Below are 132,830 nucleotides of genomic sequence, written 5' to 3'. Positions count from 1 at the left end.
ATTGTCAATGCTGAATGGGGAACAAGGACAGAAGAGTCCCTTTTTCTTAAGCAAACATTCAGGAGTAACTGTCTATTTTTGCACATTGCTTCTCGTGTTGACTGCTTCAGTTTGGTTTGTATTTTTTATACAGATTTTTCATGGAAAAGCTCAACTTTGTGTGTGTCCTACCATCCCTGTGAAGTGTAGTGTGCACTGAGGACCACGTGTGTACATGTATCAATGACAGTGTTAGCTCTGGAACAAAGTAATTGCATGCGCAAGGTGTGGTGCATATTGCTCAAGAGGAAGAGAATTACCATGCTATGTAACAGTGACTCCCCAGCATCGTGGTTTTTCTAAATAAACCTTCACAAATGATTTGGATTTTGCAATTTTTCATGGGTTTGTGACTTGAATCGAGCCCCCGTTGGTGCTCTGATATCAGATTAAACTGCCTTCTCCTCTGTGGCTCTTGCAGCTTTCCTGGATTTCCCCTTCTCTTCTCAGGTAGAGAGACTGCTGCTATTTCCTGCCCTCCGTTCTCCACAGAGTCTCAGCAATTTCCATGTGGCACCTCATTAGAATTTGACACCAAGACACACCAATTTCTTTCGCATTATGCCCAGTTCTAAGGTTCAAGGGGCTCAAGTGCATTGCAGGGTGCCTAAAGGCCTGAACTGAGTTAATGACACGGTTAACGTGGCCCTTAGAACCTGTGCTGCATGACAAAAGAGCTGCCAAATGCACAGAACTGCGCGGTGCATAAGGACAATTGAAAAGAAAATGTCATTTCCCCACAGACAATTTGCTCTCCACACTCCCAGAGAACTTCACAGTTAACCCATAGAGAAACAAAACCTATTTCAAGATCACCTTTACTTATGTCAGTAGAAATCTCACAGTATCTTTCTTCTTTTCATCTCAATGTAAATAAGTGGATGAGACTCTTCAAGAAAATGAGGAAATCTCATAGTGAAAGAAGAGGAGGTATCTGTGTCCCAGTGTGTGGGTTCTGCTGGGATTTGCAGAGCCTGAATCAGAAGAGAGCTCATGGGAACTGTGCAGCACAATTCCCAGATCCTCAGTCATAAGGGAATCAGAGAATACAGCTGCAGAGAAGCTCATGAGGTCATGCACTCCATTTCCCATCTCTCAGTTTTATTTCTACATAATTCATAGCTTTTACCAAAAGACCAGTTTTGGTCCTGCATCCCTTTCATTACAGGGGTTGTGTTCAATTCCCTTGGGATTTTCAATATAAACGTAGTATGTACCAAAGAACACAGATACCGTATCCCATCTTATCACTCTGCACCTTTATTTTAGGAATCAGCTTCTCCCCTTGCACTCACCTTTTTCAGAATGGAAGTTTCATATGCTGAAAAAGAATGACTTTACAAAGAGAGGATTGATACTATTCCTAATCTCTGAGCATGCATCTTTCTATCTTTCCTATTCCAAACAGTTCAATCCTCTCCCAAGCCTGAGCAACAACAGTGCAAACCCCAGTGCTTCATATTCTACCAGGAATGCCAGGTCATTTTCCCCATGAATATGATATGGAGTGACAGTTCAGCTGCCAGAACTGCAGGAAGCTGCATTTCCCACTGCCCACCCACCCCTGCTGCTGCCATGCAGAAGGTCCCTTGCTAGTGTTCTTTTAATGCATCTACCCAAAAGTAAAATCTCAATTTTGAATGAAACAGAGACTCTAGGGAGTTTTAATGCAATATCAAAGAATGGTGTGCAAGCTGACTAAATCTTGTGCCCTGCTCTGTGGGCTGATGTGTTTCTCTGAGCACAGCCAGGAGCTCTGTGCTCCCTGCCCAGCACAAGCTGCTGCCAAACCCACAGCAGGCTGGCACCCAAAGGCAGTGCAAGGAGAGCACCACAGGGCAAGTGCCCTGCTGGGATGGGGCTGTTGGACAGGAATCAAATAGTTCTCAAGTCAACATTTTGGATATTTACCTAGAGGACAGCATTTGCACATGAAACCCAACAATCTGAGTGGTCAATGGGCTTTGAGGCTTCCTTCTGGAGGGGGTGGGACAGGGCAAAACACCAGAGAAATTGTGTTCAGCTGGGTCCCAGCCACAGCAAAGTGCTTTAAATATTCATGGTTTTCCTGTCTATTCCCATAAAGCAGATGAGCACAAACAAAAGCAGCACAAGGGGCCTCCCTTAATGAGGGTCTGTTTGTTTCTTAGAGCAGCTGTCTGACTTTATTGAGTCTGACATTAGGTAGACTCATTCAGTGAGCAAGGGAGGAGAAAACAAGGCCATCAGATAAAGCAATTGCATTATTGTTTCACAGTCAATCTTTTCTGATAATGACTGTATTGATAATAAATTGAAGAGAGTCTGGAAGCAACATTTCCCAATTACAGAATTATTTCTCAGCTGTCACCACAGATGCAGGTCACCTGAAATCTGCTTAGATTTCAATCTGTTGGTGAACACTAAAGAATGCCCCAGGCCTGAGAATCTTGCATTAATTCTTCCACTTGTCCATGAAAATGCTGTATACTCATCATTCATTCAAATAGCTTTAAAAGCTTTCAGATGATGATGGTGGAGAAGGAGGTCAGTGTGCCCAGTGTCTGGTGAACCAGGGCATTGGCATTCAGGGTTAGTTTGTACTCAGCAATGCTGGCACCCTGCACACACTGCTGTTCATCACCCTCATGCAGCAGATTGCTCAGAGATCTAATGTGGTTCTGTGTTATAACAGTTCATGGGGTGCTGAATTCAAGGGCAGGAAAAACAGAGGCATTGGCAGGAGCTGCTGTGGAGGCTCCCCTACCCTCTGGCTGGTGGGCAATGCCAGGCAGTCACTCTACTGCATCCCTGTATTTTTCCTGCATGCTTTTAGGCTGCTTGGGGGGAAAAATATAAGAATAAGTCCTCAAAAGAGTCGCCTTAAAATTTTGCTCTGCAGAACCAATTGCTCTGTGGCTGCTGATGAAAGCTCCAGTTAAGCTCTCTCTACCTTCACCTTCCAAATATGCTGGTTAATCCAGGTGAACTACTGTGACATTAAATGCACCACAGGGAAGTTTTTGGCATCTCTTCTGAGCCTGGAATAAAGTCAAGAGCACTCTTACTGAACCTGGGCCTGGTTACCTCCTGTTTAGGTCGCCTCTTTTTTTGCAGAGTACTGATCTCACATGCATTTGTGGAAAAGTCTAGAGTGCCTGACAGAAGGGAAATGGGAGTTTGATTGTCATGAGCAGGCAGAAGTGCTCAGCAGCTGTGACAAAGCCAGCCAGCAGGAACAGGAGTGGTTATGCCACCTGCCAAGAGCTGGGGTCCCTTCCAGCACTGGAGATCCATGGGGCTTGAAAGATCATTTCCATGATGAGAAAGACTGAAAATTTAAACAAAGATATGTGATGACATTTACATAAAAATGCATTTGTTTTCATTTCATATACATTTTTCATTAAAATGAGACAGCTGTACTTATTATTTTCTAGATATTTCCTATTCTATTTCTGTACCAATAAGAAAATCCAATTAAAATATTATTTCCCTTCACTCTTCTGAAGCTTTCAAACAGACTCCATAATTAAATGAACAAGTCGCAATGAGTTACTTTTAATATTTGCACAATGGAAAGCACTGTTTCCAAGGAGAGGCAGCGTGATCCTGCATGCTGAGAAGTCAGCAGAGGCTCCAGCCTGCACACAGCCAGTGCTGCAAGGGCAGCAGTCCCCAGACACACTGGCTGAGGCACCTCAGGCTGCCCCTGTGAAGGACTCACTGGGCTGTCTGGACAGCTTGGAGTCGGAATGAATCACTGCAGGAACATCCAAGGAGGTCTGGCTGTTCAGGAGGAGACTTGCACAAGGTTTTGTGTTTAGTTTGTGCACAGTCATTGCAGCTGTGCCACTCACAGCCGTGTCAGAAGAGTCAAAGGCCAGGTGGGTACTTAAATCACCTCCTGGCACAGGTCACAGCTTTGCCTGTGAGTTGCTGTCAGTGCCCGCTGCTTTGAAATTTTGTAATGACTCCATTTGGTCTCATTTTTCCATAAGAGGGACAACTGGGGTCACCAAGTCTGGCCTCTGTACCTAATATCCCTAAATTGTGTGCCAGTACCCAGCCTACAATTTAATCAGGCCAAATACTTGCATCATACAGAATAAAAGAAAAATGTTGACACAAGAACTGTGCTCAGAGAGTAAGTGATGCAATGGCAGGAATGAATTAGGTGTGACAGATGAAGAGATTTTCATGTGCTGAAGGTAAAAGCCACCTGCTGCAGAGGAAGTGAAAAGCCTGATGTCTCCATCAGCTCAGAGTTGGTCATTGAGTTTACCACGAGCAGTTTGGCACACAGGACCTGCCAGAGATACTAAAAAAGCATTGGCACCAACATTCTGCATCCTTTTCCAGCTGCTCAGATTGAGCCCAAACATTTGCTCTGCTTGGAACCTGACAAAGAAATCTCAGCAGGCTAATTTACTTGAAAATGTTTAAACCCATGCCAAACTGATCAGCCCTCTGGATGACCCTTTGAATCTCCTTCCCCTGGATAAAGCTGCCCTGAATTAAAGAAAAATTTGCCCCCAGAAGGTTTCAGATACCACAAGGGTACCTAGAAGGGGTGGCTATCAATGGCAATTGCCCAGTAACTGGTAAAGGTGACATTTCAGTTTCTGGACCATCTTCAAATCATAGTTTGCTCCATTTTGCTAAGCACTTTTGGTGTAAACTTTTAAAAGTACTCAAAGACTACTGCACGTATCCTTCATACACTACAGAGAGGAAACTGAGGTACAGATACATTCAGTGCTTTTTTCCTCATTCACCCAACAAAATGTTAACGCTAGATGGGCCCTTGATATTGGTTGTAGGAGTTCCTACAGATGCACTGGTGTGTCATCAGAGATTTATCTGCTGGCCATGGACTTGTTTTCCAGTGGAGCTCATTGGGGCTGCAGTAATGCTTCTTGCCCTCTGATGTGTGAGTCACCAAAGCCTTGGGGTCACCTGCTCTGCACAGGGACAGCCAGGCACCCCAGCAGAGCAGAGGGGAGCGTGACTCAGGCTGGAGCATCCAGGGGCAGTGATGCCATGGCAACTGTGCTTGAAGCACCAGCCTGCCCAGACTAGGCAGCCTTTAATTAATGGCTTGAGTCTCACTCCCTCCTTTCTCCCACATGGAATATTTACTGCACTCCCAGGGCAAGCCACTGGAACACTCCAAACAGACAGCAAAGAGCAGAGACCACAGCTGGGCCAAACAGCACATGGGAGAAAGCCCTGATCTCCTTGGTGAATCAGGACTGGGCACAGCTCTGGCTGCCTCAAGGAAGGGCAGCAGCAAAGCAAGGGACACCAGCTGGATCTGCCTGGAACCTCTATGCTCAGCATCAGAAGAACTGGGATCCACTGCCAGCTTTAACACTGAGAAAGCCCCTTCAGCATCACAGCAAGGAAGCAAAGCATACACTTGGAATTGGAAGCTCCCAAGCATGCCCTCATGCTTGTCATGGCAGGAAGAGGCCAAGGTTTGTCCCCTCTCCTCACAAGGGGATGGCTGACACCTACAACAAATAGATTTATGTCTTCTGGTAGATGGACAGTAAGCCAGTGACCTTTAGGAATCCAAAGTCCATAGGCTAGAAATCAGTTCAAACCTGAAAACACAGTTGGGAATGTTGAGGGTTTTCTACTGTTTCAGTATTAGGTGAAAGTCTATAATAGCAATCATTCAGGAAAAAAGGTTCAAGGTAAAAGACAATAGGAAGGCTAACATGCATGCTGGTCAATTTTAGCATTGACACCTTTGAAATGCTTCCCCACCCCACGCCTCACATGCCATTAACTCTTTCTCAGAAGACACCCAAGGTTCAGAGTTCCTGATGATCTTGCCTTATAAGGGAAAAATTACTGCACAAACCAGAAGAAATTCCTGAGGATAAGATGTTTAAAGAGCTGAGGACTTATTTTGGCTCAGGGAGAAGCAGGACACTTTTTTCTCTAGAACATAATTTTCTCTCTAATAAGCTCTAGACAAAAAGCTGTTTAAGTACAGAGAAGCATGACTTACAAAATGCTCTCTCCAATTAGGAGACAATTTCTTGCCCTGCACTTCCTACCTGAGACACAGCAGGGTTTGATGCTAACAACCTACCTATTTACAGGGATTGCTCCCAGGAGGACACAGGGAGGAGCAAACCTGCATTTCAAAATGACCAGTCCAGCTGTAATAAAGAACATGGAGCTTTTGTTGTTTTGACCCAATCCCATTTACACATGCAATCTGGGAGGAGAATAATGGTTTTAATTTGAACACATTTCAGACTGACTTGAAAGATTGAAGTGTCACACCACAGACTAATCAGGGTTCATGCTCTTGTTAGGGGATGAAATAGTAAAATAGGCACAAACTGATACTGTTTGTGGCCACAGACTGGCCTGAGTCTCCTGAAACTCAGTGTGGAACAGAAATTGCCATTCAGGAGCATCTACACTGCTCTGTGTAATGGCACAGCTGAAATAACAGCAGCCTCATCCACAAACCAGATGTAATCCCCCAAAACAAACCCACATGCAGGGAAGATTGAAATCTCTGGATGAAAATGCTGCTACTCTGCCAAGATCTGGGTTTATGAGGACTAGAGAGCCTGAAAATACAGACAACAGAAAAGACCAGCATGGACATACTGATGTAATAGCTGAGACCCTAAACTGGAACTTTACAGACTCTCAGTGAAGCTAAGGTGGATTTTGTACACAGATAATATGCTGGCAATAGGGGTGATGAAGAGAAATCCTCACAAGCAAAAACATTTGCTAAGAGAATTCCCAATTAGTGATTGCAGCTAGGAAAGGGACTAAATTACCAGGATGATACTAAATTACCAGGATGTTGTCCACTGGAAATAAGTTTTGTGTAATCAGTTTTGGAAAAATAAATCCACTTCTGAGCTAATCCTCACAGGTTTCACCTTTGAAATGTCATCTCTGAGTACATATTCTACTTGAGTTACTTGTGTGATAGATTTAACATTCAACAACAGAGCCTGCCTGTTTACAGAACCAGGTCAGGAGCTGGTCACAGGACTACAGGATGTTACAAAAGGGACCTTGGGACATAATCCAAGTGAGGATGAGTAATGGTACCTGTCTCTTCAGATGTGCGTCAAGACCAAGCATCATTAAGAGGTTTGGGCTGTTCAGATCTTCAGTGTTGTTAGATTTTAAGTCATTCAAGGACAGAGAGAGTTATGATTCATAAAAAGGCTTTTAAGAAGATGAGTCTAAGCCCTGCACTGGAACAGCTGATGTGGTGCTCTCACTCTGTAGCTTAGATAATCACTTGGGTCAATTAAAAGCTACAAAACCAGCACTGGAGATCCATTGTAACAGCTATTTGTATTTTATAGAGTTGAGCAGCCTCAGCTGAGTGGGAGGCCCCAGTGTGCCATGCAGAGATCACATATCTGGCAAACGCATAGTTACTATTGGAAAAAGATTAGAAGCTACACCAGCACAACTATTATTTCTATTTTAGAGTTCAAAAATACAAACATACATCTGGTTCCACTGCACCTAGCAGCCCAGCTGCACTGAACTCCCTGTATTCTGCTCTCTCCAGCAACCTCAAGCCTCTGGAAGCCAGACTGGAGCAGCCCAGGCAGGACTGAGTGCCCAGAGACCCCACTCAGCCCCTGCAGCAGAGCAAGGACCCCTCACCCCCCGACCCTCTGCTCTCCACAGAAACTCCTCTGCGTTTGCATTTCCCTCACAGAAATTCCTTCTGGGTGACCAGCACCAGCACAGCCACTGAACTGCAACTCATCAGCAGCTGCAGTCCTACTGGGGAGAAAAATCTGCCCAAAAGAACTCGAGTTTCTTGCTTCCACTTTCAGGTTTAATGTAAGTACCAAAGAAAAGCACCAAATTCTTTTCATCAAGAAGAAAGAAAAGGAAGTTTATGAGGTTTTAAACAAAAGCTGAAAACTGCTGGTTTTTTCAGGACACCAAGGCTGGAGAACACCATATGTGTTCATGGTTTGGATTATACAAAGAATTAAAAAATCAGTAACTAGAAATTAGCTTTTTTTTTTGGGAAAAGCAGTTATTTTTTGGACAGAAACATTGCAACTATTCCCAAAAGGTCCACAACTAAAACTGCTGACTCCTACTTTGAAACAAGTCTAATAGCTGCAAACAACCATAGATTTAAAAGGTCACTGCATAATCCAATCTCAGTGATTAACATTTTCCTTTTTAGTTATGGCTACGCTAAAATAATGATCTCAATTCACAGGATGATTAAACACTTATTAATTTATTGCTGTAAAATAGGCTGAGGAATCTTTGTATATCCAAGCTAGCTGAAGTGTAGCTCACAAAACCTTATCATTCAGGTGCCAATTAAAACAAAAAAACACATAGTTTTTTTCAAACTCAAAACTGTGAAATAAGATTCCAATTTTAGTATCTACTTCAGAAGCAGCATCTCAAAGCTACTTGCTGAACATGATCCTGCTAATTTCAGGCATTCATTATTGCCCTAGGAGGCAGATAATTGTTTACTATGAGACTTCCCCTGCTACTCCAGCCATTTGTACAAATATTCACTGTGATGAGTGACTGCACTTGATATGTGAAAAGCCTGCAACTTCCCAGAAATTATGCCCTCAGAGCCACTTGATACCCACAGTTTTATCTTTCTGTAAAAAACACTGTTTTAGCAGACTTCCCCTGTTTTTTCTTAGCTTTCATTTATTTCTCAGCACTAACTTGGACATGAACAGACATCTCCATCAAGCAAGACAGCAACCAATCTGTAATATTCTACTCCAAAGGAGTTCTTTCTTTTCTTGCATTGTGTACTTTACTTTTCAAACTAAGGCATTGCCTGAGTGAGCAGAAATGTACTGATAGTATGAAATGCTACTTTTAATGAAGGAAAATTAACCTCTTATCCTGACAGACAATTAAACCAGTAAGCAATGAAAGCAGATGGCGACTATGTCACATTGCTTAAGAGAGTAATATATTCATTACTTCTTGTTCCTCAGTTCATGCATTAAATACTGCTGGTCAGCTTGCCAAGTTTAATCTGTACCACTAAACACATGGAAGTGGGGTGAGCAGGAAAGGAGTCCAGCCAGCTCTTTTTGCAGCTTCACATTACCTCACATTATGCTGAAGGGGACAGAGGCAACAAAAGGGTCTGAACACCCATCCCACAGTGTCATCCTCATTCCTGGGGATCCATGCACAATGAGGCCCACGTCTTGATAATAACAATTATTTTTTTCTTTACAAAGTCATTGGAAAGGCACAGACAGAGGTTTAGAGAGACCTTGGCTCCAGCGGGCTGCTCTGGCTCTACTCCTGACATGTGCTTGAAGTCCTTGAGTTTCTGAGCCCAGCTATGGAGCTGTGCAGGTGAGTGAGCTTCAGGTTTCGTACATACAAGGCCAAGACACAGCTTTTGATTTATTTCTCTTCTGATGGGATTCCTTTACCCCTTTTTTTGTCTCCTTCACCTTTCCCCCCTTTTTTAATGTGGCATGCTTCTCCAGCAGCAAGGCACTGAGCAATATGTAAATAAACAAAGGCATCACTTAGTGGTGCCATGTTAGTGATCACACTGCATTTTGTGATGGAAAAATGCACCTTGGCAGCCGTACCCAGTGTAACAAACAAATAGGCTGCAGGGTTTTATATGACTTCACAACAAAGTCAATCTTGAATCTAAATGCTAATTAATTCCCTGATTGCTTCCTAATGAAAAACCTCCTTGGGATTCTCACCAGGAAGCAGCAGAAGATTGATCCTGAGAAACTGAGGGTACCTTTTTGGGGTCTTCACATGCATGGAGTTAGGAAATGATTCAGAGCACCTTGAAAGAACTGCTTAACAGGAAAAAGATGTGAGGCAAGTTCCAGCAAATTTGTGTGACTAAGAACAGCACAGGTATTTGCATAAACTCTTTGGGCTCTTTCAGGTAATTGGCTCTCTTGCCACCTTGAAAATATTTGTTCAGCTGCTACCACTGACAGGGCTCTCACAGGACAAGGCAGGTCTCACACACAGCTCTGTTCAGGTGAATTAGCTGATGGCAGCAGCTTGTTCTGCAATTCTTCCACTCCATCAGGCTGATGGCCAGCAGGGGAGTTCATCTCAGGAAAGTGAAAATCCTGGTGCCAGAGAATAAAGCGACAGATTGGAATGGTCTATTTTAAAAAAGAGCTGCCGTGTCTAGTTAGTGTCATACAGAGATTCACTGCACACTAACAAATGGATGCTGGACTGAGCTTGGAAACTAAAGCCAAAAGTATATGGAGTATTTCAGCCAGAAAAAGGAAGAAAAAAATGTTTTTCTGCACTAAATTGCAGGGAGCAAACATTCCTATTTTACTTGTATTCTCCATTTTCCTCGCTTAAATTTATTTCATCATGTTTTTAAGGACACAAGACAAAACTTGAAATTCAAGGGAAGCCAAAAGGACTTGATGTAAGCAGCGAGCAAATCAACGGGTCCCTATTCAATACCGGTTTCACCTGAAGGGATTAAATGTATCAAAGTGTAATAATGTCTATTAGAAACAAATGTGAGCTATAATGTAACCAGTACAGCCTGGCTGAAAGAGAGTCTGCCTCCTCCTGTTGCAGCTCTGGCCAGTCAATACCGTCATTTACAAGTTTACATTTACTTTACTTTTCCTCTTGTAAAGTACCTTCCTACTTTACAAGAGGAAAGTAACTACCAGGAGCTACCATTGTCCAGACCTCTACACACATACAGCATAGGCACTGACATCAGCATCTCACCTACCCCTGATTTAATATCAGACACAACCACTGCTTCAGGCACTCCCAGTGACTGACCTCCACTCCAGAATAATCAGCTGCCTGTAACATTACCTTGCAAGTCTGGAACTCATCTTTGAAAATCCAGAGCATGAACTAATATGTATACCTGGTTTCTACTGGAATAGTCTGGGCATTTCCTTTCTGTACTCTTCCCTGTGGCAATAATGCCCCAGACAGTCTTCCCATACTTCACTGTGTTTTCATGGAATTTCAGAAGTGCTGGGTAAAAAAAGATGAGGTGATAACAAACCATTTGAAAAAAACACATTTTATGCCTAGCATCAGCATCTTAATTAAGGAGCTCTCAGCAACTGGAAACAGAGATGAAAATAACTTCTGAGAGAGCTTTTAAGTACAAGACGCATTTAGCTGAGCCAAATCATCAAGGAAATTATTTAACTGACAGTATTTGACAGAGATATTTCACACAGAGCCTCTCAGAAGCCTTCATATACTCATACAAGCCATATATTCATACACACATAGGTAGAACCATTGCCAAGAACCATCACCCAAAGGGTGGTGAGCAAAAATTAGCTGGTCATTGCAACAAGCACCTCAAGAACCAGTCCTGAAAGACTCCCTAGAAGGGACTCTGCATCTGAAATTATCTCACTGTCTTCACTTTATCTGAGTTCACAAGCCATAGTGATACTTGAACAAACAAGCCTATCCCTAATTAAGTGTGTTAATGCAGGAAGAAACGATGGTATTTGCATATCGTGCAGGATGACAGAAGTTTACAGTACCTAGGAAAAGCTATCTATCTTTTGTCTATCTTCTGTCCTTATGAAAAGATGAGAACATGAGAATATTCCCAATAGGACACACTTAGGTACCTGCCAGAAGAGTTAATTACATACAGGTAGGATTGTATATCCCTTTGGACAATTGGTCTTCAGTGAAGCACTGAAACATGGAGTGCTCTTCAAATACCCTGGGAATGCTAAGAACAAAGTCCTCCCAAAAGACATCTCTCCCTTCACATAAAAACCCTTCCCTGTTTTTGTTTTTTACCTTGCAGGTAAAACAAGTCACATGCTGACACAGTTTTCAGTGGCCCAGAAAAACAAATCTGAGTAAAACCAGCACACTGAGCCATGACTTACTGGCTGAGGAGCCAGAGTCCTTATGCTGCAAAGGCTGCAGCCTTTGGCACAGAGACACAGAATAAAGCTCAAAGTAGTAATGCCTCAAATTGCTTTACCACAAACCACTTTTGTCCTTTTATTAACTCCTGATGTTGTATTCCAACTTAATATACTGTTGGGGTGCTCTGGAGCTCACTCAGGACCTTCACACAGGCCCTTTGCTACATGACCCAGAGAGCAGAGTGGAGGTACTGCTCAGACAAGCTCAGAGCTCTTTACCCTGTCACAGAAAAACACTCTTCTACAAACAGTTTCCATGTTAAAACCTTGAACTCGTGTAAGGAAACAGTACAACAGGTTGCAAGAAATAATAATATAAACTAAATTTAGAGGGCTTGTGATCAGATAAACATATCTAAACATGACATTCCTTCAGAATTAGTTTTCCATCTGCTTGTAAAAGCTGAGGATGCTGTTGGTGTCAGGGAGTTCCAGCTGCTGTGCCATAGCATTGCTTGGAAACTTCCAACTGGTTCCTGCACAGAACAGACTGAGCAGCTGCTCCTGCTGGGTGCTGGCTCTGCAGCCCCTGGTGCTCGGGGCCACCAGGAACATTTATCCCCCTCAAAGGGGCACAGGGCACCGGGCAGGCAGGGGAACAGCTCGATCTCCCGTCGGGATCAATCAGCTCCTCGCCACTCGAGGGCAGCATTTCAGTAAAATAAAAAAGACACGGGAACAAAAAGGAAGGACACCAAACTGCCGGACTGTGTTAGCTCACCATGAGGATTTTGTTTGCAGGCTGATCTCGAAGCTTTCTGCAGCTATTTAAACAGGGAGGCAATACGAGCAGAGAACTGAAGTGCAAGCAGTGAAGGAATAGGAGGTCAATACCAGATAAATCTGAGCAGAGACTGTTCAGGCACATTAGTTTACAGAGGGCTTAGTCACCTAAAGGAACAGCAGAGGCACCCACACCCAAGTCTCCCACCCTCTTCCAACAGAAATATTTCATCCAAGAAAGGGAAAAAGGTTTCACTCAGAGCAGCCAGCTCTCTTTTGACCAGACCTGAGAAAGTTCTCGTACAATAGTGATTTAAAAGCTAAGAAGCAGCACCCAGCAACAGTCAGGGTACAAAACAATGACCCACTTGGACCATCATGACCTTTTCACTTCCAGTAATGCCATGGCACTTCTAGGGCCAGAAGCCTGTAAAAAACAGGCATGAATGCTGCTGGTTCAGTGCTCCACTTACACCAGCTAAAAATAGTCAGAGGCCAAAAATGTGCTCCAGCTTTGGACACTGAATGACAACATGGGCTACGAGGCCAATTAGGTCAAATTAAAATATACCAGCAGAAAGAAAATAAACACTGGTAAAGTTTGGCTGGAAGGCAAAGAGAGCTCTTAGAATAGAAGCTTGCTACACAGCTTCACATGCACTCCTGTAATTGTTTTGCCTTCTTATTCCAGAGCAGCTTTCCTTCACACAAGGACTCTGCTCTCAGAGGAGTGTCACAAGGGCCACCACCTTCAGGCCTGGGGTGCTGTAGTCTGAGGCATCCTCTGCACTCAGTAAATACAGGTGACTTCACAAGTGACTCACAGCACATCAATGAAGCTGCCACTAATATCCACGTTACATCCAGATTTAGTGTGTTTGTTGTTTTTTAATCAAAAGAGGCTAAAGTAGGGGTTAATTGCACTGAATCTGAATTCAGCAGGAAAAGGAAGATGCTGTGCACTGGGCACCAGCAGGCTCAGCAGTGATGGCAGAGTGGGATCAGCGTGAGGATCCTGTGTATCCAGCTGTATGTGTGTTGTAGGTGCACGTGAACAAAGGAGGATTATGGGAAGCAGCAGTTAGCATGGACAGCTCAGGCAATGTCAATATAAACACACAGAAGAGTTAAACTAAAAACATGTTGGAGCTCAGAAGTATTCTGCAATGGCTAATTGGCAATTTGACATTCATTTCACTCCAGAAACTGAAATCAAATATCCTATCATGAGGTCCAATGATAATGGAATGGCTCAGAAGGTTCACTGTTCTTCACACACACTTAACTCCATGTTTTCAGCACTATTTCTGCCCTCCTCCCCTTCCAAAATGAGCATGATGTGCTGCCATCAGCCTGCAGCAGGGTTTACATGGACAGCAACAGATTAGTAACATAAGGCAATTCCCCCAGCAAATCTCTGAGGCAGCTCAGGAGATAAAAGGTGCATTGCCAATGTCTCCTGTCACTAATGTGCTACCCAGTGCAAAAGGAAATGTGCCACTGAGGCATTGTGGAGTTAGTCAACATTGAGCCATCTGCTACACATAATCTCAGGCTGTACTTCATCAGTGAGGCATGAATGGAAAGAAGGCTCTAGCCTGATATTTTAGCTCTAAATTGAGTACATTTAATCCAGTAGTCATTGAAGGACAGCAGATACTGTCCCATGGCACCTTCCTAACAATTGTTTCTTAATGTAGAACAGCGATTTATGTAGTTTATGATATTTAAGGATATATATGATGATGATGCTGCTCCAAATGTTTCCCCCTTCTGTACTGTTGGCTTCACTGCCTGATAACTTATTAACCAGAAAAAGCTGTACACAATTTGATTTCAGGGATTTTATGACTTCAAGGAAAAAGCTAATAAACCATGAAAAGGGTATAAACAAAATATGAGCAAAAAGAAAGCCTGAAGGCCAGAGACTGCCCCTGAAGAGCCAGTGGAGAGCTCGTCCCACACTCCTCAAAGCACTGCCAGCAGAAGCTCCCTGCCTGCCAGGTCCCTCATGCTGTACTGAGTACTGCCTGCTGGCCCCATGTCCCAAGGACACAGATGGAGTCCTCTTAGACTGAGATGTGCAGAACATGGGAACTCCATCCTACATATTCAGCCCTATTTTCAGTGAAAACAACTACAAAATTTCCAAGAACCACCTGTCCTTTCAACATGCACAGGTAGAAGGCAAATATCAGTCAAAAGATGTAGTTAAGAAGGAGAGACTGAGTGGTACCATCGTTTTCCAGGAGGTCACACCAAAAACCACACGGTTGGAGTGTGGCAGCAGCTCTCTGGCCACAGAGAGAAAACTTTTCCAGGCATTGTCCTGGGGGAAATTCTGTGAGAAGACCAGAGAAAAGAACGAGAAACAATACTTATCTTCACTTGCTGCACCTGTTGTTGTGAAGAGGTGGAATGTGTTATGGAGATTTGTTTACCAAAAGGTGGTTTCTTAATTGGCCAGTGGTGATGGTGTTTAAATTGAAGGACTAATTTGGTCCAGGTGTATCACAACTGCCTATAAAAAGCAATGGGTTTCTTAATAATAGACTAAAGATTATTGATCAGCCTTCTGAGAATCATGGAGTCAATGCTAATATTACCAGTTTGGGGATGCCCTGCAGTGACACTGGAGGAACAGAACATACCTGTGATAGCAGAAGCCAGCCCTTGTCACAGGACCTAAACTGGTTTCATCCTTTCCTGTGCAGGATTGCTCCTCCCAGAACGGGACTTGCAATGCTCACGTTGCTAAGTGGCAGGTGATGGACTAGTAAAGCTGGAAGCAATGAAGAATGAATAATCCTGCACCACAGTCCAGCTTAGAAAAATATTCTGGCTCTGCAAATGGTAAGGAAGGGGAATTAATAAGATTTCACTAGAACTTGATACAAAACTAAAAAAGCTCAAAGAACCCAAACCCAGAGCATATTGCAACATTGTCTTGTAACCTTAATACAGAAACCCACAGTAACCCCTGCTAAGAGCATTAAATATTAATAATGGCTCCCAGCTGCTACTGCTACATAATGGGCTTATTTTGATGAGGAAGATGTGCACATCTTAAGTAATGTGCACCAGATCAGATGATCCTACTTTCCTTTTGAAATTCATGCAAGACCCTCTCTCCTTGCTGCAATTAATTGAAGAACCCAGGGCTATTATTCTTAAAAGGCAGGATTTGTCTCTGATCTCTGCCCTACATTACATAATTTTTTTTTTGTCAGAGGTTACAACATGAGCAGAGGTGGATGGTTTAGCTTGATACACAACTCATTACCAGAGGGCAGCCTTCTTTTCCTCTGTACTGTCCTAATTAGTGCATTTCTGCCCACACAGATAGCCCACAAGGATAGGGTTTTCCATTGTTCTCTGTCCTACATCAGCGCAACTATTATAAATGGTAATGTTCCTGGCTTGCATCACCATAAACATCAAAGCTAGGAAATGCTCAGTTTCCATTTATCCTTTACTAAGCAAGCTTGGACTTCTTTACTGGCAAAGGAGGTGATGAATAGCTGACCACTAACAGAGTGATTAATTAGCCAGAAGGCATTTTCCTCTCTTCTCTACTTACTTTGCCATTAAGTTATATGGCCACTGTTACTAGACTGAACTGATACTGATCTCTGTTTTAGAAGATGCTGACTGTAGTCTGCTGATTCATATATTTTTTTAAAAAATCATGATCACTGTGCACTTACTGAGCTAGATGTGAATGGTTCTCAATGATAAAATGGCATCTAGATACCCAATACTTGTCATCTTATCACAGGGGTTCCATACTGCTGTCTCCTTATCACAAAAGTTCCATACCTTCTTGGTGCTTCTTGTGGACAGCTCCTCAGAGCACTGCCTCTTTCTTCCTCACAAAACAGCCACTGACTCCAGTTCCCCTCTCACCCAGCCACCCCACTCTTTTATAGCATCTCCTTCTCATTGGGTACAGCTGTGGCCTGTTAAAGTCAGGCCTGCTCCCAATCTTTGATAATTGGCCCAGCTGCAACTCCTTAGGGGTAAGATTACTTTCTACACTATCTTTATTTTCTTATATTCTGTTCCCTTACAAATACTCACTGGAAGTAACACAGACTTAAATACAGTTGGTTATTTAGAAGATTCACCATGAAGCATTACTAAAAAGAAAACCCTCATCCTCAGAAATTCAGAATGACAGAAGAGGCAGTAAGTTCCCAGACTTAATGATTCACTAGAGCTACCATTAACTATTACTGCATAAGTAAATATTGAAAATTATCTTTTCTGGCTTTGACCAATTCCTGTCAAAAGTTTTTTTGTAAGATGCAAAACTAATATTATCTAGGTCTGAACATGTCCCCAGGGGGGAAGAAAATGCAGAAAGGGACTTAATCTTTTTCAGTCTCAGCTCTAATTAAGCCTTAGGTTGGAAGACAATCCACTCATCTTGGTTGAAGTTTATGAAATGAAACCTTTCACTCCTAAAAGTGTGTTTGTAGTGTTTGTAGCTGCTGTAGTTGCAGCAATAATCTCCCAAAGGTGAAATGAGTAGCAGATGTAGCAATGTCTGCAGCCACCCTAGGGACAATGAGGAGTGAGCTCCTCTGTCCCATGTTAGACTGATGAGTGTTGAGTCCAATCCTCAGATTTGTGACTTCAGTGAGCAGGAAATGGGTTTGGACAAGGAGAACTCCTTGAAATTGGGAGCTGTTGTGGGAAGAGATCACAGATGCAGTAACAAGGAAACAGCAAAGACAGAAGAGAACAAGGGGAAAGGAAGTGGAGTCTGTAGTGCCATGAGGCTCCCTGAACAGAGAAGGTCATGATCAGTAAATTCAAACTCAGGAGGGGGAACTGGGGAGCTGAGAATCCCAAGGCCACAGCAGGGACTCTTTCTAATGTGACAGGACACAATGATTTATCAGGATGCTTTATGTCCTGACACTGAATAGGCACACCTTGAGGGTCTGGTAACCCTTCCCTCTTTCTGCCTGCTAGAGGATCTCCACTCTTCTGGAGTCAGACACAATTTTTAAAATGAAGTGTCACTAGCAAGACACTTCTAGTTTCTTCTGTAACTTCGAATGCAAATTAGAAGATACAGGTAACAATGGGTTGCCTAAATGAAGATCTTGCTCAAATTTCTAACTCAGTCTTTGGTTTAGAGGGTATTCACTTCATGTAGAAAAAGAAGCAGCCAGCTAATCAGATCAAGTATCTTGGCAACACCCCAGATGCAAATGTTCCTCTGGCTATAATATGGATTTTCAGATAAGAAACAAAGATTGCTGACACAAAGAAAGGACAACCCAGCAAGTCCAGGAAAAAACCCCTCATCTACCCTTGAAAAGGTTTATTACTAAAATAAAGCTTTCAATATTATAATACCTGTGGTATCTTTATACCACTGCAGGGGATGCTTCTGCTGTTGTCAGAATTGTGACAGCTGATTTAAAGTGTATTGCACACACTTTCATACAAATAGAGTTTAAGATAACATTAGAGGGAATAATACTGTCTAATATTAGTGTACCTGTCAAGCACATTTCCAAACTAATTGGTATTGCATGTTCATCTGATTGTATCACTAATGTTAAACAACATTTCCATTTTCTCAAATTGCAGCTCCCCTTTACTAAAAGCAATTTTAGCTGAAGTAACTGGTCTGAGTAATTCCAGCTCTAGGCAGGCATCCAGATGTTTGTGACTTCCATTAATCAGCCTGAAGAGGCTGAAGTTGATCTATGGCTCCACACTGCACACACAGTGGACATTTTTAATAAATGCTGACCTGCAGTTCAGCTCTTTGCTAGGTGGGACTTGGCTGAAGTGCTGATGCAGTTCTGCAGATCAAGTTGTCTCACAAGGACTTGAAAGCACTGAGATGTCACAATCTGCTGCTCACTTTCTATAGCTGGTATAAACTCAATTGGGCATCCCTAGGGGACCCTCCAACTTCCCAAATATATTGTAGACTGCAGAAAAAATTAAACTGAGCCTTTTCTTGCCATCAATTTATAGTCTCTTGTACTGCTCTGGTCTGTCTGTGCATTGCCTACAGTCCCTGTGCTCAGGATTGTCACAGTGGCTTCTCATGTGGTGGTGAGGTGCTGATGTGTCATCCCTTATCAGCAACTTGTGTGTCTTGCAAGGCAACTTTTGTATTTTCCTAATTTACATCTGGAAACTCGTGGCCAAATTAACAATGTTTGTGAGATCTGTCATGATTTTTACACTGTATTCCTTAAAGAGACTCCATGACCACCACCACTGAACAAAATCTGAAAACTACAACTAGATATTATGTCAGTTGATGCTTTCTTTCTTTTGGGGTTTTTTTTGGTATTTTTTTTGGTGGGGTTCTCTTTTTTTTTTCTTTTTTTTTCTTTTTTGTTTTGTTTTTTGGTTTTTGGTTTTTGTGGGTTTTTTTTGCAAATATTATTATGAATACATACTGGACTGAGGAATGCTGAGGTTATGACATGCATGACTTTTTTGCTTAGGTTTAAGATAGAGATCTATCTTTCTACTTCACAGAAAAAAAAAAAAATTACACCATGCTGGTCTTACACACACACAGACAGTTGCCAGAATCCCAGCCTGTTGATGTTGGAAGTGACCTTTGAGGAGGATCTTTTCCAATAGCCCTGCTCCAGCACAGGCACCTAGGGCAGGCTGTTCTGGACACTTCTGGGTATTTTGGTACTTATTATGTCTGTACAGGATGCACACATGTTCACCATCTATTTGTGACATACAGATTTTATTAGAAAGCTCCAGTTCAGCAATAATGGATCAGCTTTCCCAGCACACTGCCAGGTTGCTTGGTGAGAAGTACTCACTTAAGAACACATCACAATTAATGTTGATGTAACATGGTACTCCAATACCTGAAGGGAACTTACAGAAGTTAAGATGGGGCAAGACTATCTGCCAAGAGTCTGTAGTGATAGGACAAAGGGGAATGGGTTCAAACTGTAAGAAGGTAGGTTTAGATTAGATATTAGCAAAACATTTTTTACTGTGATGCTAGTGAGGCACTGGAGCACATGCTCCATCCCTGGACGTATTCAAGGCCAGGTTGGATGGGGCTTTGATCAACGTGCCCTTATGGAAAGCGAGAGGTTGGAACTGGGTGATCTTTAAGGTCCCTTCCAACCCAAACCAAATTAGGGATTCTATGATTCTAAGTCACGAGTCATTTTCCTCGAATGAATTTTCCTACGTCTTACTGTTTCAGTAAATCTGGCATAGTTAAACTTTCATATTTGTGCACTAATGCCCGAAGTCGCTCCTTTTTACACTCTCTGACGGACCGCACTACACAGCCTCCCGCCGGCAGACGTGCTGGGGTTTGGCCGGCCAGGGGCCCTCAGTGCCGGCTCTCTGGCAGTGTTACAGGGCAGGTGTGCGGTCCGCGCCGAGCGCTCAGGGCTACCCTCGGCCCGGGCATCGCCCCGGCCCGGTTCTACATCTGCCCGGCCCTGCCTCGGCTGTGCCCAGACCCAGCGGAGCCGCTGCGGGCTCGACTCAGCCCCGGCCCAGCTCCGCTGCGTCCAGTCCCGGCTCACCCCCAGCCCGGCTCAGCCGCTGCAGCGCGGCCCAGCCCGGTCCGGGCGGCGCGGGGCGGGCGCTCCCCGCGCATGCGGCCTCTCCGCGCCGGGCGGGGCTGCCGCGCCGAGCCGGGGCTTCCGCCGGGGCCGGGCCCGTGTCCGGCGCGCCGGGGGCGGCGCGGGGCCGGTGCCGGGGCGATGCCCGGGGCGGCGGCGCGGGGCCGCGGGCGCTGAGCGGGCGGCAGCATGGCCGAGGCGCTGCGCCAGGAGCCGGCGGGCGGGCCCGAGTCGGAGGCCGAGCTGTCGCAGCGGCTCGCCCGCACCAAGGCCCGCTCGTACGGCAGCACGGCGAGCGTGGCCGCGCCGCTGGCCGAGCGCTACGTGGAGCACCGGCTGAGCGCCGGGGACACGCTGCAGGGCATCGCCCTCAAGTACGGCGTCACGGTAAGGGAGCACCGCCGGCGGGGCCGGGAGCGGCGCTTAGAGCCGGACTGTGGCCTGGATTGGAGAGACCTTAAAGATCATCCAGTTCCAAACCCCTGCCGCTGGCAGGGACACCTTCCCTGGAGCAGGCTGCTCAGAGCCCCATCCAGCCTGGCCTTGGACACCTCCAGGGATGGGGCAGGCACAGCTTCCATGGGCAGGCGTCTCCTCCGTAGCCTGGCGGCTGTAACCCTGACTGCGGGGACACTTGGGCCAGAGGCGACAGCAAAAAGGTGTCCCACAGGGCATTTCCCACACACAGTGGGCAGGAGACGGCGTGGGTGCGGTGTTAGTTTCGTTTCAGTATTTAAAATGCTGACATCAGAAGCGTGGCCTGCCCGGAGGGTCAGCACGCAGCGCTGGTGCCCGGGGCTGGCAGGGCCGGCACTGACAGCGCTGCGTTCTGCGGTGGGCAGGGGCCTGGGGGAGGATTCACACCTGCTGCCCCCCAATAAACCTGGAGCACACCGCTGTGCACCACTGCACTCACTGCACGCTAAAAAATATAATCAGTGTCATTACACTTACCCTCAAAAAAGCATCGTTTTGGGCTTGACGAACAAGCTGCGACAAGAGAAGGAATTTCTTCCAGTAGCTTCAGGGCTAAACATTCTTCCATTGTGATCTGCCTACCGGTCCAGAGGTGAGGCACAGATAGCACTGATTTGAAAGTGTTGCTGCTTTTCTGCTCACTTTCTAGGGAGGAGGTTCATTTCTGAGAAAAATGTTGAAAGGCTTATGCCAGCCTAGGATATGCAGAGTCCAATAAAGTCTACCAAACCCTTCTACTACCATTCCAGATGGAGCAGAAATCACCCACCCTGCCTCATTCCCACTCTTGTGGGGCCCTTATTCCTGTGTGTAGCTTCAGTAGTCCCAACACAGAAAATTGTTCAGGGCTGGGCATCTGAAGAGGTGGCACTGGTACAGTCTGTGCCACTTTGACATCAGCTGCCAACAGCACCTTCCAGTTGGGCTCTTTCTAGAAGAGCTACAGAGGTTCTGACTGGAGTGGCTTCTTTTCCTTCTCTTGGTCTGCAAGATCTACTAAAGCCTTCTATCACCTTCAACAATACAAACTGATCATTAAGTAGCAATTTTCTAGAAAAAAGGCATTTCTAAACTATTTACAACTCCCTTTCAGCTAAAGTGAAGTTCTGAATCAAACCTGTACAAACACCTCTAAGTTGTGAACCATACATTTTGTTTATGAGTTTGATAAGTTTTTGCTGTGCTAATGATTTAAAATACATATGTTGGGATTTTTCTCCAACATCTAATCGGGTATTTGATTTAATAAGTGTTCTGCTTAAGAAGCCAGAGCTGCATCGTTATAGACTGCAGTTGAAAGAGGTTGGACTGACATGGAATTCCCCTCAGAGCAACGACAAGTTCAGCAGAATCAGCCATTGTGTTTATGTTTTCATGGGTTTCAGCCCAGGGTAGGAAGGTATGCAAACACATTTGCTTTGAGTAAAATGCAGGCTGTTGTGTGTTCACACAATGACAAAGACAGATTTCCTCTAAAGAGTCCTTCTGTTTGCTTCCTGCATCGTGTGTTCTTGGCTGGAAGTGAGAGTTGTGATGGGAACATCAGAATTATCTTTGGCTGCCATTGCCTCCAGTATTGCTGGTTTCAGGAGTTTCCCCTGTGGTTTTCCTCACTGGGAGCTAGTTTGTAGCCAGAGACATCCCGTCCAGTGGCTGCCTTTGCATGACTTGGCATAGACAGGTCAAGATAGATAAAAATACCAGGCTGGGGGAGAGGGATCAGTGTGCTTTGTTTGGCCTCATCCTCTGCCCCTCACCCCCTCCCCTAGGTAGTGTCTATTAATCTTTAGGACTTCCATTTGTTGGATTTTCCTTTTGAGTAAATTAACACTTGAATTCATGTTTATGGTTCAGCCAATTTATGGCTCAGTGCAAGTGCTGTATCCCTTCTGAGGGGAGAAGGATGAGGACTATATTTCACTGTCAGTAGAAGTAGTTTTGATTAATTAGTTCAGCACCAGTTTACAGCTTCAGTTAAAATATTAAGCATGTGCTGAATTTTTTGCTCTTTCACTATGATAGATTTGTAGCTAATGGGCATTACCTCAGTTGTTCTAGCACTAAAAAAAGAAATCTCTTGTTAAATCCTGCTCTCCATACACCTCAGAATGTACAGAGTCACACTGAGTTGTGGGAGTTGTATTGCACATACAAAGTCACCTGCTCAGGGCTGAGGGATGTTCTTTTTAGAACCAAGTACTTTCCTTTTCATTATTGCTCAGTGCAAAGGTACAGACTTCCAAATGCTACCAGCTGGTATTTTAGGAAGAAATAACCAGAGGTAGAGTTACAGTGAAATAGGAGAGAGAATAGCAGTGCATTATTTATCAGCTATTGAAGCATCAGCTTCCAACTCCCCTGCAGCAGGCTCTCAGTTTTCTGCTTCTGTATTGTATTTTTCCAGAAAAGCTCCAGCTAGTATTTTAAACTTTTTTTATACCCATCAAGACAGACAACTTATAGAGATTTTAACAATTAACCTTTACATTAGAGCCATTAGAAGTCTCACTGAGGCCAAACTCCTACTGAGTCAGGTAAAGCTTCCTTTATACTCTTCAGATGGTGCTCACCTTGGGAGAGAACTTGCATCATTACACTCTTTGAGCCTTACTAAAAATGGTTTCCCAGCTTTAGGAGCTGCAAGAGTAGTGATCTTCTCTTCTTGTGACACTGGATATTAGCTATTCAGTTTTTAAATGGGATTATTAAATCTAAGCATTCCAGCATTTTAGTCATCTGCATCAACAGGTTGAACCCTCGTGGTAACTTTATCCCCCTTGTTTGGAGTCTGCATAACTTCTACCAGAGTTCACCTACAGGAGCTGCTAGCAGTTCTGAGCCTTATTCTAATGTAAATCCAAATCAAAAGTACATTTGTGACAGAATTTTTGTTCTTTGCCAGGCTGTTCCTGTGAGCCTGCATAGAGACTGCAAGACTGTTCAAGGACAGCACCTTTAGGTAGTGCAAGACTTTGAAAAAAGCAGTATTGTGGAGTAAAGTGCACATAAAGCTAGGGTGTTAGCAAGGCTGAAACAGAACATGCACTCTGAAATCACTTTGAATGCAAACAAATTCTCTCCTGAAATAATTGCTGCTGCAAAGAATTATTTTATCTAAGGGTTGTGTACTACTACAGAAAGTTAATGCTTTATACTTTGCCATAACCTAATAACTTATATTTTTTTCTTTTTCAGATGGAACAAATAAAGAGGGCAAATAAACTTTTCACTAATGACTGTATATTTCTGAGGAAAACCCTGAATATTCCGGTTATATCAGAGAAACCATTACTGTTCAATGGACTCAATTCACTGGAATCTCCTGAGAATGAAACTGTTGACAGCTCCCCTTCTTGTGATGAAGGACTTGTGGCAGTTCAGGAAGAAAGTAGCTCTTCTCCCAGTCCTCCAGAGCCTGACAATCAGCCCACTGCACCAGAAGAATTATCTGCCAAAGATTTCCTACAGAGATTGGACTTGCAGATTAAGTTATCCAAACAAGCAGCCAGAAAACTAAAAGATGACAATGTCAGGTAAATGCCACTTTTGGTGTTTAACATTGTAATCTCCCCCTGAAGGCATTGCAGTCTAAGCTGACCCCTCTTTGTGGGGTCTCAGCATCTGTGGCTTTTATTTGTCAGCAGGGAGTGCCTGCTGTTCTCATGCACCAGGTACATTCAGAGCATTAGCAGGTGCCTTGCCATGGCAGCTAGAAAGGCTGCCTCACAACAGGTTATTTGGAGAATACAAATACTATTTCATAAAAGCCAAAAGGCCAGGATTCTCCAAGATGTCTTGCTGTGTAAGTAGGCAACCATTGAAACAAAAACATAGTTTTGGTAGAGTGCTAAGCAAAGGCCTATGAGGAAGCTGATTGTGTACAGCAAGGCGTGATTCTATTTTTCTTTTGTCCCAAATTGCCTCATTGTGTAAACATTCTCCATGACAGTTTCAGTTAAGCTTTCCTATCTCCTTTCCCTATGCAGTTCACCCCACTTTGTGCATCCACCTATGCAGACTTCATCTTCAGTGTTTCCACAGCCAGGAGCTCCCACATATTTACTCATAGAAAGAGCAGTACTTTGTGACCTCTGTGCCACATTACTGGCACATATCCCCTTGCCTGTGTGGGTATGCTATGGAGAGCACAGAAAGACTCACAGCAAGAGTGGATTTCAGTAGTGTTTGTTTTCCATATCCTTGGGACAAGCCTCCTCAGCTTGTTCACAGTCTCTTGGGCTGGCTGGCTGTTATTCCCTGCAGAAATCCCCTCAGTGGGGGATGCTGAGGTGCTCCTCCTCACAATAAAAGGTGTGACTGCAGGGGACTGGCACTTCTCCTATCAGAGAGATAAAGAGAAGTTATGCCTGCAGATATATGCTTTGCTTTTACAAATTTGTTCAATGCAAAACTTCAGCATCTTGGTTCACTTCACATGCTCTGATTTGAGGGCAAGCAGAGGGTAACCTTTCAGGACCAAATTTATTGAGTATAGAATTGCATAATTTCTTTAAGAAATTATTTCAGCAATGTTAAAACTTTGTTCAGCAGACAGAAGTTTGAAGGAGAACAGTATATTGTATTTAGCTATTGAACAAGCCTCCTTTGGAGAAATATCCCCTCATACAACCCTCCATTGCCAGGACACTGGTTTAGAGTCTCAGGGAAGGCTGGAAGGCTTTCATATCTTATCACACTTGTCAGTTACTTTCTTTTGCATTGATTGCATGAAAGGGAAAATAGCTGTTGGAACTCAGAACCTTCTCTGTGCAAACTCATCCACTTCCATTGTTATATTTGAAACACCATAGAGCACCTACCAAAATATGCTGCTGCTGACTTTCAGATCATTAGATGTATGTACTTACCACAGCTCAGAGTAGGTGTTGGCCCAGCAGTTAAACTGCATAACAGGAAACCACAGTCCCTGCCAGAGGAAGGCAATTATTTTAGCATCCCTTCAAGAAAATAACATGCTAATTTGAAGAAGAAAATTCACTTAGACATTGCTGCACCACGAGCAGAGCCAATACAGTGGAAGTGACACTACACACACAGTACACTGCTGCCACTAATATCCATTTCCTATGCTACTTCAGTTACAAATTGGGAAATGTAGACCTGGTACCAAGTCACCTCCCAAGAAATAATGTATACAGGAGGATGAGTTATTTTCCCACCTCCTGTTCAGATTTAACAGATAATTCTGTTAAATGCATGTAGCAGATTTTTATTGGTCAGGATGTTACAGGAGGCATGAAGTACAGAGTTGCAGGCAGTCTGCTGAGCAGGATGTTGCCCAAAGCTTCTGAAGAGAAATAGCTTCCTGTGCATCTGATAGTCTTTATAATATTCCCTTCTACATCACTTCCCCTGGCTTTCATTTATGGCTCACAGAAGCCATCCTTGCTCTATCCTCTCCAACAGTTGGAAAGGACAGACCCCTTTATAGTCTGGCAGGAAGGGGCAAAGGACCAAGGTTGATGTTTACTCTGCAGAGAGCAGAACAGAGAGAGACCATTGCCAAAAATCTCAGAGATACTTCTCAGCTGTGTACCATCAATGGTAAATCTGGGTCCAGACTGGAAGGTGGTAACATTCCTTTCCATGCTCCAGCAGCTCCCTACAAGGCACCTGTTCTCCTTCCTGCCCAGCCCTTTCATGTCTCTTGCTTGGAGCAGGAAGCCTTTAGAAATTAGAAAGCCATGTTAATAAACCAGCCTCATGAATATGAAAGTTTTCAGTTCTTAGAGTGAAAACCATTTCTGAAATTAAGCAGTTTCCAACTGCTCTGGCCTGTATTCAGATTGCCTTGTCAAGGCCTGTTTAAACCTGATGTGCCAACACTGCCAAATACTTCCATGCCTGCTTGAGAGTAGCAAAGGAGCACCTGGAGTTCATCCACTGCCACCAAAAGGGACATTGGAGCTCACAAAACTGCAAGCAGATGCAGACTATCAGCTCATGAACTTAAGAGCCATAGCTTCTCACCGTAGCATGAGCCTGATTTGACAGATGGTGAAAACCACACCTACTGAACTGCTCTTTACTTTAGGCTCCTTTAAGTTGCCAAGAATGCATGTGCACACATACACTGATTTGGATTAAACCACACACAGAAGTTTCATAGTCAGAAACTGTGCTGTGCTACAAAGGCAGCTTAGAGTGAATTATATTGTTTAATTAGAACTCTTGGAATCACTCCCTTAAGTGCTCTTAAAGGAATAAAGCTTAGGTAAAAAAATTGGGGAGCACATAGTTGCAGATTTAGACTAGATATTAAACTGTAATAGCTGTGCAAGCAGATGAGCATAAAAGGTTATGGAATGTGATCCACTCAGTTTGTGCCAGCTGCCTTTCACTATTAGAGTTTATATGAGCACATGACTAAATCTACATGTCATAGTACCTTTACTAGAGTTTCATTGAGCAGAAATTGAGTTAATGAGTCATTTGTTAATCATGCATATTCACCCAAGATGCAGCTCAAGGCAATAAAGCCTTTTTGTTTTGAGCAATGTTTTTATAGTAGGCCAGAAGAAATGCAAAAGGATTAAAACAGTTCTCTGTAGCATATGTTATTAATTCATGTATTTGTACATTAGGGAAGAATACTCATTATAAAGCAATTGTGATAGTTTGAGAAAATACAGTGGTGCTTCACCTGTCTCAGAATGCTCTTACACTGAATCTGAAAATGACTTGAGTGATGCTTTTTGTATCAGATAGTTGAACATGAGAAAGGCAAACCCCAGGTATTTAATGCAAACTGTTTATAGAGTCTTTAAGATAGACTTAAACCATATACTGTGCTTCTGGAACAGGTCACATTTTCCTGCATTTGCCTTGGAGTGTCTAATTTTGAAAACCTTGTAACTGAGCAGAGCCTCTCTAATCAGTGATGGTGATTCAAGCCAGTATAACTGGTGTCAGCACAGGAACAGGACCTTATACTGTCATTGCTCACTTGCCTTGACCTGAACCTAGGAAAGACTTGGTCTTGAAGCCTTCAAAGCTCACAACTGAGATAATTTACCCAATAGTTTTTCACCCTCTTTAGCTATCAGCTGAGAAGAGATGCCTCAACAGAAGAGGCTGTCTGTGGAGAATCCTTTCACACATCCCAAAACTAACAACTCAGATTGCTGCCTTGTTTAATTGTGCATTCTAGAAGCATCCAGGCATTTGAGTGTACTCACAGTCAGGTGTCCTTGCTCTTGCAGAAGTGGTTATTTGTGGCCTGATGCACACCACAGCTTGCAGGAGACTTCTTTCAGTTCCTGTAACCGCCTGGGCAGAGCGGCGACAGCGAGCGGGAAGAGACAGCGCTACAGAGTGTTGTAATGCTGTGCTGCTCCTTTTCCATCCCCTGAAGGGAATGGTGCTGTGACTTAGCACTTGCTATTTTAAGCATCTTAAAAGTGAAGTGAATTGTTTGGTCATTAAAACACACACACACTGCCATGGTGGTGCTTGTGGGTCACAGACCAGAGCTTTGTTACTTTACTGTCATGCCGTGTATCATGGCATTGATACATTATTAAAATTATAGTATTCCATGGCAGTTTTGGATGCAGAACTGGATATAATGAAAGATACTATTTAAATGTATACAGCTATCTGCATCCTTGGTATTGGCTTGGTAGCATTAATAACGCAAATAGATGTAGATTTGTAAGGAAGGCTAAAAGTCTGTTCTCAGTACTACTGTAACCACATATCCCTGCAACAACAACCAGTTTCATCCCAAACTTGTTTTTTAGAGGTTTCTGTTTTTGGCAAGATTATTTCAAGGCAAAGGACATATGCCTTTGGCTTAAGATGATCATTTTGCTGGGAAGACAAGTTACTCTGCTGTTTGGTTAGTTTGTAGGGTTCTGTTTTGGGGGGTTATATGAAATTTAAATTGCAGCTAAATAATAATGTTTATTAGGGAAAAGTCTTCATGGTTTTGATATTGAAATATTTACTTTTTACCTTATACCATTATTAGACTCTCTTAATAACTGTACCTTTGTATGGAGGTACACACAGTATTACAAGCAATCCTTTCACAGTGTAGCAGCTGTAAAGTCCTTCTCTTCTTACCAAAACACTGAACTTGGCTGCAGCTTTAAGGTTGGACTCTCAGGAACAAAACTATGAAGCCTCAGTAGTACAAAGCAATGACCTTCGGGGAGCTTGGCATCCTTGATGCTGCACTGCAATAGGTTTACATAATCCCCTTTCTTTTAAAGGCAATACTGTCAGGTGAGCAGCAGGCAGACTGATTTGCTTGAGGATGTTTTAAAAGCAACATTACTTTGCTTTATCCAGTTATTGCACTAACAATAGCAATTGGGAGCAGTTGGTTTTTCCTAAGAAAATCCAAGTGATCAGTCTCAGTGGGGATTGATGCTAGGGAAGTATACATCAGGTGCAGCTTGCAGCATCAGGACACAGAGCCACCCACAGCTATGATTGACTGCTCCTGTTCTTGTTTCATTTGATCTCTCTGTCCCTCCTGCCATTCAAAATGTTGAAACAAACCTCTAACTAAGCTTTATTTTTTAAAAGAAATGAAAAGTGACACTGCAGGAACTCCAGCATGCCCTCCACCTTGTTATCCTTTAAGTTTTTCTTATTGATTTGATCAAGAATACTCTTTAAAATACATCCTGATGTTGTTGAACTTACACAGCTTTCAGCATTATGTTCTCGACATCTCAGGAACTTCAGAGATGTGTAAATTACAGTATTATACTGCAAATATTCCTGCTAGGCAAGGCTGGCATGGCCTATTTTGACCCACTAGGAAAACTGGTCACCTGCATTTTCATGGCAGCTTTACTGTTGAGAATGGTATGCTCCTGACCTGATGATCATTTTCTTTCTAGAGATGAGGAGGATGAGGAAGGTCCCTATGCAACTTCTTCGTATCACCGGTAGAAGACAGACGTGATGGCCTGAAAACTCTCCATGAAATCAGTTCTTACAGAACTAAGCAGTCAATAATTCCAAACCCAAGTCTTTTGGACTCATCCTCTTGATGTACTTAAAAGAAGTCATGAATGGGTAATTGCACTGAAATTATGACCTCTTCTGCCTTCCATAGGTTAATGTCCTTATGTTATATCAATAAAAGGTTTAAGCCTTCCAAAACTAGCAATGGCCTTTTTACCCCTTCTGTGCAAACTGTAGCATGGTAGCAACTATATATCCCTGAGGTCACCTTTATGCAGGATGTTGATCTTTAGTAAAGATTTTGTAAATACTTGTTAAAGTGAAATTTGTTTTAAGTATTTAAAAACAATTAAATAAGTCTGCTTGTAAATGACAAATGGTGGAAGTAATAGGAATTTACTTATTCTGCAAACATAGGCAAGTTTACTGTGAAAGTTTTGTCTACTTCAGGGCTGCAGAACTTGCCTGTAAACCTTGTATGTGTCTGTGTGTGGTTATGGTGTATTCCTAGAAAGGGGAATTCAGCTTGTGTTGATAAATTAAAGCCTTTTTGGTTAAAGAACTGTTTGCATATTGGATTTCTACTCATAAAAGGGATGAGTTACACAGGAGGTTTTTTTTGTGAGATATGACATTGGAATATCAGATGTGTGTTCTTGTGTGCAGTTAAATTTTGTGTGGTTTTAATTTAATAAAATACCAAAAAGACTGATGCGTGTGTTCATAATGAAGTCAGCTTGATTCTAGCCTGTTTTTAGGGAAGAATGGTTTGTCTAGTTCCATGAAGTATTAGACAGCAATTTCAGGGTAAATAATGTCTTTACCCTATCCATGTAATCCACCCTCCTAAGTGAGACCTGCAAGAGCTATCTGCCCTAGCTGTGCAGTTTGTTAAGATGAATAAGAGGCACCTTACCAAGCCTTCCCTGTTCTGAGAAGAGGTGCCAGTATTCAGGTGTGCAAATGGTGTCCATCTGCAGCTCAGGGACATAGAGTGCAACCTGCAATCACTCTTGCCCTGAAGTTAGGGTATTAGGAACTTGTTAAATATCCTAGATTTATTGCCCAAGGATTCCATAAACTTGACAAAAGTTTTGTCATTAAAGATCTGATGGATCCCAACTGAAACAGATGCAGTTTCCTATCACTTAGATCATCAGTATCACCCTAGAATAAAAAGTTCTCAGCAGTATGTTAACAGGGAAACAAAAGAGAAAGTTTCATTAACTTCCTAAAAGCAGAACTAAAAACTCAAAGCTCAGCAGGAACTGGCTGCTTTTACTGCTGTACCTAGGGTTAGGGTTACACCTAGGGTTAGTTAGAACCACAGAGCCCAGAGACTGCAGGCACAGGGCAGCTGCCAAAGGCATCCCAAGGGGAACACAAAACTGCCACAACATGGCTACCTCCACATGTTCTCCCTCAGAAACACCCTAGCCCAAGGCTGCTTTTCCTGTCCTTAGGAGCAGGTGTGCAGTGGCACACAATATAAGAACAGAAAAAGCTTAGAGTTGAGAAAATAAGTCCTGATTTTTCTTCAAGAGACTGGTGGATTACCTTTTGGTCTTGTATCTTTCTTAGATTGAGAGTGTATCTATTTCTTACACAATTGTAACTTCTCTTGTTGTCATTTAATTTCATTAGAACATTACAAAGCCAGAACCAGCTACTTTTCTAAAGGCCACCCTAGCTTCAAGCCCAGCTATATTTTATTATTCCACAGAAAAATGTAATCCTTTTCTACTGAAGACCTGTTGTAGGGATATCCCCAGTGCTCCAGCACAGCCAGGCTGGGGGTTCTTTGTCAAGCAGGTCAGAACAGCTCCCTGACACAGGAGCACTGCACCTCCTGCCTCCCAGACTGGGCTGCCCAGCCTCTGGGAAGCCACAATTCACTTGGGCCTTCCAAGAGCAGGGCTGTGCCTGTGGGCTGCAGGACCTGAAGGACACACAGCATTTGCACCTGTTTTCCCCAACAGAAAACTGCCACAGCCTCAAAAAGCTGGGCAGTGCATAGAAAAGATGCATTCTCTTTGATACACAACAGCAGCCTTGTCCTGCTTCTTGTGCTTTAACCGCAGCTGGCAGCTCAGCCCCTCGCTCCCCCCAGAAATGGATGAGGCAGAGCACCACAAGGGTGAAAGGCAGAAAACTCACAAGTTGAGATAAAGCCAGCTTAATACATAATGCAAAAGCTGGGCATGAAAGCAAAGGAAAGGAATTCATTCAGCACTTCCCATGGGCAGGCAGGTGTTCAGCCATCTTCAAGAAGGCAGGGCTCCACCCTAGATCAAGGTTATTTGGGAAAACAAACATTGCCACTCTGAACACCCCTTCCCCAGCATTACACACCAAGCATGGCACCACACAGTTTGGTGTTGTCATCTTATTGCAAAGCTCCCATACCTTGCTGATTTCTCATGGTCAACTCCTCACAGCACAGCCAACAAACTCCAGCTCTCTCCTCACCTACCTAACCCACTCTTTTATAGCACTCATCCTCATTGGACACAGCTGTGGCCTGTTAAGGGCAGGCCTGTTCCCAATCTCTGGTGATTGGTACAGCTGCAACTCCTCAGGGGTGAGATTACCTTCTGCACTATCTTTATTTTCTTACATTGTGTCCCCCCATAGTCTGGAACATCCCCTGGTTAGTGTTTAGGGTTAGGAGATGGGGATAGGGTTTGGCATGGGGTTTGTATTAAGGAATTTGGGATCAGCTGTCCTGCCTGGGTGCCCTCCCAGATTCTTGTGCACCCCCAGCCTCCTCAGGGGTGGGGTGAGGAGCACAAAAGGCCTTGGTTCTGTGCAAGCTCTGCTCAGCAGAAATGAAGACGTCTCTGTGTTATCAACACATTTGTGTTTCCAGCACAGATCCAAAATATAGCCCTAAATTGGCTACTGTGGAGAAATAAACTCTACCCCAGCCAAAAGCAGCACACTAATGTAGCTTGTAGTAAAGTGTTTAATAAAGTACAGTATCAGAAACAATAGTCTATTAGAAAAGCTCAAAAGGTGAATACCATATATCTTGCACTTATTACATTTTCAGTCATAATCTAGAAGTGAAGGATTTCTGAAGGATCCAGCAGAGATAGAAACAACACAGAAACCGATTTTTGTCAGTTTTGAAACAGAGATGTGCAGTTGTTGAAAATACCTTTCTTACCAGGAAGAAAGCAAGCACTATGATTTACTAATTATGGCTAAACACACAGCAGTGCATGTCAGGTCCTAATGTGCTCCAAGTGTTCCCTGCAAAATAAGTACTGATCTGTGATGCAAGCTGAAACTTGCATCATTGGTTTGATTTTATTTTGGGTAAGTCACAGCCCTTGAGGAATGCAGGGTGATTCATCAGGCTGGCTGTGTTTCACTGTCTGGTTCTGAAAGGTGTGATGTACAGATAGATGTTCATTCCATGTACCAGCAATGGAACCAGTATTTGAAGCATTCAAGGAACAAGTTTAGTGGCTTGGGCAGGATGGAAAGTGAATTTAGTTTGAGGAACCATAGCTGTGATTTCTGGTCTATCTGTCAGAGGCTTGCCCCATTCTCAGCTACTCATCAGGTGGCTCCAATGATCTCCATGTGTTCCCCCAGGGATGCACAGCAGCAGGGTAAGTACAGAACAACTCCAAGAACGTGCATACTCTGAAATGCAATCAGGGCATACCCATTGTTGGGTTTTTGTTTTACTAAGTTATGCCACTGATACATTGTTCAAGCTATAAAATTTGCAAAACTGAGAGGTTAACAAGTATCACCACACACTGTTCATAGTCACTGGTCGATGACATCTGCCCTTTAGTACCAGACTTGTGAGAGGACAAAGTAAGAAACTAACTTCCAATGAAAACTGAAATTATTCTTATACTACTCATCATGTTGACAGGAGAAGGAAATTTGGGGTATTTTTAAAAGTAGTCATTGGAGAAGGACAGTTTGTCCTTTTTTGTTTTTTCAAGTGCAGATCCTAGGTCCCTGTCACTTCCCTATCTGTAGAGGTTTATGGTTAGTTACCATCCTCCTGATTTCTGTCATAAATCCAAATTTGGGAAACAGTTTGCTTTTCCCACGTGATGGTCACATAAGAAAGGAAGTCAGAAGCTGTTGCAGAATGCAACTGAGATCTACAGAGACATTAAGAAATTCGGATCTTTGGGAACAACAGTAAATAATAATAAACAAACGAGGGTTTGGATGAGAACAAATGTATGGATTTAAAATAACATCAGTTCTTTTTTCCTATTTTTTTCTATAGAGTTTCTAAGGGACTATTTGTCAGAGGAAGCTTACATTGATTACATTTTTGAATATGGTTTTTACCATTAGTGACTGATACTGCAATTCAGTGATTCATGTCAGGATGTGTATGAGCAGGCAGTGATGATGTATTTTGTGAACACTAGAAAACATTCACTGGCTTGTGTTTCATCAGTTTTCAAGGAGTTGTGCTGTTACACCTCAGTGCTATCACATTCACTTAATGCTGATTATCAGTAATGCTCAGTTGACAATTTATGTTTTGTAGGGATTCCAGAGTTTACTTCAGTTGGCTGAGAAACATTGCTCAAATCTCCTCCTCTTTAATCTCCAGCTGTGAGGAAGGAAATGCCCCAAGGAGTGACTTAACACTTAGAGAACTTTGTAAGGCAGTGCTCTAAGTCAGTATCTCCATTCACTGGCAGGCAAATTTCAACCTCTGCATCAGATAACATTTTTTAACTGTATCAATCTTAGAGATATCTTAAGTTAAAAAAAAAAAAATCAGAGAAGGGATAACCTTGGTTATGAATGAAGAATCTGTAAGTAAAGAGTACAGGGCTTTCCTGGAGTTCCTCTACTCAGCTGAGTCTAAGGCCTTACATCTTTTGGGACTCTGTTTGAAATTTACCTTTCTAAATGCTTCTTTACCTTTGATCTTGCTTTGTCAGTTCTTCATACATAAAGTTATTCACTCACGTTAAGGTAAAAGACCTCATAAACCATTCTTCCAAAACTTTGTTAGTTGAGGAAGAAGAATGAGGATGACATTTTTGTTTTTCTTTTTGTTTCTTTGGGAAGTACCAAATTCTTGGCTAATGCTAGCATATATAGGCCAATAAAATAAAATAAGTTCTCCAAGACAATACTGCTCAGCACAGAACAGAGGTCAGTAATCAGACCACAGCCTTGATATTCAGAGATACCGAGATACAATAGATTCTTGAAGTCTTTCTGAAAAGCAGGGCTCCTGTTCCTAAAAAAACCATCTCTAGTTGCAAACTTCCCTTTCCGTACAAAATGACTTGAATTGCTTTCTTATTTTTTTTTCTTTAGAGAAAGCAATGGCTATTTACACTTGCTATCAGGATATTCACATCAGGAATTCAACTTATTATGCATGCACAATCATCAAATGGTGCAAAGAGAATGTTCACACATGCTGAAGAGGAGAATATTCTTCTAATATGGAAGGCAATTGTAATGTCTAAGATTTAGATTTATCAATTAGCTAAGGACACTACAGTCCACATTACAGAATACTACATAGAGAAATAAAAAAGGATTAAAAAAAAGTGTTAGTATTTAAAATCAAAATAAATGAATATAAAATAATATTAAGATTAATGAAAACCTTAATAGGGAAATTATTTTCAAATACTTTATTTAGAGAACTATGGACTATTTTCTAATAATGCCCCTTTACATAGTTACATCTATAGAAAGCTCGTTGAGTGAAAGCAAAAAAATGCAGCATTAAAAGAAATTTCCATCAGAAATGATTGGTTTAGCTACAAAAGTAAACCACAAACAATAAATCAAAGAGACCATTACAGAAATATTTACCTTATCAAATAGAAATTCAGTGTCAGAATTTGGTGTTTAGGGTTGATTTGTGAATGTAGGAAAATACAGTATGCAGAAAGTGAATGGAGCACTACAGCTCTTCATTTCTGTCTAGAGTTGTCAGTACAATGTAAACAGAGCATTTCTAATGATATCCTCAAATTAACAGATCATAAGTCATTGAGCCAGGAGTGGGGGAACTAGACTAGATTCCTACAGGTTTGGCAGTCACTGACGTTTACAGGCTGCCATAGATGCGTTTAATTACATCAGCCTCCTCCTTGTCCAGGATGCCCTTGTCCACATAAGCATCAGCTTGCTGATCAATGAAATCTCTCAGCTTTGAAAGATCATAGTCTGAAAAACAAGAATTCATTTGCACAATGAGTCATTGCCATTACACTGCTTCACCTAAGACACAATGTCATCGTACATTTTATCCAACCAACGCACTTTATCAAACATGAAGAGAATTCTCTCTAAGTACATCTTGTGAAAACATAAAAAACCTGAAAATAATCTGCACAAAGTATCTGCACAAAATATCTGCACAAAGTCTTTTTACACAGCATACTGCTTTTATTATCCAAGAGAAATAATCATCTCTTGCTTTTGATGGATTGCTATCAAATGCTACAGCAAGAATATTTTCCAGTCCAGGGATTTAATGTTCTAGTCTGCACAGCAAAAGCTATTGTGCCCTATTATTTTCACAACTGTCATGGAATCAAAAGAAAGTACCAAATAGACTATTTCCAGTTGAAATCCCAGTAAAATTCCCACTTACTACCATTGTAGTGGAAATGAAAGCAACTCCCTGAAAATAGATCAAAAGAATACAATTATTTACCTTGATACAGAACATAATATTCTGCTTTGAAAACTACTGCAGTGAGCAGCCTTTGTGACAGTGTTAGTGTCAGTTTTTGACAATCTTCCTCTGTCAATCTGCAACAGAGTGCTGAAAGATCCCTCCTCCTTTTCCAATAGATGAGGGCATCTATGCAGCCTGATTCACACCATATGCATTAAATAGACTTTTCCTTTGCTGGAGAACATCACTATTTTCCATGGAAAGAATTCTACTGCAGAGCAATTTTTCAAATAACATAGAAAGCAAACCTATTGTGACTCTGGCAACACATTCAGTATATTCACATATAAACACAATAAGGTTTCAGTTACATAATTAACTGGATAAATGTAAAGCCTAATTTGTTAGAATCAGAAGAACAGCAATGTTTTAAATGTTCATACTAAGTTAAATGAATTAGTATATTTCACAAGAATGAATACATTCTGAATTTTTCAGTATAAATTACTTATTCCACAGACAGAGCCTTCAGAATACATTAAAACTGATTTTGCAATGTCCAATGTATAACATCACACAGCAGTATGTGGAAGAACCTTTTTTCAAACTGTGCATTCTTGACAAAATAGAAAATAATGAATTTGTATTTTTTTAGGTTTCAAAAATTGACCAAAACAGAAATAGAAAGATATTAAGAAGCAAATTGATGCCTGTGATCATTTTTACAAAAGCATAAGGCAATTTCAAATTAGTAATACAGAAAATTTATATTCAACATTCCCCACTCCTGCAGAGGTATTCTCTCCATATCTGAGTTAGCAGGAATTTTGCCATTTGCTGTACTGAGGGGAGGATTTCCTCTGCTCTGTTACTGTCATTATTCACAAGAATGTAACCTGCTTGTGTCTCCATCCTGTATGAGTAACAGGGACAAATAGTACTGAGCTATTTTGTAACTGGGATGAGTGATTTTATTCATCTTGACAGAATGAGGGTCTCCATTGAAAGATACCAAGGAATGGAAATGAATGAAGAACAAATATTAAATTAATTTAATATCCACATTTTTCAAATTAAAGTATCTGTGCTTATTTGACTTCTAGAATACTTTTTCTGACTCTAAGATTATTATGTGGAGATGTGAAGGTTTAATTTCTAAACATCCTGTATGGGATTACAACCATTTTAACATTATCCAATTCAGGCTAATTTGTATATCTCACAGCAATTTAAATTGGGTTTTTTTCTAGAAATTGATAGCTGCCAATTTCTAATACTTATTTAGAATCTATTGTAATTAGAAAAATCAGCCTTGGATGCTGATTCACTGCAACAGCTGCAGCATTACATGGAGCTGTGGAACAACTCCAGTAAATGAAGAGAGCTCTTATTTGCATATTCAGATGAAGCCATTTGCCATTGAAATTAATGACAGGATTTACTTTCATTTTGAAATGGCTGCTGTTAGTGGTGTGAAGCTCTGAAGTATCAAATGTTTGTTGAACAGCCCCCTCATGCTCTTTGCCTGTACTGGTTAAATGCTCAGCTCTGCAATGGTTTCAAGCATCAGGCCAGGTCTGGGAGATGTGAAGGACAGGCCCATGGAGTCTGAACATTGTAAACAGGCAAAACCAAACTTTGGACACAAAAGGCAATGAGCCCAAAATCCAGGGTTTTGACATGTTTCTCTTAAAATCATCCCAGCCCCACAAGCTTACCAGCCTCCTTAATAGGCAATTGATAATTCCAAACTGCAGAAATGCAAATCAACATTTCCAGGGTTATTAGTATTGAATGAATAATATCTACTGAAATTCATAAAAAATGAAGGACCCCCAAACATTTGCTTGAAGAAAACCTAAACCTCTTCAAGGGTATTTGGTGAGTAACCCAATCCATGAGTAGGGCTGGGAAAGTCTGGCCATTTTAATACATGAATTACTTTGAGAATTGCTTTCCTGCCAGCCCCCAGGTGCCAGCTGGAAGTGGAGAAATGATTGATGAGCACAGCAACACCACCTAATCTTGCACTGAAAAACACTGCAATGCATTTATAGTTAGATAAGCTTACCCTGACTGTACTTTTAGCACCATCCATGGGGAACTGAATTAGCATTTTACAAAAATAAAGAGTATGAAAAGGCACAATAAAGATGATGTATCAGAAGAGTAAGAATACTATTCTAATTTTGTCATAACTTGCACTCACTTTAAGGCTTATTTCCATTGCCAGAGGACAATAAAGATATCTTAGTGCAAATGAAAATCCATCTACACAGATATATATATCTTCATGCATTCACAGGCAGATAAAATGCTATTGCTCTGCAGTCACAGCCATTTTCAGACTGCAGCAGTGCAGAAGAAAGATTACTACAAAGAGGAGCAAGGGGCTGCTCAGGCAGCACGTGGGATACAGAGATATAATCACACATGATGGAGATCTAATTACATCGATGAGTACATTGCTAAACAGAACCATTAATTAAACTTGGCAGGGAAACTCTCGAGCAAATATGCAGCCCTGCTGCTAACTGCTATCCCTGCCATTGTGTGGAAGTGATTTGAGAGAGGGGAGTGGTTTTTTTTTATAGTCTTTCCTCATACAGCTTCTGTACAGAAAAATGAATGTTTTGGGCTGCAGGCGTGCACTCATCTCTGAAATGGAATTCATACACACTTCAACACACAGAGAGGATGGATAGATGACCCAGGGCTAATCTCATCTCAGATCACCCTCTGCTTGGCTGGTGCAAGAAGGATCCTTCTCACCAGGCGCCACTCACAGCCCAGGGACAGATCCTCTGGCTAGGAACCTTCACTTCCAGAGCAGGCCATGGCAGAACACACAGCCAGGGCAGAGAACAGGGATGGGAGGCTGGTGTTATGTAAGAACTTGAGGGAAAAGATGGTATGGAGCAATAAAGATCTGTGAGAAATAAAGGAGGAATTCTGCTGCTGCTCTGTCCCTGCCGGCAGCTCTGACACAGCCCTGCCTCCGAGGAAGAGGCAAATGCTGGGACAGCTGGAGAGCAAACCCTGTGCAGCTGCTTCAGCCACTGCTCCCTTCTACACAGCTTTGCATGTCAGAGCTACAAGCCATTTGAGTTGATTTGGGCAGTAATCCAGTGCATTTCAGTGCTACTGACATAAGTTTGTATCTCAGCTGTTCCTGCTTGTGGAGCCAGACTTGTTGCTGTTGGTGCAGGGATGCCAGCCAGATGCACTGAGCTCCTCTAGACATACCCAGACATTTCAAACGCATCTATCTCACCAACAAAGTCATAATCAAACAACATGATGAGCTAAGAAATGCAGCACTAGCCCAAGCTGGCACAGCTACCTGGTGACAGGCAGCCCACCATGACTGTGGACAGCACAGGAGTGACTCCCTGCTGCTCTGTCTCTCTGGGTTTGTGGCCAGTGGCCATTCGACCCAGTTTACATTAATCTACCTTAGTTCACTATTTATGTTCATTGGCTTAACTTTTACATGACCTGTATTATTTAACTCTACCACCACTAATGATCACCATAATCTAGACAAGCACAGTTTCACATTACTATTATTTAAGGTATGGCACAAGTTATACAACACAATAGAAATTACTTGCTTTTTAATGCATATGGCGCCCACCCCAATGTCAAGACCTTTTACTTCATACCTTCTTTGTTACCTTGTTTATTGTGTTTTTTCAGCCATTCTATGTTCTTCCTGATTGCTTCCAAATATGCCTCAGATTTCCCTGGAGGAAAGGATGAGAGAGAAATCAAGCACTTACATCAATGATTGATGCAGCTTGCTTAACTGGGTGAAGTTGGTCACAGCAAAGGCAGATTAAAACTATTCTTAGTTTCTGTTTAAAACCTGAGTACTGTCAAACTCAGTCAGGCAAAATTCCCAGAGATGGTTAGCAGGTGTTGCCTGTGCAAGATTAGTCATACACAAACTTAGGATCGTTGTTTTTCTGATCTTTATGCATAACTTTTGGTGGCATCCACAGTGACTGCATATGTGGATTAAAAACAACCTGTAGCTTTTTGATCATCATAATTGTTCAGCAAAGAAAAAGCTGTTGAGATAGCAAGGAATGACTTAATTAGGGCTGAGAGCTTTCAGTATCAAAACTCCTCCATACAGTAGTACTAGCAGCATACAGCAAACCTAAAATTGTAATATTTTGGAAAGACAACTTGAAATGTATTTACAGAGAAAAAAATATATTGAAATTACCATGATAACTCTTTGTTACAGTTGAAATTTAAAGTGATGGCTATTTTTGGACCAGAAAGCACCCAGGACACAATTAGTACAAGGATTACCTAATAAGGCCCCCAAGAAAATATTCCAGCTAATGGATTTTGGATTCTTAGCTTGGCTGGAGCTTTATTGATGTAATGTTCTTACATTTGTCAGGAATAAAAAAAACCTGGTGTGATTAGTGTATAGAAGGTTACTATTGCCAACTATGCATGTCTGCTCCTGTTAGTAAATGGATACAGTATTAGATACACCTTTATTTTTGAGTTGGCAGTGCAGTAACTTCACAGTAAGTTAAGCAAGGGCATTGCATGATGAGATAAAGAACAAATACTGATCCAATTTGAATTTCTAAAAAGCTAATGGGCTGAAGATAAAGGAAAATAACCTGAACCAAACTGAAAAGACAAACCTTCAAGAGACAAGAAAAATGTGTTATTTATCACTTCCTACCAAAAAGTATTGAGATAACTTTTCTTTACTGTGAAATCAGACATCCACCTTGAGCTATTTTCCTTTTCCATGTTGAAATAAATAAGCTGCTGGAAAAAATGGCACCTTCCCCCTGTGAGTGCACTGCCCACAGAGCTGAACCAGGTGACTGATGGACTACAATCTACTGCAGTCCTGATTCCTGCCATTCATTACTGAGCAGCCTGAGTGAAAACACTGCATTCCAAAAAGTAAGAGCATCAGACAGCACAGGTGCAAAAGAAGCAATTTTGTTTAACCAACTGATTACAAAACATAGATACTTATGCTGTACCCTTTGCAATAAGAACTCACTGAAAGGTTTCTGCACCAACAAACATTCTCCTTCAAGAGTTCAGCACAATAAGGAGGCACAATGTCCCCTGCAGATTTGTTTTCAGATAGAGTAGCTGATTTGCACCTAGGAGACTTCAGCCAGTACAGAGTAATTCATGCTGAGGCATGATAAAAATAACTGTACTACTGTGCTACATTTGCTTAGGGAGACACTAACTTACTGCAATGTTTTCAATGTTACATAAAATGGGTTGATTACTGATAACCTTTAACCTCTGGCAGTGGGAAATGTAAATTGTATCACTGCAGAACTCTTCACTGCCTTTGAGTACCAGCTTGCTCTCTACAAACTGTAGAAATCAATGGACCCGCTCAAATATTGAATATTATGGCCATCCTGAAAAGCCACAGATGCAAAGAAGCAAAATTTATTTGCACAACTGGATCAAACTGCATTTCCTATTGTTCTAAAGGGGTCTCTGAATTCTGTGAATGTCTGCTCAGCAAGGGATGTAGTGTGATATGTTTAAAACTTGGCAGATAAATACACTTCTGAATCAAGCTCTTGTGTGCTGATTTCCAGTGACTATAGACTGAAGATATTTATGCTAACACCATGGAAAATCAATACCAAAGAAAGGAAAAGACTCCAATCCCTTGGAGGAAAAGCAATATTCTGTACCTCTGGATTCTTCACTGTTTCCCGCTGCATTTTGTCCTTCATTTTTTGTAGAATCCTTTGAAACTTCATATTCCTTTTCCATTTTAGCTGCTTCTTCCTTTGTACTGTCTGCTTCTTCACTGCTCTTGTCTAAAGAAATAACAAAAGCAAAGAATTTTGTATCAAATGTCCAGGAGCATTTCCCAATCACATCAATACAATCCTGGCAAGTAAAGCATTCTGAGTGCTGGTTGAGGCAGAGCCTCATTGGAGCCTGTCCCAAAAGGGTTCCTAAAGGTCATCTCTACTCCAGACCTCTGGAAAGAGGAATGCTTGTTTCTGCTCTCACAAACCATAGCTGAATACAGGTGACTGCAATGCAAAGGCACATTTCTTTGTGCAGAGAAAAATTCTATGAAATTTGCATTTGCAATATTCAAAGTCGACAAATAATTATTTTTCATTATTATTTTAGTATTAAAAAGCACTGATATAGCTTGCTTTTGTATATGTGTAACATTTGGACTCCAGTGAAGCAAAAGAGAGTGAATATACTTCTCAAAACTGGGCAATTAAGTGAAAATTTCTCTGTTGTTGTGTGCTTGGACAACCAAGCTGTGGCTTGGTGCAGGTCCTTGGGAGACTGTGGCTTTAACAAGCAGTCAGGCTGCCAATGCAATTAGCATACTTTTAACTGAATTGGTTAAAAAAAAGTGTTATTCCAGAAAAGAAAATTGTAGACTGAGTACCTGCTGTTAGTTTTGTCCTGGTTTTAGTGGAAGGGTTCTCAAGCTTCTTCTTTGTCTGCTCAGCTATCATTGTATCTAAGTTTTCTGGAAATCAAGGCAAAACAAAACCAAACCCCAGTTATTCTCCAGTGGATAAGATGCAGAATCCATACTACATTCTCTCCAATACCAGTGTGAATGGCAAGTAGAAATCTAGAAGAACTTCATTCTTGCCCCTGAACAACTAATGCAGAGCTAATGCTAAAAAAACAAACAAATATGAAATATCGATCAATCTTATTTAAAAAAATTAACAATTGAATTATGACAATGTGAGTACCAAATAGTGCCAACATGCATAAAATCAGTAAAAGTGTGCATCATATTCCTATTCCATATTTCAGTCATGTAAGTCACAAAATACTGATGACTATCTGTAGCAATTTATTCTGATGAAAGCAATGAAAGGCTTTAATTAACTTCACAAGAAAGACAAGACTCTGCAATATGTGCTTCATCCTGGTGGGAAAACACTATCTCAAACTGCCTGTGTGTCTCGATTTTATATGGTTTCATTAGAAAAAAAGTCTAGTAAAAGGTTTGAAATTATATTTAGATGAAATAAACATGTAAATTGAAGAGATGAAAACAAATACTTTCTAAAGTTGCTGAAGTCAGGCATTTACCTGAAAACCAACTACACAGCCATGGCCATGTATACAGCTCTAGAAGACTAGAAAATGTATTTCCATGCAAATTTCAGGGCTGAATTCATCTAATTTGAAAGTAAAAGCACCTCTTCATAAAGATGGATGTTTCAGATATAAACATTGTATAGTTATGTGGGAAAAAAGTCCTTTTGGTACCACACTTGGTAGATATTCAAAATACAGATCACCTACAACCTGCCATGTTTTCTCAGTCATATTATGGATACAGTGTAGAATTTTCCTTCCTTTTATTATCTTTTAAAGGTTCAGCTAAACATGGATTCAAAATTTCATACAAACTATCTTGTTGGTGGGTATTTTTGAGAGATTTAGTTTTGAAATTTATCAAAATTCCATTTATATAAACAGCTGAAATATTCAGTGTGTGATGTGGGAACTGTGGCAGAATAAATATAATAATGCTAATAATATTTTAAATCATATTTTCTGTATAAGGTCAATATTTTATCCATCAGCTGGGAGCATTTTTTCCATTAGAAAGATACTCAGCATGAAACCTAAGGAGTAGTTTTTAATAAGCATATTTCTCTTTGTGGCAGATCAGCATAAGCAATTGTGCCTCCCATCTGATGAGAAATCACATAATCCTGTCTGCCTGAATCCTCTATATTTTGTTATTTACATAAAATTAAAATGTAAGCAGTATTTGTTGGCATCCTGCCTGATTGCACCCTCTCAATTCTACATCACATCATTTTTTTTTGTGAATATTTTCATTTGGTACATATCCCTTTAATGTCATTTCTGACCTTGCCCCATATGCCCTAACCAAAACAGGTCTGGGCTGTGTTACAGGCTGGATCAGACATCCTGGTGAAATAAAATCAAGCTAGAATTACAGTGGTGGGACTGATACCCCACTAATCACTTGATCCAAAGCTTATTGAAAGGACTGTAAACAACCCTTTCAGTTCATTTTAAGATTCTATTTTTCATCCTGAATCAGTACCATACTAGTATTTCAACAGGAATATAAGGATTTCTCTGTTGCAAGAGGCACAGTTTTTTGGATAAGATTCCACAGTTAAGAGCTTGAAAACCCTTTGTAAACTCAAACAAATAGATTATTCTCCTTCACTAATTCATGCAAATGCAAACATGTCACTGATTTTGGAGCTTAATCCAGCATGATCTATTAAATTAGGCTTAATTCTAAAAAATAAAGTATTTAAAAATTTTAAATTTTACACATATATAAGTGCCTTTCATGTTCTTCCTTTAAAATGTCTGCATTTAGGCAGTAAGTTTCTATTAGCAGGAAATAAAAAGACTCCACCAAGAGATAGATTAATAACCTGTCAAGACATCTTTAGATTTAAATGTCTGATACTGTTATTTCTGAAAGTTTTTGTTCTGTTGATAGACTGTAGTGTTTAAAAGTTGTACATATATCCACATACAGCACGTGCTGCTGCAGGCAATGGGATTCATACTCCTCCATTATTTATTCACTTCTGTAAATAGCATCAGGAATTGTACAGTTCCTTTGATTTGGGTAACAATTTCATGTGAGTTCCCTATCACTCCTTGGTGAGTACAGAATTGCTTCCCAGCCCCATGAAGGGAAATGAGGCAATGCTAATGACCTGAGCTTTGCCTCTAAAGCCAGACTGAATGCCATGATCACTGTGTTCCATTTTCAAAGCTTTGTTTTGTTGGAAGGATGTAGACAAACTTACAAGACAGGCCTTTTAACAGGCACTACATTTAACAAGAGAAGTGGGGGAGTTACCCTGCCAGCTGGATGGCACATCAACATGGATCTGAACATTAATAATCAGCTGCATTTCCTGACTGATAGAGTCCATGTTTGAGGGCTTGTTTGATGTGTACCCTAGAGAGAATATTGCCAGATAATCCCAGCTCTTCCTGAACGGGATTTATTGCTCTTGCTCCTCATCAAAGGTAATGCTTTAACAGCTGGTATTGTTTCAAAACATGTTTGTACCTGCCATGTGTGGCTGGGCCGGGGCTGAGCAGTGTTTGCTCTGAGCTCCACTGATGGAGTGAATCATCCTGTGGAGTGAGCTGTGCCTGTGAGCAGCTCAGCAACGCTGTCCTGGCCAGGTCTAACAGGGATTGATTACTGTTCTGGTGTTGTCTCCTTGGCAACCTCATTTGCACAGAGGAAGAGCTTAGAAAGGTACTGACCTTTCTACACGGCTGGCCACTTATTTGAAATGGCACTAATTAAAACAACAGGACAATAACTACTGAGCTAATGGAAGCGACCCAGGCTGGTAAATAGGTCAGTGCTCTGGCACAGCTTTCTGCAGAGCAGGATAATCTCATCATCCACACAGATACCAGAGTCACAAGATCTGCTTTCTGCCTTGCCTCACTTTCTAACTGCTCTTTGATCTGGGGTGACTCACTTCATGCTGCAGGAGGGTTCTGTTCTGAGTAGGCTTTCTGAGACATCCTAGGCCCAGTTCCTGCACACTGATAGATGCTTTTAATTCCACCAGAAAATGCAAATTCCCAGCAGTTTTGAAACTCTGAAGTCCTTTAAGTTGGGCATCCAAAAATCTGAACTGCATAAACCCAGAATGTTTTATCTTTACTCTGTGAGAATGTACTGGGGTAACACCCTCCAAACCCATGGGAAAAGGTATTACATAGATAACTATTACAAATTAAATTACTTTGTTCTTATTAGAGAAGCAGAAACTAACATATCCATCTGAGTATTTAATGGAATTGGTAATGGAAGCCTGACATGGACCTTTCTCAATAGACAGATTCATGGTGTTTTCCAGACTCCTGCAAATTTTCCTGCAAAAGGTTTTCTTGTGCATAATTGTCCTGTACCTGGGAGGCAGTTTCACATTCTATCCTCACCAAATTGACTGAAGCTGAGATTCTGTGTCATTAAATTGCCACAGAAAGACCTGCTTTGCTGTTCTGTTGTCATACAGCACAAAAAGACTGTGTTTATTAAAGGAGAAAATGGATCATCAAGGTACTTAAGATCACTTTTAACACTAGCTAAAAATAAGTTTACTTAATGAGTTCATACACTCCAACTGCTTCAGCTGGAAAGTTTTGTGCTGATGACTGCTTTGTGACATGCACATATTTCAGGCATTAAGAAACCACAGTTCTCCTAGGGCTTTTCTGTCTCCGGCAGTAGATGATCCCTAAGAGTTTGCAAGACCATTTTCCATCTGTGAGAAATCTCAGCTTTTGCTTTTTTTTTGCTTGGGACTGTTCTAAGTGAAGAGTATATCTGATTAATTTTTTGGACAAGTGCATGTCCAAGAACTGTCAATATCCACTGGATTTTCCCCAGTGTAGCCAAAAGCAGAGTCTGACCTTGTATCAGCTATAGGTGTATCAAGCACATGTCACATAAACTACTAAAACTGGGATGAACAAGAGAAATTCCTCCATTGTGGAATTACAGATGGGTCTCAGCCTTGCAAATCTCCTGCTGCTCTCCAGCTGCCTGCCTTGCATGTCAAGATTTCTTTCTGAATCTCCCTGTTTGAGTGATTTGATGTGATAGAGTGTCTGAAGCCTAATGCTGCCATGCGGAGTGACACGTCAGGTGACAAGTCCCAGCTCATGGCATCACTTGTAAAGAGATTACAGGTGAGATGGTCAGAGTGATCTGAAATTAGGACAGCAGCAGTATCACTTGGCAATCAGGTTAAAAGCAACTCCAAAAGTAAAACACAATTAAATACAATGTGCTTTGAGGTAAACATAGCTCTGACCAAGTTTCCTTTATCATCCTTATTAAATTCCCTACCTCACAGGCCATTTCTCAGATTTATTCTTTTAATATTCTACAGGCATTTCTTTTGCATTACTGCTGTGTGGTGCAGTCCTTTGCTAATCCTTTCCCATGGCCTGTGCACACATTTTCTGTGTTTTCACAGCATGCCCTTCACAAGCATGATGGTTTGGGACTGAAGCAGCACAGGCTGCCTCTCCTGCAGGAGTGGGATGGAGTTTTAAATGTTCAGTGACACCTTCTTTACCCCACACCCACATAATCATCTCAAACTTACGGTCTCAGAGCTCAACTGTCAACAGAGTGGCTCTGAATTCAGAAAGTAGGGAGGGGTTTATGGAGATATTAAATACAGTGAGAAAAAATAAAAACTTTGCCCTCCTTTAGAAGCACCAACCACTTGGGAGGGTGCAAAACCTGGATTTTCAGGAACCAAGCAATATATTTGTCAAATAAGATACTATGAGAAGATGGAGATTTCCATCCAGTTGGGAAAGCACAGAAGAAGGGAAGGGAAGGAAAAGGAAGGGAAGGATGGGAAATGGAAGAAGAGGCAATATATTTGCAAGAAATAACTGCAAATTCAAATGGTAGAAAGTGACAAGCAAAGGAATGAACTGTAAAGTATTTATTTAGATTCTTGAATACATGATTTGATAGTCATGTAATGTGGTGGGAAAAGCAATTAGTGAGACTAAAACTCCTGGATCTCTCCCAAAACATAACTTAGAAGATTTAGAACCTGTGGATACAAAAATACTACACCCTCACACACAATGTCACGCTCAGGTGATGCTCAGTTTCCTGTATTGTGTAGTGGTCCTGGTCTTGAGAACTGTGAGGTCACAGACTTTCCACACCATAGCCACCCATTTGTTTTATTATGCAGTGAGTCTGAATGGGGGGAAATAGGAGGTAAGATCTAAGTAGTGGAGAAAAAACCACATTAATGTGTTTATTTAAATGCAGAAGTAGCAGGGGACAGACATGGAGGAGGTTACAGAAAGGACAGCTATAAAGGGGCAGTGAGATATGCAATCAATATACTTCCTAGATTCCAGTCTTGCCTGGGATCTTTGCACACTCTCTGTCCCCACATCATTTTATCTTATCTCCACGCACATTTATCTTAGGTTTAACTATTTGCATGTACTTTACAGAATCACTGCTGCTCCTCAGTATTCAGCTCACTTTTGCATCTGAGGTGTCTCTGATTTCTGCTTTTCAGATATAGTACAGTAGACTGGCATCTGTGTGACTTTAGTTCATCAGATAAAAAATAAACAGCAGAGAAAAGAGCTGCCTGAAATTAAATTACTCCCACTGGCAGCTGTATGCATCACTCACATGATAAATACTGGGTAAAGAAAATCACTAAAAGGCAAATTAAGGTAGGGAAAAATTTATTAAATAATTTAATGTTTATGAAGAAAATTTGCAGTAGCAACAAAGAGACCTTTGGGAAAAAGGATTTTTAAAAAGAAAAAGATGGTATTATGCATAAATGGTTCCCTACATGAAATACTGTCAGTGCCCTTCATGGCCCAGGTCAAAATAAACAAAAGGTCCACATGACACTGTCCATATCCCACTTGTAGCCTCTGGCTCTGCTTTAGCCAGACCTTCCCTCACCCTCTGAAATCACAGTCTGCATCAGGGAGCATCAGCTTATGGCCACAGCGAGGAGAGGAAAGATGATGCCAGAGTGGGCTGTGATCTGCACTTTGCCTCACACTCTTGGCTCTCTGCCTGCTCTTGGCTAGCTAAACAAATATCAGGATCAGATCTTTGGCCTGCAGCATCTGTGCTGATGAGAATGTCAGGCATTAGTCACATTATTCACACAAGTTCTCCTCTCCCAGGAAAAGGCCAGATTGTGGCTACTGTGCACTGGCACACAATGGGGAAATCACAGAGCTCTGCCTCCATCAGAAGTGGAGCTGTGGGAGGTACCAAGAATGAATGCGAAAGGCTCAACAGCTATTTCATATTCCTTAGTGTGGAGGGGCAGGGACACGTCAAAAAATCAACATGGGAGACTTTTTGCCTCTTCTCCTTCCCTTTCACACAGCCTCAGTCTGCCTAAAAGACAGTATTACAGTGAAACAGTGAAACAATATCCCAGCAGTTCTTTAGGAAAGGACCAGACTAACGAGTGCCCGTACTCCTCCCCATGAACAATCCATCTCCCAGGGCTCCTGTGTCCTGCAGCCTGGTCCTCTCCCTGCTGTCCATGAAGAACAAATGATGTGAGGGTGGAAAAGGTAAACAGAGACATCTGTTCATGCCCATTTCTAACACACACAGTCTCCTACTCAGTCACGGGGGACAGTGAGTCAGAGCCAAAGGGAGAGGTGTGAGGGGTGGCCTTGGTTTCGGCTAGGGAAGAAGGCAGCTGGGACTCAAACACTGGAATGATTTCTCTGTTTGCCTCCTAAATAAAAGGGGGGTTGCCCCTCAATCACTCTGCTGTGGGCTGTGTGTTCTACACTGTGGTTCCAGTAGTCTAAATACTTTACCACAAGGAGGTAAAAAGTGGGATGCCCTTCAAATAGAGCAAAGCTACAGAGTTCTTAATTTTCTTCCCAGTCCTTTGCCCCTTTCTTTTCTCCAGTTGTGGAAGACACAGTATTTCTCTATCTCACACATGTGTCTGTGACCTAGAGAAGTAGTGATGGCAAAAGTTTGTGCTTCATGTGCTATTCAATAAATGAGAACTCCATACAAGGCTACAATGTGCACATAACCAATCTGCATTTTTAGAGTAATAGCTTATTGAGTAACATATTTTTCACTTGGTTGAGGTGGCAATGAATACATTTGCTACAAATCTACTCTTGTAAGCAGCACGCAGCAGGAGAATATAATTAATCTACTGTGTAAAAAGGATTCATGTGTATACACTGTTGTCTCTTAAGAATTTGTCTATCATGTCTGAAAGCTGTATTTTTATGGCCCCAAGCCTCTAATTGCAAATATTTCCTAGAATGGTTCTAAAAATCACTCATTATTTTGGTCTTATTAGTGGGAGATGATTTACAACAGTATCTGAACAAACTGGCTGAAACCATTTGTTCCTTTTTCTAAGCTATATTATTAAAATAAATCTATTACAAAACTATAGTTTACATAATTACTATAAATAGAGTTTGTATCAGAAGAATTTGCTTTCTCTAACAGCATTCATAGCTAAGAAAATAAAGAGGGATAGAAAATGGTGGCATTTTGCCACAGCAGGATAATTATCAAATAAGGCGCACCTCAGCTGAATACACATTTTCTATCAGTTTGTTGCAGGCTCTCTTTAATGCTTCCAGAGCTGTACTTTCTGAACACATACTGTAAAAGGTAGGCATTACTTTTTCTCCTGATTCATACATATGAATATGCCAATCTGGGCTTTCTGTATTCTGTTACAGATTACATTTAGCATATGGAAACATTTAAATATGTATTACATAATAGTGAATATATGTCTTAAAAAAATAAACTTATTCCTTTTTTCCATGTAAGTGCATCTGTATTTTTCTTGCACCACACTGCAGCTAGATCCTTTGTAACTTAAAGCTAAACCAAATAACATCAGTCACTGCTGTAGCAAAATACTTTCCCCTAGAGTAATATACAATGATGATGACATAGTGCTGTGGTTTCCAAATCCCAAGCCAGCTGTTACTGGTATATGCATTCGAATTCACTGTCTCTGCACCCCTGTGACAGGCAAAAAAGCTGCACCTTGTGACTTGATTCAGTAAATGATTTATCATTTTGAATGTATAATTCAGAGGCTTAGCTTACGCATGGCTTCAGTCACAGAGTGGGGAAAATTAATTTAGGCAGTTTCCTACTGTAATAAAATGGAGAGAGGATGTAATCCATCTGCACAGACCCGGTAGGTATTTTCCACCAAGTAGCACAGAATCTGCTCACTGATTGTACACTGAGGAAACAACAAAAAGCTGCCAATTTTTTACACTGAGTCTTCTCTCTGACAGGTATTCATACTAATTCCTTTATCTGCTATAAATAACCACAGCTGTGTATCAATCTCCTAATCCAAACTGCACCAAGATACACAGAACCTATCCAGCTATTACAGACTATAGAATTTTAATTCAGTAAGAGTGGCAATAAAACTGCTTCCTGCTTAAGGACAGTGCAAGAAGCTAACATGCTCCTGTGGAAGCTCTTCCTCATTATTTGAGAGTATTAGCTCAATAAATGAAGGTCAGCTTTAAAGCAATTTCTCAACAGCTAGTCTAAAAAAAGAATACCACAGAAGCAACCTGAGAATCTATGAGAAAGCTTTTTCCACTACAGTAAGGTGCTTTGATGGAGCACAAAATCCATCTCTGCATAAATCACTCATTTTCAAGGCAGATTCTGGATACATCATTGATAGTCTTACTTTAAATCCAGACTAAATCAGACCTCTCAAACTCTTAACCCAATCCTTGCCTTCTGTACTATGTCATCAAGGCAATTTGTTTCCAGGGTTACAGTATCTATTTGCTCAAAGGAAAGTCAATGTGAGCAATTGCCCTGAATTTTAGTAGGAAAAATGCACTCCTAGTGTAATTCCATTATCTGCATGGTCTTGCATCAGGGATGAATTTAGCCTATTAAGTTTTGGCAATATCTGATCAAGCCATAGTATCTTCATTTCTAGAATGACACTGAAACCACCGTGCTTAAAATCAACCATTTCTTTATGTGCATCTTTCTTTAGATGTGCTGGCAGACAGAGAAATAGAGAGATGGACTGAGGCATAACTTGTCCAAATATTCCAAAATTCAAGGAGATTTCTGGGTCAGATATATCATGAATTCTTTAGAAAGGAAGTACAATCATGCACTGAATGTGAGTCATGATTCACTGGATCTTTTGTAGGCAAGTAATGGATAATCAATCCATACAGTTACAATTTCATCAATCACGTATCTGCAATGTAGAAAAACCATTGCCAGTCATCTCTCTGTGGCAGGCTGATTTATGAAGCTGAGAAATTTCCCTGATACAAACAAAAACTTTTTAGACTAATCCAGACCAGAAATAATTCAGAAAAATGAAAGAGTTTTGCAGAGTTTCTACAGATGAGCCCTTCTTCTGTAGGTCAGCTTGTTTAACTAGACAGGCTGCCTACTGTGAATAGAAGAGAGTTTGTCAAAGCCAGGAAATATGTGTGAGACACAAACCGGGCCATTTAAAATTCCCTCTTCAAGAAATGGTAACAATTTTACAAACCCTACACAGCCAAATCCACTCTAAAATGGATCCCGGAAAGAGTGCTTCAAAATCTGCTCCTGTGCCAACATGTAACACTCTTCATAGATGAAAGGAATTTTATTTGGTGGACAAACTTAGCATTAGGTCCCATCTAATCCAGCTACCTACAGTGAGAGATTAAAGGAGTTGAAGGAGTTGAAGTGCTGGATTATTTCTGGGAAATGCAGGTACCTAATCCACTTTAATAGACCAGAGAAGACCCAAATATTCCCCTGACATAAAGTCATTGAAATAAATTGTGCTTCACAGATACAAAAGTGTAATAATACTCTAAATGCATATCTGATATATTATATTACCTTTCCTTCATTAGACGGAAATATTAAAGCAGTATGGAATTGAACATTGCTGTAGGGAATGATCAATCATTTAAAAGCTTTAGCATTTTCAATGAACAAATCTGAAACAGGTTGCATAAGAGCAAGGAAGATGAGAAGGTAATTATCACTGCTGGTAGAGGAGGAACACACCATTAGTAACAGTAGTATAAAGTATGTACTCTCACCAAGATAGGAAACTCCTTCTTCTGGTGTGATTGTTCCATATTTTACCATCATCTTCACAAAATCAATCAGGGTTTTCATGATAGTTATCAAGGTCTCTTTCTCTTTTGTCTCTGACTCTGTGTGAGGAGATGAAGCAAAACTAGTCAACCTTCAGGTAACTCGGAAAAATTGTTGTGCAAACTGTGCAAAATTCATGCATCAAGAATGACCTACTCATTAAAAGAGAAAATGCTGTGCTGGATTAGAATGAGAACTTACATATATGTTTCTTTTTAAGCTGTCTCTGCAAAGCACATACTTTAAAACATCAGGGGTAGGTTCTTCTTCATAGCTTTTTGTCTTGGGGGGCTGTGTAATGATACCATTGTCTTGGAAGGCCAATGGTATTAATTCCATTTTACAGCTAAGCACACTAAGCACACAAAGATGGAGTGATCTGACAGCTCAGATTGATGGTCAGAGGGCAGATATAGGTAGAGTTTTCTACAGTATGTCATTTTTCTTTTATTTGTTTGTGAAGTATTTAGTAGATCAGTCTGGCTCTGTATGGAAGAGATCTTTTCTCCTACAAGATCTACGGGTTCAATGACAAAAATATAAAGTGTCTCAAATGAGATTGTTACCTGGACAAATTCATGACTTGCATACTGGGACAACAAAGCATTACCTGGCTGGGAGAATCATGACTTCAGGATAGGATACAAAAAAAATTTTTATACAAATAATCAGGTTTTGCCCACTTCTTCTTAGCTTTTCTTTTCCCACTGTGTTTACGTGCTGAGCAATATTACTGCTATTTCTGCATTAGCAGTGTGAAACTCCCCCATCCCAGTCACACAGGCTTTCCCCACTGCCCAGGCTGTCCCTGAGGGACCCAGCAGAGCCAGGGGCACTGTCAGTCAGGGACAGTCAGAAACACACTCCCAACCTTGGCAGAGGGCCAGCCACTCTGGAGAGCTGCTGAACAGGCTTTTTATTGCTGCCTGCAATTTAACACACAGCTGTAGGCTGCAACTGAATCCTCTCCTCCAGCTCGATACAACCTGACAGCTGAACACATAAAGCAGGACATGTGCAGCCAGTGGACCTGGCTCTGTTTGCTTCATAACCTGTTAAACCCAACATGCCTGCCTGCATTGTGAGCAGAAAAAGGAGAAGAACTAGCATACAGAATTGCCATGGGAAAATTAAAAAGAACAGGAAGAAGAATTTAAAGTTTGTCGATTGGACTTGAGCAAAATATACCCTCAGGTTTTTCATTTTAGCTCTCCACTCAGGTGCACATGGGGACAATTTGAAGCAATTATTAATGCTCCTGCAGGACAAAGGATCTAGAAAATACCACCCCCCAGTACTACAAAAGTAAGAGAGTGTGTGTGGCTGCAGAGAGTGGGTGTGTGTAGAGAGTGATGACACAGGGCAGTGGCAAGGAGCCACAGACTAGCCTGCAATAACTGGAAGCTGTGGTGTCCAGCACCGGAATAGGAAGAGACTGCAGGGCTTTCACTGCAATAAACAGCAAACCTGTGGTTTGTGGAAAGGCTGGGAGGCTCACACTCATTTACTGGTACCATCACTGTGAGGATCCTACTGTGGCTTACTCGGATCTCTTGGCTTAGAAGACATGGATGTTACTGGAAAGATCTCTGGGGAAAACTACTTGCCAGGTTTTCATCATATCCTTACAGGAATTAAAAGAATTCAGGGCTCCTGAATCACACAAGATGGAAAGGGCCGTCTAGGTCACACTCTTTGCAGTTCTGAGTGTTGTTCCTGCCAGTGTTTTGCCATCAAAATCACTAATCAAATTAGTTTCTGCTATGTATCTTACAGAACATTTTCAAAGCAACTAGGGAAGCTGTGGGGGAAGAGACAAGAGAAGGAGGAAACAAAGAATCTTAATTTTTAAAGTTTTTTCCTAATATTTCTGTAACCACACGAATAGCTTACCTGAGTTAAGACTTTTTAATAGTGCATAAAAATTTGGAAAATATTGGAGGTCTTCAAAATTATCTTCAGAAGGCAGCTCATTTCTTCTTTCCAACACATTAGATGATGACCACGTGTTATCCAGTGTATCATCAACATCTCCATTAATGAAACTATCCTGATCAGATTTGCTTGGTGTCTCCACATAAGACATAATTAAAAAAAATAAATCTTTAAGCACATTGCTTTTGATGATAGAGTTAAGAGAGCAAAAATTTCTATCACAACCTCATGCCAACATTGTTCTAATTGCAAAGTGAAGACTACAGTATTTTCTCAGTTATTTCAATTGACATCTCAAATTTTTAACCCATGATTCTTTTTTCTATCAGACAGAATTTCTTTAAGAACACCTCTTGTTTCCAGATTGAACTAACCATTCCCTAAAGAGCACAGTACTAGTACCATTTGGCAAGCAAGACAAAATTATTAGCTCAGAAATTACCATTCTTTCCTGTTGCTTTTCTTTTGTATCAATATCTGCTCTGCTAGCAGGGTAATCAAAATCTTCAGATTCCTTCTCACGATCCTTTGCTTCATTTGCAATCAGCTGTTGTAAAACCTCTGCCACTTCATCTTCCAGGGTATAGGCCTGACTCTCTGTGATCTGTTAAAATATTTGTGCAGAGTACTTTATAAGATACTGTGCTTTTTCTAGATCAAACATCAATATGAAACCTGATATCAATATGAAAATAGGTTGCTGTATGCTTACTTCAAAGCTGAGCACAGCCAAATTAGGTGCAATACCTGTGTGTACATACAGACATGTAAATGTGAACATTTATAACACTCCTATATATCTATATACATAGAAATACACATCTCATCTGTGTATACACATAAATCCCACCCATTCACACATACAGCCTTCAAACCAAACCTCTTTAGGACTTAACACAGCGGACTGCAGCTTGAAAGATGGAGCTGCAAGTGTGGCACATCCCTGTTTGTGCGTCCATGTGTGTGTATATAGAAATACATAAGCTCTGCAACACATCTTTGGGCAGTTGAATAATTACAACAGAATTCAGTAATACAGAATGGGGGAAAAGCAAACAGCTTTCTATGATATCATTAAAATGTTTTCTCTTTGCTTCATAACAGCTGTCACTTGAACAAGAAGTCTCCCATGCAGCTGTCCCATAGCCCCCTCTGTAATCAGGGGGGTGCAATACTCAGCTGCAAAATCTAGTGCTCAAAAGATAAGGTGAGTATTTTAAAATATAAAGATCCCAAATGGCAATGGCTAAAGCCATTGAGACATTCAGGGGTCAGAGACAAATCCACTCTTCCTAAAAATCAGTAATGTAAAATATCCTCAAGTAGCCAGCAACATTATGTTTGTGCTGATGATGCTAATCAGCATTAGGTGGATAGGAATGAGCTCAGACCTTTCCCCCTTAAGTACAGAAAATAAATTAATAATAGAAAAGCACTCAGTGAAAATCAGAAGACAAATTAAAGGAAAAATGAGGGCAGAGATGGGAGGAGTACAATCAGTGAATGTTTTTCAACATCAGAAACATTCTGCAGTTTGGCCTATTTTGTTGCAAAGACATCACAGGAACAACAATGTTACTGCAGAACTCAACCAGAAAGCCCAAATAGCTCTAGAAATTTGCTTAGACCCTGAGTCCCACTCGCTTCAGACAAAGTGTGCATCTGAATTGTTTTTAGAAAGAGCATTAATCCAATCCAAAGCACAGTTAAATGATGATTACCAAGATACTTACTAGCCCCAGATTTAGAAGCTTTGAAACAATCTTGTCAAACACTCCTCTGTCATTTTCCTCATAAATTCTTGCAGCAATTTTTTGAACAATGTCTTCAGCAGTTAAAGGAGTGCCATCTAATTGATGGAGGCCATCTGGGTCATCTGAAAGGATTACAGTTTTACTGTGTGCTGACCGTCCTTACTCGTTTGGATTAAACATCTCATAAAAAAATATCTGCCCACATCTCTTTCTCTTCAGAACAAAAATGCATTTTTGATACATTAGGAATATACTTTGATACACACTTTGTAAGCCATTAAATCAGTCACAGGGAAAAATTCTTTGTGTCAATTTTCCACATCTGAAAAATATCATTCTGAGTGGCTCTTCTGAAAGAGCAGAGATGAACTTTTGGAGCTTACTTTCCTGTTTAGAGAAAATATTGGTAGAATTTCCATATCCACTTATTTGTGTCTTCCTAGTATCTACTTTCATTGCATGGCCACTTAGATCAAAACAGTTCATGACAATGGCACATAATCTTGTTTGAATTTCAGCAAATTAACTTTTAATGATGTAATTTCTACCTATGGAAAATAATATCATCGTGGCAATGGGAGAGGGAATACAATGAGTGAGCTTTGGTCTGTGATCAGCATACTTTGATATAATTAAAAATATCCTGAGCTAAATGCTGCTTACAATTCTCAGAAGACTCACTTAAACTACAAGTCAATTAACTACTCCTGTAGCAAAGGCAAGTATTCTTTGGCCTTTGGTAATTTCTTCTAGGTTTGTGATTATGAGAATTATCTACAACTGCACATAATATTTGGAATAAATATACGCGATTTAGCTGCATATAGAAGTGCTTCTTCCTCACAAACCAGAATAAATGTATTTTCATCCAAAAATATGTCCCATTTTCCTTCCATCAAATTGAAATTGCTGAAAGACATTACAAATTACACAATTAGACTTTCCTCCACGGAAGTCTGTTAAAATCAAGAGCAATTCTTTTGTACTGTGTTTCAATAACCTAACTGTAATACAACAAGCAACTGGAAATAATTGAAACTGCACTCCAGCAACAAACAGAGCTCATGTTCAGTGGTGAATGCAACATTCATGAAAGCAATCAGTTTGCAAGAGAAATCTAACCTAGAAGTCACTGAAAGATTATGGAATACCTTGGAATTTATAATCCAGCCCGCTTTTAGTGGAGTCAAAGTCATCCACAAGCCTGCGGTTCTTGGTGGAGTCTGCATCATCAAGGGCCACTTGCTGTTCATACAAAGAGCTCCTAATTGACTCCCTCTCCTTCTCATTCCTTTCTCTTTCTGCTACTGATTTGAGCAGGTTCAGGTCATCAACAAAGGAATAATTCCTGAACTCTGGCTTGTTTTCTGGAAAATATATCAATATCAACATAACATAAAATCTTACACCTCTTGGAACACCGTTATGAATATTGTTATAAAACCAGGAAAGATATTTTACCTGTGGGAGCTATTTTCCTGTTCTTGTCTGCCTCAGCTTCAGCAATCTAATATACAAAAATAAAGCAAATAAAATAGCAAACAGGTAGAAGGAATAAAATGTGTGATCTCTTGATTTATCAGTATTAGCAGAGGGCTTAATGCCTGATTTTCACTCTTAGTAAGAAGTTTGCCCAAATAAGTAGAACAGGAATAAGCACAGGAGACTTTCATCAGTACCACCCATCCTCTGATCAGAACAAGACCTTATGAGAAGCTGCATTTTAAGATAAATGCAAGTTACATTTTCCTTCTTCATTCCAAGCTCATGCTATATTCCCATAGGATATCAATAGAAAGGCATGGCATATCTGTGAGCTGTTGGAGCTAACAACCTGCTTTCAGAATGCTGGACAGTGAAAGTCTATTTGCCAGTTCTTAAAAATTACTGAAACCCTATTTTGTATCTAACCCCATCAATAATCACTTTACTGACAAATCTCTTTTTTACCCATTCATTAGCCATTCGTGATATTCATGGATCCAGTACATGAAAGGCTAAAAATATTTATAAGAATTCCACAAAAAAACCCCATTGTAAATAATTATTATTTCACTTACCTGTTCTTCCAAAGGTCTTTCTACACTTAATTGTCTGTTGTGTATAGCTTTATCTAGAATAAACACACACACATACATATATATATACACCCTCAGTTATATGATACATGCAACTACAAAGAGACAGGACATTTTTCTTTAATTTATAGTTTTCTCCAGTACAACATGGTGTCTTAAATAGGATGCCAACTGTATCCTTTATTTTTTTTCCTTGCAAAAAACCAAAAAAATCCAGTGTTCTGAGAAAAATGGGAACACAATAAAAAAAGTCAAACCTTTAAACAAAGCATGACTGGGGCAGAGAGAGAGGTTCTGCAGAAGACAGAAATACAGATATAGACTCAGCAACCTCCTTCTGATCAGAAAACTCACAAATTGGGGAAAAAAGTGCTGGAGGAGATTGACTAAAATAGCAATAATCGGATTGGCACAAGCAAGAGATTAAAAATCTCCTCCATCCAGAATACGGCGGGAGACTGGGAGAAGCAAAGACTTGTGCCGACAGTGATGCAGAATGGATAAAAACATTGCTTGGAAAAGACGGAAAAAATTCGGAGCTTTTCCCTGTACCAAAACCTATCCCTTCACTTTAATATTAGATTGCAGCTTCAGTGATCGGTGTCTTGCACCGGGAATATTGCCGCCTTAGGATCTCACTGCTTTTAGCCAAGCGGCAGGAAAGTTTGACCATCCTGTATCTCCATCCCGCAGAAGTTTCCCCACCCGCGGCAGAGGGCGGAAGGCTCGGGGCGGGCGCTTACCTGTGCCCGCGGGTCTGGGGAAGCCGTGCCCGCGGCTCGCCAGCAGGGCCAGCACCTGCAGCGCGACCGCCAGCCCGGGGAACATGGTGCGGCCGGGGCCTGCCTCGCACCGGGAGCCGCCCGGCCCGCAGGGCGCTGTCCGGCCCGCGGTGCTGAAGCTCGGGGAAGCCGCTGCCCGGGGCTCGGCCCCTCGAACCCGCGCCCGCAGAAATGGTCGAGCCCGGCCCCGGCGGCGGCCCCGGGCGCGGGGAGGAGCGGGGGGTGGGCCGGGCCCGGAGCATGCGCGGGGCCGTCGCTCCGCGGCCCGGGCAGCGGCGGCGGCGGCTCCGGAACGGTCCTGGGGGCACCCACCGGTCCCTGACAGCACCCACCGGGCCGTGGCAACACGCACCGGGCACTGGCGGCACCCACCGGCTCTGGCGGCACCCACCCGGCCCGGGCGGCACCCACCGGTCCTTACGGCAGCCACCGGGCCGTGGCAACACGCGCCGGGCCCTGACGGCACTCACCGGGCCCTGGCGGCACCCACCGGGCCGTGGCGACACCCACCGGGCCCTGACAGCACCCACGGGGGCCGCGTTCACAGCCGGGCTGACAGCGAGTGTAAAGCCGGTCCTGCACAGGCGGCCTGTGAATCACTGCCTGTCATCTGCTCAGAGCCTCTCCACGGGCTGAATTACACTGCAGTGACTCTTACGACAAAGAGAGGACGTGGAGAGTTTAATTATATCACATCTTGCTCTTTAAAATTTAGGATGTAAAAAAGCACAAATGACAATAAGCATGTAAGCTATTTCTGAGCGTTATTGATATTAAAATTTAGCCCTTGTAGGCGTAGAACAGCAACAAATCCCCAGGGATCGGAGGAAGACATTTTCAGCAGTTCGCGGCAGAACAAAGGGTTGCAGCGCTAGCGCTTTTCAGAACTACAGAAGCTGCTTCCAAAATAAATCACAGTGTTCTTTCTTCAGAAAAGAGCTCATCATCCTGTAGTCACAAATACACACATTTAGGGAGCAGACAGAAATACTTAAACATTAGAATTGTCAGTTCTTGCTGACTGCTAAAAAAGGCTAAAAACTCTTATTTGAAGAGATGAAAAGGACCAGTGCTTTCACAAATGAAAAGCAGGAACGAAGCTGAACTGTTCATTCCTTTATCAATGGATATGTATACAGTACTATAGCATAAACTGTGAAGAACACACAAAAAAGAACGATAATTAATTTAACCACAAGGACTAAAAAGAATTGCAATTTTTTCCCCGTAGCAGCCACTTTATATTATAGTCAAGCCTTTGCATACAATTTAGGTAAAATGATGCTCTAGTTTACATCAGATTCACTTCTATAAATTAGTCTTCCATGTCCAGAGCAATGAAAATAAATTCCAGAAATGTACTGATAGCCCCAGAATCCTCACTTTTTACCAGGCTTGGTAATTCTTGGAGCTGGGCCATAGTCAGGAATTACAGGATATTTTGGATAAAAATCTTTTAAGCAGAGTCGCATGTAAGAAAAAAACAGCCTTATTTATACATTCCTTGGTGACCTACAAGGAAAACTATTATAATAAACAGATACTTCCCTCATTTTAGAAGCACAGAAGGTAAGCAGCTTCCACAAGGAAGCATAGAGTAACCTCCTCCCCTGCCATCTTCAGCAGATGGGTATGTACAGCAACAGAAACCTCAAAACTACAGAATAGTGCTGATAAAGAAAAATGAAAATATCAATTCTAACTTCAATGTGGTTTTATATTCCATCCCAGTCTGGAATTAATTCAAGTTCATTGCCTGTGTAATGTTCTCAAGGTGACAAAAACGTGGACTTTGTCTCCAGGTACCCTTCCCAGTGTTTACTTCCATTCCACTCAAACATTTCTCACAACGCATCCACGTTTTCTAAACGTGCATCCATTGCTAAGACTCTACACATTTCTCATTCAGTCAAAAGCACTGAACAATACAGAAGCAGTGAGTATTTTTAACTTGCTGAAAGGAAGGTGCCTGTCAAGCATTGAGACCAGAAAAGGAGCTCTAATTAGAGACAACAGCATGAAGAAGGTGCGGGTCAAAACCATGCCTGTTTATATGATATATCCCCATATGGCTTTTTGGGTATAATGATACATCTAATTGTGTTCAAATGTGTTTGTTTTGCAGGATATCCTTCTGTTTATGTGATAATTGTTTCTATTTCTGTGAAATCTTTTCTGTATTATTTCCCAGATCCATACGGTTTATTTCCTTGGTGCTAAAGTGTCTCCTGTTTTGGCAAGCCTCTCTAACAAGGAATGATGAGAAGGACAGAGCAGGGCTGGGACTGATGGTGGGGAGAGAAGAGAATTCAAAACCTGCCATCACTAAAGTTTCAGACACAAATCCTTTCCCTGTTCACGGGCACTGCCAGCCACATGCTGCAGCTGTGGGCACAGAGCTCACTGGCACTGCCCCCTCTGCTTTGGCACACTGGTGCCCCTGCTCCTTGGTGGTGCCCTGGTGAGCCTGTGTGACATGTGACAGATAATACACAGTCTCTGCTAATTATGACAAAGTAGGTTTAATCCCCACAGAAAAATGCCTGGGTAAGAGCGCTGTATTTGTTTCCCATTACGCCTGTTTCATTTGGCATCATTTGCATCATCTACTGCACATTCCTTGCCCAGTGCAGAGACAACATGGTGAAGAGCACAAGCTCTTCTATTTTGGGTTCTATTTTGGCTCATACACAATCAACTCATTTTCTATTCTGGAACTCTTTATTTCCAGCGATGTGAAATGAGCCAGAAAGAAAACCACTTGCCTATCAGATGCCAAGGAGAACTCAGAGGAATGGCAATTAGAGCATTTCTTGATATGGTGAGAGCAGTTGTTATGAAGCGAAGAGAAATAACTGAAATGCAGCCTTTCAGTGTTACATCTGCAGTTGTTTTGTAACCACACTTCAAAGTTTTTCCTCTAACTGATGGAAAAAGAAGGCAGATGAAAGCAGGAAAAAGGCACAACAAGCCACCTTGCCAAGTTTATGCCTAGATGGTAGACATTCCTTACTTCTGTGGATTTGCTTTCTCTACTTCATCTCATATAATGTAAATTATACACTAAATAACACAGTGCTTAAAAGGGAAAACAATGTTGGCAGAATTACTGGTGATCTTTATGCAAGGCATTAGGTGTATCTGTAATCATCTAACTGTAAGTCATGTATTTTGCACATATGTGTGCACTATGAATAGTCCTCTTGATTTCAATGCAATCATCAACAATTAACCCTGCACATGCCTGAGGGTTTGTGCTCTACGAATCATTTTACACACAGCATTTATACACCACCTAAGGCAAAGAGAAGGATTCAAGACTCTAGAACCATGAAAAATAATAATAATAAAAAAGTCAAAGCTAGTGCGTTTTGAGCATTTATTCAAGTTCCATCAACTTTACCAGCAGCGTTTCCTATGCTTATTAAATGTACATTTTTGGTCTGCAAAGCTTACAAGTTTTTCATGCTTCTGCAATGTAATGTGATGTTTTTACATGAGCAGTTCTTAACTGAAATATTCTTAACCAACTCATTTTGTAAAGTGAACTTAAAAAACTACCAGTCCGTATCTTTCATGTTAGCTTCAAGGAAATGCCCGCTTTTAATACCTTTAAAAATAGTGATCCCAGTTTGTTCCTGTTGGGCTTTTCTCTTTTTCCGATAATAAATCAATTTATAACTTTGAAATTCAGCATGATTTTCTGTCTAGATGTATGTAGGAGACAAAGGGATACCTTTTCATTGGAAAGACATAGCTTGGAAGGGATCGTGTTAGTTTCTTCCCCATCCTTTCTAGAAAAAGAACCCTCAAAACTACCTTTGGACTGAAATACAAGTTCCCTAGTGAAAACCTTCCCAAGAGGACAGAATGCTACCAGGGTTATGGGTATCACCTCAGATCAGCCCTCTGGAAGCCTCTCAGCCATTACAGACCTCCTGATGTTCTCACCCACTCTTTAAGAATAATATTTTTCATAATTGGGAGGTTTAGATTGGACATTTGGAAGAATTTCTTCACAAAAAAGGGTGATTAGATATTGGAATGCACTGTCCGGGGAGGTGGTGAAGTCACCATCTCTGGAAGGATTTAAGGAAAATTAGATGCAGCGCTCAGTGCCACGGTCTAGGTGACATGGTGGTGTTTGGTGGACTCAGTGGTCTCTGTCACCGAACCGATCCTGCGATAAGCTGGGGTCAGAACCGAACTGGTTCTGTTATAAACTGGGGTCAGAACAGAACCGATTCTGTGAGAAGCCGAGGTCAGAACCGAACCGATCCTGTGATAAGCTGCCACACGCCGCTCATTGGAACCGGCTGAAGTGTCTGTTCCGTGCTGCTGACACCGGGAGCCCGGCGGGCAGACCGGCGCTCGGGCTCCCTCCTCCCTCAGGGCAGCGCCGGGGGCGAAGGCTCCGTGCCCGCCGCAGCCGCCGGGGCTGCCCCGCTCCGATCGCGGGGCTCCAGCTCCACCTCCCGGCCCAGCCGGGCGGCGGGCGGGGCCCGGGGAGCGGCTCCTTCTCTCCTGGCCCCGCCGCCCCTCCTCTCCCGGCCGGCACCGCCTCCCGCCCCGCACCGCCCCGGAAGGGGCCGCCCGGGCCCGGCTCTTCCGGGGGCGGTGGGTCCGGCATGAGCGACGTGGTGGAGCGGACGCTGAGCGCCCTGCCCGGGCTGCTGGGGCAGCACGATCCGGGTGCCGGCCCGGGCGGTGCTGGCGGCCCCGGCAGGGTATCGGCCTCCTCCCGGCTCGGCAGCCTCATCCGGAGCATCACGGCGCTCACCTCCAAGCACGTACGGGCTGCGGGGCCGGGCTCCTCTCCCTTCCCGCCCCGGGGAGCCGCCGCGGGGCTGGGCTGGGGGCCCCGGGCGCGGCGTTTCCCCTCAGCCACGATAAAACCCCGATAAACTCCCCGTGTGTGTGGGTGGCCGCGTTCTGCTGCTCTGGGCCCGGCATGGGCGAGCACGGCCGCGGTGCTGGAGGCGAGCGGCCCCCTGAGTGTGGGGCAGCGCTGAGTGACCCTGTCTCCTCTGGTTCTTCTTTCATGTTTTGCCTGTGAAATCTATGCCAGGTTAAAATAAGTTTAATTTTTCTAGGAAGAAGAAAAATTAATCCAGCAGGAGCTAACCAGTTTGAAAGCAACAGTTTCAGCCCCCAGCACAACACTTGTAAGTTCTGTTAGTGGCTGCAGGCTGTGGAGAATGTGAAGGACTGAGTGTTCTCTTTATCATAGGAGGATGTGCAGGTTATCTGCATTATAGATATTTAATCAGCAGCATGAAAAAATACCAAAAAAATACCAATACATATGGTTTTGCAGCATGGTTAAAACAGTGAGAACACTGATTCTGATGGATGTGAATAAACTGTAACAATATGACCCTATTGTCATTCTGTAGTTTCTGAAGTAATGCAGACAGCAATTAGGTGATGAGCTGCTTCCATCAAATAATGCTCTTTGCTGGCTGACATTGTTCTTACAATTAGTTTGTGCTTTTTAAGAAGCTGTGCTTTGTTGTATGCACTGTTGTCATGTCTGAGTTTCAGGAGATGATGTATTCTGCTTTGAATTAGTTAATACATATGTCAGTCCTATGAGTGAGGATTTTTTAAGGGAAAAATGAAATTTTATCTCTTGTAGTAAGAAACCATCCCAAGTCAGGGTAGTAATTGGGGAGTAAAGTGTGATCATCATAATGCTTCACGTAATTAGTATTTTTTATGTCAGTGTAGTTAATCTGCTGTTGATTATATGCATACTAATCAAAATAAGAACTTTTTTAGGGGTAGAATAGGGGGAGTTCTGCCTTTTTTAGCAGAACTTTAACTCTGCTTTGCAGAAGAAGTTCATGGCAAAGAAAAAATTATGAACACTGAGATTTTAGAAGATGCGTGAATTCACTTGTTTCTATGAGATAAAGTTCTCTGTTTCAGTAGAGCAGTGAAGAAGAGCATAAAACAGGTTGGACTTAAAATTTTCAGTAAGTTGTTTCTGGTATTTCAGAGACTGATGAAAGAATGCATGGTGAGACTCATCTATTGTGAAATGCTGGGCTACGAGTCTTCCTTTGGATACATCCATGCAATCAAACTTGCCCAGCAAGGGAACCTTCTGGAGAAGAGAGTTGGTATGTGCATGGAGCTGTAGCCTTTATAATGTTCTCAAACCCCCACTTTTAAAGTTTTTCAGGATTTATAGTTCATGTCAAATACAACCTACTTAAAATGTTCCTCATTTTCTTGGCCTTGTTTCGTGGTCTGTTACTTTTTGGAATTATCGAAATCCTTGGCTTGTGAGGTGCTCTGTGTGTGCTTGCAGCACAGCAGGCAGGGAAATGAATTTATTTTGAATCATCAGTTCCTTCATAGTTTTGAATTGTGACACCAGTAAGCAAATAATTTAAGAGAATATTTGTTAAACACATCAAGCAGAAAATGAATTTCTGTCAGGATCTGGTATCTTTTCCAAGTAGTAGTGCAAGATTAGGTAAAGATGGTTCTGTCAGACAAATATTTAAAACAGGAGCAACTGTTATCTAGCAGGGATTTTTTGTTGGGTTTTTGTAACTGTTTGAGTTAACTCTTCTTGTGTTACAGTCTTAAAGTTTCTGTCATAAAGTTGCTTATTGCTTGAAAATAGTAATCAAGTTTCTTTTCTTTTAGGTTACTTGGCAGTTTCTCTATTTCTACATGAAAATCATGAACTGCTGCTTCTACTTGTGAACACAGTTGTGAAGGTATAGTGGGGTTTTGTAAAATAAAGAAAATGGAAAATCCTACAGGCACAGGAGAGGCCATGTGCCAGATGAGCCAGTGGGCAAGAACACTGGATTGAACAGAGAGCTTTGGCTGCAGCTTGGTGGGAGGGGCTGTGGGGTGAAAAACTTGGACCAATTCTTCCCATTTTATCACACATAAATTGATTAATTTGATTAATCAATTACTTTGTCACAAAGTAATTGATTAATCAAATTAATCTATTATTTTGATTAGCAAAGACAGGCTGAAATGGCTTTCCCTGCCTTTTTAATTTGATCTTGATGTTCTTGCTCTTGAAGCCATATTTTAAAAGTTCTTTGAGAGGAGATATGCCATAAACTTTACTTTATAAATGGCTGTGGGTGGCCTCTCTAGGGGGGTAGTTCCAGCCTTCTTGTGAAAGATTTGAGGCATGTCTGTGAAGAATTTAAGAGTCTAATGAAAAATTGACTGTGTTTTGTGTCATAGGACTTGCAGAGCACTAACCTGGTGGAGGTGTGCATGGCATTAACTGTTGTCAGCCAGATCTTTCCACGGGAGATGATTCCAGCTGTTCTGCCCCTAATAGAAGACAAGCTTCAGCATTCTAAGTAGGTATTCATTACAGAATTTCAAATAGCCTTATACAGCTGAATAACCTATTTTTGTAGGTAGTTTTAGTATAGTGTTTCTTCTCTCAGCTGGTCTTTTCGAGTCATCACCTTTAGAAATAAATCCTCACCTTGTGTTTTTTATTGGATTCTTGTCTCATTTATTTACAGCTTGACTGAGTATTGAATGGATAGCAAATTTTTTCATAGCCAGTGTGGATAGGTAAATGTAATTGAATTTGTTTGCTGGAGTCCTTTTAACCAATATGCATAGAGAAGTGTTTATTGAGTAGGAGGGGAAACAGATCCAGATCCTTGAACTTCACTGACACTTTTTTAATAAAGCTCTTTAGAGAAACTGATAAAAGTGTATCTGGATACCCTTGGTTTGTTTGAATTGTAGTTTACTATATCCCATAAAGAGAGGAAAATACTGTAATTATTGATTTGAAAGGGAATTGCAGAATGAATTAATTCAGTAACTTCTAGATGTGTATTTTTTGGAGCTGCATGTATGACCACAGCAGATGAGTCATGGCCTATTTCTTTGTTTATTTGGTGGGCATTGTTTTAAATCATTAATCTGACATCCATCCTTACTAGGCTTTAAAGCTGGCTTTGTCACTTCCTTGCTTAGGTGGTATTTGCAAAGTCATTTGTTGCCAACATGTAAAACAAGGGTTCTCATCTCTACAAATCATGATCTGGGGTCTGGCAAGTTTTTTTGTAAAGTCAGGTACTTAAAGTGCACTTGTTTTGTTAAGTGTAAATCTCATTTCAGGGAAATTATCCGAAGAAAAGCTGTTCAAGCTTTATACAAATTCTATCTCATTGCTCCTAATCAAGTTCAGCACATCCACGATAAGTTCAGGAAGGCTTTGTGTGACAGGGATGCTGGAGTCATGGCTGCTTCTTTGCATATTTATCTGCAAATGATTAAGGTAGGCAAAGAATTAGAAGCACAATTGAATTTGGGAGATATTTTTATGTTTTTTATTTTAATTACACAGTGTGTTCTACAAAGATTTTGCAGAAAAAACTCACTTGTAGTAGTTAGAAAAGTTAATTTATGTAGTCATGTGTTACATTTGTTTCTGCCAGGTCTCTGTTTAGCTGGGCAAATCCACTTCTTCAGGGTCTGAATGCTCAGCATTGCTGGGTCCTTAGCTAGTGGATCTGAGTCCTACAGTGGGTTAAAGGGAAATTTCCTTGTAAATGTATTACACCTGCTCCCTGTGCAAATGTGTGAGAAAAGAGCATAGGCTTAAAGGGAAGAGCATATGGGTGCTGAGGGTTGAGAGCAGAAGTCTGATTTCAAGAAATGATGCCATCAGTGCAGGTATTTTGATCTTACTCAAGTTGTGGATTATTTTTACTTTTGAGTTGTTGTATTGAAATATTTGAGTTGAATTTGATTTTCATTATGTAGGAAAACTCATCTGGATACAAGGACTTGACTGGGAGTTTTGTGACCATCCTGAAGCAGGTGGTGGGAGGAAAGCTCTCTGCTGACTTCAACTATCACAGTGTGCCAGCACCATGGTTACAAATTCAGCTTTTAAGAATTTTGGGGCTGTTGGGAAAAGATGATCCAAGGTAACCAGATTTTTCTCTGTAAGTAATAATTTGAGATAAAGTAATAGCCTGCACCTCATACACTGTAAGAGGCTTTCAGTGTCAAAATTCTTGCACGTTTGTTTTTAACCAATAATTAATTTCTGCAAAAGTAGTTTCTTAGCTTCTGGGTTGTCTAAACAATTGATTGCTGTGGAATATGATTAAAATGTAATTTTACTGGGACTTCTGTTACAATGTTACCAAATAACAGTGAAGAGCTGGAGTAAAGCTATTTTAAAAGAGTGCTGCCATTTTTGTGAGGACCTGGTTGTCTGTGATCCTTTCCCTATTGACCTGTTTATTTATGCAAGCAGCAAGGGAAGTGTTTTTAATCTTATAATATGGTAAATGTTTATTTTGAAAGCTTCAAGCATCCTGTTAAATGCCATTTAGGATCATGTTATAGAGCTCTTCTGTGTTACAGTAAATTTGTGGATATGAGTAATATGTTACGGGTTTCAGTAATAGCTCTGAACTGTTTGGCAAAATAAGGCTACCTGCTTATTAGTGGTGCAATTAATTGTAAATATTTTCTTAAATAGGACAAGTGAATTGATGTATGATGTTCTAGATGAATCTTTAAGAAGAGCAGAGATTAATCATAATATTACATATGGTGGGTAAGGTTATTTTATGTAATTATCAATATTTGAAAAGATAGGAAATGAGTAGTTGATTATGCTAAAATACTTACACAGTAGTTTTGAAAAATCTAATTATAGTCTTAACATTAATTGTATTCTCAAGAGTCCAACTAGTAAATAGTAGCACAAGTGATGCATTGCTGTACAACATTAATTTTTTATCATTAAAGTAAAACACATCTATATACAGGGAATTCTGTTTGGCTCAGAAGCCTTTATCCTGTGTTTGCATTGACCCTGCCCTTAATTACACAGAGTCAGCTGCTTCATGAAAGCTTTTAGTGGACATTGCTTAAGTTGAAATAAGCAATAAAAGAAAATCCTGCTGATACATCTCTGTGTGGTAGAAATGTTTTGATTTCTCTTTACTGCCCTGAGAAAGGCAATAGTGTGCAGGGACAGTGTCAGTTCTTTGCAGCTGTGTAGGGTTTCCCCTCTGGGCACAGTTAATAAACATTACACCCCCAGAGTTCAGTGACTGTGCTGCCTGTGGAAGGATGTCTTTGGCACATGTCTCAATTGAAAATTTCTAGAACGTAGCAGAAGGTCCATTGTGGTAGAAGTTCTTTGTTTGTCTTCTCAGTAGAGAAAGCTGGTTTTGTTGCTGCTACAAAGCAAAAGGAATAGTTGCACTGGTAACTTTTTTCATGCTAAAAAGTTGAGCAATTGGTCTTTTTTCTTTGTCTTCTCCTCCCCAGGTCAGAATACCTCCCCAAAATCCCTGTTCTGATGCTCTAGAACCCTACTTTAAAAGCTGTTTCACTACTAAAACAAACATACCACCCCAATTTTTTTGTTGTTAAATAAAGCCCTGCACATGTGCCCAAGTCCCTGTGCTGATGGAATGGAAAGAAAGTTGAGACTTGCTTAAAACAACAGTGAGGGGTGAAACAAAAAAGGAACATGGCTCAAACATGTAGATGTCTAACCTACATCATACATATGTTGTAAAGCATTGTGTAAGCCTCACTTGCATAAAAAGGGGAGCTTTGGGGAAGTATTCTCTTTTAGTAAATAATAAATGAGGAAGAATCTGTCACATGTTTAGAGTATTCAGCTGATTGCTTTTGTTCTTTTAGGCAAGAACATACAAGTTATTAGGAGTTGTGCTGACTTTCAATACAAGCTATTTGCACGTGCCAAGAGTTAAGCATTAAATTTGTTTAATGGGACAAAGTGGGCAGCTCATTATAATTTGTACAAGGACATAGAAGTAGTTTTTGTTCACCTATGGCAAGCATTTTATACAACTGTAGTTGATAATGCCAGACAAAAGAAAAATGTAATTCTGAGTGATTGCTCTTTCTTATGAGAAGTTATTGGTGATGGCAGGTTTCTTACAGGCAGTTTTGTTGTGTGCTAGTCTTTCTGAGATTTAGTCTGTAATGGCTAAGGAAGAGAGGGGGCTGTCTGTTGGACAGTTCAGTTAGTCACTGAATTACAAGAACATCATGATTTTAAGCCCTAATTAACTTGGGAGACTAACTTGGTCTGAATCTTTGCCCAAATTGTTGCCATGAAGGAATCATTACTTTTTGTATATTGTTCAGTTGATTTCTAGATTTTTCTCAAACAACTGTACAAAGCTGTTGGGTTTTTTTCTGGTTTTGTTTCTGTTTTGATTTTTCATTGGTTCTTTTTTTTTCAAGAATGTTCTTGGGATGATTTTAACTGTTGGTAGTAGCTAAGAAATGGTATGAGTTACCAAAAATAATTTGTCTCAAATCCTTTATAGTTGCTTGTTGGCTTTCTGAAGACTGTCCCAGTCCAGTGCCTTGAGCAGCTGTAGGAGACTTCAAGGTTGGAAGAACTTTAAGGACAGAAAGTTGTTTGCAGGGGCTAATTAAAACATGTATGTACTAAAGGAGATAGACTTTTACCCGCTTTTCCTTATGTCAGATGGTACTCTCTGGTTAGATTCAGTGGGAGTGGGATGGCACTGCCAGTCCTTGAGGAACACTGAGCTCATTTGATTGTTAAAAATTTTGGATTATAGAAGTATTCAATACACACTAATTATGTGTCTTCTCCTCCTGCAGCCATCTTGTTTGAATGTGTCCAAACAATTTACACCATTCATCCCAAATCGGAATTACTTGAAAAGGCTGCCAAGTGCATTGGAAAATTTGTTTTGTCACCCAAAATTAATTTGAAATACTTAGGTAAGGATGCCTGATTTCATTATGCAGTCTTTGATTTGGCCATAGTGGTAGCATTGCCTTATGTCACTTGCAATCACTTTCATTCCAGGGTTAAAGGCTCTGACCTATGTTATCCAGCAGGATCCAAACCTGGCGCTTCAGCACCAGATGACAATAATTGAATGTCTGGATCATCCAGATCCCATTATTAAAAGGGAGGTCAGTTGCATTTCTAAATATCAAAAATTTAGGTAATTGTTAAGGTGGGGGATAAATTTTGTAAAATGAGCAATGTAAAAATGTTATGTTTCCATAATTGTGAGAGAACAGTTAAAAACACAGTTAATGCGACAAGCTGTCTAGAGAAGCAGTGTATCTCATTTAAGAATAGTTGCTCAATTTGGTGTACTAAAGCTTCTTTTTTTGAGTCATCAGAACCAATTATTTCTTTGTGCTTTCTCTTTCAGACTTTAGAGCTTCTCTACAGGATTACAAATGGGCAGAATGTAATTGTCATAGTCCAGAAGATGCTTGATTACTTAAAAGAAAGCCAAGAAGAATATGCCATCATCAGCTTAGTTGGCAAAATAGCAGAACTAGCTGAGAAATATCCTTTTATTTTTCTGAACTAGCTGAGAAATATCCTTTTATTTTTCTGAAACTTTGAAGTCAGAGCTCAGGCACCTGTAGCACTGATACCTATCAAAGCATCTTTCCTGATCTTGTGAAGTAGGAAGTGTTAGAGCTGTGCTTCCCATCCTTTCAAATGCAAAAGAAAGCACATACAATAATGACTACAGTGTTTCTTGTGTTTCACTGAGAAAAGCTAATTGCACACAAATTTTGGCTTTGGAGTTTAGCATTAAAACCTTGTGTTTTAAATTCAAACTTTGAAGCCTTATACCACTGCACAGAGAGAGATGTCTCAGTGCTACTTGAAGTGCTGTTCTGTAATTGTGGGACTGATCTTCCCTGATAGAACTCTTCATTGGTGTAAGGATTTTAAGAACAGCACACTTTGATAGAAATGAAGAAAAGATTTTTTAAAAATGCCATAAAAGATGAAAGTAATGATTAGGGATTTGGTTTATTATGTGCATTACTGTTAGATCTGCCACTGCCTGATTTCTGTGTGTGATTTTGTCTGATATCTTGAGTTGTAGGCTTTTAATAACAGAGAGCTGCCTTATCATCCTGTTTGTGCAGTGCCTGGCATGGAGTACTGTACTAAAAAAAGCTCTGTTGTCCTGCAGTATGCAAAAACAAATGCAATAACTCTGAAATTTCTGTGCTGTTAAAAATTTCCGTTTATTAACTGTGTGTTTTCAGGACTTGCCTGACAGAAGGCAAAAGCCAGCTTTCAAAGTTAGCAAAGGCTGATCAAAAGTTAAATATATTAAAAAAAACCAGCAAGGATTTATGTGGAGTGCTTCAAAATGTTTTTGTAAAGTTGATAAATCAACAGCACTGCTGAAAAGGACTGTTTCTTATCATTGATCAAGTGATTCTGGGTAAACAAAAGATTATGTGGAAGCCTAGCACAGGACAAGTGTGAGATTAAAATAGAGTAGGACAAATGTGAGCATATTGTTCCTAATGTGTGTGAGGCCTGCATGAACTCAACTTTTTCAACAGAGTAACTACAGACTTTTCTAACTGGTCACCAGTTTTCATGACATTTACAGGAAACACTTCCTGAAAGATCCAGGAATATTTCCTCTTTAGTTAGATGGAGCTGGTATTTGCCCATCAGATCCCCAACTTACTGGGGAGATCACAATAGACATTCCTGTGGAAATACACTAAAAAAGAAAGAAAAAGTTATGCCTTAGCATTGCATTCCTTAACACCTGGACACATATGCCCCTAACAATGAGTGGTTCATCCAGACAATGAATGCTGTGTTCTCAGTTGGAGGTGATGTTGTGCATTCTGATATCCCAAACAACTTCCTGAGGCTGCTGGCTGAAGGTAACACCCTACATGCTCTAAAGAATTAGACATGTTCCTTAATAATCTGGGTTTGTTTTCTTTTCTTAAAATGTACTTTGAAATATTTGGTAGGATATGTTATTTGTGTTTCACAGAAACTGTGCTGTTTTCTAGGATTTGATGATGAAAAAGAAGATCATCAGCTCCGGGTGTATGCAGTACAGTCTTACTTGGCATTACTTGAGGAGGAAGATAAATTGTATCCACAGAAATTCCTACAAGTTATGAGCTGGGTAAGGTAGACACAGGTCAGAATTCCAAACACAGATTTGAGAAAACTGTCAAAGGTGATAATGTTTTTAATAAATATTTATTCAACTTTAATTTTCAGTCACTTTTACTTGAAGTCAAGCTAACATGCTGAAATCTATTTTAGTGACCTCTTTGGTGGATGAGGACTATTAATTTGTGGTTTGTGGAAAAGCTGATTTGCTCCCTTTTATGCAGAGATGGCTTAGCAGCCACCTGAATCTGACTGCACACCATGGAGCCTTTCTGTCTCCATCCAAATTAGCCAGATGTGGTTGTGAAATGCTCTTGTAGCCCTGCAGATGGCTGGCCAGGTGCTGTGCTGATTGACACTGGGGAAACTTCAGCTCCCACCCAAGGGAGAGGCTGCAGTTTTAGGAGGTGGTGATTTGTCAAGGCCTAGTTATGTTTAGCTTTCTTTTCAAGACAATTTCTTGATTTTTAAAAAGCCAGATGTTGGAGTCTGTTGAGGTGAACACAAAGGTCACTTCAACCCTTTGACATACAGAACACAACATGGTAAAGAAATAACTTGGAACATGTTTAAATAATAGTTTCTTGAATGTGAGGTGGATTTATTGTATTATTTTAATACCATATTCCAATCTCAAAACTGAGAACACTGCTCTAAATGCATATTTGTCTCTTCTTTGTGAATAGGTGTTGGGAGAATATTTCAGTCTTGTTACAGATGTTGATCCAGAAGTTATTTTGACAAAGCTGCACAGCCTGCTGAAGAAGACTTTTGTTACTTCTGAAACTAAAGCGTGGATAATGGCTGCAGTCACCAAGATAGCATCACACACTTCCTGCTCAAAAACAGTGGATGAAATAATCCAAGAGCTCAGCAGCTCTCTGGATACATGCCTGAGGCAATATGCCTTTGAACTGAAGCATCTGTGTGAAGACAAAGCACTGATGAAAAGCTTGCTTCCATTTGATGCTAGTTGCAGTGACCTGGTGGTAAGACACATTCCAGGTTCTTTTTCATGAACCATCCATGGGGAAAAGGTGTTTGGTGAAAAGGCGTTTCCAAAATGAATGGTATTTGCAGTTCTCATTGGATGCAGGTCTGCTTAAAGTGAGTTTTCAGAAACTTCTTCAGGCATATGGGATGAATCAAAGTGTTCTGTACTGAAAGATAAAGAACCATGGTGTTTTAGTTAAGTAAGCTGGAGTAACTTTTAGCAAAATTATCATTTCATACACTGGTTTATTTTTAGTTGTCTTTTGTTTTTTTCAAAGATGACGTAGGCCTGCTTTAGTGATTCAGTACTGCTTTTGAATTCAAAGGGTTTGCCTCCTATTTAAAATCCACTGATTTTGACCATAAAATTTCCACAGTAAATGATGGAAAAGATTCTGTCTATATAGCATCTTAACTGGTAGATATGGGACATGTGACATGAAGATCCTGATTTGCTGATAAGACACCATATTCTTCTGGTAACATCTGGCTCACATAGAGCAAATGCTTTCATTGCCTTTTCATTCCTTTAAATTCTGTGTAGGTAGATGCTTCCTTATCTTTTCTGGATGGGTTTGTGGCTGAGGGACTTGCTCATGGTGCAGCACCATATAAACCTCATCACCAGAGACAAGAGGAGAAACTTTCTCAGGAAAAAGGTGACAGTTCACTGCATTTATTTAATACTGGTAAATTACCTGAGAAGTATTAACAATTAAAGTGTACAGTTAATTTATCTTCTTAAAATAATGACATCTCAATGCATCTCTTGTCTGTAGACAAGAGCTAAGTTCAATTTAGATTTTAGTTCCACCTTTGTCTAGCTGATGTATATAGATTGTTGTTCTGTAGGTGAGAAAGTCTTACTGTAATCCTTGCTGATCTAGAGGATTTGAAATTTGTGGGGATTATTAAAGTGAAGGCCTGAGAAGTCCAGCAGTACAGGGATATGTATTTTCAGAAAATAGATTTAATTCTTACTTTTTTATGCCTCCTTGTAATTTTAAAATTGTCTGTCTTGCAGCTCTGAATTTTGAACCTTATGGATTGTCCTTTGCTTCAAGTGTGTCCTCATCTGGTGTCACTGGCAGACAGTCCCCCACTGGTTTATCTTTTGGCTCTGATATATCTGGGAATAGTGCTGAGACGGGGCACAAAGAGTGAGTTAATTTGTGTTTGAAGTGAAGTACATTTAGGCTTCTGTTCTTGTCATTATCGTGGGTCCTTGTTGCTTTTTTGCATGGAACTAGGAAGAGTGCAGTTGAACTTGGAAACCTTTATCACATAAGAAGAAAATCAAGTGGGGATGTCTGTGTAAGAAGTAGGAAAACAGCTGATGTTTCAGACTCTTCTGCCACTTTCTTCACAGACTGCAGTTGAGTGATAGTTAATGCAGTAAAATTGGGGCAGGATTGCCTGATGGTTACATTGTTTACTATTTTTTTTTCTGTCTTTTTCTAAAGATAGAAGTGAGGCTAAGGTTTGCAGTGTAAGATGCTCCTTTTATTAATGCACTACACATTAATTCCATATCCACAGTTTCATACAAATTAATAACTTCAGTTATATTCTGCTAAACTGGTATGCAGGAAACCTTTCCAGAGTCTTTATATTTTACTCCTCACTCTTGTCTATCAAAGCACCAAAGTAGTGAATGGTGTTTGAGTGTTGGCATGTTTTTATGAACATGTTCCTGTGGCTGATCCTGCTTTGTTTTGTTTGCCTTTTTAGGACAAATACTCTGAAACTTGAGGGAGTACGCAAGCTGTGGGGGAAAGAAGGTTACCTTCCAAAGAAAGAAAACAAAACAGGGAAAGAAAATGAGCCACAACCAGTGCCTTGTGGCAGCTTATTAGCAGGGCAGGTGGGGGAAGCTCCTGCACTGCAGCCTGAGCAAGGTGCCAGCCTGTCTGAGGAGGACAAAGAGAAGCAGCAGTTGGCATCAACTTTGTTCATTGGGCTGGGATCAAGTGCTGGTGTCAGCCTGGTGAGTGATTCTTTTGAGATTTAACACTTTAAAGTTTACATATGGTCTTATTGAAAATTATACATACTTGTATGCAAATGGAGATCAAATTAGTGATAAGACAACCCAAGTAATTGCAAAACTATTGAGAATGGCTTTTGCAGTGTAATATTTTATTGAAACCTGAAACAGCTTGATGAAGCAACCTCTGAGGCAGATCTGATTTTCTGATTTGGTAACTGGAACTTTCCTCTGTTTACATGTTGTGCTCCAAGCTGTAGTGTTAGATTTCCTGAACAACTGTTCCTTGACCCAGCCTTGTAGAGCTGTCACCATTCATTTGGATGTAAGGCTAGAATTTGACAGCTTATGTCAAGACCATTTTAAATTTATGTATGGTAGTATGTGGAACATAAAAGAATTCACTATTAGGTAATATTTTAAGGCTGACCATATTAGCCAGCTCAAATTTTGGCACTTAGCACTGGTTAACCAGATACTACCTTTATTAGTCTTTAATAAGAGCTTTTAGTTAGTTAAGAGAATCTTGAGCCATTCTTGCATTATAAGCTAATTTAGTCCTCTGTAAGAGATACAGCAAGCCCCTGGATCCATTAAAATGTTTGGAATCTCTTTGTATTTGTCATCTGTTTTGATTCCTTGGTCCTTCCTCACCTCCTCACTACATGGTATTGACAGTACCACTGCTGGTTGCTAGGAACTTTTCCACCCATTTTTTTTTTCTCTTTCCTTTTCAGATGGGCAAAGCAGACACAGCTACTCAGAAGTTCAAAAGGAAATCAAAGATAACTGAAACTCAGCAGTTGAGTGAGGAGGCATCAGACTTCCAAAACAGTGCTGCTTCTGATTTTGGTCCCTTGCTTGATGCAGTACCTATTAATGTGGAAGACTCTGAGGGAAGTCTGCACACAAGGTTAAGAAAAGCCTCCCCTTCTTCAGATACTGTAGAAGACAATTTAGCATTTGAAACACCTCAGTCCCTCAGAAAATCTGTGCTGGATGACAGAATTTCAGCTAACAGGCTGTCACAGTCATCTTTGTTTGCTGATAGCAATATTGAAATTTTTCAGCCTTCTTCAAGTGCTCAGTGTGAAAGTGCCAGTGAAACACCATTGGTCCCTTCCTTACCAGAAGAACTTGAAGAGCTTCCTCACTCTGAAGTGGTGGGACTTTGTCAGAGTGATGCCTTAGCTCTGCATTTATGTAAGGTGTGGACAGATGACTCTCTGTTGCTCATTGTTTTTGTTTCAAATAAAACCCCTTCTGCACTTCATGCTGTGAACTTAGTGTTTGAAGAAACAGAACACTTCCAGGTAAGAAACTTTGTTTCCATTGTATTTTCAATTCACTTAGAACTTCTTGCTTTTTCCTTGCATTTGCCAATGCAATATTTGGTTTAATGTGGTAGCCATGCCTTTTTCCAAAGTATTTCCTTTTAACCTGTGGTACACCTCTTAGACATAGCTTTAAAAGGAGATGAGAGAAGTGTCACTATAAACTTATTGTCACTGGCTATAAAAGTTAACCTCTCACTTTTTCAATTCACCTTGATTTTGTTTGCCTCTGTGTAATGAATATATGTGATTTTTCCATTCTGAATGCAAAGATTAAACCAAATGCAAACCTCACTGGTCCTGCTTGGAATGATATGACTTGAGTTCACCTCACTGTGTAGCTTTCTTTTGTCTGGGTGTGGCTATTGTGCATTCATTTGTATTTACCTGATAGGCAAACATGATGCTTTCCTGACACCAAATTTGTGTAAGCTTCTTTCAGTGCTTTTTCCAAAGACATCAGTCATGGTTCACTCGCATGCATTTAGTTGAGGGTGCAGAGGAGTTGATCAGTTTATTTTTTTACACTGGCTACATTAGGGATTTAAATATGATTGGTAAAGGCATGTTATAGTCATAAATAAAACTTCATTTAAATATTTGGAAGGATATTTAGGAATTGCCAATTGATTGATCTATCCACAGATTTTGCTTAAAAGAAGCACAGAATTATTAAACAACTCAGCAAGTGATAAATGGATAAAAATAATTAAGTGGATTGGTGCTTTTAGAATTTACTTAATCAAGGAACTGCTAATTGGTTATGGAGTCCCTTTCAATTTCTGACTTGAATCAAACTTGTCTTGGCATTGATAGAGAGTGAGCATCTCTTGTCTAGATTTTTCTAATAATTCACTTAAATTCCCACCCAGACCATCACCATGGATAGAATGTCTGTTACCAGTTTGTTTGCAGAGCCAGGGCCTGCTGAGTAATCTAGAAATCCTCCTTTTTATTAGGGATGTTTTCTCAACTTCTTGCTTTCAGTGTATAGCTTGATGTGATGCTGCTTGCTTGTATATTAGTTTATGTTGGGACTGAGCTGCAGAATTCAGGTTCCTGGTGCAGTGCTTTAGGGCTGGGACAAGCCAATTGTCAGAGATCAATTTCACTGCTGCTGTGTATCCCATGGAATGTTTGTGGGTGTTAGTGATTGATTTATCCTTCATGAGGGCTGAGATATGGTGGCTCTGTTCACTTGTCAAATACTCCAAGAAAAATCAGCAGAAATAAGAGGCACTTACACAGTTTTATAGCTGTATCTGAATCACTTGCACAACTTGACAGCAAGACTTACATTCTTTATTCCTTTTATGACATTATATAGATTTTGGAGAGTGCCACGTCCCAGTTTCCTGTAATTGAAGCTCAAAGTGTGGAACATTGCCAGAAATGTGTGAGGATGAACAAAGTCTGTACACAGGCAATTCTTCCTGCCTCTGTTAGCTACCAGTCAGAGATGGAAACTTGCCTTGAATTTTCAGTAACTTTATCATTGATGGACTTCATCAGGTAAATAAAATAAGCTGCAGTTTTTAAAAAACTTGTATACAGCTCAGTGTTAGACAAGGGCAGGATGATTTGGGTATTGACTATGAAAATACAAGGCTTCACCTTGAGCAGCTAATTCAAATCTGAGATGGCTGGTAAAGATAATAAAGGATTGTTTTACACTTGTATAAAGGGGCAAAGTGACAGCAAGAAGTACAAATGCAGGGAGAATATTGACTGCAACTGTTTTTGAGGAGGTTAGCAGAACAAAGAACAGAAGGACATGATGCTTTAAAATATGGCAGAATGTAAACATGTCATGAGGAAACAAGTGGTTTGAGTGCAGAAACCAGAACACTGTATGAAAAGGTTGACAACTTTTCAGAGGAAGAGGAAAGTTCATTCTTTTCATTTTTGAACACTGCATTTGTTTTAGGAGTAGGAGAAAACAAGTGTCCTTTGTCCAACAGACTTTTCTTTTTAAGTGAAATTTGAAAATTAATTTTTTTCAAATTTAGAAATCTAAAGCAAGGCATAGAAACATTTTTAAAATGTTAAATTGTAAAGAGAAGGGGTTTGATTAGATTAATACATATTTAATTGTTTTGTGCTCTATTGTCCAGCTGCTTCCATATACAGGGGTTTTTTGAAACCAAAGATATTCTGATTTATAAATATTGTTTGGCTAAGAAATTTGGTGAACTTCCTTTTAGGCCAATGGAAATGACTACAGAAGACTTTGGGAAGCTGTGGTTATCCCTTTCTAATGATGTGAAACAGAACATAAAAATGTCACCTTGCCAAGATTCCCTTTCAGCAGCCCTGGACACACTGCAACAGAAGGTGAAACTCCACAGAGTTGATGTTATAGGTGAGTGAAGGTACACTGTGGGGGTGCTCACAGGATAATTTGTCCCAGGAAAACAAGTGCATGGAAGAGAGAATCTTGCAGGTTAAGGGAGGGAATGTTTGGGAGCGTGGTGAACAAGGGGCTGGTGTCCCATGGACTCTGTTTGCCTCACTCAGGGGTCTGTGGGAGGGTGATATAAAGGTACAAGTGTTCAGCAAACAGTGGATTTTACAAAGGAGAAAACTTGCACTTTGAAGAGTTTTGGTAGGGCAAAGAGGGAATGAAGCTGTATGACAAATACAAAGGTGGGATTTTGGCATGATTTGTGGTGATGTGTTCCATGAGTTAGAGGTAAACAGCAGACATGGAGTGTGGCAAATGCATTTTCTGTGAAGTCTGCTACAGCAGTTGTTGCTTGCTAACTGTTACTGCCTTTTTCCCTGTGGCCTCTCAGGCAATGAGGGAATCCTGGCCTGCCAGCTCCTCCCATCTGTGCCCTGCCTGCTGCACTGCCGTACCCACTCAGGGATGCTTGCCCTGTGGTTCAGGTCCCCTTGTGCTGCTCTTCCTGATGGATTGCTCTATCAGTGTCAGAAGGTGATGGAGGAATCCTGAGAACAATAGTGCCTGCCTTAATCTATTTGGTGTGTGAAAGCAAGTCAAAGATTTATACAGTTGCACAGATAATTACCAAAGCTAAACTAAGATACTGCTTCTTCAAGTATTAAAAGTTTTCTTCCAGCTGGCAATGTCCAAGTGGACTTGTGGGGGAAAAATGGTGACCTAAATTACCCCTGCAAAATCATGCTCAGGACTGTACAGTACATTAAAGTATTGTTACCTGTGTAAGTGAAATGTATATTAATTTTGTTGTAAATGACTGAAAGTATTTATTTTTATTACACAGCTTTTATAGATGCCAACACTTATTCTTCATGGCAACTACTTAAATATGATTTTGAAGAAAACATATTTCCATTATGAGGTCAGACTTGATCAGTTATTTAATTTTATTTTGATAATTTTTCTAAAGCTATTTTTAAGCACTGCTGGCAACAAGACCCATATTGGTGGTTATATAAAATAACTTATGTAGCAGCAAATGCATGGTTTTAAAACAGTTAAAGGATTCTAGGGAGGAAAACACTTCCCATGATCTTTGATGTTTACCATGGAAGGGATAACATCTAAATAGGTTTTTGATAGGAGTCAGGCATGTGAAATTGTTTGGAAGCACCTCCTGGGGGATTAGCTAAAGCCCTTCAGGTTAGTTCCTGTCTGCAGTTCTTCCTGCCCCAGATTTCAGTCTCATTCCCTTTCCACAGGGCTTTGTGACAGCCACTGAGTGTCTGTGCATGTCTGAGCTGAAGTTCCACGTGGATCAGCTCTGAGATGACTGAGCTGGGGGCACTTGGCTGTGCACATGCTGACTCCTTGATTTTTGTTTAGTGAACATGTTCATTGCTTTCCAGTCCACTCTATAAATTTGATCTGGCCAAAATCCCTGTGCATGAAAATTCACAAGGGGAAAGCTTCCATTTATTTTTACTTGTAATTATTTATAGCCTGGGTATGACTCATCAAAGGTCTGAGTTGCAGGGATGTGGCTGTGTTGTGTGTGCATGCCTGGGAACTGCAGCAGGGCGTGGGGGATTAAATCACAGCAGCAAATGTGGAAAATGTGTCTGAGCAGATTGTCACCTCTTCCTGGAGTAACCTCACAATCTTGAAAATCCAGCAATCTGAATTTATTTAGATGCTAAATGAAACATAGTGCTGGTTAGTATTATTTATAGCTGGTCATGTTTTCTGTTTAAGCATCCAAGGTTGTACACACAGTTCAGACATGGTACAAAGGGATTCTGTGGTGGAGTTCTGTACTTTGTGTGTTTAATAGTAACAAGGAACCTCTCACATGTCAGCATTACTGATTCTCACCTGATAAGCACTGGTTGTAAAGGAAAACAAAGTATTCTTTTACTTTTGATGTTTTGGTAAACGTTCATGAAATTGTTGTAAGAATGTTAATGTGCTGATAGCAATTTTTTCTTTTAAGTCGAGCTACTTGTGTTATCACAAGTATAATCATCCAAGCAAATTCCTTTTTTATTGTTGTTTCAGTACCCTCTTACTGAGGAATTTAAAGTGCACTGAACCTGTAAATATATTTAATGTTCTGCATACTTAAATGTTTACTTGGCACTTCAAGGCAGTTTATATAAATGAAAACTGATTTATAGTGGAATAATTTCCAGCAGATGATTGCCCTGCTGGTAAATCAGACTTGTGTTATGCAATTGGACTTCTGTAATTATAGGAACTCTGATACAAATATCTGTTTGTGGCCTATGCATTTAAACAATTTCAGCAAGGAGATGTTCAATGTCCTGGTGTTTAAAGAACTGCAAAGACAACAATGCCTTCTGTTGTTAATTAATGCTCTCTGTAACCTTTCTCACTGTATGAATAGTGTATGTTGAGGTGTCAGTATTCTGATTCCAATTGCTTTATGGTATCATCACTTAAAGGAGTGTGCAGGGAATTGTACCTGTGTCAGTCATTATTTTTGGATTGCCCAACAAACACTGATCTGAATCTGTCATCATATATGCATTTCTTGCAGTTTAATAAAATTCAGTTTTATTTAAAAAAAAAGTTTGATACTTGTTAAATGTTCTTTTCCATCTCATGTAGCAGTGTTTCCATATATTAAGAACTAGTTTCTATTTTAATTGTTTCTCTTTGCATGTGAACAGTGAAACATCACAGATGAGCCTGTTTTCCAGGAAGGGAGAGAAGTTGCAGAGAAGCAGGTTAGGAGGAAGAGGGCACATAACCAGTTTGCATGAAGGAGTTGGCTCAAGAGGCACCCAGAGGACAGTCAGTCTGTACTGGCCATGCTGGACTGGCAGGGACTGGACCAAACCTCTAAGTACCAGGAGGCCTCACTGTTCCACTGCTGTGTGCCCTGTGAGTTCTGGACATGGGAGTGGGAGTCAGCAGCAAAGGGATTGTATTGGATCCTTATTTCAACTGTTTGTCAGCTTCTACCACCTTGCCCCAACTATTTTCAGGTATTTTTACTGAAAGAAACAGGTAGGAAACTGGAGGAAGTGCAACATGGCAGTTTGAGGCAGGATGTTTTCTTAGATACAGACTAAATCTGTTGGATTTTATTACTTTCTGCTACATATTCCCAATCCTCCTCATTCTGTAAGGACCCAAAAGAGTAAATTTGTGTAATGGATGGCAGGACCTTGAGGTTTTCCTGTACTTGCAAGTAGCTCATAAATGACATTGATGATTTCTAAATATTGGAAAAGTGTTTCTCTGCTATAGAGTCCCACCAGTAGTTTTTCAGCATAAAAAGCTGTATTATCTTTTTCTGTATGGGTAAGACTGTGTGTGGTCTTTTTCTGGCATTGATTTATGTAAAAACAAAAATAGACCTGCTTAAGTTATCCAGTTAAAAGTTGGTTTTTGCATTTCTGTTGCTGTGGTGAAACTTAATTTTGCTTGTCTGCTTGGTTCTCTTCAGGGCCTGTCTCTGAGAATATTTCCCTAGCACAAATCAGATCACATGTTCAGTCTGATGTGCAGCTCTGTGGCACAGGCACCATTTCATTAACATGTCAGAAGTGGTCACTCCCATGAGAGTTTGTTAAACATTAGCATTCTTGTCTTTATATAATAAAGTTGACAGTGATGAAGCAAAGGATATTGTGTCCTGCCATGATATGATTCATAAAATTACCCTGACAGAAGTGTTTTACCAGCAGGAAGGCTCAAAGCACCACTTAAGGAGATTGCTTTAAACTTTGATTTTAAGGTAGTTGTCAGTTTTCTCTTTGTGCCAGCATTTCACTGCTTTCAGTATAATTGCCATGTGAGCTGTTTGCAAATCCTGAGCTCTTTCAGCCAAAACAGTTTGCCTTTGCTGGGAATAAGGACAGGAGAATAAATGTTTCCTGTTGAAATGTTCTGGTAGGTTCCAGCACCTCCATGTTTAGGACAGGGCTGTGAAATCTGTCAGGAATATGATTTCTACCTGCCTTAAATCACATCAAGCTAAACAGAATATTTAATGGAAAACTTACAAGAAGGTCCTTGGAGGAGTGAGATTTTGGCTTGTGGCACCTGCTCTTTTGCTGCTCTTTGTGCTTGTGATACAATAGAGGTGGTAGGATAAATAAATCAAAAGGAAACAAAAAGGGCAGTAATCACACATTTTTAATCCACAAATGTGATAATACATAATATATTTAAGGTGACCTGAACATTGCCCATATTTTAGCAATGTTTTTACATACCAAGCTACAAGTACAAAAGTAAACAATGAATATACAGGATATGCAAGTATGAGAAATACTTGAAAACATATCTTTCCTTAAGGCTACTCAGATTATTTTTAAATAAAACAACAGATGTTCAGCTGGTGTGTTTAAAATACCAGAGTCTGAATATTGATACTTGAAACACACAAAAGGTCACAAATACAGGATATCCCTTTCCTTTAGACGTCTTGAATGTTGAATAATCTTTTTCTGGCCTTAAAAGAAGAACTTAAATTTGTTTGCCACAAATGAAACACACAAAATCTGACATGTGCACTGGGACAGGAGCATTGGATACAAGAAATACAGTTCAAAAGCATCAGTTGACAAGTACATGCCTGGAAGAAATGCAGGTAATGATGCATGTAAATATGGCTCTGCAATGGCTGAACTTGCAACCCCAAATGTTGCTGTTTCATTTCTGTGTTGCAAAGGAGTTGTCCATCTTCATTGCAACTAAATCTACTTTTAATGGGTAAAGGAAATATGGGGGGGAATTTACATCATTAAAAACTGTTCTGCCAATGTTTTTCATTTTTACTGTGCTTCAGATGAGTTCTCCTGGGAACAGATAAAAATCCATCTAGGACAACCCAAGTGAGTATATGACCTGGGTGTGTGTATTCTCAACTGTATAAAGGTATAACAGTAAAAACTTGTTGCAAGAGATAAAATATGGTTATTCTGGGGTGAGGAAAGACAGAAGGATAAGAATTTTGAACAGTTTTCTCTAATACCATAGTATGCAAGAGTTATTTTAATGAGAAACATGGTTTTTTTTCTCTTATCCTAAAGTAATGAGTGATCAACCTGTAAGTTTCCCTTAGAGAGGAATGGCTTTCAAATACATTTTCTTGTCTTTGTCAACTTTCAGATACATGCATCTCTCTATCATAGTATACACGATAGGGAAGGTATTACCCCCAGATGATGGCACTGTCTGCTCTCTGTGTCAGCTGAAAGGAGAGGGCTCCTGACTCTGCAGTGCCAGGAGACAGAGATGAGTCTGGAGGATAAGATGGAGAGGGGATATTTCTGAACATGTGTTTTTCACTCTGGATCAGTCTCCACCTACCCAGGTTCTGCAAGTGGCAGCCAGAGCATCCGCTCTGCTCCCACACTCCCTGTGTCCAACCATGCCTGCACAAAACCCACTCTTTCTTGGCAAAATGTTTTCAATTTGAAGACATCATTATATCTTGCTTCAAAAAAACCCTAGAAAATTCACTGAAACCATTCTGAACAAAAACTCACTCCAGGAACTCACCAGAGTCACTAAGGCTGTTCTGTTTTGACAACTGTGGATATGCTACACTTGGAGGCACTGCACAAATAGTGGATGGGGTTCCTTTGTATCCCACCTCTGGTTTACTGTAGGCACAAATGTCATGGGTACATTAAACCAACAGTATTATCTAGGCTGAATATTTTGAGGCTCAGGGATATAAATGTTGGTGTCTCAGGTGTGCTGCTCCTCATAAGGGCAATTTCAAAATCTTCACAAAGAGTATTTTGTTCTGCCAGGCAGAACAGTAAGAGCAGCACAACCTTTAGTCTGAGCTCACCTGCTGTTACCCAACAGACAAGCCCTGAGAGCAGGGGAATGCTATACTATTTTATCTGCCTTTGAGTTTGAACCACTGAGCTGCTTTTCAAATTAAAATGAAACCTCCTCTCTGTTGTTAGCAGGTGTAAAACTGAATTGATGAAACTGTTGCTTCACCGAGCAGTTCTTTAGATTTTCTCCTGCTTGTATGATTTGTTACTCTCTTATTAGATTTATAGACCATGTAAAATCAGAGATGTTTTCTCATATTGATTCCTGATCCTTTTGAAAGGAGTGAACTTAATCCATTACGGCCCTACTTTCTGTCAAAGCCTTTTCAGTTAGCATGGAAATAATAAAAATATATGCACCAAGGGCCTTGGGGGTAAATTCCATGTATTGCTCTTGCCTTCATCTGTCTATTTTTACATAGCCATGCATCTGAGTTTACTTTCTGTTCACACGTTCAGCCTTGAACACAAAGCTAGCAAGATCATGGTGAATAGCAATCTGTGTCTGAACAATATATACCAGCAGCCTTGTTCACTCTGCTCCTTGAAAGAGACTGAATTATCTGAACAAAGCATTAAAATCGACAGCTTTCTCATTTAAGTTTTCCACTTCACCATGAGCCTGGTGAGCACCTTCTGGGCCCTGCAGGGGATTGTAGTAAGACTGATGGGAAGGAAGCTTGCTTGCCTACCATGGCTTAGGAAGGGTGGCCAGTTCTAGAGAGAAGTTTTTGGTCGGTTTCTTGCCTTGGAGCGTGGTTTCAAAGAACCTTCTCGTCGAGCAGTTTGTTGATGCCGTTGCAGATCTTTTTGAGGTAGGGCCGGCAGTCCCCATCCAGGCTGTAGAGGGCAGACAGGAACTCCACGTCCGCAAAGTGGTTGAAGACGTGGTTGATGCGCCCGTGGGAGCGCGCCGTCAGGTGCCGCCCCACGAGTTCGTGCACGAGCTCCTTGCACTCGTGCAGCAGTTCTGCCAGCACGTTCCTGTCAAAGGTGTACTCCACCTCGTAGAAGCTGACGATGGTCATGGCAGTTTGGTTCAGCTTCTTCCTGAACTTGTCCACGATCTCCAGCTCTTCCTGGTTGAACTGGTTGTTGCGGTAGAGGATCCCGATTTTTATGGCCACTTTGATCAGGTCTTTCATGATTTTATGGGCTTCCTTTTTGTTCCTGGTGTGCTCCTTTGTGACTTTGTACAGCTCATCGAAGATTTCGCTGCTTGTGTCGTCGATTAGCATGTTAGCCATGGTTTTGGTTGCCATTTTACTCAGGATCTTTTTCTGGGCTTGCAGTGCAAGGTTCTTGGAGCTGAAATAATCGGGACCTGGTTGGGAAAGAAAAAAAGGGGAAATGTTAATTTTATTTGGTGAATTATTTTTGCAATCAGTTAAGAAAAGAAGTACCTGCATGCTGAAGTGAGACCTTGCACGTGTCACTGACCAGAACAGTCACAACTGCAGGAACGCTCCCAGCACGCTATTGCCAGGTATCCTTGGGGTTCCACCCATGAAACATGGGTGTAAATATCTTTACACCCATGTTTCAGGTCTTGCAGCCACTTTGTTTTGCTTGCAAATAAAGAACAGAATATTCTGGCAGGGGATATATATGCTGATTCTGTGATAGTAATTTAATTTTGTAGTTTAGTATGAAAGCTTTCTTGGCAGAGAAATCTGCTGAGATGTGGTGGTTGAAATAATACATGAAGTATCAGAGAGAAGCAAAAAGATATAGTGACAAGCAATATATGAACCTTCAGAGTTACACTCTGGTCATTGGGAGGCACTGTTGTTCCATGGTAAGGCTAAGCAGATTCACAAGAATGCATTTATTTTGCCTTAATTTGTAGTATCAATGCCTTGCCCTTTTGTTATCAATTTGCAAAATTATAGAATATGACTTTTATAAAATATTGGTGCCTCAGTGTATGCAGTTCCTGACAGACAAAAATATCTGAACTATTTACATTTATCAAACAAATATTGTGTTTTTTGTCTTTTACTCATATCTGTGCATTTCTCTCAGCAGAGCACCTGAACACATGGCTACTGCTAGGCTTTTTATCATGAACTGTAATTCTTGGTCGAGATTAATTTGACTTTCCTCTGTTCTTCACATCAATGTTGGTTTCTAACTGATCCTCTGTGGACAAAGCAAAGGAAATATGGCTATGAAATACTTGTCCAGGTTAATGCTGGGGCAGCAGAGCCTCTGCTGGATCAAAGGGCACTTTATCACTGCATGCAGGTGGTGAAGAGGGTGTGTGTCTGGGGAGGACAGCCAGTGAGCCCTGAGTGATGGCAGAGTGGCCTCTTTGCTCCCAGACACCTTCCCTGCCTTTCCCTCTCATCTGCCCTCAGTCTGTGCTCCTGCAGAGGAGGTGTCCCTGTGTCCCTGCCAGCTGGGACCTCGCTCTGCTCACCAGGACACCAGGCTGCTCCCAGGGCATGGAGGTAACCATGTCCTTCACCAGCTGCTGGTAAACCAAACCACTAAGAGATTAAAAAGGACAATAAAAATCAAATCTGCCAGTACTTATTCGATTTTGGGGCCTGAGTGAGTCTTTAAGATGGTGGGGTGAGCTCCAAGGCCCTTTCCAACCTTCAGCACAGGAGTGCTGTCACTTCCCCTCTGCTCCTCACACCCTCGTGCCAGGAAAAAGGGGTGCTGGCTGCCAGTGCTCACTTGGAATTTAAAGTCCTCTTTTTAATTCTGATTTTCAAGTTGGCTGGAATATTAAAGTTGTCATCTTTGTGTGCCACAGCTGTTAAAGAGTAACATTTAATTTCAACTGAACCACCACCTGGAAAAAATAATTCAATGTGCTTAAAAGAATTGCCTGTCATTTGGAGAGAAAATTGTGGGGCTGAGCTGCTGTCTGGAGGAAATAGGAAAAACTGTGATTTAATCTAGAAATGATAAAAGCAGGATGAAAGCATTCTTTCACTTAGCAGTACGTGGGCATATAAATAGTATCCGTGATGAGTAATTATGTGCATTTGACACACTGAAATGGGAGATTGTTAGTGTCTGTTTCTCTAGTGAGTGCTTGCTATTAATCAAGTGGATGTAGTTGATCAGCACCTGGTTTGATCAAAAACTGAAAAGAATTGCAGTAGATTTTTAGGATATTAATTTTACTGAAGTTCACGACACTTCAGCCTTGTGTCCCTTTGCCCAGGGGCGAGCCCAGCTGAATCCTCTGTGCCTGGCCCTGCTGCAATTCTGTGCTCCAAGCAAAGCCAGCAGTTGGGGTGAGTGAAACATCCCATCCCATCCCATCCCACATGCTGGGTGGGTCTGGCACCAGCAGAGCCAGCAGCACCTTAAATACAGACACATGCAGCTTCCCTCCCTCCTGTGTGATCTCCGAGACAAAGCTGGACTTTAAATTAGCACATAAAAGCTTCTAATGAACTTTTCAGAAGGGAGAGTTTTCTGGCACAGAAAATAAAGTGTGATATATGTTTGTGTGTCCAAATTTCTGTCTCTTATCCACAAAACTGGGCAGTGTGACCTTTAAACACGAGTCTCTTTCCCAGGACACCCTTGGGTTTGGTAGCTCAGACAATGGTACCACAGGTCCCAGTGAAAGGTGCAGGCTGTGGAAAGCACAGCACAGCTGGAATCCATCAGGCCAAGTTTAACTCAGTGTTAAGGCTGGAATGCTTTTCCACTGTGAGCCCCAAATGTGGGATCTACTATTTAACAGCATGAGACTGAGCTCCTCCTCATCTTTCTAAAAGTAAAATAAATAAATGTATTATTGCGTTGCTGCTGTGGCTCCCTCCCCACTTTGTGCTCCTGCCTCTCCATCCTATCCTTCCATGGCATCTGCAGCCCCAGCCACGCCATTCCTCAGGATCCAGGCAGCCCCAAACCCTTTGGGCAGGCTCCTTTCCCCTGGCTCCCTCCATGGCCTGTGCTGCTCCCTGCACTGCACACTCTGCCGGAGCTGGCAATGGTTTCACCAGGAGCTGCATCCCACTCAGCTGTACCAGGCAGAGGAGGCTCCAGGGGGCACAGGCAGAGCCTGGTGGGCACAGATTGCTGTGCACTGTTGGATACAGAAGCTGCAGCTGCTGCCACAGTCCCTGCAGCACGTCAGGAGCTGCTGCCAGGCTCTGGAGGAGGTGAAGGGCAGCATCCACCTGCCCCAGGGCTGCCAGCAGAGCCCCAGCAGGGCCTGCCCTGGCCCAGCTCCTGCTCTGCACTCAGACCATGTGTGTGGGATGGGGAGAAGGCAGGCAGCAGCCATCAGCCCCCTCGTGCATCCAGACAGCAGCGTGGGGGCTGCTCACAAAGGGCTGTGCTTTGGTTCTGGGTGTGCACCGCTTTGCAGCAGCATCTGCTGGAGAGGGAGAGAAGCTGTTTGGATTGATTGTCTGGATTCCTGCCTCCAAAATCCCACTGTGCTCAGACACCCAGGTGATGCCTTGCCTTTCAAAGATCACAAGTGCTTAGCCACATGATCACATTCAGGCTTTGGTGGGGACAGCATGTTTACCGTGGCAGCCTTTTCTTACTGCAGCACATTGCTCACTACACAAAATACATCTTCACCTCCTACATACAGCAATTCTATTTTCTGCTTTCTTTCATACAGCAAAACAAATCAGCAACGACATTATAGATGCTATTAGCTTTCAGGAACATTTCACCAAGGCTAAAAATGAAAAACCACCCTCCAAGCATACTGCTTTGTTGGCTAGTGATTAGGTTCCATTATAGAAAATCTGACATCTTAGTTTTTACTAAAGAAAGGGCCAGTTCTGCTTCAGATCTGCTCTCACCTTCTTTTTGTCATCTAGAGAGCTGTGTATGATAAAAGCTGTTTAAAAAGCTCCTTGTGGTGGGATTGATCCTACAGCAATCTTCCATCCTTCTGGAAGTGCAGCTCTCCAGCCCTGATTTCCCAGCTGTGGTGCCCAGCTGTGGGCAGGAGGATGGAGAGAGGCTGCCCAGGCAGTCCCATGGTCAGGGGAGCACACCACTCCCCACCAGTGACCACCCAGCCCCTGGCATGCAGTGCTCAACATGACAAAGATGTCTCACATCCACTAAACTTAATAACACGATTGCTTAATAACAGAGTTGCTTAATAACAGAAGTGCAGAAAAAGTTTGGCAACTCTAGAGAGCGGATGTAGGAGTTTTGTATTTGGGGAGTTTTTGAGACTAACATGCAAGAACATCTGTAATATTCTCCAAACATTTTGATTGCAGATGGCTGTACCAAGCACAAAATGGTCAGAACTAAATGCTCAGCAATACTATTTTTATGTAAATCTGCATTCAGCTGCTCTGTACAAAACACAGGCAAATCCACTCAACCAGAAGATGCTTCCACTATGGTGAGGAGGGAGAATGGTCAACATTTGCTGGAAGCAATTATGAGGATATGGAAAGCAGCCTCCTGAACAATGAATCCGTTTTTCCCCCAGTTAGCCACTTAGTCAAAGCCATGATACCATTTTGCAGCCAGCATATTTTCTCCCCTGGCTAATGCTGAAAGCTGAGTTGAAGTGAACTCTGGAGAGAGTGTGGCTTCACCACAAAAATGGGGAGAGGAGGAGTTGTTCTAAAGGGTTTCTGTGGAGGCTGCCCAGTGCATTTTTAATTGTTTCAGCAGGCTGGCTGGGATTTCACCTGACACTGGGAGCTGTTAGCCAGTGCCTGCTGCAGCTTGTCCTGGGCAATCCCTCACCTCAGCCATTGGCTCCACCTGCTCCAGAGTGAGACACACGAGGAGCTTTGCCTGATTTCCCACCACCCTGGGTGTGACCCCAGCTCAGAGCACTCAGCGTGGTTGTGCTTTCCTGCCAAGGAGTGCACGTGGTGGAGCTACTGAGTAGCCTTGAGAGCGTCCTGGAGAGGTGAGTAGAGCTGTTTTAAATTAAAGGTCTGAGCTAAAATCGTGAAGAGGCTGCAGGTCTGAAGAGGGTTCCTGCAGCTTGGCAGGAATGGGAGGTGATGGGAACCAGAAAAGGGTCCCTGCATCTGTGCTCCAGCTGTACTGGAAGTAACCAAAGGGCTGAGTCTTAACTGAACAAGGTAGAAATGCATGAGAAAGTAAAGATGATGAAGAGGCTGAAGTATTTTTAATACTCCTGAATCTTCACTTTTAAAATGCAGCTTCTGCAGCAAAAGACAGGCTTCAAGGAGTCAGCAGTGCTGCTGGAAAGGTGGGCATCCCTCCAGCTGCTAGCCCTGGCTCAGGCTTGTGGGAGACAGACCAAGCCAAGGGCCAGTCACACTCCCAGAGTCTGCCACAGTGTGAGGGGGCTGGGTTGTGAAAATTGTTGTAGAAATGTGCTGTTTTAATGACTTTTGTGACCCACTTTGAATGCATCTGTGTACTTTAACTTAGTGATGTACCTGCCCCTGAGCATGGAGAGTCTGGGAATGGCAATGAGGCAGTTGGATTGTAAAACTCTTGCAGTGGATATCTGAACAGCTAATCCAGTGCTGTTGGTGGTGTTGATAATTTACTGCTTGTTTATAACCTAAAGATTTTCCTCTAATGGCTCCTTTTCTTGACATAAATACAAAAATGCTTAATTTCCATCATTCAGGAAAAATGTTAGAGGAAATGAGCTGCAAATGCGTGTGTTTTATTTACCCATCAAGTCTTACTTGCATGTTATAGGATTGATTCGAAATGTGAATGGTAGGATTTAGGATTTCAATGTAGCTCTAAAAGAAGTCCCCTGAAGCCACTTGCAGTGCAGTGTTTTAGCGCTGGGCAGGCCAGGCACGAGCTCTGAGTGTGTCTATTGCTCTTGGACAGCCACAGGAGCACTGCAGAAGAAACATTCAGTGTTTCCAGTCACTTTCAGCCAAGAAATCCAATAGAGCAGATGGAATACATCAGCTTTCAGGGAGGGCCAATTTAAACACGTGTAAGCACCAGGGGCCCAGTGCTCAAACTTTAACACTTCCAAATTGTTACTGTGAGCATAAAAGGGTTGCTCATATCCGCAGTGGAACAGGAGATTACAGACTGATAATTATATGATCCTGGGAGAATGTACCAGTGCCCAAAGCAGAACTTGGACATGCTGGAAAGGGCAGCAACAGCCCTGTGCAGAGGAAATATGACTGAATGGAAAAAAAGACCATTTTTCCTTTCAGTGCTTTAGATGAGCAGTAACTATGCCACAAAAACAGCCCTGTCTGGGAACCTGGGGACTGGGGATTCCAATGCACAGTCTTATTTCTGCTGCTGGTTTGTATCTGGCCTTTACCTTTCTAGTTCTCTATTGTTGCTACATACTGGAGCTGCATACTGCCTTTCAATACCTGGAGGAGGTGGTGGAAGGCTGGGGGCCCCTTCTGTAAAGAGAAGAGCAGTGAGAGTGAGTGGATAGATTGCTGTCCTCTGGGTAATGCAAGGAGCCTGTCCAGGGGAGAAGAGCTCAGCTGCAGTTTCCATCAGCTCTGATGGAGCTGCCAAAAAGGGTCTGGCTGAGTTTTGCCCCTGGTAGCAGGCTGGGAACTGAACTGCAGTGCTGTGCTGCTCTCCTGGGTCTGGGAGCAGTGGTGATGTGTGGATGACAGCAGAGCTGTCCCCGAGCTGAGCCTGGCTCACAGGGTGGAAACCCTCCCAGGCACTGCCTGGAATACATGGCAGGGCTGACAGCAGGCTGGGATTTGGTATGGCTGCTGTTTGACATTACAAATGAGACATTGTGCTTGGTCACATCCTGCAAACTCACAGCCAGCCCGTGGGAGAGGAAACCCCTCCCTGCCAAAGGGGCTCACTGGGGATCATCTCTGCCCCCGGGTCCCACACACCGATGGGCTGGGCCAGGCAGCAGGACCAGCCCTGCTCCAGCTGGCACATGCAAGCAGCAGAGACCTCTCTGAGAGTGGCCACTGAAGCTTTTAATTTTATTAACCTGATAACATAAATCAGAACCAAAGCTAAACCAGGCTGTGGCTCAGGGAATGGTATCTTTGTAGGGTGACTTTCAAGAGTTCATTTTCAGCTTTGCACCTTGTATTTTGCAGCTCTGCCAAGGCAGCAGGCACAGCTGGTTAGGTCCTGGCAGCTGGCAGTGAGTGATGCAGGGCTTGCACGGCACCTGGGGCACACCCAGGGTGTGAGCAAGGCTCTGCTCCCAAGTGAACTCCTCAGGAGTGAAAGTCTCTCTGCCAGGAGTGATAGTGAAATGCCAGGGTGTTGGGGTTTCTAAGTTTTGCTATACAACCAGAAGAGGTTTTGATAAACTGACCACTGTATTTTATAAACAGGTTTAAAGCCTTTTGATGTCAGTTTATGTTCATGTCAAAATACAGTGCAAAGAGTGAACACCCCTGTACCAATAAAACTTGTTTAGCTCTGCCTGACACAGCCAGACAAAAAGGCTCCCCACTGACAGCAGAGCTTTGACAAGGGGAAATTGGTTACTACCCCTGCAATGACCTATTGATCCTGTTCTTGTTTTGAGACAGGTGTTTATGACTATATTAATGTGGGGCTTTTTAAAATGCTAGTTTTACTCTAAAAGACTTCTTTTGACAAAAGAGCCATGGTGGCACTACAGGCAGATCTTATCTAAGCATGGATAGCTCACCAACCCCAGCAGGCCATGCCTTGGTGGCACCCAGGGACATCTTAATTGGCCAGGAGTTTTTGGCCTTCAAGCTGTGAAGTTTTTTTACCCCAATATAGGCCCTCCAGAAATCTTGGGCAGGAACTATTGAAGAATTCAACTTTGGTCTCTGAAACATTTTGTGTTTCATGTCCTTTGCCTTTCCCATGATCACCACATTTATTACACTGTCCTTTCTAGAAGACACAGCAGGGAAAAAAGAAGCTATCATGGGGACTGTGTGGCAAAAATACCCAATTAGTCAAATAATTATTATCTCTATAGGAAAATTATGCTTGTTTTAATGTCTGGCCATGTAATTTTCACAATAGGATTGTAATGAGTCCTTTGATATGTGCTAAGGGGTTGTTTATTGCTTAGAAGGGACAGAGGCTCTTGGGGAATATCAGGCACATAATGAATGATAAACAATTATCTTGTTAAGGAATGAAGGCTTGTAGGCTTCTTTGAAAGGATTCAACCATCATGTTCTACCACACTAAGGTAACAATTATCCAGGAAAGAAAGGATTTTCTTGCCAAAGTGTTGGTGTGTTTGTCACAGAGACTTAAAAGCCATGTGAAACCTCTGAAGATCTTGCAGCTGTCCTGTTTTATCCAGATGCAATTGTTGTAGCAGCTTCTCTTTGTCAATGATCTGCAGAACTTGCTTGCAGTGGTTCCAAACTGGGAGATTTGCTCTGAACAAAAACTTGAAAAGCTCTTTGAACATTGTGACTCTTGCACAGGTCTGGGGGGCTTTCAGTCCAGTTTCATCAATGACTGGAATTGTTGATGAGGGTGTGCATGGTGCTCACGTGTTCTTTTATCCCCTCCTCTGGCAGGGTGAGGGACAGAGGAGGCTGTGCAGGCATCTGTGCCTTTGTGGGCTTGGTGCTTGGCAGTTAGCACAGGCACCACTCCTGGGTAAGGGGAGGCTCAGATTTCCCTGTGCTGCTGCAGCTCAAATGCTTTCTGCTCCTTCCAAAGAGGTCTCTTTAGCATGCAGGAGCTCGTTTTTCCCAGAAGGAACAAAATAATATGCTGTTAGTAAAGCAAGGCCCATCAATACCCTTAAACAAGGCCTCTGTGCAATCTGGGTGCTTCAAATAGTTAAAGTGCAGCTATGAAACAAGCTACTGGGGACTGCTTCACCAACTGCTATTTTTTCCCCCACCCATTTCTCATCCTCTCAGGAAGAAAATGTTGAGGGTTTATTTTTGTGCCTTCAAATTGCTTGCTGTTGCACTACACTGCTCTTTCTCCGGAGATAAAACACCCTTGCCTTTTGCATAGAATAATTCTATTTTTGACTCCAATATATTAAGAATGGCATGAAAAATAACCACATCTGTGCTCTGGGGATGTACAAAATTCCATGAGAAAGCAGGCACTTGGGACCCCAAGGGTAGCTGGTCTGGAGATGCTGTGAAAGTGAGATGGCATTTCTCTGTAGGCTGCAAGAACATGGGAGGGGGAAGCATTTCTGCTAAAGCAGGTCAAGGTGAATAAACTGCAAAGAACCCACACCAGGGTGCAGCTGCAGCAGGTGTCCAGCTGCTGTGTGAGCTGAGCCCTGCCATGGCCAGAGGGAGAGGATGGGGCAGCAGCTGCATCCATCCCTGCAGAGCTACCCCAGAATCGCCGCCAGGGGTGTGAGAGGCACGACTGCAATTCACTCTGCTTCTGGGGTTCTTGGGTTTAAAAACAGGCAAAACCCCTGGAAAACAGCACTGTGTCTTCTCTGTTTGCAGTGCTGTGAGTGCACTGAGCCAGTGTGAGCTGGCTGGGCTGGGTGACACCTGTCAGGGCGTGTGGGAATGGCAAGAGGCCAAGGGCAGTGCAGGGGAGAGACAGGCTGTGGGAGCTTGATGTGAGTTAATGGCATCTGTGTGTCTGGCAAAAGAGGGAGATACTTTTTATGGACACTGTGTGCTGTTGTTTTCCTAATTTGGTATTTGGTTGCTTGACCACTTGGTTTTGAATTAAGAAGGTGATGGATGGAAGGGGAATAAACCAATGCCAGATATCAGGTGCAGCTGGAAAAGCATACTGTTGGTCCCTGAATAAAAAGGCCAGAGGAGCTGTTAATTTCCACATTTAATTCCAGCCATGCCTCCAAACTCTGTTTATACCAGAGAACAAAGTCAAATGAGGGAAAGGTGAAGAGGACAATAATGGCAAGAAATTTCTGACAGCAGTTCACTTTCCTAAGTCAGGAGCAGACACTGTAGACTGATCACAACATGTTTAAAACTATTAAGGGAAGAAGGTTTCCTTAACCTTTTGCATAGGCTATTTATTGTCTAATTTTTATTCTCTGTGTATATGTTTTGGGGGAGTCAATTTAAAAAGAAATATTTTGAAGCTGCTGATTAGTGCTCACAGCTCTGGAAGATGAGGGCTCCCATCTGGAGCTGCAGTGCACAGAGAGGCACAGCTGAGGCTGTCTTACTGCTGGGAGGGCAGGACTGATGGGAGTGTCAGTAAGCAAACCAAGGGTGTCAAACCTGCTCCAACAGGAGAGCCTGGTGTGGGCATAAGGGAGCTTCAAGTGAGGCTTATCCCATGATGGACTGATGTTCCTTAACAGATTAAACAGAAAAACCCCAAACCCCAATCCTGCCCCTCAATAAAACGAACACAACCCCTTCACCAAACAGAAAATACCACTCAAAACTCCAACCCCAAACTACTGCTAGAAGAGGCTCTGCAGATGTGTGTGTCTATTACTAAAGGAATCATTTTCTGAACCCTCCCCTTAGTGATATTGTCTGTGTCACAGAATCATTACTTACAAGGTATGTGGGTGCACTTGTCTCTGTATTTATAACAGTTTTCACTCCCTCCATGAATGCAAAGGCCTGGAGTTGTAAAGGCATCTAATTTATCACTGACTGCAGTCCAAAATTTTAGCTCCTATTCTGAGAAATGTGCAGGAGGTAAAAAAGGACTTGAACAGATCTGGAAGAGTTGATGCAACTTGTGAAGTCTTTTGGGGTAATGAAGATGCTCTGGGTTAATTCATGGCTCCCACCCCTCATGGTTCCAGAGCATCCCCTGCTCCCTGTGCCCCAGGGCTGTGTCCCACTGCAGGCAGGGACAGCAGCAGCGTTTCTGAGCCAGCTGTTGAACTGCTGCTCTTGCAGCAGCTTTCGGGTGCAGACCTGAGCTCCAGCGTGGCAGAGAGGGTTTCACTGCTGCTTGAAGCAGTTTTGTTCCATCCAGCCCCAATTAATTGTTGACTGTGCTGCAGCTTTTTGAGCCCTGCACAATACCAGATGGGAATGTTGCTTATGCAAGTTCATAAAAGACCTAAGGGTACCCTTCCTTTCTGAGCAAGAGCTGCTGATAATATCAGTTTCTGAATGATGCCTGCTCTGGTTTCTTTCAACTCTTTTGAAGTTTTTGGGTTTTCTTTAACAATTTCCTTACAGACAATCTCACTGTGGCCTTGCTCAAACAAACCCTGCTTGCTGTTTGATTAAACCACCAGGATTGATATTGCAGAATCCACCTACAGTGAGTTAGTTCAGTGGTGTAGTTATAAATGAACTGGTGGTGTTACAAGTTTAAAAGAAAAAAATTATTTTTCAATGACAAGCAAATGAGTAAATTCCTTTTCCTTGTAGTTTAGGCATTTCCCCCCTTCTTCAACAGAGAGGAGATTAAGCCTGTGCTATACTGAAACAGCTGCCCACATATGAACAGTGGAGCTCTGCACACCTTCACAAGAAAATCTGACCTCAACATGTCAATATCCTCAATGCCGAGTGAAACCAATGCCTTTTTTTCTGTCTGAGGGTGCTAGAAAAGTATTTGTTAACAACAGCAAAGCTGAAACTGAAAGGGCAGATGTGATTACTTAGAAGAAGAGTTTGCTGTTTAGTGTTGTTCCCCAAAGAGGACAACAAAACTAGAAGAGTCTCCATGTACTTATTATTTGGAACAATGCTTTACTGTTTGCCTGGTCATTCAAAAGAAAAGGAAAGACATTTTTACGGTTGCAGAACGTTAGGCTGTGTAGAATCCTTGAGTAATTTTATTTTCCTTATTTTTGTTTCTTCTTCCCCCTGTCCCTAGAGAAGGATTAGTTGCTGGGGAGAAGGCCAACCCAGATTCCAAATGGAAAACTCCTGAACAAAGGAAAAATTAATGCTGGCCAATGCAGCTGGGATTCATCACACTCTGCATCCCTTACAAGTTTTTGTGCATCTGATTGGGGATTTATTGGTAGGAACACGTTGCCTTATGCCTCAGATGTGATCTATAACCTTGTTTTGCTTTAAATGAAGTATGATTTGGACTTTAATATATCCTTTGTGTGATCTGCTCTGCACTGCTTGTCCACAGTGTCGGGTCAAACATCTGATCAAGATGCACAAAACACTAGGAATGGATATGTGATGAAATCCAGCCCTGTGGAAAAAAGGACACAGGTTAATATATCTGTCCGTTCCACATGAACCAGACCACCTGCTGGACTCTCCACACTTGTCCTTGGCAATCCTGCCACAGGGAATGACCACTGTGAGAAACTTAGTCTAGGCTAATGAAAGCTGAGCCTTACAGTACAAGCAAAAGATTATTTCTTTTGGAAGGACAGAAAAGGTAGGGCAGGAAGGTAGAATTGCAGGTCAATTCTGTTCCTCTTTGGTTCAAAACCTGCATGAATATTATCTGCTATTATCTGCTAAATTTATCGTGTCTTAGTGTCTTACACCAATGTAAGAAAAAATCCTGAGTTTATACTGGGGAAAAAAAATAAAAAGGAGGAGAAAGCTGACAACTGATGATGGTTTCCTTGTTAGGGATTTAAAGTAAACTGCTAAGCATGGCATCAGTATCTTCACAATGAGGTAACTGACCCACGCAGCACAAACAACACCCGAGAGTCAGAGCTCCTGCAGAGGATAAACACTAATGAAATAATCTGGTTTGTGCTTTTACCTCGTTCATTGTGTATATACAAAGTACATCATGCCAGGAGGGAAGTACTGATAACAGGGATGCTTTTGCCGTTATCAGTCTCTAATAACACTGTAACAGCAGTGGCTGTAACCACCCATGGTGCTGAAGTTCACTCCAAGTACAGCTCTGTATTTCAGGAAAGCAGAAATGGGAAAGATGCTGGAAAAGTACTGAAAGGGTCAAGACAGTTCTTAGAAGGTCTGTTTATTCTGAGGCATGTGAGTAACAGCAATGTGTTATGTGGGGGTTTTTATATATTTATATATATGTATTTATGCACATGTATCCTCATTACATAACACTGCAGCTCCAAGGAGTCAGGATTGAATTTGCACAGGAAAAAACCAAAACTCACTGCCTTTGCACTAGCTACAGAAAAGCCTGACAGGACAAGCCTCAACAACAAACACAGCTAACCAGAATGTGCCATCCCTGCTGGTTTCAATTCTGTGAAGTCTCTGAGCACACAGGCACTGATTCGTGATGATGCCCACATGTACAGAGAGCATCCAGCTGGGCTGTGCAGAATGGAACCTCTGGGTGCATTGGCCTCTGGAGAGGCCCCCCAGGAGCTGATCTGGCCCAGGCTGATGCTAAGGGAAGCCCTGCAGCTCAGCCCACACTGCTGTCCTCTGGCTGCCCCAGCTGCCCCAGAGCTGCTGCCTCTGGCTCTGGTGTTGGTGATGGAACAGCAGAGTGCCACAGCCCTGGAGAACGTGGGGATCACCAGCAGGAACCCATTCCACCCCACAACTGGCACTGCTGAAGGGACTTTGGTCAATGCAGCCCTTTCTTGATCTCAATGCAGCCCTTTCTCGATCTCAAACATGAATTTTTAGAGTGCCTGTGGTACCTGCTGAAGAAGCAGAGGCACTGGCCTGTTACTTCTCCTTCTGGAGCCATTTTAGCATAGGCAGCTTCTTGAGGCTGACCTAGAAAGTTTCCAAAGGTGAGTTTAGATCCATGTTATCTCTCCTGGAATTGACAAGGTATTCAAAGACTGAACACCCTGTGCAACTTTCTCAGATAGACCAGCAGCCTCCTGAGGGAAAATACTGCTTACTTTCCTCTTGCTGCTTTGTAGGACTTGGCAAATCCTTCTTTCCCAGAGAATTAATATTACATTTCTTAGTCCTGCCCAAGGACATTGGGCTCAGTGCTCTTTCTGCCTGAAGAAATGTGACAAAATCCAAATTCTTGCTCTGCTCTCATCAGTCCTGTAAGAAAAAAATGGATTTTGCCCAATGTTTCCCATTCAACTTCTTCTACAACAAAGGAAAGTGTTAATTCCTTTCATGCAGGGGGTTTGGGCAGTTCTGGCATGTCCTGCTGCAGCTGGGCAATCCCCAGAGGGGACTTGGTCAGGCACGGATGGGTCAGAGTGCTTGGAGCCCATTTCTCACACCTGGCCCAAGTCCTTTGGTGAGGGGTCCAGCAACCCCTATCACACACTTGGCTAGAGAAATAATAGCCCCATGCTCCTGCTTCTGTAGGGTTTGGATTTTCCTGCAACAAAGTCTAGCTGTGGCTCCTGCTTGTGCTTCAGCCATTGCCATAGCATAACCCACGGACATTCACATCTAAGTACACAAGGAATGAGCAGAAAGCAGAGAGCTTTTTATCAAATGAGACATTTCTGTGCTTTAAAATGGAGATAGGAGCCTTACCAAGGAATGACTGTGTAGGTGTAATTCATTAGTATTATTTCATAAACCACAATAATCTTGAGATTCCTATGGGTTTGCAGCAGAAAGCCTAGAGAGTGATAACCCAGTGTTTGAGCTCTGAATATAGGTATTGCTCATAGGGAGTAAACTGCTGGCAGGAACACTTCAATAAACTCTATCATCAAGCTGAATGATACTTTAAAATAATTGTTTGACTTTTACTAACAGTCATTATTAATTTAATGAAGTTTCTCAGGATGCTTTAAACCAAAAGAGAGAATGTTTGCACTCCTCTATGGAGACACCACACATTACATATTCAACAGGAAAGGTCTGGCAGAGGAGCCCTTTTGTTTATTCTCATTTCCTTTTAGCCAATGCTAATCTGAGCTCCTGGTCTCATGCTGTTAAACCCTACACTTCAGTATAGCTGAAGCTTCCCCTGGCAAATAACTGAGCAGCAGTTTAACCCTCACCTTAGTGAGCTGGGTCTGCTGCCAAAGAGAGCTGGCCTGCTTTTCTTTTTTAGGTTTTTTTCCCTCCTTTTCCCCACCCAAGTCTATTCAAATAGTTTCTTTTGCAGCAATCTGTTCTCTTCCTGTGGGCCTGATGCTGTTGCTGAGGTGCCCTTGGCATGGAGCTCTTCAGGCCTTTGCTCCTCTGCATTTCCTCAGCTCCTGCCAGCATTGCTCCCTCCCTGCCCAAAGGATTGTTTCAGGAGCAGCACCTCCCCATCAGTCAGCTGTCTGTCCCTTCTCCAAGCATAAAGCCAAAGGTGCTTTGCCACTTGCCACTTTTTAGTACTTTCCCCCCAAATACTCTCATGCTTACAGAGAAAGCACATGCAGAAGCTTTAACTTATCAACCGATGCAAAATACGTCTGCGATAAAATTGCATTTTCTCACGGCAAATGGGCTCCCCAGTGAGCCTCTCAGACTCCCCACTGGGTGAGCTCTCATTAAGTCCAGCCCAGTGGTGGTAGTCTAATGTTGCTTCAGTGGACATTTATTTGACTTTAATACACAACAAACTGCTTGTGGAAAGCTTTTATCAAAGAAATAAAGCTCCAGATACCAGAACTCTGTCTCTTATCTAGTGAGAGATAGCCTATAAATCCAAGCAGCATGTTGGAGATTGCAAGATTTCTAACAAATGGAAAGAGTGGGGTAAAAATAAGAAAGTCAGCTGTCATTGTGTGTGTTCTGGTCCCATGTTCATGCTCGTGGCTGGCTGATGCAATTTCTTCTTGGAACTCACACAAAGGATCCATCCTAAGACAGCAGCTGAAGAGGGATTTGTATCCAGTGACTTTGGCTAAGTGAGACCATTAATGCTCTGAACACAAGTCTGTAAATGTGATGATAAATATGGTTTATTCAGGGCAGCTCTGAGTTTCTTAATCAAGATGGTTACAGTAATGATACTGCTTTGGAAACTGGTCAAATGGAACCTGATAAATCTCCTTAACAATCTGATGGGTATGGTTTCTAAGATTCTAGAGATGCTTGACAATTGTTTAGCAATCTGCTTTGTTCCAGAATAAAACTTGGTCCAACACTATAAAAAGAATGTAGCATATTTCAATATTCTAAAAGTGTACACTTGGATGTCTTAGTTTAGGCATTCCTGTAATGGCTTCTTCTAATACAATTTGATTGCTTTCTTATTTTACATTTACCCATAAAAGTTCTTTGTTTTACAACCAATAAAACTATATGCATTTGGAGGCAGCTTTTTTCCTTCATTTTCTTTCCAAGGAGAAATTTACAAAAATTGAAATCTATGGCCAAGATGTTGTTGTAAGAAAAAGTTATCTGCTCAGATAAGCTACAGAAAACAAAATGTTTAAAGAAAATACTTGCCTTTTTTTCTTCACAAAGGTGAAGAAAGTACTGCCTTGTGGAGGAGCATTTGCTGTATGGGGATTTGCCTCTGAAATAGCTGGGGATCCCAAAAGTTGCATATGAACAAGATTTAGGACTCCATTCTACTTCCTTTTACTTAGATAAGAATTATTTTGCTATATTCAGAGTTTCATGAAAGAAAGTCTTTGCTGATATAAATGATAATGGCCTAAAGTGGCCAGGTAAAATTCTGATGTCACATAGGATGACACAGAGCTTTCTTTTTCCATGATGTACTTAGGTTTGATTCAACCACTTCTCATCCAATTCTGACTTAATCTCCAGCAGGTTCTCTTTCCTAATTCTCTTAGAGGGAACTCACCATTTAAAGGGGACATATCCCAATCAACTATTATATATATTTTTGGGTGCACTTCACCACCTTTCTCAGAATGCATTTGGTACAAGACATTTGATGTTTTCGTTCTGATTTCCCACAGCTTCCAAAGCATAACCCTGCATTGCACAGTGGCTCCAGTCTGAATTAATGTCTTGAATTTAAAAAGTATGTCTGTCTCATGCTCAGGCTCTCACTTTCCCCACTGGGGACTGAATCAGCAAATAAGAGAAGGACTATTTTCTGGTTTCTTTTAGTCATGTTTATTTTTCACTAACACAACTTCTCAGAGAACAAGCTGAAATCTTACTGTGTCTGCTCTTTCTTCATTCTTTTTTTTTTTTTTCTCACCACAAAATAATATAAATCATCTGGAATATGGGATATAAATTATTTATGTCAATGGCTACATTTAGGAGTGACTTTTAATGGCATTGTCTTTGCTTCAGAAGTGAAGAGACCACAAGCATAGGTCAATACAGCAGTAAAGGAAAAAAACAGCTTCAGAGACAGGAATGGAGAAATGTGTGCAGTGGATGCTTTAAAGTTTTGAAGTATAATTCCACCAAACTCTAATGATTTGTCAGATCTCTGAAACTCTTAGTTCTATGTCATTTCTTGGCTGTCATTTTTATCACGTACGCTAATTACTGTATTTTGGTTAAATATGGGCAACTATAATCACACTCTGTTCTTCCAGTCCTGCTTGTGCAATCTTTCTTTGTCACACAAGAAAAATGGACTTTCATCTTCAAAGGTTTACATGGGACCTTTAAAAGATTCCATGCCAAAAGTTCCCTCTGATTCCTTGCAGAGTTTGCAGTGTCCCGTTGCAGCTTTACTCCCATGAATGAGCTCCAGAGAGTGAAGCTGCTGGGGCTGCTTTCCCTAATTGAGATGTGCAGAAATGAACTGAGCACTCTAAGTGGAACAAAGAGATCCAATGTGGACCTTTCTGTGTGAGTGTAGTGTGGATGTTTTTGTGCGAGGGGACCTTTTGAGGTCCTATGACAGTCTGTGGGGGGTTGGTCACACCAGCAGAGCCACCCCCACACAAAAATATAAAATCCTTATCCCTTGAACAGCTGCCATGAGGAGCCTTTTCTCGCCAGTGAGTCCTGACTGAGGCACTGAAGTGGGAAGGAGTGAATGAAAAGAGGTTTGGCTCTGCATTGCCAAGGCACAGCTCTGAGAACAGAGCTTTTCAGCAGAACCCTGATTGGAATGGCTGCAGGCTCAGGGGACTCCCTGTTGCCAGCCTTGGCACCTTGCTGATTTTCAGCACTATTTGTTACTTTTTTTAAACCCAAAGCCAGTTGAAACTAATGAAAACACGCTTCCTTAGCAGCCAGGGATTTCGCAGCCAAGCGCTGCTTAAACTTTCTAATGTAAATAGCTTTGTCATTTTATAGGGTATGTTCTGAGTTAAATGAGCAGACCTTGCTGGGAAATTGAATTAAAAAATATTGATTTCCCCCCTTCCTCATATCTTTCCAAATATGTCCTTAATTTTTGCCAGTTCTAAGGTGACCCTGTTCATGCAATCTAATGTTTAATAGCTATATTGAATAATATCCCAAAGATGAGTCACGGCGTGGCTGAAATTTGCACTGAAGTCATAGAAAAACATAACCCCTGAATCAAAAATAATTTGTGGTCTTTCCTATACCCTCTGGCCCTAGGTAGAGAATCAGCCTGTGAAAAGGTTTGCTTGTCTTTAAAATAAGCTAAATCCTCTGGTGTACACCAGCACAATTCCCCCTGTGCTGGCACACTGCTCCAGTTCTACACCAGAGAGGGAGCACTCCCCTCATCACATTTATTTTTAATAAGTCGTCTGAGGAACAATACCCACTCTGCACCTAACGAGACTTAAGACTGGACAAATACCACAACTTTATCTACTTATGCAGTTGAGAACAGGGAAAATCACAAGTTACAGACTGTCTCTAGCATTCATATAAGCTGGAATTCTTGAGCTCTTTTGACAGAAAATGTTGGCTGGCTGAATTATTGTTGGAAGTGCATCTATTTTTTCCCCTAAAATCCCTAGTGATTTCCTGTCAATCTCCCAAGGTTTTCAGCCTTTGCTTCTTGAGTCTGCCATTTGAGTTAGCCTCGCTGCACTGACTTTGGCTGAAAAAGTGAATTGTTCCCCAATGCAATAGGGAATCCAGCTCAGTCCTCCTCTTCAGACTGAGAGAGCTTGGTCCCATAGACTTGGTGTCTTTTTGGAAAAAAATCCCAAACAAAACCATCAAAACAAACCAAAACTCCTAGAAAAAAAATATATATGCATAAATATGTTAAACAAATATTTTTTTTTCAGGGAATTTTTCATTCTCAGTGACAATGCAGCACTGCTAGATTTTGCAGTGCAAAGGCTGCCTTTTAATCAAATCTAATCTTGCATGCACTTATGTAGATCTCCCTAATGATAATTCCATCTCTCTGACACCACAGGACTGGTAATACTAATTGTTTCAGCATGTTATTATTGTTTCAGTTGTTATTGCTGTCTGCTGTCCAAAGCCTTTGTCATTTCACAGGACAGCAAATGCATTTATTGGGATATCCTATTTCTAAAATATCCAACAGAAAAACTATTGTTATCATAAAATGTTCTAAGTGTGTGAAGCATGAAAGGAACAACCCTATTTATCATACACATTGAAGGGTTAAGTCACATACTTTGGGAGCACTGTCGCTCATTAAAAAATTATTTACGAGTTGAATTGTATCACTTCTAAATATATAAGGAGTTGGGATGGCTTCCAACAATTACTGAAGAAGCCAGCCAAGTGATGCTTTCCAATTAAATCAGGCTGAGTTGTTTGTTTTTTTTTCTTTTTTAACTTCTCAGTGTCCTGTGTTCTTGCTTCTGTTTTTGATGATCCAAACAGACAATGCATTAACCTCGTGCAAGTGCAGTCTCACACGTCTCCTCTCTGGTCTCCTTTCATGTGCTGGGGAGCAGGAGCAGTCTCTGTAGGTACTCCCCACATGAAAGGTGTCTTTCTTGTCCACAGAAGTGCTGCTGCTGGTGCTTCAGTCCTTGCTTTTATTTAGAACCAGTTGTTATACAAAGCTTCAAAGCTTTTAACTTCAGATAGCTTATTTATATTTGTAATGTTCAATCTTTGATAATGACTGTGTTAAAAAACCTGAGTAAGGAGTGCAGAGCTGAAAGCACTGACTTCCATGGCTGTGCCTGTGCAGTTCAGGCAATACAAAGAGACAGATGAAAGTCCATGATGTCTAATTTATTAGAGGGGAAGTAAAGAACAAATTAAATAAAAAGAAAAAAGCTGGACAAAAAAAAATAATTACTAAGCCCTGAAGTATTCCCTTTCCTCCTTGCATTGGATGAAGCTGAGATGTTTAGAGGGATGTCATGCACCACTACTCACGCGTGGTATCACACTGGTACCAGGTCTTGATAGAGAAAAAAATCCACAATTCTCCATTGGTTTATTTCCTTGGTGAAGGATATTATAGAAGGTTACATCTTTATATCCAGGCTGAGTCCTGGACTGTAGACCTGGAGGGTATACCCAGACCACAGCAGCCCATGAGCTTTTTACAAGATGTCTGAGAAAAAGATAATTACGAAAACCTAGTCAAGTCTTTATAAGCCTAAATTTACTGTAAGCACTCTGAATTGAAAAAAGTTACATAATATGCAAAATTAAATAGAACACTGAAAACACACAGCAGACTATTGAGTGCTTATTCCTTCCCATAGCTGGCTACAGTCATCATTGCTGCAGAGCTCACTTTGTTCTATGCTGAAGAAATATGTCAGCTCCAGAGAACATAGGGCCTGCCTTATTGCTGGGGTTGGAACTTTGCCACTCAAAGATTTAATCAGAACAGTTTATTTTTTTCACCGCTCTGGAATAGATAACAAACTCATTTGGGTTTCTGGCATATTTATTTAGCTCTGTTACAGGTTCACCTACTCACCCATGACGGTTTACAAGATTTAAATAAAGGTTTCTCCTCGATTAGTGCTGGAAAATGAAACCAGCTTGTGCAACTTGGAAAAATGATTTAAAATGATGGAAATTATTCTTGTATGAGGAAGACAGAAATAGCCAACACAAGTGCATTCTGCAGTTGCCAGTTGAAACAGCAGCCTATTTTGTGCTGTGCCTTTTACTGATTCATTTCTAGGGTTGTTCTCTAAAAGGAATCTACAGTTAGTGGGACTGAACTGCTGCTTTCTGTCAAGTGGAAACTGAGTGGCTGTTCCATAGCCCTTTTCCAAAAGCTCCCTTTGAAAGCTGAACACTGGAGCACAGAGATGTGCCAGAGCCTGCATGTGGGGACGCAGGATTGCAGCCCCTGCCCAGGGTCTGCAGGTCCTGCCAGCTCCTCCCTTTCTGCTGGCACACCCATGGGCTGTCACTGCCCATGCCACACTCAGCAGCTTCAGCCAGGGAAGCCAAATCCATGTGTGACATGTCTGCATCTCCACCAGCCTCTCCAAGAGCATCCCAGGAACAACGTGCAGCAGTTCTGCAGGTGGAGCAGGGCTTGACACACACTCTCCTTCCCAGAATGGAATTGCCCTGCCATGCTCCTGGCACTTACTGACCTGTCTGCTGTTTTCAATAAAGATTTCTCTGGTTGGTTTCAGGAGCCCAAGTTTTCTGGGCATGGCACTACCACCTAGCAATAGACATCCTTTAGGTCCTTATTGAAATGCATCTTATGGGTCTCTCTTTTACCCATGTGAATTTCACAGTCTGAGCTGGGATCAACAGATGAAAGAGTGGGAGAGAGGGAAGTTTTATCCCACTTCCACCCCCAGTTCTGCTCAGCTCACTCATCTCATTATCCTCCTCTCCTGGGTCAGGCTGCATCCTCCCCTGCTTTAACCTCTTTCTGCCCCAGTGACAACAGCTGGTTGTTCAGCACATGTCCAAAATAGCACTGGGCTGTTCCAAAAATTACCATAGCTTCTCCTCTGGGGCACAGCCAATGTGGTCTCAGTCAAACTATTTATTTACAATACATCTTAAAAGCCCTCTGACATCCCAATCAGTAGCAAAATGAAATAAACATTGATTTGTTACAAGATGTATGAATCTTTCTACCATCAGGGAGAGGAAGGAAAATAGAAGCTTTAGAAACAATCAAAGTAATAACTTTTGAATCTTAGTCTGGAAATAGCAACACACACAAAAATAGGCATTTTTAACATATGAAGATCTAAACCATATTTTCTACATTTTTGTAATTTGAAGGCTCTCAAAGCATAATGAACACAAATATCTTTTTGTTTGCAGTGTATATCCTGCTTAATAAACCATCACAAAAAGCATTTTGGCTCTTAAAATAACTGGTAAAATGAAGGCTGTCTAACAGAGCATAGATTGAGATGGTTATTAATGCTAACACTTGGCACCTAGCTAGTCTGTCAGAGGCTCTGCTCAGTAAGAACTGAGAAGTTCATTGCACTTGTCTTAGAAACGTCTCTCCATAATATCCATATTTGGAAAAGAAATGGGAAAAGACACTGAAGCAAAATATTCTTTTCCTCTCCAAGCAGAACTTAAGAAAAATGTTTTATTATCTAAGATTGTATAAAAAAAATGCTTTCACAGCAATCAGCTTCTGAGGTATTTAAAATTCTCTTACTTGACTTAGCTGAAAAACAATCTCACTGCTATCTCAAATTTGCTAGAAAGAGAATGACAGATCTGCCCTGAACTTCAAATATCAGGCACTTGTTCATTGTTCTTTCCTAATGAAATATCAAATTTTCACTCCTGTTTGAAAATCAAATGACAAGACTGTTTGACTACAACAAAGGCACTAATTAGAAAATTCCCCGGCAAATGACACAGCCAAGACTGATTTCTGTTCAAGACTATGATGTTTACCCTTGTTTGGGTAAATAAGAAATACAGAAGACAAGGATAATTAGTTATTTTGTGTATCCTAAACATTTTTAGTCCCGAAAAATTTCCACATAAAATTATACTTTTAAATCTTCTAAAAAAATCCCAGTAGCATCTTTTACTTCCCACCTTCTCCTAAGCTGTAACCTTTTTCCTGCTGTATATGTTATCCATGTCAGAAAACAAATTCCTTTTGTTTTAATTTATCCAATCACATCATCTTTGCTTGTACCCATCAGATTTGACACTCAAGCTGAGAATTTTCATTAAGGCCTGCAAAAGGACAGATTTTGGGACACAGCTCATCATGATTCCTTCATCCTTCCCATGTACTACAAACCACTCCAGGAAATGTCAACTTTCCAAAGTGTTTTAGCATTTGAACATTTTGATTGAGAAGGAATCCTCAGCCTGTCAGTGGTGTTGGTTTGTGCTTTTAAACATGAACGGTGTCTCTTTGTGGCAGGGATCCCACTTCACACATCAGCTAATTAACCACAATTTACACTGAAGTACCAATGATTACTCTGCTGTAATGCTGCTGTTTCTTAGCAACCATGAAAGATATGGTAAAGGATGTGAGACAGAGCCCCAAATAACATCATTTCCAGGTTGAGAACTTCCACCTAGACTAACCTACGAGTCGGACAGTAAATTAATTTTAAATTTCCATTTCCCTACTTCAGTGCTATGTCCCTTTTAGGCTCTTGACAGTTTTTCCCAGTCCATGATGACAGGTAAGCATTTAACTTCCCCAGAGCTACTCCAAAAAGAACTTGTAAGGCTTAATTAGAAAAATATTTCCTGCATTATTCCCATGTGATGACTTATGTCTAGCACTAATTCCTCACTTGATGGGAGTTCTACCAAACTAAAGCTGCAAGGTTAGGCCTTGCTTCAGTGTTACACAATAAACAAAAATCTATTTTATTAGTAGCAAATTGGTAGTAGGTAATTATGTTTTTCCTCAAAATCTTAATAAGGTATTTTGAGCATTTAAATTGCCTGACTCTGATCTGAAGATACTTATTTTATATATTGACCAGCTTTATACTACAAGACAATTCTGTCAATGCTTTTCAAAACTATTGACAGAGTTTAAAATGTCTGACCACTGAAAGGCCAATTAAAAATCAAATTCCTTTCATATTTGATGAATCCTTTTATGACTTGCTATGTACCTCTACTCTGTGATTGCTGCTTCCATATGATGATGTCAAAAGTGCAGATTTAATTTTTACTCTGGAAGAAATGGAAGATTGGTTTCTGTGATCCTATTTATATTCTGCTTTTGAACACAGGAATGACTGATGCAGAAAACCAAAAGACAAACCTTGAAGTACCAAAGTAGGACAAAACCTGGTGGCTCAAACTCAGATGAGGCGGGTGCCCACGTTTTGGATTGTGTGTCCGAGGCACACAGAACGTGCAGCCATGGGAGGCACACGGGGCAACACCGCCAGCCCTGGCAGCTGGGAAAGGGATGAGCTGCCCTGGGAGGGATGAGCTTGATGCAAGAACTGGGGGTCTCGTGGGTCACCTGGGGGGCACAACCTCTACAGGATGCATGTGGCACTCACATTTGCCGGAAAAATCCCTTTGCCCAGGATTTTCTCCTGGGAAGCTGAGAAACCTCAGAGAAAAAGGAAAACAATAATGATATGACTTGCTTCTCCTGTGTTTTGCTCCTCTGGAATGTGTTTGGAGATTGTTTACAGGTGATTGTTTCATTGGATTTCTGGTGTGTTTTGACTCAATGGCCAATCAGGGCCAAGCTGTGTCAGGATTCTGGAGGGAGTCACAAGTTTTCATTCTTATCTTTTTAGCATTGTGTAAGTATCCTTTCTGTATTCTTTAGTATAGTATCTTTTAATATAATATAATAAAATATTAACTTTCTGAGAACATGGAGTCAGATCCATCATTCCTTCCTTCACAGGGGCAAATACAACAGATGCAGAACTTCAGTGTCTGTACCACCACTGTGGTCAGCCTGTGATGGCAAACTCACCTGGCACCGAGGGCAGAACAGGGGTGCCAGCCCTTTGCCAGCCCTTCTGCAGTGGCCCCTTCCTGGGACAGAGCCTGACCCCAGCACGGTGGTGCTGTCCCCCCTGGCCCCAGGTGTTTCCCATCAGCAGGGCCAGGGCTGCACTGAGCAGCTGCACCTGGGGCTACAAGAGTGGGAGAGGCAGGGGAGGGGGTTATTCCTGAGGGGAAGGCTGGGGGAGAGGGTGGCTGTGGAAGGCTGGAGCATGGGACACACAGCTTGCACGGTGAGTGAGCAGCTCCTGGCTGCTGCTGGCTCTTTGTCTTCTTGCTTGGGGCTGTTTGTTGTGAGAAATTGCTCTGCTGGTATCACAATGTACTCAGTTGTTGTTTGGGGTTTTGCTGCTATGAGATGTGGTGTGCTGGGCTGGAAGGAGCCCTGGTCCCCCTGGGGGCTGCTCTGCCCAACAGTTCTTGGGACCTGCAGGCAAAACCTCTGTGAGAGAGGGTGGCCTTGGCACAGTGCCCCAGGTCTGCACAGGGCAGGCTTTGTGCTCCTTTTTGCTGCTCTGGCAGCAGGTACAGGTGGAACCTGGGGCTGTCTGCATTGGTGATGAAGTTTTGTCTCATTATCTCGTGGAACTGAGAATGGATCCGACTACTTGTATGAGTTTTTCATTGTTTTTACTGAAAGAAGCTAAATGTAACAATCTGACATTCCAGTTTTTTAGTCATACATTGATAGTGGTGTCTGGCAGGGCATTTGGCAAAGTCCTGCAAGAACCAAGGAGTCAATTCCCCTGGCACTGTGTATGGTAACACCTCCACCAGCCAGGCTGACTATGGGTTTAAAGGACACCTCTCCACTCCCTGACTTTAAAAGGAAATCTAGTTTGGCAATGTTTGGATTTTTGCTTGTTTAGATTGTGTGGTTTTCTTTTTTGTTGTGTTTGGTTTTGGCTTTTTTTTTTTTGTTGGTTGGTTTGTTGCCTTTTTAAAGCAGAGATATTAATTAGTAGTCTGAAACAAAGAGAGGAAACTATTGAATTAATCAGTACAAATAAGTACATTCTCCATGCTCAAGAGGAGTTCACAGAAAGGGTATTTTCTTGTAGAGCAAGTTTACATGGTCCTTGGGAATACTGTCCTATTATCATTTTACCTGCTTTCTGTTGAGCTATTTTATTTTCCTCTAGAAGAGCAATGAATGTGTATCTCCTTTAATATTCAAATGCATATCACCAAGGCTTGATAAGTTTATTTCTGGTAGCAGCATAGCTGAACACGATACCATGATGCCAATCGCTTTGTTATAGTAGTGTTGTTTGTGCATTGCACTTCAGTAACTTTGCTCTGATGTGCTTTTCTTGTACAGCTCAGAGAGACTTTGCAGCTCTCCCCCTGAGAGGAAAAATGACTTTCCCCCTTGTCTTCCCTCTAGGCAATAAAACTTCAGAAAACCTTTTTTTTTTTTCCTCCCCCTCTTTCAGTCTGTTTACATTTTTCCAGGGAAAAGTTAGAGCACTATGAAACAAGGACTAAAGCTAACTATAACTCATAGGTTCTAACATTCCTTTTTATTTCTGGTTAAAAATCAGATTCCCAAGACAGATGGTCTGTTTAGTCTATCTTAGGTCACTTCAGGAACAGATCTACTTTAGTAACACTCTTTTTTCCTGCTATATATAGCTGTGTTATAACAAGATTAAAATAAAAACCCCAGATGTTTAATGTATAAAATGACATTGTCCAGTTTGACAGAAAGTGTGTCTGCTCCTCAGCACCTACACTTGGTATTCATTTGTCTCCTGGCCTCACTGCTCTGCTGAGCTCTACATCAATGTATAATCAGTTTGCAGGCTGGGGGTAGATGGTGAGTTTTTAATTAAAATCCATCTTCCTTTTTTTCCAGCTGTAACTTATGCTTACTAGCAGCACTTTGTGGGTATTAGTCCAGTTGCATCTACAACTACCTGTGGGTGATACATTTTGCTATTAATGAAGAGGGGGAGGTTTGCCATGAGGTGTCAATAGTGGCTATAGGGTATGGAGGTACCAATGTTATTGACAGACCACCAGGTACGGTCTGTGGTGATTTGGACTGGCTCTCTTGCTGCCTCCAAAGCCAGCTGGCCCAGCAGGTGGCTGCACCTGGCTCCTGCAGGGACATTGGCTCCCAGACAGGCGAGGCCAGGGCAGTGCCTGCTGCAGGACCCGAGGTGATGCTGGCAGGAATCAATCTGGGGAGATGAGAATGGGTTGGGAAAGTGATCTGACAGCATGGGGTACACCTGATCTCATGGCTCAATGCCAGCTATGGTTTTTTGGCTGCGGCAGACTGGAGGATAAGGATATTTGAGTATTTTTTTTTTTTCATTTGTCTTTAAGATCCTCTGCAACTGAACTGTCTGCATTTACACCTTGGAAAGCAATGCTTGTGTTAAAATCACCTGCAGTGTCATTAGGTAATTGATCACTGAACAAGGTGCAGCTGGCAAGGGCTGTTTGCTCCATCCTAACATCAGCCAATCCACACAGCTATTAACTGAAGGAATTATACCCTCCAGAACCATTGGAGGCTTTGTCTAAAAGGCTATCAGTGTTAAAATGAGATGGAGTTAAGGAATGAGTTTTGGCAAAGTTTGTTCTGCGTGCTCACATGGAAAGTGAGTCAGGTTTGGCGTAAATAATAGTTGTTTACAGCACTGAGCTAAAGTTTGAACTGCTGTGTATTGTTTCAGTGCCATAGAAACCTGGGGGTGAAGGAAATAGAACTTTATATGCATCATCTAATCCATTCCTTTCTCTGATAAGACTGACAGACTAGTGGAGATAGTTGTGTGCTCTGTTCCTAAAGACCAAGGTTCCTGCTCAGTTGTTGTAACTCTGATTTTCCTAAAGTCAGGCTGCATCTCTCTGGCCACAAACCTGCTGTCTCTCTGGCCTCTTGTCCCTCCAGCAGACACTGATCTCCTGTGCAGTAACAGGGCTCAGCATTCCTCCAGTATGTGTGACTGTGGAAAATGTTCTCTTGCCATGATTTCATTTCTAGGTTAAATAAACAGATCTTGAGAGGTGAGAGAATGAAAATAACATTATCCGCTACAACTGCTCACTAGGAAGTGTTCAACCTGTGTTTCTACAGGCAAGGTGACTCTCAGAACTCTGTTAATGAAAAGCTGTGGAGCTGACTTTGGAGTTTGTTGTATTTCAGGCCAGATTTATTGTGTTTAACCTGGCTTTGTAGAATTTGAGGGTTAGTGCCAGGTCACCAGACCCTGTGACCTTTGAGCAGGACTTATTGTTTCTTGCACTGAGGCACTGCCTGAGATGAAGCAGCGTTGGGCAGATGGTTTTAAAGCACAAATTCACACCCAGGAAGCCAGCTTCCTGCAGGGAAGCCTTAACAGACAGGACTGGAAAATGTCCATATTCCTTGGCCTGCACACAAGGGAGCTTGGCAGCAAGCGCCTCTTGGGAAGAGGATTGTGTAGGTGGGTTATGTATGCGGAGTCCACACAAACTCTATGTGCAAGAACTGAAACCTGGGCTGCAGAGCAGGCAGTGGCTCTCTGTGAGGTGGGAACACTTTTCTCTGTGGCTTACAGCAGGTTTCTCATGGATGATGGAGTGTTACACGTGGTGTGTGCACAAAGGCCATGCAGGAAAGCCTCTGTCCAACCACTTGATCAGGATTTTTCTTTTGTGCTTGATCCCACCTTGCAAAGACTTGTATCACAGAACACACCAGCAGTCATCAGCAGGAAAATGCTGCCAAACCCCTTCTGGTAAATTCTCTCTGGGTGAATGGCTTTCCTCATTTCAGAAAGAATATATTAAAGGGAAAAGCAAAACAAAGTAACACAGGGTAACTTCAAATTGTGGGGTCTGTTTTGATTCCAAACATATTTTCACTGCCAGAAAGCAAAACATTTGGAATCAGAAACAAATGGGAAAATGGAGGGGAAAAATGTGTGCTCCCTTTAGCTCAACTGATAAAAATATGAATTTTCTACTTTTGCTTGTAACATTCCTTTGTCTTATGATATGCAGTAGCCCTGTTTATTGAAAAAAATAATTTCAGTCACCTGATGAATGTGACAAAAAGTCAAGTCTGGTTAAGATAAAGTAGTGTACAAACTGCGGTCTTTTTCATAACTGAAAGTCCTTATTGAATGCATATGAATCTTTCACATTTGAGATGTGTGAACTGCAGAAGTGCAGGTTTCTTCTCTGGTAGGGAAGGAAGCACTCTGATAATGCACCTATAAAAGTACCATGAGGGACCATGCCTGCATTGATATTAGTATTTACATGCTGTTCATAAAACATCTCGGGGTTCTCACTGCACAAGTGTAATGAAAGACATTCCTCATCTAAAAATAGTGAAGGTAAAAACAGACAAAGAACAGGAATGGGAGGAGAAATAGACACAAGTGAAAAACTTGCTTAAGGCTGTCATTAAGATCCTGCTGACAGCCCAGTACTTTATCCACCAGATTTTGCAAAGTTATCATCTGGGAGGTTTCACAAAGAAATTAGCCCAGTATCTTTACAGTGTCCTTAGATTTCCAGTTTTACTTGCTTTGAAATTCAAGAAGGTATTATTTAACAGAAACCTAAAGCTGCAAGGTGTATTTTGAAAGATATAGAGATTACAGATGCCTTTACAATGTACTAAATTGGTTTGATATGAATACAGTGTTATTAGTGCACAAACCTAACTGGGATGTCACACAAAGAAAGGATTCCTACCACTGTGGTTTTTTTAGGTTTTTTTTTTTTGTTTGTTTTTTGTGTATGTGTTTGGGATTCTTTTTATGAAGGAAAAACTTATTTGGAAAGAAAATATCCAAACGGGGATGTGAAAACATGGCAAAGCCTCTCAAATATTGCCATTCTCTGTTACTCTGCATGTCTGTCCCCGAGTACTGTTAGAACATCTCTGAATTACATAAAACCCAAATCAGCAACCTGTCTGTTGATATCTGACACATCCATGCACATCCTGCACTTCCTAAACCCCTTCAGTGCAGCCATCTAACATTTCTTCTGTGGTGTCTGCTCTACCTAAATAACTGCTGCTGCAGAATCCGTCCCTTGCTTTCAATGGCTCAGGCAGTCCTGACCCAAATTTTCATTTGCTGTAGACAAGCTTCTGGTTCCCCTTTGGCATCATAAAAGCTGGGTGTCTGTGAGCACAAGTGGAAGTAACTTTAAATACCGATTTTGTGTCTTTTGTGTTCATATTAACTCCTTTGTGGTGTGTCTGCTAAAAAGAAAAAAAGAGAAGGAAAGACTCAAGTAAGAGCACCTGGACCAACTCCATTCACAATCTATGTCTGCCACCCTCAAGGGCTGGGGAGCAGCTGCACAAGGTCTGCATGCAGGATTTCCCCTCAGCAGCAGCAGAATGATTCCCTAGGGATGCAGTTTCCTGGCCATGGTGTGCCTGGGGCAGCTCCGGAGGGCAGGGGCTGCTCTGTCCCCACTGGCTCTGCAGTTCTGATGGCACTACCATGCCCTGTGGCGTTCTTTATTCTCCAGAGCTGTTATTCCACACTATACATCTCAAGAGTTGTGGAGGCTACACCTTCTCTGGCTTATTGTGACATTTATTAAAAATATTTAGAACTCAGTGTCACCTACTGATGTGTGTGCAGCTCCCACTGATGGTAACAGGGAATGGTGATTAGCAGAGTGAAAAACGTGAGCCAGCAGGATAAATTACTTCTACTCTGCACAGCACTGTTCTCTTTACTAGGTGTTTCTGATGTTCTGTGTGCTCCTGTGCAGGAAATTGCTTTTTTATGGTTTGTCCTCCTGCCTCCCTGGGGATGGTGCTAACAAACCTCCTGAAGTCTGTGACTTGAAAGTCTTCAGATTTCCTTCTATATATAGCATTTCCTTACTTAGGGAAAATCTTTTTTGTCCACTTTACATGTGTATAAAAAAGCTTATTTATATTGAATCACATGCTGTTGGTATAAAAAGTGTTTTCAACTCAAAAAATGCTAGACCAAGGCAAGCTTCAGACCAAATGAATTCAAGCAGATAGCTGTAAAACTTCTTCAGCAACAAAATTACTGTGAGCTTTATGATCTCATATGTATTTTTATCACTTTATCATAGTAAAGAAACCACATTGCTTTAAAAGCAAGCTAAGTACTTATTTAAAGATTTGTTTTCCATCTCTTTAATGGCATATGAGCAGAGTTTGTATTTTAGTCAGGGATGAAGTGACTAAGCATAGGCCTTAACTGTCCCTAAAATAATGTCCATAAGAAGTGCCTTAATGCCTGTAAAAGAGAGGAAAGAAGGCAAGTATTCCCGAATTGGTTGTTTAACATAATGCCATGCATGCTATCTGAATTCCATCACAGGAGGCTACAAGGAAAAAGGAATTATAAATATAGAAAAGCTTCTCCAGTGACAAGTATATAATTATTTCTTAAACAACCCCTTGCAGTCTGCACGGGTTATTTGCTGTGTCTAGTCATGCTTTATTTCAGTGCTCAGCCAGGGGTGTTCCACGTGCACACTGCTGCTTGTCATTGACTGCTGTAACTTCAAGGAAATTAAATTCTGTTCTACCAAAATATGGAAAACACTGAATAATCTCTCCCCCACCATCACCCTAAATTCTCTTCCTACATGTCACATGTCTGCTCTTTAATGCTACTCAGCCGTTGCTAAGGCACCGCTTCCCTCAGCAGGTCCTGGAAGGTAAATACAGAGCTCGGAGCAGGGCACCTGCACCCACCCTGCAGCCATGGGTGGCAAAGGCATACACAGCCTGGGCAAGATCCTGGCTGCAGGATGGGGATTGTCCCGCTGCCCTGTGCCAGGCCATGGGGAGGGCGGGGCTGTGCCCTCCCTGTGTGCCAGGCAGGGCTGCGCCCCTCTCTGGTCACTCACAGGTGCTGCTGACCCAGGACATGGCTTGGACACAGCCAGCAACCCAGACAGAGATGCTCTGGTGGGAAATGGGGACCCTGCTTCTGGGAACCCTGTTTCTCTCCCCCAGTGATGGAAGATGAAACCTGAGTGTCAGGGTGGCTGCTGACTCCAAATTTTAGTTTGAATTAGCTCAGGGCAGTCAGTAGCAGAGTGGAAGGGTGGATGTGGCCCTGTGCTGGTGTTCTGGTGAGTCTGTACCTCCCTGGCAATCCCGGTGCTTCAGCCCTTGCCCTGAAGCCTCCCTCAGTGCTCTCATTCCTGTGCTCTCATCCCTGTCTTGTTGGCAGAAGAAAATCCAAATAGACATTCTTGTCCCGAGTGAAGATGAGTTTAGTTTACAGAAGAATATTTTGCTTTCATTGCCTTTCCACAGCTGTTTAAAGCTTCTGATTGCTTTCTAGAGGCAATTTCTGTGAATTCTCTTCTAATATTTTTTAAAATGAAAGTATATTGTCACTTTTTAATAAATATAGATTTGTTACCTTGTGTGAGGGAGATCTGCATGTTGTGATTCAACACAAAACTCTGCAAAATGGCAAGGCTCTGGTTTCCTTTATTTCTGGTAGTTAAGCTCTATCAGCAGAAAGCAGTGTCCTCCTCTGACCTCCTTTGATCAGTGCCAGTCACAGGCTGCTGTGTCTGGTGACAGATGCAATTCTCCCCTGAACCTGTTACTCAAGCCCAAAGATTTGAACTTATAGGGGTGAGGATATACTGTTACTTCAGGGAGCTGTTCGTTCAGGAATGCATTCTGGAAATAGCTGGGAAGCCTTTGTTATCTGTGAAGATGCTATTGTGTTCTCACTTTCTGGAAAATATTGCAGCTATCTGTTTCAGTATTTCAAAATCAAATTAACTTTCGTGATCCCACTTGGAAGCCCACTGTCTGTACTTTTTGTTCGCCAGAAGAGGCATGTTAGTTCCCGTTTCTAGAACCTTTAATTACAATGCCAAGTCAATATCTTACTTCCATCAATTTCCCCTTTCTTGAAATATAACCTAACAGCATTTATTCCCTTTTTTTAGTGGTAGAAATCATAAACCCAAGAGCATTTGAGAAGAAATGAGTTAAGGAAGAAAAATCAGATCAATACTGGAAAAATTGAGGCTTGAGGAGGATATCATATTGGCTAGGACACAGAAAAGTGAGAAATCAGTGAAGTGCTAGGAAGATGTGGGTATCTGGAGAATGGACACAAATTGTTAGTGTAAGATATGAGGTTGGATAGGAAAAGAGAGAATTTAAGTGTTGTAGAGGTTAGAAGATGGAGAATATAGCCAAAATGTGGGTGCCTGCCTTCCTGCAAGAGCTTTGGCCTCTTTGGTGGCAGGGGCAGTCTAAGCAAGGGCGCAAGGAAACTTCAGACCTGCCTTGCCCTGTCCATGTGCCTTTTCTCAAAGCAGGAGGAGTTTCTGCCTGTCCCCCCTCACTGCTCCTGATGGAGTGCAAACATCCATTTACACCAGCACGGGCTTGTGGCAACACAACACTGAAAGTGGCTCTTGTCTGTCTGTCCCCAACTTTCTAGGCTTTCAAACTCCTACCACAGAGTAAAATCAGCAAGTTTAGGAGAAACTTGTGGAGAAGGGAACGACAGCAACTACTTAAGAGCCCTAGCTCACAGTCTGGCTTCAGAAGTACAGGAGATATCCAGGTCTGGAGGATAAACAGATGCCAGCTGATTAACTACTCAGTATTGGGACTGCTTTAAACCCTCTGGCTTCTGATTTAATACAAACTACAAAGTTAAATCATGGAATTGTGGAAAACATTGGTGTTCATCTGTCCTTGAGACAATTTGTTCTTGGCTTTTCATCAGTTCTGTATGATTTCTGAAAGGGAAGTGCTCTACAGAGAAATGCCAGTGGTGACTGTTTTGGATGAGTGTACAGGTCTGGGGTTTGGGGTGGTTGTTTTTGTTTCTTGTTGTTGATTTTGCATTTGGTTGTGAGTTTTTGATTTAGGGAGAGGAATGGACAGGGCTGCAGGCAGGAGCAAACTCTCTTGGGGCTATATCTGCCCCAAGGATGGAAAGTGTTACATCCTTCTTATGCAGGATAATCTGACCTTTAAGAACTGGTATAGAAATAGACTCTTAAAAACAAATGCAGGGAAGAGAGAAGCCACAGGAACCTCAGCTGAGGTCAGACTAGATTCAAACACCAGAAATTTCTGATACAGGTGAGGTTTTAATCACTGAACAGAAACTTCCTCTCAGGTATATAGACCCTGGTGTATTTAAAGAGCACAGGTCAGTCAAAAGGGATAAGAACAGTATATTTTATACACTGGCACTGTATAAAATTTGTGCAAGTGGTTTTTATGTGTACTTAGGCTTGAACTTTTTTATCCCATTCTTGAACCTGTAGTTCCAGTCAAAATTTTTCCTCACCAATTCTTTATCACTTTCTAATTAATCCAGTAGCTGTGCATCATAATGACTGCACTGATTACTTTTGTATCTACTAGTAAACATTCTTCCTAACAGTGGAGATGATTAATAATGTATAAAAATAGTGAGGTACCAACTATAACTTGCTTTGAAGTGAATGTGAAGGTCATTCTTGATACCTTTAGCCTACTTCCTTCTCACTTCTGGGAGTCAGAGGGAAATGATGCACAAAAACACAAAGCTAAAATTAAATGCAAATAAACAAAAGCTACAGATATTCACCTGGCATAACACTATATGGCACAGAGCTTTTGTTGAAAAAATAATCTGAAAGATAGTTATCTTAATTAAAAAAACTAAAAATACCCCTGGCTTGAAAAGTATAAGAAACCTGTATTGTTTGATCTGCATCTGTCAGTGATTTCACCACGGCTCTAAAAGTAAATGGAAAATTATTTGGAAAGGAAGCACTAACACAATAATAGTGTTAATATATTTCTTCAAATAGAGAATTTAGCTTTTCCTGCAACACAAACTGCTTGGATAAGCAAAGTTAATGCCAGGAATGAGATGGTGATAAGTGAGGTACTATGCTGACTTTTACTGTTAGTGTTTCAGACTAGTGCCTTTCATGTTAAGCTAGCACTAGTCAGAAGACCTAGGAGAATGTCTCCATGGTGAAGTATTTGTTTCATAGATGGCACAATCTTCCTGCCCTATTTTGCGTTGTTGTATCAACAGATGTCAGCCAAAACCTACACCTGTACAGAGGGACTGGTCAGCCTGTTCTCTGCAGAAAGGCTGAGCAGAGCCAGCTGCTCAAACCTGACATAAACCAGCATCTGCACCAAGGAGGGATCAGTGACCCCTGGAAAGACATCCAAGTGACTCTTGCTCTTTCCCAGCCTATTTTGTTAAAGATGTCTGCCTTAAAGAGCAGAAAAACTCACTGGCTACCAGCCCATGTCTGAGCTCAGCCTGGCTCCTCAAGATGATGTTTGAGGCTTGGCTACAAAGCTGTAGTTATTGCAGCAAGTCTCAGCCTCCCATGAATCTCCTCCAGCTGCACTTGTCAGCCCATGAGATGACCTCCCATAATGTAACTGGCAAAGAGATTTCTGCAGGCAAACAGCAAACAACACTCTTTTAATTGGGCAGGGCTCCAAACCCAGGTCTGAGCCCATGGAAGCTGCCCTGAGCAGGGTCCCTGAGCAGCCTGGACAGCCCTGAGCAGGCACCAGAGGCCACAGCAGGAGTGAAGAGCCCCTACAGCCTGCTCTGACCACAGGATGTCTGTGAATACACCAGCACAGACCCTTTTGTCCAGGCATTGTCCAGCCATCTGGATACTGCCTGAATTCTTTCCCACACTCCAAATGTTGTTTAATTCATACTGGCCACTGTTATCCTCTGTCTCATGCCAGGACATTTAGTGGGAGGCTATCTAGCATGGGCTGTAACAGTGCCAGGAGGAGTATTAATAGATAAACAGTTTAGAGGATTGTGTACCACTGCTTGGGCTCATAGCCAGCTCCTGCTTAGTTCACCAGATAAAACAGGGAGGTCTCAGAGTTACAGGGTTCTCCTGCCTTGCTGGGAGGGCCTGTCACCCCAAGGCTGACGCTGTGGGTAGGATGCAAGTGCCAAAGGTTTCTCAGAACTCTCAGGAAAACTCTCTCATGTGCCTGGCACACTGTTGTCCTTTTTACCTGGGATTTATAGCTTGATTGCTCTGTTACCAGCTAAATAAGGTGACATACTCCTCCCACCGTGACTTTTTAGTCTTTGCTGTAGAGGAGATGAAAGGCTAAAAGATTTATTTCTTCAAAGGGGAAGTGTGAGTGTTTTGAGGCAGTGCACTCATTGCTTTGTACAGGTCACTCCTTACTGCCAAAATATCACTTTAAATAGAACTCGGTCTCATCCCAGACCTTTGGCAAGGCAGACAGGAATGGCCAATAATTGCTGTGTGGCAGCAATGGCTTCGTATTCCTACTTATGAGTTTAATATGCCATCATAAATTCCTCGTCCATACCCACATATTAGAGATTGGAGGCTTCCTGCTCACTGACTGCTAGCAGCACCAACGTTTCAGTGGGGAACAGCTTGGTCATGATCTTGCAAAGCACATGAGCTTGGGCTTCCATCCAGTGCTTCATGAAGTTCATATTTGCACTTGATTTTAAGAACAGAACCTATAACAAACTGACTTGTTCAAGTGAATTAATGTTTGTCCAAGGTGTCTATTCAAATTGACAAAAGTGGAATTATTCATGGTCTTTACTATCCTTACAGTGTGATTAGAATTTTTCCCCTTTAAAGTTTTTAATCCTTTTTTTCCCCTGCTGGACAAGGCTCCCTGAGTGGCAGCTGCTGTGCTAATGAGGGCTCTGTATGCAGACCAGCAGCCCAGGTGATTCCTGGAGGGAATGCTAAAAGAAAAGATTCCCCCAGCCAGGTCTTGGCTCACATCCCTGCCCTGGCTGCTGCTGCCTGCTCATCCCAAGGCATCTCTTGCCCACTCTTGGCAGGCAGAGCTGGACCTGCCTCAGTTTGCAGGGAGATGCAGAAGCCCTGTAACACTCTGGTGCACAGGTCCATGGCATGTTGGCTCATGTCTGTTGTCTGTCCATCTCTCATTTAATTAGCTTTGTTTTCCTTTGTTGTCCAGCAGAAAGCAAAGGGAGAGCCTTTATTAGATAGCTGCTAGAAAAAACTTCATAAAAATTCTTTGCTTTTTAAATATTTTTCTAGTTTTCATACCTAGAACATATTATCTACTATTTCTTCTGGCTTGTCTGAAGTCTAATAAATATTATTGTTTATCTTTGGAACATTCTATGTAGAATCAAAACAAGGCTTTGGTAAACCAAACCCCTTCTCCTTCACACAAATATTCCTTGGGGCAAAGGCTCTATTTTTCAAATGTGTGTGTGATACTGCAAAAGGTTAAACAAGGCTTACTTGCACTGTTCATCACATAAGCATGTTACTGATGCCTCAAATAATAATTCTTAAATGTCTTCATTACACTTTATAATTAATTTTGTATTTACAAGAATATATTAACTCTTAAATGGCATTAACTCTGTAAAGCAGTGATTAAAATATACAACAGGCTTCAAAGAGTAACATCACAGAACTACAGATAGTTCACATGACATGATAAATAATTTGCAGAAAAAATTACTTGCTAAGCATTGCAAATCAAATAATAGTACAGCTCTAGAAAAATTATTCATGTCTGTAGAGGTCGTTTTACCTCAGTAAATAATGTTTAAATCTGTTGGGTCTTTTACCAAGTAGATATTTATTGTCCAGGGGAAAGCTCAGATAATTTATCAAATAATTTTAAATGCATTACCGTTTTTTGTGCTAAGAGTTCCAGGGTAAGATCTTGGCTCTGTTGAAGATGTACTGAACTCATAATCAGGCTCCTACTGCCCTAAGTCTGGTGATAAGGTCACCTTCATCTTGTTAACCTTGCCATTATACAAAGCTGTAGGCTTCACATTGTCAATTCTTAAAAAAACCCAAAAACCAAATCTCTTCCATCACTTTGGAGCTCTACTTGGGTACAAGCTGCTCTTTTCTAGGCCAAACCCCTTTTGACTTCTGTGGAAAGAAACCCAGAGGGACCAGCAATAGTTTGTTCTCCACAGAATGTTAAACTTCACGAGGATAATCTGCATTGTTTCAGAGCCCATACAGGCATTTTAGCCTCTGGTTATCTTATGTTACTATTGTAACATAACAGCTCCATCAAAACAAAACTTGAAAATCCGTGCTGTGACTTAGTGGCTTGTATAAAGGCTTAAAACAGTGCCCATAAAAGCTACATGGCCAAATTCCTGCCTGTTTCAGCCAGGGAACCTAGGACAAGGCACACCAAAAGAAGGTCTCACACCTTTATTCTCCTACATGCAGAATTTCCAAACCCACTGTGAAATCATTTCTGCTGGTGATGACCTGAATTTCTGTGAAATGTTACTCTGAAAGATGACATGGAGGATCATTCTTTCATGTGGCAGGATGCCTATGAAAGAGCTGAGGGAAAGGAGACCATTACTCTATTGAAAAGGGCTTTTTTGAAACCCAACCTCTCAACAGGTGGACATTAAAAAGTGAGAACAATGTTCTATTTTAAGATTACCTGTTCAGTTCTCAAAAGCTCTTCTGTAGGACAAGAAAAAGAATATGACTAGTCACCTCTACAGTAAAACTAGAAATTTCATTAGCTAACAAGCATGTAACTTTACTACTTTTCCACCAAAATACATATTTTTTTTTCAGAATCATGAAGACCTGTTTAATGCTTTTATTAGGAGTCTGTCTCATGAGTAACCACTTTTGAAAACCAAAGCTTTCTGACCCTATAGACACCCCAAGAGCAGAGCAGTAATAGATGGGTGTGGGAGGCTTGTGGGAGCCAAGGCTGTAGAGCTGGATGTTGTTAGAGGTGTGGTGGTTTTGCTGTTTGTTTGCTTTAAAGTACAGCTGGCATCTTGCACTGCTCACATATAAGGAGCCTTTTGTTTGCACCATATGAATATGAAGATGCTATTGTGACAACGTGTTCGGAATAAATGCAGAAAAAATACTTCTGCCTCCTTGAGACTCGAGTTTGAAGAGGGCTATTAAAGCACAGAGGCTGCTGGGATCTCGGAGCAGGATTGCAGCTGGTTCTTGGAAGCCATGTGTGTATGGCAGATGGAGGGGGGGCACCAGGTATCCTCCTGCACACCCCTGTGAGCCCAGGAATGGCAGGGGTGCCCTCCCTGGGCAGGACAAAGGGCCGGGAGAGCAGTGCAAGAGCAGGGCAATCCCTGAGATTGAAACATCTGTGTTGCACCAGCGTGGTGCAGCCCTGCAGATAAAGCACAGGGCACCCAGGGGCTCAGGCCTGGGCCAGGCTCAGCAGTGCCCGCAGGGAGCCCGAGCTGTGCCAGCTGAAACCCGGGCGAGTGTGAGGACTGGTAATGAGAGCGAGCTGAACGCTGGGCTGCTGTCAGCTTCAGTGTGAAATTCTAGCTGTGCTAAAATCAGTGTCCAAAATCAAGCCACCACCAGGACTTCATCCCAAATCTTCCCCCAAGGCACTGTGAGCTGCTTGCCCTGTGTGGGGTGGGCAGGGGGGTGGCTGAGCCCCACTCTGAGCCCCTCAGCTGCTGTGCCTGCAGCACTGACTGACAGCCTGACTGAACACCCACGTACAGAGAGAGGCTGCACCACACATATGGCAGAGAACAGAAAAACACCCAAGGAAAGCTAGAAAAAATATCTATTTTTCAGAAGACATGTGGGATACAAAGAACATGTAATTCTTTAGTGCAGGAAAAAGAAATTGCAGCTGGGTAAGACAAAATATCCGAGCTTTCTCTCTATTCCAATTTTATTCTACTGTATAGGCATCTGCCATGTATGGTCAAAATACCAGCTTTTTCTTCTCTTAAGTGGAACAAAGAAGGAATAGAAAAGAGGAAAGGAGACTGATGAACATCAACTCTTGGCAGCTAGCAAGTGATGATATGAAAACCACTTATGGCAATCTCTGAGCATAGTTATTTTAAATTTATTTAAAAGAAATTCCTATTCAGAACAGGAGTGAATTGTTGGCAGGAGCTCTATTATATTAATTTGTCTATAAAGTACTGTTTGTAACTTGCTCTTCATGCATGGCTTGGAAGATTTGTTTGGATGAAAAATTATAGCTGTTGGTGGTCTTTGCAAGTAAGCTCAGCCTACCAGAGCTCTGTGAAAATAAGGAGCTCTGTGACCTGTTGCTGGTCTTCTTCAATTTGCTACATCTCAAGTAAGAAAATACAAAGCAAGATATCAGGAGTAAATGCACCTATATTTAAAACTGAATTAGATTTCAGATTATGCTATGAAATGTTCTGCTGGGAGACTGGAAAACACATTTATCTTATGACTTCCTACTGTTGTTTATCACTGCTGTATTAATAGGACAGGTGAACTATTAAAAAAAATTATGCTTTTCTGCCTTTGTAGTTAGAACATTGGTGCTCAAATCCTTCTTTTTGGGGATGCAGGAGGGTGTTAGCTGGCATGAAGTACACATGCAGACTGGACTGGTTATGGTGAAAAGATTTTTCTCAAAGATCTAATAACATAACACGCCAACTTTCTATTTGGATTTATTATGATCACTGGGAGTATTTCAGGCATCATTCCAATTGCACTTGCATCTGATGCCAGTTAAATGGCTTCAGAGAAGGCTGTCTATGACTTTCACTGTGGGAAGCTGGAGGTCAAACAAAACAGGTTCCTCCTGCACCTGGTGTCAGTGACAGCCCGAGCATCTGTCAGGTGCCAGCCGTGTGTGTGACACCCCTGCAGCCCAGTGCAGTCTGTCTGTGTGTCTGTGACACCCCTGCAGCCCAGAGCTCTGTCTGTGTGTGTGTGACACCCCTGCAGCCTGGTCCTGTCTGTGTGTGTGTGACACCCCTGCAGCCCGGTCCTGTCTGTGTGTGTGTGACACCCCTGCAGCCCGGTCCTGTCTGTGTGTGTGTGACACCCCTGCAGCCCGGTCCTGTGTGTGTGTGACATCCCTGTAGCTCAGTCCTGCCTGTGTGTGGCACCCCTGGTGCCCGCTGTGCTGCGGGCAGGTGCCACCCCCGCTGCCCCAAGGCTCGGGCACCCAGAGCCGTGGCCGGGAGGAGACAGCGCATCTCGGGGCCACGCGCTGTGCCGGCAGAGCGAACCTACCTCTGTGTGTTTCACACGAGTTTGCTGTCCCCGTTTTACCATGTGTGCAGGGTGTTCTTTGCCTACGGCGCATCACCCATCGTTTGTTTCGCGTAAGCCACAAGAACGGGAAGGTTTGGAAAGGGCAGGAGAGGTTTTTAATTTTTTTTTTCCTTCTGTCTCATCCAAGAACTATGCGGGTTGCAGCAACCAGACAGCATGGCTCCTGTGACAAGTTAAGACTTGAAAACAAAAGCCGAGCATGTCGGGGGCTCGGCTCCGGACGGGGGCGGCCCCGCTTGGGAACGCGCGGTGCTCCCGGAGCCGCAGCGGAACAGCCGCGACCAAACCCCGAAAACTTCGCAGCCCCCGGGTATAAAGCACAGCTAGCGGCAGCACCGCGATGTAATCAGCGGTCACGGCACAGCCCGTGGGGCAGCTCTCCCGCACCCGGGCACAGCGGAGCCCCGAGAGCCGCGGGACCGGGGGCGGCGCTGGGCTCTGCCGGGAGCGGGGATGGCGCTGCCCGGAGCCGCCTCGGGCACGGGGACCGAGAGCAGCGCACGGGAAGGGACCGGACCCGGACCCGCTCCCCTCCGCCGCGCAGCCGGCCTTACCTGCGGGCGAGACCAGCTCGCCTTCGCTGAGCTCGGCCGAGTCCGAGTCCATGGTGCCGGCTCCGCGGGCCGCCTCTGGCAGCAGGAGCAGTGCCCGGCGCGGGGAGCGCTGCCCGCTCCCTCCCCGCCGCCGCCGCCCCGCCGAGCGCCATTGGCTGCGGGCGCCGCGGGGCCGGGCGGGGCGGGGGCTGCGGGGGCGCGGCCGGGAGCGGCTCCGGCCCCGCTCTGGCACGAGTTGGGCGGTGCGGCCCGGGGCAGCGCCCCAGGCAGCGCTGCCGAGCGCAGAAATACAGAAATGACCGTCCTGTGCATTGCCAGCGCATCGCCGTCTGTCTTTTCCATCACTCTTCTTGTGGGCATCTCTCTCTCAGTCGCCTTGTCTCTTTTCACTGGTTCTGTCTCTTTACGATGAGTATCCTCAAAAACTAGAGAGGAAGCCAATGGGCAAGTGCCAGTTCTTGTTGGGTATTAGTGTCCAGAAGAATAATGAAAGTCTGAATTCTGTTGCTTCCTGGTTATATATTTTTCTGAGGGAGATGGTGCAATATCTGGTAAATGGCCATGCCATTAGATGGTTTTGAAGTGAAAACTGGTCTAAGTTAGATTCTGCAGGCTTTGCTTCTGTCGTACAAGCTACTACAGATGTGAACAATCCCTTAATTCAGAGGGTTGAGGTCACTTGTTCAGCTCTGAGGTTAGTCAGATCTTACCCTTTGCTTTTATGCATTTCTAGTTTTTCTTGCTGCTATAGACCAAATGGGACTGAAATTCTAGCACAAAAATCTCAGGAAAGTAGTAGCAAAAAGTACTGTTCTAACTGGGAGCCAAACACCATCCTAAAACAGGCCCTAGAGATCTGATGGATCCATGGATATACCACATGCTAAAAGCTGCCTGGGGCCTTCAACACTTACCTGCAGCATGCTGAAGCTCCAGCCAGAGGTTTATGCCTGTAGCTGTGGACCACAGCTTGAGTCTGGAATTCTCTCCCCTAAACCACACACCCCTGTTGCTGGAAAAAGCCATGTCTGGATGCTGCTTTCAGGCTGCATATAGAAAATTATCTATTGCATCAGATCAAGCTTGACACTCTTGACAAGTGTGAAGACTTTTTCTTAACATAAAGCATGAGATTAAAAAAAAAAAAAGTATTTCTTTTAACTTGAAGGGCTCTGTCAAATTCTTTCCAGGGATGGCTTATCTTGTGCAATGCTATAATACTAAAAATGAAGCCCATTTTATGTTCTAAGGTTGCTTCCCTGCCTTCAAATCAGGTTGAGCCTGAAGAGACAAAATACCTCAAACTTTCTGACCCTGGAAAGCACCAACAAAATCTTCAACCTCTGGAGTGAAAAGTTAATTCTCAAGTAATTTGGGACACTGCTTTCATAATCTCAGCCCATACTATTAAGACTCTTATGGGTTTTATTTCATGAAAACAAATTCTGACTTTTGTTTGCAGATGTTTTCATTAAGTTTAAAATGACATTCTAAATGCTGCTGAACATAATTTCATAAATTAGTATCATTAGAAGCATCTAAACCAAAGCGATTCTAGGATCCTGTTGTGAAAAGCCAATGCAAAATTTGACTGCAGAATATGTGGGGAATCTACAGTCGTGATACAAACAAGGTAGCAACAGAAACAACGTAGCAACAGGAAAGTCCCAATATTATATTACAGAAATAATCCCAGATGCCACACCAAGCACAGAATCTGAGACCTGAAAGGATTTTAGTCTCTCTCTCATTCTCTTTTTGTTATTGTTGTTCTTGTTTGCATTTATGGTTGTCAAAAGCAACCTAAATCACCTCCCTAAAAAGCACAGTTAGTAGGAAGAGCAAGTTTGTATTTGAGTACAATTAATTAATTTTGTGGACTGTCTTCAATTGCTAGAAACTAATGGCAATTTCTAACCTGGAAGAATTCTGACTATTTAATGGCAATGGCTGTAATCAGATAAGCAGAGGAACATGGGGGTTTTTGAAGGGATATGTCCAGCAGAACCCTTCCAGCTCTGTCAAAGGGGGCTGCCTCTGCAGTGAATTTTGGGTCATGCATGGGGCTGATACAATGTAGCTGTGGATGCTTTTCTAAGGTGTGTTCCATCCACTGGCCTTATCCTACTTTCTGTGTGGGATTTTTTCTTTTCTGAGTGAATAGCCTTTGCTATAATTGGAATTAAATGTTAAGGTCTTGAATAGTCCTGCTTCCCTGCTACTGATCTTAGTTCAGTTAGCAGAAGGAAAAGTTATTTTTCATGATCCTTTCCAAGATGGAATTCTTAGCATGGAATACTTAGAAAAAAAGACCCAAGCCCCACTTATTTTAATTCCTGTCAGTTTTTTATCCTTGTATAGCACACTAATAAATGTAATGATGGAAATGGTACAACTCAATCAGTGTTGTATTGCGTCATGCTTGCCATACATACATTGGGTATTCTCATTACTCTGCTGTAATTACTTGCTGCTTGACAGTAAATTCTATCTCAAGATTACTTTCCCTTTTTATTACTGCTAACCATAAAGCAGTTAGAAAAGTTTTGAGCTGTAACAGAATGAGCATATTGTTTCATTTCAAAGCATATGGTTAGAATTCAGGGCTTTTTTCCTCTCAGTGTTCTCTGCCCAGCGCAGTCCCGCACTTGGTTTAACATGTGACCTGGAAAATTCCATATGCTTAGAGCTCTGAACTTCATAGTTTCCACTCCATACAATGCTGGTGCAGAGAAAAGCACAAAAAGTTTATTAACAGCAAATATGCACTTATCTAGATGCCCGTTCAATGAATCTCCGCATGGAGAAAGCTGGTATTTCATGATTTATTTTTGCATTTGGTACAAATGGTGCAATTACATATTAATTGTTATAGACCGAATCTCTATGACTGTAGCTCTGCAACTGCTTCCTTTATTCCTTCATAAAGACTGGGATGTTTAGAATCTGGAATGTTTTTTCTCAGAGGCCAGTTAATATATTTGTCTATAAATCTCTACCAACAGGGTGTAGCAGGGGAGCCAGCAACACTGGAGCTGCCCCCTGTAATCCCAGTTATATGATGCTACATCTCTGTGTGGCTCCTCCATTCACATTTCAGCTGCATCTGGTCCTGATCTTCATTCCATATGGAACTTAGCTGAAACTCTCCTCTGCCCACTCATTGTGTGAGTGCTGGAGATGTGCCTATGACAGCTTTTGGGACTCGTGCTTTTGCAGTGTTCTACTGGCAAATCGCACTTGCATGTTCACACAGATACAATTTCATTGTATTCTAAATGCTAAGGGTGCCCTGCTACCATTCCATCCATGTCTTACATGTGTCCTTACAGGCCTGCTGTAAAATCAAGACAGTAGTATTTTTCTTTTTTATAGTGAAATGAACTACTGAAAAACTGTGTTTTAAAGTCAGACGTAGAGCACAGACTTTCACCTGAATCCCATGAGCTGTAGCTGAACTGTCCAGTTATCCCTTTCTGCTGAATGAAAGGCTGGTAAGCTGCCTCTGATTTGCTACTCAAGCTTTCCCCCTTGAAACTGAGCCTTCAAGCCTGTGATAGAAAACAGTCTCTCTTTTCTTTGCAGTTACATGTAACAGAACCCCTTCTACCGTCTTTGTGTTTGACTTGTCTCCTTTACACTGTCCAGACAGGTGTGTAGGATTCTATATTCCTCTCAGTTATAAATGTAAAAATGCAAGGTTATATTTTTTACTCACAAATTATTTCTTTATTTAAATTTATCTACCCTCGGTTGTACTGTTTCTAAACTTGTTGAGTGATATTTTGTTACGCTATTTTATTGTCTTTCATACATGTTGAGGAACTTTTCAGGTCTGACCATTTCTGAGACTCTCTGGCAGTGACACTCTAGCCTAACAATGCCAAGCACCATTGCTACTGAATGTATTAACCAGAGCAGCACCTCCACAGGCTGACACACTCTTGCAATGTGCTTTAGCAGGTCTTAAATTTTTTTCCCAATTTCTTTCTGGTGTATCTGCATGTATTTCATGAAGAAAACTACCCCACACCACACCATTATTGCCAGAACATGAATAATTGGTGTCAGTAGATTCTCTGTCAACAGTTTTGTCATGTTGGCAGCTTAGACTCTTGCTGGTGTTTGGAAGCCAATCAGCATGCACTGCAGATATACATCTTGTGTGCACTGCTAGGAGATTTTCATTGCAATCATGCATCTATTGTGATCTGCAAACAGTCTGATTTGATTTGGAGTTCAAATGATGAACAAGATGTCTGTGTTATTTAATTCTTTCTCATGGGCCAGTAGGCATTCAAAGATTGAGATTTTTGTGACACATGATGTAGGCAGTGCTTGTACATCCTGTGTTGAGAGGATAAATATGGAAGAGTTCAGTATTTCCTGTTCCCTCCCTTTTTAAGTAACTGTAAGAGATGGGGAGCATCAGTTCTGGGTACCAACCATAGCATGGATGTATTTTTAGCCATTGGTCTTCTGAATTATGTTCTGCCTCTGGTGCTGACTTCCTAAAGCAGAGCTGAGGAAGCAGTCACAGGCTGGGGCTGCAGCCTGCTGCTGCTGTGAGCCTGTGCTGCGGGGTTTGCAATGCCAGATCTAAAGATTGAGGCTGAATTTCAG

The 132,830-nt window shown here is 41.9% G+C and overlaps 4 protein-coding genes across 5 annotated transcripts; 2 read left to right on the top strand and 2 right to left on the bottom strand.

Moving 5' to 3' along the window:
- The first annotated feature begins 20,482 nt into the window (after positions 1–20,482).
- Positions 20,483–30,421, top strand: LYSMD2 (LysM domain containing 2). The gene is made up of 3 exons (XM_054272666.1): positions 20,483–20,680; positions 23,966–24,303; positions 29,647–30,421. Exons 1-3 carry the CDS (start codon positions 20,483–20,485, stop codon positions 29,696–29,698), a joined length of 588 nt encoding a protein of 195 aa, XP_054128641.1. The 3' UTR covers positions 29,699–30,421.
- A 4,925-nt stretch (positions 30,422–35,346) lies between these two features.
- On the bottom strand, positions 35,347–59,774 carry SCG3 (secretogranin III). 2 transcript variants are annotated; one of them, XM_054272705.1, is made up of 12 exons: positions 59,608–59,774; positions 58,847–58,899; positions 58,248–58,293; positions 57,938–58,153; positions 56,766–56,908; positions 55,475–55,636; positions 54,991–55,168; positions 53,040–53,156; positions 42,799–42,882; positions 42,071–42,199; positions 40,037–40,105; positions 35,347–35,902 (listed from the first exon to the last, which is right to left on the bottom strand). In XM_054272705.1, exons 1-12 carry the CDS (start codon positions 59,690–59,692, stop codon positions 35,784–35,786), a joined length of 1,401 nt encoding a protein of 466 aa, XP_054128680.1. In that variant the 5' UTR covers positions 59,693–59,774; the 3' UTR covers positions 35,347–35,783. The 2 variants fall into 2 exon arrangements, with proteins under 2 accessions (XP_054128680.1, XP_054128679.1); XM_054272704.1 differs by having other exon boundaries at positions 40,025–40,105; positions 59,608–59,773.
- A 4,494-nt stretch (positions 59,775–64,268) lies between these two features.
- Positions 64,269–81,619, top strand: AP4E1 (adaptor related protein complex 4 subunit epsilon 1). The gene is made up of 21 exons (XM_054272847.1): positions 64,269–64,436; positions 64,740–64,811; positions 65,648–65,771; positions 66,307–66,380; positions 66,871–66,992; positions 67,774–67,933; positions 68,422–68,588; positions 69,152–69,225; positions 71,293–71,415; positions 71,504–71,613; positions 71,862–72,005; positions 73,257–73,365; positions 73,501–73,619; positions 74,296–74,598; positions 75,147–75,261; positions 75,627–75,762; positions 76,334–76,589; positions 77,327–77,902; positions 79,251–79,435; positions 80,128–80,285; positions 80,719–81,619. Exons 1-21 carry the CDS (start codon positions 64,275–64,277, stop codon positions 80,877–80,879), a joined length of 3,450 nt encoding a protein of 1,149 aa, XP_054128822.1. The 5' UTR covers positions 64,269–64,274; the 3' UTR covers positions 80,880–81,619.
- A 3,885-nt stretch (positions 81,620–85,504) lies between these two features.
- Positions 85,505–128,330, bottom strand: TNFAIP8L3 (TNF alpha induced protein 8 like 3). The gene is made up of 2 exons (XM_054272981.1): positions 128,208–128,330; positions 85,505–87,479 (listed from the first exon to the last, which is right to left on the bottom strand). Exons 1-2 carry the CDS (start codon positions 128,257–128,259, stop codon positions 86,917–86,919), a joined length of 615 nt encoding a protein of 204 aa, XP_054128956.1. The 5' UTR covers positions 128,260–128,330; the 3' UTR covers positions 85,505–86,916.
- Between the last annotated feature and the right edge of the window lie 4,500 nt (positions 128,331–132,830).

The sequence above is a fragment of the Melozone crissalis genome, unplaced genomic scaffold (genome assembly GCF_028551555.1).
Source record: "Melozone crissalis strain CALT ecotype California unplaced genomic scaffold, PUWL_Pcris_2 ptg000014l_1, whole genome shotgun sequence".
Lineage (NCBI taxonomy): Eukaryota > Metazoa > Chordata > Aves > Passeriformes > Passerellidae > Melozone > Melozone crissalis.
The sequence above is the reverse complement of the archived record's forward strand: the minus strand, read 5'-3'. Positions and strand labels throughout refer to the sequence as shown.

Excerpts from the sequence above, each read along its gene's own strand:
- LYSMD2 (XM_054272666.1), top strand. The coding sequence starts at position 20,483 with ATGGCCGAGGCGCTGCGCCAGGAGCCGGCGGGCGGGCCCGAGTCGGAG. Across the intron at positions 20,681-23,965 it reads CCCTCAAGTACGGCGTCACG|ATGGAACAAATAAAGAGGGC; the intron begins GTAAGGGAGCAC and ends TTTCTTTTTCAG. Across the intron at positions 24,304-29,646 it reads CTAAAAGATGACAATGTCAG|AGATGAGGAGGATGAGGAAG; the intron begins GTAAATGCCACT and ends TTTTCTTTCTAG.
- SCG3 (XM_054272704.1), bottom strand. The coding sequence starts at position 59,692 with ATGTTCCCCGGGCTGGCGGTCGCGCTGCAGGTGCTGGCCCTGCTGGCG. Across the intron at positions 42,883-53,039 it reads AGAAGGAGTTTCCTATCTTG|AAAACTTAGATACAATGATA; the intron begins GTGAGAGTACAT and ends CTTGATTTCCAG. Across the intron at positions 40,106-42,070 it reads AAACAGTGAAGAATCCAGAG|GGAAATCTGAGGCATATTTG; the intron begins GTACAGAATATT and ends CCTTTCCTCCAG.
- AP4E1 (XM_054272847.1), top strand. The coding sequence starts at position 64,275 with ATGAGCGACGTGGTGGAGCGGACGCTGAGCGCCCTGCCCGGGCTGCTG. Across the intron at positions 64,812-65,647 it reads CAGCCCCCAGCACAACACTT|AGACTGATGAAAGAATGCAT; the intron begins GTAAGTTCTGTT and ends CTGGTATTTCAG. Across the intron at positions 67,934-68,421 it reads TTTATCTGCAAATGATTAAG|GAAAACTCATCTGGATACAA; the intron begins GTAGGCAAAGAA and ends TTCATTATGTAG.
- TNFAIP8L3 (XM_054272981.1), bottom strand. The coding sequence starts at position 128,259 with ATGGACTCGGACTCGGCCGAGCTCAGCGAAGGCGAGCTGGTCTCGCCC. Across the intron at positions 87,480-128,207 it reads CGAGCTGGTCTCGCCCGCAG|GTCCCGATTATTTCAGCTCC; the intron begins GTAAGGCCGGCT and ends TTTCCCAACCAG.